The 128,853-nt window shown below is 41.4% G+C and overlaps 3 protein-coding genes, 1 long non-coding RNA gene and 1 pseudogene across 7 annotated transcripts; 2 read left to right on the top strand and 3 right to left on the bottom strand.

The window, feature by feature from the left end:
* Positions 1-29,428: 29,428 nt before the first annotated feature.
* Positions 29,429-47,180, top strand: CIDEA (cell death inducing DFFA like effector a). Its single transcript, XM_016119909.1, has 5 exons — positions 29,429-29,492; positions 36,864-37,008; positions 37,786-37,932; positions 44,220-44,401; positions 46,541-47,180. Exons 1-5 carry the CDS (start codon positions 29,455-29,457, stop codon positions 46,686-46,688), a joined length of 660 nt encoding a protein of 219 aa, XP_015975395.1. The 5' UTR covers positions 29,429-29,454; the 3' UTR covers positions 46,689-47,180.
* Positions 47,181-53,039: 5,859 nt separating this feature from the next.
* Positions 53,040-55,306, bottom strand: LOC107497697 (annotated as a pseudogene).
* A 3,168-nt stretch (positions 55,307-58,474) lies between these two features.
* LOC118610022 lies at positions 58,475-74,944 on the bottom strand. Of its 3 annotated transcripts, XR_004953664.1 has the most exons (4): positions 71,647-74,944; positions 70,470-70,541; positions 66,668-66,772; positions 58,475-61,471 (listed from the first exon to the last, which is right to left on the bottom strand). It is a non-coding gene; the product is annotated as an uncharacterized LOC118610022 (long non-coding RNA). The 3 variants fall into 3 exon arrangements; XR_004953662.1 differs by lacking the exon at positions 58,475-61,471 and having other exon boundaries at positions 65,863-66,772; XR_004953663.1 differs by lacking the exon at positions 58,475-61,471 and having other exon boundaries at positions 65,863-66,772; positions 71,651-74,944.
* Positions 74,945-75,080: 136 nt separating this feature from the next.
* TUBB6 (tubulin beta 6 class V) lies at positions 75,081-89,597 on the top strand. 2 transcript variants are annotated; one of them, XM_016119898.2, is made up of 4 exons: positions 75,081-75,233; positions 75,565-75,673; positions 77,375-77,485; positions 88,094-89,597. In XM_016119898.2, exons 1-4 carry the CDS (start codon positions 75,177-75,179, stop codon positions 89,155-89,157), a joined length of 1,341 nt encoding a protein of 446 aa, XP_015975384.1. In that variant the 5' UTR covers positions 75,081-75,176; the 3' UTR covers positions 89,158-89,597. The 2 variants fall into 2 exon arrangements, with proteins under 2 accessions (XP_015975384.1, XP_036085724.1); XM_036229831.1 differs by having other exon boundaries at positions 77,285-77,485.
* A 2,495-nt stretch (positions 89,598-92,092) lies between these two features.
* Positions 92,093-127,415, bottom strand: AFG3L2 (AFG3 like matrix AAA peptidase subunit 2). Its single transcript, XM_016119897.2, has 17 exons — positions 127,066-127,415; positions 122,532-122,631; positions 122,078-122,155; positions 119,941-120,047; positions 119,631-119,783; positions 117,470-117,544; positions 114,223-114,347; positions 112,204-112,477; positions 110,829-110,966; positions 108,158-108,311; positions 106,545-106,652; positions 106,329-106,454; positions 104,373-104,483; positions 101,455-101,570; positions 98,299-98,499; positions 96,768-96,962; positions 92,093-92,883 (listed from the first exon to the last, which is right to left on the bottom strand). Exons 1-17 carry the CDS (start codon positions 127,180-127,182, stop codon positions 92,641-92,643), a joined length of 2,421 nt encoding a protein of 806 aa, XP_015975383.2. The 5' UTR covers positions 127,183-127,415; the 3' UTR covers positions 92,093-92,640.
* Between the last annotated feature and the right edge of the window lie 1,438 nt (positions 127,416-128,853).

Raw genomic sequence — 128,853 nt, 5'->3', positions numbered from 1 at the left:
TGATGCTCCTACCACCCCTTGGAGCTTTGAGTCTTCTCTTGACCCCCAGTGGAGGCACACTGTTCCTCCAGAGTCCACACACCCATAATGTCCTCCCAACATGAGCCAAATAATGTCCCTTGTAACTTCCATTTCCACTCATTTTCGCCTGTAGGTCCAAGAATAACCAAGTGAGGCTTCTGTGTGATGGTGTTTCAACATAAATACATGTCTCATCCTTTTCCTTATTTCTGGGTCAAGGAGCCTCTGATTCTCTTCATAAGCACTTAGAGTTGATCCCTTCACCTAAATGTGTCTTCTAGACTTCAGGTTTGATTCAGTCATCACTGTATAGAGTAAAATAGCCCCTACTCTGATCGACTAATCCAAATTCCCATCTTCTTGGTCATGCACACCACCCTCTGGATATACCGTGAGGTATCAGAACCCCAATGTGCACAGCTGCTAAGACACCCTCCTGCATGCCGTCCTAGCACTGTTGGATTGTAAAAGCATATGCAGGACATTGTTTTGGCCATGCCACATTTCACCTTAACACCTTCGGCCCATAGTTGCAGCCTATCAGAATTTAGGGGATTCTGATTCTCTCTCAGTGTGGTCACAGTCTCTGGAAGCTTTTCATCTCCACATTTGCTTAGTTTACCATTAAGAACTCATTCAGATCATCAGGGGAAATGTTGACTGAGGTCAAGATAAGGATGGACCCTTTCAGCACCTCACTCAAGACCTCGTTCAGGTTCTCAGGAATCCGCTAATCACTCTGGGAATGGCCATTCAAACCAGTTTTGAGTACATTGAACTAGTAGCAGCAAGCTCATGTTTCTCTCCACTGTACAAAGGATAGCCTAAGATCTTGCCAAGCATCTTGCTGAAATCTAGGTTAATAGAGCTGTACTGTCTATATACATTAGCCACTAACACATGTGGCTATTAAAGTCAATTAAAATTAGATTAAAGCTGTTTCTCAGTCACACTTGCCACATTTCAAATACTCAGTACCCACTTGTGGTTAGTAGCCACCATCAGTGCAGATAAAGTGCAGATAGTTCCATCATTCCAGAAAGTTCTATTGGATATCATTGCATAGAATGACACTCTAATAATCTATCCTAGTCTGGATTTACATAAAGCACTCCAACCTCTGTGGAATTTACATTCTTCCTGATTTTTGGAAATAAGATCAATACATGTCAGTCTCAGTCTTCAAGGTTCCCTGTAGCAGTCTTACCTGCAGGGTGGCTCCCACCTTACCTCTGTGTAATGTGCTTGAGGTGTGTGGAGCAGGACGCTAACCCAAGGCCAGCGCAGGGCTGGAGCAAGGTAAATTACAAGCCATGTGATTGCAAAAGTAGAACCAGATTAGAATCCTAGAATCACAGAGAATTCTGTGGTAAAGGCAGCCTTAAAGGGAAAACCACAAAAAAAGGAGAGCCGGGGGTGATAGTGCCTCGGTTCTGGCGGAAGCAGGGGAAGGAGAGCAGCTGTGAGTTGATTGCTTGCATGGTAGCCTCAGATCTTTTTTAGAAGAAGTCTGGAAGGTCTGTCTGTTCTCCCAGGGGCTGCTTCTCTGTCCATGCCCCTCACCACCACCCAAAGGCCTGCCGACTGCTACGAAAGAGCTCTGGCTCTGGGGTCAGCAGACCTGATGCTCACACACGCTTCCATCTTCCTGGTTTCAGAAGCCACCCTGAAAACTGCAGGTGCTGCCGCCCTCCCACAGCTGTTGAGGGGATGCCTGAGGTGCATGCAAAGAGCCCTGCCAGTGATGCTCACTACATGCTAGCTCATCACCAGCATCCAGAACTTTCCATCTCAGAGCTTCCCTTGGATGACTTTGAGAGCCAGGATCACTTGCATGGCGGCAGCAAGTCCTGGCTCCAAGTTCAGTGCACGTTATGGAAACTTTTTTAAATGGGTGCTCAAAAACTGCTTAATGAATAGAACCAATTTGACCAGATAGAGATTAGCAAACAATTTTTTCTGAATTTTGTTTATGTGAAAATAATATGACAACATTAAAAGAATGTTTTGTTTCCCCATTAATCCCAATGGTCTATACCTGCTCCTTCCCAGTTTTATCCTGCTTATCAATCACGTGGAAAGTACATCAGCTTTGGCAGTTCTGCCTCTGAGACTTTGTTTGAATTGGGCCACATTCTGCCTAGTGAGGAGTGACTTGCCGGGGGGACCATTGGAACCAGTGGTGCCATCAATGCTTTAGACTTTTCAGGGAGCCTGAGGAGATTCTTTCAAGTACCCGCCTTATGCTAAGGGGACAGTGTCACGTGTCACTGTTCCAGGAGGCTCTTGAGTCACAGAGAAGACAATCGGTACCCTTGGGAGTCTTGGAGTTTTGTCTAAATGTGAAAACCACCTGATATTTTATTCATCCTTGAAACAAAATCGTTTATGGGTGGGTAGGTGTATATGTCTGTATCAAATGCATATGTTATATATTACAAGCCATTTTCAAATTAATTTGGGACAACTGAAATCCGTAAGCACTTCACTAAGGTTTTCTGAATGAGGTTTTAAATTTTGAATATAAGTGAAAAAAATTCCACTTGAGGGGAGTGAGCCATGTAGGTTCCTGGTGGGAGAACAAGCAAGATAGCGTTCAGGGAGGTTTCAGGGCTCAGACTGATGGAATAACTGACCAAGAGGAAAGCTTCATGTTCATATTTAAAATAGTCATGTGAGCAAATGAGACACCATAAATTTAATTCTCTAAATCATGTAGTTTTATAACTTAATTTCCTAAGTTTTCCATAGGAGATTACAATCACTTTTTTTAAATTGCTTTAGTGAGTCCCCTTCCTAAAATTTACTTTGCCCTACTGAGCTTCCTCTACCATCTTCATAATGAAGAGCTTTTCTTTTCAAGTGCTGGATGTAGTTAAGTAGACGATAACTTGAGTGTGAAATTCCAAAGATATGAGCTTTGGGGGCTGTAAAAGAATGGGGATGTTTTCCTATTGCCTTAATAAGGAACCCAGAGAAAGCCTTATACCTCAGTAGACTCTAGATATGTATGTGAGATCATTCTTTATACAAAAATGCCAGAGATAAAAATAAGTGATATTAATATGTTATGAGTCATGCTCAAAATATGGGTGTCTCACTCACTGTCCTTGCAGTGATTGTGTCCATACTCAATATATGTAAGGGCTGTGGTTAATAAAAGCAAGCAGAACACAGCTACCCTCTGGATTCTCCAAGCTTTCTGAAATACTGCTGGGCAGGAGGAACAGCCCTGGTGTTCACACTGCTAGTTTATCATCTGGGTGCAGTAAGGATGGTGCTGAAAGAAATTGTCTGGTACCTTGGCAATGCTAATCTTTAAAAAATTACCTTTAAATATCAGTGTCCTTATATGTAGCCTATATTTACATGCATACATATACGGTCTTTAGCCATTTTGTATACTGCCTTGAGGGAACGTACTTCTCATATGAAGATACCATTAAATGAAGTGTATGGGAGCCTTCTGTGAAAGCCAGGTGTATTGAAAGGAAAAAAGAAAAACTTAAAAGCAATACCAAAATATAAGAGTCATGTCATTTTGAACATAAATTCATATCTTTTAGGCATATGTTTGTAACTTTAAAAAAATTGATGTGGATTATCAGGCATAAATTTTTAATGCTTGTAGATTCAAGGGGAAATGTACAGAAGTGTGGGTAGCACACAGGACAAGGATCAGAATTCTGGTTCTCTGTTCAAGTTCTGACTCTACTAATTTGCCATATGACCTTGGGCAAATCATTTAGGGAAATAGAGCTCTGCGGGGGGTCTTTCCAGGTTCTAGTCCTCAGCCTGTGGACCTAGCAAGTACCATGCCTCACCAAAGTTCCTGGCAGGAAGAGAGAGGAGGTGTAGGTTTACCAGCTGTAATAGTAAAAAAATTTGTGAGTTTTTTTGTTTTGTTTTGTTTTCCCAACTTTTCTTATTTTTTAATTAAATTTATTGAGGTAACATTGGTTAATAAAATTATATAGGTTTCAAGTATGCAATTCAGTAATACATCATATGTATATTGTACTGTGTGTTCACCACCCAAAGTTAAATTTCCTTCTATTAATCTTATATGTGACCCCCCCAATACATTTTGTTTTTTATCGGCTCGGGGTGTTTTGCGTACTTCACTCTAGAGTGAGCTCTGTGTCTTATCACAATTTATAACAGTTTTGTCTTTGAAGAAATAGGGTTTGCCTAGTGTATGACCGACAACCTGGAGAAACCGTTCCAGTACCCTGTCCTCATGGGCCAAATACCCTGGTCTTTCCACGCTTCTGACTAGTTCCAAAAGCAAGTTACAGCCGTCTTTGAGGAGACAAGTTTTCTTTCGTCTCTGGAAATAATAGCTTGATTTGTCATTTTGTTGCTTTGTCTACATTAATTTTATATAATGGACTTTTTCATAAATGGTATGAATTTTTTTAATGAGAGTTTAAAAATGTATGCTCAAAATTCACCAAATTGCTAACTATTCTCTTAGGCTTAGAGTCGTAAGTTTTTATTTTCTCAGAATATACTCAAACAGCTCTTCTGAGTATATGTGCAATTGCACAAGAAATTCCTTACATTCTTAGACATGCATTTTGAGGTATAATGCTCATTAATCACGTAATGTCTTTTAGTTCTTAAATGTTTTCTGGAGATTTTCTTCAAAGAAATAACACCCCACAGGAAAAAACCCTTCAGTGGGCCCTGCGGGCAGCAGAGGCCTGGGAGTACCCAGATGAAATAAATGCTGCGGTGTCAAGCATGTTTGACCCTCCACATGTTTCTCGATTTCACTCGGTTGCTGATAGTGTGAAGCTGACTTTGGTAAGCTTTTGGCCTGAGCGTTACCACTGCCCCTTCAGGAGAAGCAGAGAACCTCTGAAGCACAGGGGTGTGTCTGAGCCCCTCAGGTTGGAGGATAGTCCAGAGCAGAGGGCACAGCCTGCTGCGCAACCTGGGGGCCCAGGTGCCCGGCCTGAGACGAGCCTCCCAGGGACCAAATGGGCTGCTCACCTTTGTGACCTTCAAAGTCAGCAAACTGCTTGCCATATCATTTTGACTCCCTTGCAAAATAATGCTCACCTACTTTTTGTTGCTTACATTCACTCGAAATTCCTCTTGAAGACTTCCAAATACTTTGTTTTGGCTCTATTTTTCCCCCTTTATTTCAACAGCTTTATTCAAAGCATCTTCTGGACCACAGTTGACAAATGTATCTGCTCCCTTGTAATCCAACCTCAAATAAAAGGTAAAACACTTGGCCCAGTACATCACTAAATGTCACTATCCAAACAGACCAAAAGTCAGGAAATAAGGAGTCTGGTCCCAAGCCATATGACCTTGAGGAAGTCACTTCATGCCTGTCAGTCTCTGAAAGTTGTTATCATGGAACCTGTTCAACCCCTTCCCTGTCCAACCCCTTCCAGGACCATTGCGAGGGTGTACAAGATAATATGCAAAGTGTCAAGAGCTCTGAAATGTTGGGTCATTTTTTCCCCTACAATTAGTTATTCAAGAGTGAAAAGATCATGGTATCTTTTATAGTCAAATGGGATGGTTCTGCTACTAGAGATAACTGGAAATATTTGGTCAGATTGTACCACAGCTTAGACAAGCTTTGACTGATTAATTAAACCATTTTCAATCAGTTCTATAATTATTCTGCACCCAAAACTTTAGGCAATCCTAAAAAATACCTCCCATAGCTTTCCTTAATAGTAACCACATCCAAGTCTGCAACATACTAAATCATCATGCTCTTTTCCATGGAGGTTTAAATAGAACATATTTTTATAAGTGTAAGCAAAGAACTAAATCACAGCTTGAATGATTTCCAGAAACACTAAGCCCTTTAAAACCAATGTTTTGGGTTCTCAGTAGGTGTGGCAAGTGCAGGGGCTGTGCACATGGATGCCACTTACCAGCTGGGTGGGCCTGAACCCGCAGAACCTCTCCAGGCCTCTGAAAAGCCAGTTAGACTGCACTGCTCCCAGGGTCAGGCAGAGTGAATGAAACAGGGTGCACACATGTGTGCATCAAACAAGTGTGCCGGAAGAGCAGACTGCAGGCACCAGAACAGAGGGCTCAAGGGCAAGGTCATCTTATCTGCCTGCTTCCGACCTCTTTCTCCGCCCCTGGCCCCGGGCTGCGTTAGGCTTCCTTCCTACTGGTGGAGACCTCAGGGTGATGTCCAGCTCAATCACCTCACAAAGGTCCCTATAAAGGACACAAGACAAAAATGTAGGTATGTACAGCGTCAGCTGACTGTCTGGACCAGATTTCCCCAAACACTGGTGAGCCACATGGCTTTCTGGTGCTATCCTGGATCTTCCCTGTCGGGTGCCACTCGGTCACCACATACATCAGTGGCAGCCCCATGATTGATCCAAAACAAACAGCGAAAGAGGGATAAGTGACAGAAAACGAAAGATGAGGACCTGGTGTACAAAAGAGGGATTATTACAAGAGATCCAAAATGGCAGTTCCAAAAGCAAGTGGGCAGGTTCTAGGCATCTACGGGGGCCATGGAAGCAGGTGAGGGGCAGGACCGCCACCACTAAATGGCTAGAGAAGCCAAAAGAATCTAAACTTGCAGTTCAGAAGAATCAGAAAGGTAAAGGAGGAAGAACAATTGTGGGCAGCGGGTGGGACCTGATTTTGACCTCGGGGAATGGGGAGATTTTTAGGTGCAACTCAGAATACACAAATTCATGTGCAAGAAGCGACATGGCTCTCTGGAGCGTGGCATTCTAATTGGGCTCTTGGAGGGCAGAAGTTTCTCTTTGTGACTTCATATATCCTATCTCAACATGCACAGCCATAGTCGTAAAGCCCCTGCCCTACAAGGCCACATCATCCCTTCCGTTGCCTGGCACAAGGGAGGTCAGCTAGAGAGGGATGGAGCAGGGGCTGGCATGGGATGCCAGGAGTGCCTAGGACCATGAGGCCAGGCCTCCTGAAGGAAGTGATGACAAATCTGTTTGGGAGGGTCGGAGAGGACTGAGCACAGGGATGATGGGGAGAAAACACTTGGAGTGCTACATGGCTGAGAGGGGCATGATGTTGCTCAGGGGAAGAGTGGGAAGGTAATGAAAACACCTGGAGAGCATGTTCGTCACAAGTGTGTGTTAGCACACTACTGGAGAGCTGGTTGTAACGATGCTTAAGCGTGGGTGGGGGATCTGTTAGGTGCAGTGTGATTCCACAAAGCCATTTTATGGTTCATAAATCATGCAGTAGAATGACATGACACATTTATGCATAAAGTAATTGGGGGCTTTAACAATGTCACCTGGAGGCTAATTGAACTGAACAATGGAATTTTGGAGGGTAGAGGCTTAGGAATCACCTGGTCAACCTTCTACATTCTCCAGGTCCCACCAGTCACTAACTTTATGGTAGGCTGAAGGTGTGCCTAGCATGTTCAACACTAGGAGAGCAATGGTATTTGTCACTTAATTCCCCCATCAACCTTGGGGAAGGAGGAGGACATGCAAGATCGCGAATTGCTCCGGTCAATAGTGTACAATCTTATATCCCCTCCATGGATCCAGAAGGCCAGCAGATTAGGAACATGGCCTGACTCAGCAAAAGGCACATCCTCCATCCCCTCCACTCAGCAAAGGCACATCCTCGCTTCTCACCCCCATGCCAGCCAAGCGCTTTACACATTCGGCACCTGGACCGGAGTCATGAAAAAACATCTCAAGAAGTATCAAGGCAACAAAAAGTCCTTTAGTCCTTGTTTTGGATTTCAGACTCCAACTGTGCTGACCGGAAGTGTGCTTGGGTCCTGACATCTTTAGTTTCCTATTTCTCAGCTGAAACCTCACGGGGTGGCCCCAGAACCTCTTCCCTGGACAGTGAGCGGATCCCCATCCTTCCCACGCTACAGGACCCACTTGGCACAGAAGACCAAGTCTGTGACCATCTTGGTTTGGAGAAGAATGAGTCTCACCAAGATATTAATGACATAAAGTCATATAAAGCAGGTAAGCTGTTTCTTTTTCAGTTTTCAACAACAAAAATTAAGTTAAAGCCCTTAACACATGTTGCTATGAAGATATGTCCCTGTAGAGTCAGGTCCCTGTAGAGTCATGTCCCTGTCAAGTTGGCTTTTAGGCCTCTTGGCAGGGCTTTTAATTTTTTCCCTGTAGCATTCCATCTTGTCCATGTGACCTTTAGAGCTTTTGGGATTCTGATTCTGTCTTTTATTAAATCATGCCCACACTAAGGCACCCATGTGAGAGAGGCAAGTGAGTTTCTCCATGTCCCTCATATCACGTTGTCCCTCCCCACCCCCACCCCACCAAAAAAACCATCCTACCTCAGGTCCAGCCTGCCCTTACTCTCCAGAGCAAGACGGTCCATTTTGCTGCTAGAGAAAAGGACTTTTGGATGGGACTCCACGAGGTTAGCCCCATGATGCTTGGAAGAATGTTGCATGCAGCCTCCAATGCAAGGGGCATCTCCACTTTATGGTCACACTGCAATCCTTGGCCCACCAAACCTTTTGCACAGCCGACTACACCTGTTCCCCGGGAGCACGACGGCCTGGCTGCCCACCTGTCCTGCAGGGGCATGAGTCCTGGCCGATGGTAGCTGTGCCTTCATCTTCATGGAGCCCTAGGCTGTGAGGATCCAGGCAGGCTCAGCCTCCTGTACCGAGGCACCGAACAGTGACCTCTGCGGAGATAACGTTCTGGACCAAATTCCCCCGAGAGGAGCTTAGCTTCTGGGGAAAACTGGCTCAGCCCCTGTGGGTGATTCTCTAACCCCCTAGGCCCGGGTCTAGCGCGCCTGGCAGTCCAGTGCTGTGCAAAGGTGCTTCTTTCTCAAGAGACCCCAGCCTGCCCCCTGCTGTCCGCGTTGGCGAACTGCGCGGCTCCAGAGGCCACCAGGACTCTCAGATGTTGGCGCCTTGCAAAACCCATCTAGGTTCAGAGTTTATCCGGATAAATCCTATGTAACATGAGATTGTCCCTGAAGGGCAAGGAGAAGTTAGCTGCGGTGCTCTTTTGTATCCATGATTGTGTGGACACAGGATTTAGGAATCATGATGGAGTAAAGGCTGTTATTCCAATAATGTATAGTATCTGCATATAACCGAAAATGTCACCATAGCCCATGGCCAAAGTAAAGATAATGATGTAAAATTTAAGTTCAATAAGAAAAAAAATGTAATTGAAATAGCGCATCCAGAGTTTAATCAAGTTTTTGACTAAAGGTTGTTTTTGTTGTTGTTGTTGTTGTTTTTATGACTAAAATAATGACTTAGAAAAAGCTATTTGATGATTATTAGTTAAATTCAAGATGTAATTGGAGTTAGTGTGCTGGGCGCACTAGACCGGGACCTAAATATACAATTTTGTGATGGCAAAGAGTGTTGACAAATATTTCAAGGACAGGGACCATGACTTTTATTTTTCTGACATCTTCCCAGAAAACTAGCAAAAATCTTAATTCAATTCAATTCAACATGCTAATAACCATTTATTTAATATATCCCAAGAACATCACTTACTAGCTGTATGAGACTTTGGGTAGGATTCTTATACTCTCTGTGTCTCAGTTTCATCATCTGTAGAGACTAATGGTACCTACTTATAGAGTAAAGATATAAATGCAAAGCTCTTAGCTTTATTCTTGGATATGCTGGATGTATTAAATGATTATATGTTTGTTATTATTTTCATATTTACTAGAGTTAGGTTCTGAGCTCAGTGCTGGAGTTACTCAAGAAGCTTACAATTTAAAGCAAAAGGAGAAAAGCATGTACACAAACAGATATCTAAGGTTATAAATGATCAATGCCACAAAAAAAAAAATCGCAAAGAGCTGAGGTGGGCGGGACAATGGAGAGGAGAAATGTATTGTATGGGAGTGGGAGAAGATTTTGTGGAAGAGGTTACATTGCACTATATCTTGAAGGATGAGTTAGAATTTAGATAGAGGAAGATAAGCAGAATCACATAAAAGTGACAGAGTCATCATGAAAGTATGTAGTAAATTCAGCATCAGACAGCCAGTATGACTGGAGGGTGGAGATAGAGTTGGAGGCAGCAGAAAATGGAGGCTCAAGAAGTTATCAGAATCAGTAGCTAGCATTTGGTGAAACCTTGCCCAATGCCAGGCACAGCAGCCTGGGAAAAGATCGTGAGGCTTTATGAGTCATGTGTGGTTTTTCTTACAGACAGTGAGACACCATCAATGATATCTAAGCAGGTTCCTATTTACAGAAGGATGGCACACACAGCAGGCTCTTGGTAAATGCTTGTTGAAATAAAATGAATTGGATGGTGTTAAAAGGAGTGTATCAGGAGGCAAGTCCCAGACAGCTATAAAAAGATATAAAATAGACATCCTCATAATGGCATAGTGTAAATGTAGTTGATATCTAGAAAGAATGAGTAGGCACAGCGTTCAATACACATGGCTGGTTTTAGAATCAATGAAAACTATGAGGACAAGCAGAAAAGCAGTTTCTCTCTGCGAAGGACCCTGCTCCACAAAGCTTGAACATAACAGGTCTAGGTCATCTCGGTGGAGGCTCTTATACCTGAGGCAGTGGGGAAGAGGAAAGCAACCCCTGGGCTAAGACAGAAAGGGGTCATCCTGGGCTAGAGGGATGTGCATTTCCCATTCCTGCCTAAAGAAATGAGGCAAATCACATATTTCCAGTGGAAGCCAAATTCCTAGCCTCCCAGCCTAACTCTTTGTAAATGCACCTGGAGTCATGTTTTGTACCCTCCCATGGACTTGTATTGTTCAGGAACACACCAAGTGGTACCTGCATTGGGCATGTAAGCAGGCTATGCAAATATGACAGGCTCAGGAAAGGCCCAGGTGATTGGACTGCAATCCACCACGATTTCATCTTCTCCAGATCTTTATGGAATGGACAAGCTTGCAAAGCAACAGATGTGTGTATAAACCTCAGTGCTTCTCCAGTGGTGTCACTAATTCACCTGTTGACAGCTGTGGCTGGAAAATCTTTATGCAAAACATAGAATGTGAGAAGATGGACCAGTGAGGGGAAGAGTAAGGACAGCAGGGCAGAGAGCAAAAGGCCAGTTATCCAGGCATTTCATCTCAGCTGGACACCCTCTCTAGGTCTGTCAGTGCCCAGAGGAGTGTTCTATTTACTGTCACCTGTTAGCTGGTGATAGATACTCACCTCCTCCCTTCTTGCAGACCTAATAGGCATGGCGGGGAATGTGAGGAGCCAAGTGGGACCAGGAGTCAACGTGTTATGTAAGAAAATTAGAGCCACTACTTCTGATGTTCCAGAGGAACACTTGTCCCTGGGAGCATACAAAAAATGACCTTTGCTATCATTTGCCTTGGAAAACACTCCAACTCTCTTTCTACATTGCCTCCAGGGACACATTTCAGCCTTTGAGAAAAACATGAGCTTTTGCTCACGCAGGGTCACTGTCATTATCCAAATCTTGGCATGGGTGTCATACTGTGTTATTCCACTGGCCTCTGACAAACTTCTGGTCATCAGCAAGATCAATGCAAAAAAGGAAGGAAAAGGTGACAATAAAACAGTATGTATTACCCTGGTTGTATATTTTTTAAAAACATGATGCCATATTTGTACACCCATATTCATAGTAGCATTATTCACAATAATCAAGCAACCCAAGTGTCTACTGATGGATGAATGGATAAACCAAACATGATATATCCATGCAATGGAATATTACTCAATCCTGAAAAGGAAGACAACTCTACAATGTGCTACAATATGGATGAACTTTGGGGACATTATGCTAAGTGAAATAAGCCACTCACAAAAAAAAACACACAAATACTTTATGCTTCCATTTACACGGGGTGCCTAGAGTAGTCAAATTCACAGAGAAAGAAAATAGAATGGTGGCTGCCAGTGGCTAGAGCAAAGGGAAATAAGAGATAATTGTTTAAAGGGTATGGAGATTCAGCTTTGCAAGATGAAAAGGTTCCGGAGGTCTGTTGCACAATAGTGTGAATATATTTCAACTACTGAACTATACATTTAAAATTGTTAAGATGGTAAATTTTATGTTTCTTTACCAACAATTAAAAATATTTTATAATATTTTATTTCTAAAAATATTATGCCTATTGGTCTTATTGTTCTCTTTATGTAACATTATTGACTTATTTTATATTTTTACATTTTTTATACTGAGGTATAGTTTACCGAAAATAAATTATTTTTATGTGTTCAGTCTGACGAATTTTGACTAACTCAAACAAGATATAAATATTTCTATCATCCCAGAGAGTTCCCTTGCACTCCCTTCCTGTCAGTGATCCCCTCCGGGAAATCACTTTCTGACATCTATCACTATATATTTTTTCACTGAGGTAAAATACAGTTTGTAGGATATCGTTTGTGAGCTTTGACAAATGCCTGCACCACTTAGCCAAAACCCTAATCAAGATCTAGATCTTCTCCATAACTCTAGGAAATGCCCTATATCTCTTTCTAGTCTGTGACCTCTCCACCCAAGGCAGCCACTCTTCTCATTTCTGTCCCTACAGATCATTTCATCTCTTCTCGAACTTCACCCTACAATATGTGCTCTTTTATGTCTTTCTCTTTTCACTCAGCAGAATGTTTTTAAGATTCATTAATGTTGCTGTGTAGATTGATACTTTATTTCCTTTTTATTAAAGAGTAGTATTCTATTATATAATTGTACCAATATTTTGTTTATCCATTCTGTTCATGGAAATTAGAGCTTTTTCCAGTTTGGGGCTATTATAAATTAGGATGCTATGAACATTTTTAGATTTTTGTAGATAAATATATCATTCCTCTTGAGTAAAGTACCTAGGAGTGGTGGAATCTGGCTAATAGCATAAATGCCAAAGAGAATTCCAAAGTGATACCATTTTACACTCCTACCAGTCTTTTTTTTAATTGAAGTATGATTTATATATGGTAAAGTTGACCCTTTTTAATGTACATATTTGCAAATTTTGACAAACACATACAGTTATGTAACTACCACCACAATCAAGAATTCAACAAGCCCATCACTCCCCAAATTCCCTTGTGTTTACTTTGTAATCACCCTCCCCACCAATCCCAGCCCAGCCCCTTTTCCAAAGATCCATTCCTATTTAATTTTTTTTCTTTGCCTTTTCCAAAATGTCATATAGATGGAATTATAATTTATAGTCTTTTGAATCTGGCTTCTTTTGCTTAGCATAATGCATTTGGAGTTTATTACATTTGGCATGTATCAGTAGTTTGTGCCTTTTTATTGTTGATTAATAGTAACCCATTGTATGGATGTACCAGGTTGTTTATCCACTCCCAGTGGAGGAACGTTTGGCTTGTTTCCAGGTTAGGGTCTTTATAAACACCCACATACAGGTTTCTGTGTGAACATAAGTTTCTGTTTCACTTGAGTAAACACCTAGAAGTGGGGTTTGCTGAGTTGTATGACTGAATGCTTACCTTTATAAGAAACTGCTAAACTGTTGTCCAATTTACATTCCCACCAGCAATGCATGAATTTCGGTTGTTCTGTATCCTTGTCAGCACTTGGTATTGTCACATTTTTCTTTTAATTTTATACATCCTAAAAGGTGGTATATCATTATAGTTTTAATATGTATTTCTCTAATAACTATTGATGTTATTCATATTTTTCTCTCTTTATTTGTCTTTAATTTTGTTCATCGCAGGTCCGTAGTTTTTGAGTGTTTTTTTTTTACCATCTTTTAATGGGTTTATTTCACATGAATTTTATATATATATATATATATATATATATATATATATATATATACTATTAACATTTTGATGTATTTATATCTGTCTTATATTTAAAGTTTTACAAACTATTTTCCCCAGATTCATTGAAATATAATAGACAATTAGTTGCTTGTTTTTGTACATTGTACAAGTCAATAGTTTTTTTATTTAGTTGACATACAATAATATATTAGTTTCAGTTGTAGAGCACAGCGATTAGAGATCTCTATAACTCACAAAATGATGATCCCACTAAATCTAGTACCCCTCTTCCCCCCCTTACACATTTACTACATTAACTATTTTTCTTATGCTATGCTTTACATCTCCATTTCTAATTTTGTAACTATTTGTACTTCTTATTTCATTTGTCCTTTTCCATCCCTCCAACCCCTCCCTAGGTGTAGTGCGTCTAGATCTCAGGCGATTTTCCCTTGCTGTTTGCTCCTTGTTTGTGTCACAACTTTGAATTGGTTGCCAGAGGGCTGAACAGAGCCTTTACTATCTACACCATTTCCCCCTGAAGTGTTAGGTCTTATTATACCATTGATAAATAAATAGAGTCCCAGAAAGGGGCTCACTCAACTACTATTGACCTCATTCATAACCAGAGCTTCTTCCGCAGAATTGTCAATAAGGCAAAAAATTTCAGTTTGCTCCACTGTTTTCCATAGCCACAGTTCCCAGCAATTTCCATATTGCTTTCCAGCAAAGCTTGCTGTTAAAAAAAAAATTCATATATTTATTCACACTAAGGTATAAATGATTGCTTTCCCACTTGGCAAATATTTATTGAGCATCACGCTAGTTATTCCCCACTCCAAGGCGCAATCCATTCTCCGCCTACCCCGTGGGATCACACTAGAGGCACGTTACCCTTTGGCTTCATTAAACAGAGGCACTGGTAGACTTTATTATTATTATTATTATTAAAAAAACAATTGTATTGCAGAATAACATTTATATGGTACAGTGCATAGCTATTTAGTGTACAACTCATAGAATATTTTGTGTTTACAAGCAAATCAGATAAAAATAAAGTATACATACAACACCTCAGTAGGCTGCCTTTGCCCCTTCGAGGCAGTATCCTCCACTCTCCACCAGTGATAACATTATTTTTTCTACATAGATTATTTTTGCACGCTCTTGAACTTCGGATAAATTGAACCGTACAGGATATTCTCTTTTATGCCTGGCTTCATTTGCTCGGCATTGTGTCTGTGAAATTCATCCGCATCATTGCATAAATGAGTAGTTTTACTGTTGATGGATATTTGGCTATTAAGAAAAAGACAAGACTGCTAGGAGCAGTGTCTTATATATGTTTCGATGCACGATTGCACGGCTTTCTCTTGATTAAAACCCAGGCATAGACTAATTTGTTCATGGAGTGGGTATAGGTTTAGCTTTGTACATATTATTGGCAGGAAATTGGATATGGAAGAGCAGCAGGCAGTAGAATTGGGGCGTTTTCCACTCAGCCTGCCTTTCCTTGGTTCTGGCTCCAGCTCCAGTTACAACATTCCCAACCTCCGGACTCTTCAAACACAGCGTGGTAATAGCCTCCTCTCTCCCTCATGCTTTCGGGGCTGCATCATCCTTGTGAGCCCATTCACTCTGCTCACCATTGTCAATAGGCCCTTCTTTAAATTCTCTCCAGTTAAATCCTTTCAGTTCCACTGCACACCACTTGATTTTCTCACACCTGCTATGTTTCAGGTTCTATTATTGGAACTGGCCTTGAAAGATGAGTGAGAGGCCCTCCCTTCCCTTAGGGAGCTCATCCTGAGGGAGCGTAGATATCCACAAGCAATCCGAGTGCTGGGTGCTGTGTGAGAAAGGAGGAAAGCTCCCACTTTTCCCCTCTGGGAGAGCGGAGAAGATTTCAGATAAGAGCTGAGTCTTGGCAGTATAGGAAGTTTTCTTTCAGAAAAAAGTGAAGAGCCATCTGGGAAGCATAAAGCACAGATAGAGACATGGGGGCATGAGGTGCATGAAACACTCAACAGAAAATGAGGCCACTGAGTTGGATGGAGGTTGAAGCAGTCAGAGAGACAGAAGGACATGTGGGGAAGGGACACATTTGAATAGAGGGAAACGGTAAATATTAAGAATACGATTCTGATGGAGACACTTCATTTCTCAGGAGCAGGGGTGGTAGGTGTGATTTAGGGCTTATATACGAGGTCTGACTTGGTCATCTGCATTCCCACCAGTGCAGGTTTGGTTTCCAGTGCCTTTGCAATGAAGTCACACACACATAGAACTATGCCTTGGTCATGACCTGGGTAACAAAATTTGAGGTGAATTTTATAAAATTGAGGAGCATTACTTGCTGTCCTTTTTTATGAGTTAACTAATGAGATTGGGGATTACGATCAGGAAAGAGGAATTGGGGGAGTCAGGAGGGGCAGGGCCATGGGTGGGAGCATTACCCAAGTCATATTTTACAGTCCCCGGGCCTGATGAGCTCCTATCGTTTGTAAGGGATAATTAGAAAGTCAGTGCACAGTCTTTTGTTAGTACTCCAGCAATCTCAAATCCATTCATGGAATAACCAGGATGTGGGGAGAGTCTAGGGCACATGTGGTGTGTGTGGCAGAGCTGGACTTGACCCAGCCCTGCCACTTGCTGGGGGTGAGACCCTGGATACGTCACCCAGTCTGCCTGAGGTGTAGCTGTGATATGCTCAGAACAGGATGGGTGACAGTAATACGCTCAGAACAGCTTAGTGACAATTCACTTCTCAGTGTTAACTGATTGAAAGGCAGGGCCATGGGTTTGAAAGTGTGAGCAAGGCTGAGAGAGGCCAGGGTGGGTAGGAAATTTGTGCAAGGAGTCCTCAGTCTAGACAACCATTTCTCCAAGTAGATTAAAAGTGAAAGTGCCTTTAATTCTGCAATGGATGTTAAGATTTTCACAATTTCTTGTATAGTCTGCATTAAAGATTCAACGTTGAGCTCTTACGTACCTATGTTAGTCAATGAGGCTCTCAAAGCAGTGGTTCTTAAACTTTTGTGGTTCAAGTTCCCCTAAATATCTCATGAAAGCTATAACCTTTTCTTCAGAAAGGCTCATACAATCGCCTCATTTTGAGGGGTCAGTGTGCTGCAGGCTGGAAGGCTGCTCAGCCCTCGGTGAGCAGGCTGTGCTCGATTGTGAGCAACCTGAGGTCACTGGCCCTCAGGTCCTGCCCAGCTCTCATTTTGGTGGTTGTTACTGGGCGTAGATGTTCCTTTTCCTTCCAAATGTAGGAACAAAGGTGATATTCTTTTCTGCTGACTTCAATTTGATTTTTTTTTTTTTCAAAGAAAGTGCCCAAAGGAGCCCTGTGTTTTGGAGCTAATTCCAGGGTCCTTGATCTTACCCAACTGGGGAGAAGGGCAAAGCAGAACTGTTTTATGCAACCAGTTGTGCCAACATCAACAACAACATGACTATAGAAACCAGCACCAGACTCTCCCTATAGAGTGTGCCAATCTTTTAAAAAGGTTTCAATGAAATTTTAACTTTATAGGTAATACACGAATACTTTGTCATTATGAGACATTTTTACTAAAACATTATGGTATAAGGCAAAATCTTCTCAGACCACTATTACCAATTCTGACTCCTTTCCCACCAGTTTCTCGGCTCTATGTGAATACCTACATGCCTTTTTCTATGTGATTACATACGCACATAATATAAATATTACTTTGGGCGATTTGTTTACATAAACGACATCATATTACATGGCATGGTCCAAAACTTGTTTTTTCAGTCAATAATATATAGCTCTTCCTGCCTTAGTCCATATCAGTCTACCTCGAACTTTTTAACTGTTACATAATATTTCACAGCATGTGTACAACATATGATATTTAGCTTTCTCCTCTTGTTGAATATTGAGCTCTTTCCAACTGTTCATGAATAAAGAATGCTGTATTAAGCACTCTCATAAATGAATCCTATGTGCATGTGTGTTCCTCTTGGGTATAAACTATAATACCAAGAAGTAAACTTGTTGGCTCTTAGGGTATGCACATTTAACATTTTTAATAGATACCACTTTGATTCTTACTCCTAACATGTATACAGGTTTGTTAGTACCTACCCAGGCCCTTTCCCTGTACTGCACTGATCATGAAGCTGGCTGATCTCTCTGGAATGTCCTTCTTCCTTTCTTCTTTTAAATTGTCGCCATCACAATAATAATTTAATAGCTGTTATTTATGCTTTCTTTTCAAACTTATTTAACACTTACTTTTTTCAAAGAACAGAAAAATAGTTTTCAAAAATAGAAAAACAAGTGTCTTATGAGAAAATGTCCACTCTCACTAATGTTCTAGAGGACTAGAAATCAAAGCAATACCTGGATGCCACCTTTTGCCTGGCCTTTTGTAAAGATTTATTTTTTTAAACTGTCAACACTGGTGAGGGCACAATGAAATAGGAATTTATACTATTATTGCTGGTGGGAGCATAAATGTTCCACTTCTTTGGAAGGTAATTCAGGAATGTGTATCATGCACGTGAAAACTGGTCATTATTCCCTTTAATCTGTTAACTCTACTTCAGAGAAGCTATTCTGCAAAATACTAATATTATTTTTGTGTGTTTCATCTTCTCAATCTATAAACTCCATGTTTCTTATACAGAACTGGTGCATCAGAAGGATTCAGTCCAGGCTACAGAATCACATGGCTCTGAATGTCCACTTGTTGCCCTCAACCACCCCTGTTCTTCCCCTCCGGTGGGACTGAGCCTTAGTCCCCTGGCCTGGCCTTGCCCTCGACTGCCTCCAGCCTGGGCCTCATGCCTCTGTTCTACTCTGTAAGAATGTCCATCCTGTAAGCCTATCGGGTTGTGGTGGTCTTGATTGGAAGTCTGCCCTTGCCTCGTCCTTGGTTTATGTCCTAAGGGGTGGACGGAGCGCAGTCACCTCAGGACCAGGGTAGGAGGCAGCACACCTCTCACCTTCTGCATGTCCAAGCTCCCTCTGGCACTTGCGGTGTCCCCTGCCAGGAGAAATGCATCCTTGCTCTGAGGGCTCAAGGCCCTAGAACATTTATGAAATGTGTAATGTTCTTAGGACAGATTCTTCTTTAATAAGTGGGACAGGCCAAACTCTGCTGCACAGAAGACTGAACAAAAAGAACTTGTGTGAAAGGGGCAAAGTTTTGATGTTTCAGGAGGATTTCTAGTAGAGCAATAATAGAACATGTGTTTCAAGCTCTCTTACTTTATGAATTAGTAAGCACATTCGTTAAATAATGTGTTTGGATTCAGTGGCCAAGTTTCAGAGAGAAGGTAGCTTTCATAAAAAAAGACATTGTGTGAATACACCCTGAATCTCTACTACTTCATTATTTTATAACCCCCAGGTTGACCTAGAGACAGGCAGCTCCTACCTTTCCACTTGATAATTAAAGCCAATTTGTAATGGTGGAATACCAAGGATCTTGTGAATAGATAATAATTGCTTCAGGGAGAGGAAAACTCAGGAACCCACTAATAAAAGTTATCTACAGATGTTATTCACTATTGACAAGTATGCATTTTTTTTTCTTTTTAAGATGTGTATACTAATTATTATTGCCTTCCCAAGCCCCTCCACTTTTCCCCTATTAAATTTACAATTTCTGACATTCATTTGATATATGGATCTAATAAGTTGGTCAATAAATATTGCCAAAAAGAAAACAGATAAAAGCTTCTCACTCTCCTTCTGTACAAACTTAAAACTCAGTCATACATTTCTCTTTACCTACATAAGTGGGAAGGAGAGAATTCAATAGAGCGTGTAAAAAAATTCTTAGGTGCTGTGCCTAATGTGTTAGGTGAATCCCTTAAAATGAGCAAAAAGATGTTCAAATGATTAGTAAGCACAAATTATGCTCAACATAATTAGGTATTAGGGAACTGCAAGGCAAACCAACGTGAAGTACCCCTCACACCAATTCGTATGGCTATAATATGAAAAACAAAAACAAAAAACAATGGAAAATAATAAGTGTTGATGAGAATGTGAAGAAATTGAGACCCTCATACATTGCTGGTGGTAATGTAAAATGGTGTAGTTGCTATGGAAAACAGTTTGGTAGTTCCTCAAAAAGCTAACCATAAAGTTACCACATCCCCAGCAATTCCATTCCTGGTATATACTAAAAAAAATTGAAAACATATGTTTATACATAAATCAGTACATGAATATTCATTGCAGCTTTATTCATTACAGCAAAAAGTGGAACTAACTCAGATATTCATCAACTGAGGAATGGATAGACTTCTGTGGATATATCTATAAGATGGAATATTATTTAGTCATAAAAAGAAATGAAGTGCTGATATATATTGCAAGGTACATCAACTTTGAACACATTATGCTAAATGAAAGGAGCCAGATATGTTCAGAATAGGTAAATCCACAGAGACAGAAAATAGACTAGTGAGAGGAGGGGAGTTATGGAGTGACTGCTAATGTTTATGGAGTTTCTTTGTGGGATGATGAAAATGTTCTAGATTAGGTAATGGTAATGGTTGCACAACTTGTGAATGAATATACTAAAAACTACTGAACTATAAAATTTTAAATTGTGACTTTTGTGGTATGTGAATTACATTTCAATTAAAAATAAAAGAAACATACAGCTAACATACTTATAAGAAAAGATCAAATGCTCCCCCCACCGCCAAGACTGAGAACAAGGCAAGGATGCTCACTCTCACCATTTGTATTCTACATCGTACTGGAGTTTCTAGCCATGGCAATAAGCAAGAAAAAAAAATAAGAGGCACACAGATCAGAAGGGAAGAACTAAAATGTTCTCTATTTGCAACAACATGAAAACTCAAAGGAACTACAAAAAGAACAAATAACTAAGCAGTGAATTCAACAAAGTCACAAAATATAAGGTCAACATACAGATATCAATGCTATTTCTATATAATAGCAATGAAAAATTAGAAAATAAAAATTTTAAAAAGCATCATTCACAATAGCACTAAGATATATAAAATACTGTCAAGAAAGTGAAAGGCAATTCACAGATTGGGAGAAATATCTGAAAATCATATATCTGATAAGGGATGACTATTCAGAATATGTAAGACTTCCTATAACTCAAGAACAACAACAACAGCAACAAGAACAACAACAACAAAATAACCTAATTCAAAATGAGCAAAAAACTTGAGAATATTTTTCCAAAGAAAATATACAAATAAGCACATGAACATGTGCTCAGGATCATTAATCATTAGAGAAATGCAAATCAAAACCATAAGGAGATACCACTTGATACCCATTGGGATGGAAATTTTCAAAAATAAAATAAAATAAATGTTGGTGAGCATATGGAGAAATTGGAACACTTGTACATTGTTGCTGGGAAAGTAAAATAGTACAGTCACTGTGGAAGACAATTTTGTACTTCTTCAAAGTTAAAACAGAATCACTATATGGTACAGCAACTTCACTTCTGGGTATATACCCAAAATAACTGAAAGCAGGTTTTGGAATAGATTATATGCCCATATTCATAGTATCATTATTCTCAATAGCCAAAAGGTAGAAACAACCTAATGTCCATCAAAAGATAAATGGATAAACAAAACATGACATATACACACAAGGGAATCCAGCCTTTAAAGGAAAGCAGGTTCTGCAATATACTACAACATGGGTGAACCTTGAAGACGTTATGCTATGTGAGAGGAACCTGTCACAACAAAGCAAGTATTGTATGATTCCACTTATATGAAAAACCTAGAGTAGTCAAATTCATAGAGACAGATAGTAGAATAGAGGTGACCAGGGACAGGAAAGGGGAGTATTAGGGAATTGTTGTGAATGGGTATAGAGTTTCTGTTTGGGATCATGAAAATATTCCGGAAATGGATAGTGGTGATGATTGCAAACATCATGAATGTAATTAATGCCACTGAACTGTACATTTAAAAATGGCTAAATGGTAAAATCTTACATATGTATATTTTACTACAATGAAAAATAGAAAACAACAACAAAAAACACTTGGGTAGAAATTTAACAAAATATTTACAAGATCTGTATTCTGAAAACCAAGAAACACTGATTAGAGAAATCAAGGAAGATATAAATAAATAGAGACAGACACCTACCTTGTTCGTGGATTCAATATAGTTCAATATTGTTAAAGTAGCCAAACTCATCTATAGATTCAATATAATCCCAATTGAAATCATAGCAGGAATTTTTTTCTTCATAAATTAACAAGATGATTATAAACTTTATATGGAAAGTAAAAGGACCCAAAAGAATTTTGAAAAGAAGAACAAAGTTGAAAGACTTATTCTACCTGAATTCAAGATTTGCTGTAAAAATACAGTAGTCAAGGTAGTGTGGTATTGATGAAAGGGTGGACACATAGATCAGAATGGAACAGAATAGAAAAGTCAAAAATAGATCCAAAATTATATGGTCCATTGATTTTCACCAAAGTGTAAAAATATGTCAACAAAAAAAGGATGGTCTTTCAACAAATGGTGCTGGAATATTGAATATCCACCTGAAAGGTGAACTGTGATTCCTACTCTTACCATATACAAAATTTAGTTATAAGGAGTCATAGATTTAAATGTACGGGCTAGAACTGTGAAATTTCTAGAAGACAAAATAGAAGAAAAATATTTTGACCTTGAGTTAGGCAGAGAATTCTTAGCTACAACACCAAAGTTATGATTCATAAAAAAATTTGATAAATTCAACTTCATCAAAATTAAAAACATTTGCTCTTCAAAGAATATTGTTAGGAGAATGAAAGACAACCTATAGATGTGGAGAAAATATTTGCAAATCACATATCTGATCGAGGGCTTGTATCCAGAATAAATGAAGAACTCTCAAACTCAATAATGAGAAAACAATACAACGTAAAGTGGGCAAAAGACTTGAACACGTACTTCACAAATAACATAATTTGTGGAGAGACAGGAACAAATGGCATAGATGACAGAGGTTTGGTTCATCTCTCTTGCAAACAAATCAAAGTTGTGAAAAACACAGACCCAACAGTAAGAAAGTTGCCTGGGATTTAGACAAACAGAAGCACTACAACTAGAGAAAGAAATAAGAAATCATCCTGCAATGGTAGAAGGTAGGGGGGGTGAGGACGCGGGACTGCCTGGTCTGAGACCTGAGAGGTTGAGCGGGACAGAGGCTGCAGCAGTGGCAGCAGCAGACGCCTCGTAAAGGGGCCGTGTCCAGAAGTGGACTTTCCCAGTGACGAACCTGCTCACTCTGAGCACCAGCACCGGGTGGGCTGCTCGGGGGCCACCAGGGACTTACAGAGGGACACTGAGTTGTCCAAGTGAGGGCCAGAGGCAAGGCGCTCTCCCAGGCAGAAGTGCGGGAGGCATCCATTGCTCCTCTGTGGAGCCCCCACCCCTCCCAGGGTGCAGATGCAGTGCCACCATAGCTGACACGTCATCAAACTGGATGACAGACGTCGCTCCGCCCAGACGATTCCCGGAAACACCGCCTCCTCCAGCTCAGGGCCCCATCCAGCCACATCCAGGTGTGTCCTCCAGGAGTTCTTTGTTACACGCTGAGCAGAGCCAAGACTCAAACTGTTGGCAGCTGACCTCGTTTCTGGCATGGCTTCTTGAAGCAACTATAAGCACAGCATCTGTGGATTGCTGGCGGAATTGTAACTGGTGGTACCGGAGGGAAACAAGCTAGGGCTAAACTTGGCCTGCAGCTGAACCCCTCTCGCTAGACACCTACTTCACAAAGCCATGCTAATAAGAACAGGAGACTTAGGAGCTTTGCTTAGTATGTAGAAACAGACACAGAAAGGCAGCTGAAAGGGAAGACAAAGAGGCAGAAACCATGTGAGAGACCAGAACAAGGGTCCAGAAATAATGGAGTCGAGCAATCTAACAAATGCAGAATTCAAAACACTGGGTATAAAGATGTGCAATGAACTTAGGGCAAGTGTAGATGAATTCAGTGAGAATGTTAACAAAGACATAAGAAACATAAAAATGGAAATGGAAATTATAAAAGGGAACCAATCAGAAATGAAGAACACATTACCTGAGACAAAGAGTGTATTAGAGGGAATCAACAGAGTGGATAAAGAAGAGGATCAAATGACCTACATAGAGGATGGGAAAGCCAAGGACACTCAATCAGAATGGCAAGAAAAAAGAAGCCGAGAGTATAATAATAATTTAAGGAGCTTATGCGACACTATTAAAGGCAAAAACATCTGTGGCATAGGGGTACTGGGTGGGGGAACAAAAATCAAGATGTTGAAGAGCTATTTGAAGAAATAATGATGGAAAACTTCCCTCACCTGGTGAAGGAAATAGACATACAACCCAAAGAAGCTCAGAGAGTCCCCAAAACCAGGAACCCAAAGAGGCCCATACCTAGACACATCACAATGAAAATGTCAAAAGTTAAAGACAAAGAGAGAGCCTTCAAAGCAGCAAGAGAAAAGCAGCTAGTTACCTACAAGGGAGCACCCATAAGACTGGCAGCTGATTTCTCAAAAGGAGCTTTGCAGGACAGAAGAGCTTGGCACAAAATATTCAACGTGATGAAGATGCAGGATCCACAACCAAGAATACTTCATCCAGCAAAGCTATCATTTAGAGTCGAAGGACACATAAAGAGCTTCCCAGGCAAAAATAAGCGAAAGGAATCCATCAACTCCAAGCCAGTATTACAGAAAATGTTGAAGGGACTTCTTTAAGAAGAAAAACCATGTATCAAAAACAGGAATAAAGAATGGTAATAACTACATTCCTATCAACAAGTACCTCAAATGGAAAAGAATTAAACGCTCCAACCAAAAGATAGGGTTAAGAAAACAAGACCCCTACATATGCTGCCTACAAGAGACTCACTTCAGGTTAAAAGACACGCACAGACTAAAAGGAAGGGAATGGAGAAAGGTATTGTCTTGCTAGACTTAGAGAGTATTGCCCTGAATGAAATGGGACGATAAAGACAAATATCGCATGATTTTACGTACATGTGAAGTCTAAAGAACAAATAAACGACAACAAAAGCAGTAATAAATTCATAGATACAGAGAATATTTTGAGGACTACTAGATGGGAGGGGAGAATGTCAAAAAAGACAAAGGGATTAAGACGTACAAGTGGATAGTTGCAGAATAGACATGGAGATGTAGAGTTTGGCATGGGGAAGATGGTTAATAACATTGTAATAAATATGTAAGTGGGGGAAAAGGGGTACTAGATTTAGTGGAGTGATCGCTTTGTGAGTTATGTGGATCTCTGATCACTATGCTGTACAACTGAAACTGGTATATTATTGTATGCCAACTATAATTGAAAAACTCATTGAAATGTACAATGTAAATACCAGCAACTGATTGTCTATTATGTTTCAATGAAGTTGGCCTGGGGAAGGGGATGGGGAGATGTAATACTTGCTAGTGCTTGACAGCTAACAATGTAATTCAAAATCATTGTCTTATTGCAACCCATTGAAAGTTAGTAAGGAACACTGATCATCAGGGATTATTAGAAATAAAGCAACTGAAGCTCACACACACAAAAAACAAAATTAAAAGAAAATTTGCACAGTCACAGAATCTGAAAGTAGCAAGGCCAGGGTTTGAACTCAGTATTCACTGTTTTATCCACTTTGTTCATAAAATATAGATATCACATTACGTGGGTGCCGAAGTTTCTTTGACCTTAGGCATCTATGTTCTCTGTAACCAGCCTCTCCATATGAAAAGCTGTTCCCGTATCAGGTACTCTGTCCTGGCTAGGAACTGAAGTCTAGCTGTCCATCACCTGCATCATTGTGGTCTTCACTCTGGGATGGGCCCTGGGGCAGGTCAGCCCTCCGTTCACAGGATTTGATTCTCCCCACACCCTGAGACAAAGAGCCCTGTGTCTTTACAGATGAAAATCTGAGGCTTGGGTGAGGTCACTCCCTGGAATGAGGTAAAACCAGTCTAGGAACCCAGGTCTCTGTGCTCCAGAGTATGCACTCTGTCAATCACCTGTCAAGACTCAGAGGATTCAGGGGAAGCCCTGCCTTGGAGAGGGAGATGAGCCAACTGCAGCATCAACCCCATAGACAGCTGCAGGGAGCTGGGAAGGTAAGCATGCTGGAAGTCCTCCCTGAGGCATGATGTCAGGAGGACATGCACACATACTCTGTAGGGACTGTGTCAACAATCAGTGACTGAATTAAACACTAAGTGCTAGATTTGGTTGTAGTTGCTGAATAAAGATGGACTAAATGGTTTTGAATGAGAAAGGAGTTTGCTTATATGTGTGAGAGCCGGAAGATGGAAATGTGCTGGAAAGCCTTCCTCCCAGCACAGCTGGGCATGTGCTGCCTCTTAACCCATTTTCTTCTTGGCCTTCTGGAGCAGCCAAGTTTTACAGCCAAGCTGTTTGAAGCACAACATGCCCTGCCCTCTTCCCTCTCCTCAGACACCCTCCTGGGGTGAGCCACCCACTTGTAAGACACAGATCCCACTTAGGAGCAGGCAGGTAGCTGACTAGCACTGACTTCCAACTACGGCCTCTCCCCAGATGCCGGTCGGCACACCTCTGTCCAGTGTGAGCCACAGGCCCATGGGTTTCCACATAATCTCAACCTCAAATACAACTTGCTTCCCCTCCTGTAGTTCTCATCTCAGTTAAGGGCATGCCACCTCTTCAGTTACCCAAACTAAAAATATCAGAGTCATCTTCAGCTACTCCCCTGCTTGTTTTTCACCACGTCCTATGAAATCTTCCTTAGCTTCTCCCTCCCCTCTACGCCCATTGTCAGAGCCCAGGTCTGACCCTGGACTCATTTATTTGGATTACCGACAGGCTCACCTGGCCCAGTCTGGCCTCCATGCCATCCCCAGAATGTTTGTGATCTGTCGGAACAGGTCACCCTGACACCCTGGTTGGTTCCCCTACTGAGAACAATGCCCACTGTGCGTTCAGAGATCTGCAGATTCACTCTGACATGGCTGCCCAACTAGTTCCTATCATTCTCCTCTAGAACCACCACCCCCTCCACACACACACCACATTGCCAGACAAACCATTACTGTCCCTCTGTGCCTTTGGTCTTCCTAAAAGCAAGACTGAATAGTCACAACCACCCCCACGCACCACTCACCTCACTCATCCTTGTGCCTTCCTGGATACTCTTTGGGAAGAATTCATTACTTTGTTCCCTTTGCAATTTTCATCATATATTACTGCTAGCATAGCACCTCAATCATTTAGTCAGTCCTTAACAAGCCTATACTAAATGCCTTCTAATGCAGACACCCCTCTAGGCTCTAGGAATAAGTAAATAAATAGCACCCATTGCCATGATTGGTTATTGGCATGAGAGAATCACTTGCGATCTTGACTTTCACTGCTACAGAACAGATCCAACACCCTGTATTTGGGACATGCGTACAGTGCCTTATGCATAAGGTGTCAGTAAATCAGAATGGTCAGGGAGCTTGACTACAGAGTGAATATTCGGTGCTATTAGATAATTTTGATTTTGTTAGGAGTGAGAAGGACACTACAGTATATATGAGAATGTTCTCGTTTCTCCAGAGATGCAAGCTGAAGGATTTATGTGAAGGGATTCAAATAAAAATATATATAAATAACAAGGAAATATGTAAAAATGTTAACAGTGGTCGAATTCAGGCACTGGGGTGCTCACGTTAAGTCTTTATATTTGAAATTTTCACAATAAAAAGTTTTTTAAAAGGTGAGTTAGTTTCAATTGATGGGACCTATTTTCTCATCTGTCAAATTGGGGGTGCATCTTAGTCTTATCCAGCTGCTCTAACAGGGTGCTACAGACTGAGTGGCTTATGAAACAACAGAAATTTATTGCTCACAGTTTTGGAGGCTGAGAGTCCAAGCTCAGGGTGCCAGCATGGTCACGTTCTGGTGAGGGCGCTCTTCCTGGTTCATAGCTGGCTGTCTTCTCACTGTCTCCTCACATGGCAGTATCTGTCTGGAGCCTCTTTTATAAGGTGCTACTCCCATGCCTGTGGGCTCCGTGCTCACAACTTAAGCACCTCCAAAAGGCCGCACCTTCTAATACTATTAAATTGAGCATTAAGATTTCAATATACGAATTGGTGGGGGCAAAGGAACCCACATTCGGGCCACACGTTGTCAGTGGAGGGGCAGAAAATTATTTCTGAAGGCTCTGTCCAGCCCAAGGGGCTCTCTCAGGAAATACCCACTCTGTGAGCTCTGGAGCGGGTAGTTCCTAGCAGGCCCCATGGGGTTCAGGAATCTCGAAGAAAATTGCTTTTTGCCTCAATGTTCCTGCAAGTCAACATTGTTGGCACCAGCGGCCCTGAAAGGGAAGAAGTGTATGTGTTTGTTTCTGTGAATTCAACTGAGAAGGAGGGCAGGCAGAAGGGAGGCATGATTTAAGTGATCCAGTCAATGTGCTGACATCAAGTTGAATCAGAAGAAGCAAGCTTCGGGTCAAGCTACAGCTCTTTGAAACATGGCTCACAACAGGGCAGTTAGCAGTCACTAAAAATTTGTAAAACCAATCACCTGATATGTGCAGGAGAGTATGCACTAGAAAATCTGTATCCCAGAGAGTTTACACCATTTAAAAGGCTGGAACTGAGACTGTTCCAATCCTTAACTTGCTCAAGAGACTTCTGCTTCAGTTTTGTAATTAAGAGCTCTATTGAATCCCCTAACAAGAGTTACCTCACTCCTTCAGAGGTCTAAAACACACTGAACTGTCTGCAACCATGCCACCTTCCACACCCCCAATCTCGTCTGATCTCGGAAGCTAAGCAGAGTTGGGCCTGGTCAATACATGGATGTGAGACCACCTAGGAACACTAGGTGCTGTAGGCGATTAAATAAATAAATAAAACATGCTGAACTGCATCTTCCTTTATGGTCATCTGAGCAAGCGTGATGTGGATAGAATCCCCCTCAGCCATGACTCGGTTCTCTCTTTTCTTCCTTGCTCTGAGAAAGTCCCTTACCTGTAGCTAAAAGATTGTCAATGAAGTCCAGATGGTTCCTTTACCCGACCATTCTGAACGCCTTTCTTACTGCCCCCAAACGCCCACGGTACAGCCGAGAAGCAGCTTAATGGTAAGGCCAAGGTGCCTCTGAGAACTTGAAGGGCTGCGCGCCCAAGTGTCTGCAGCAATGTCTTCACCTCTGTAAGAAACCAGCTGGTTAGCAGAACTCGGAAAGGGGCGTCAGGGGCTGCAGCCTCAGCACCGACTGGGAGTAGTTTGGGGGTCACTGATGCACACATCCTGAGCCTCAATCTCCCCACCTGTGGCCAGAGTTTAAAATTATGCAAACGCCTTTCCACAGCCAAGGCCATATTGTCAGGGTTACCGTTGTCACCAATTGCCCCAACATCCAGAAAATGCAAGGCAAACATGCTGACATGCGAGCATCAAGTGACCCACAGAGCATCTGGAGTTCCAGGGTCCTGGATACTGTCTGTTTTCTGCAGCTCCCCTCGAGGGGGCCCGAATGGGCGCTCTCTCAGAACCCTAAGCCGCGACCTTCGGCAGAGACGAGCCCATGGCCAAGGTCCTTGCCCTGAGCCATCAGGCCGCAGCTGGCCAGCTGGCCGCGGCGGGGCGGGGCGGGCGGAGGCGCTTTAAGAGGCCGCCCGCACGGGTACAGTCCGCGCTTACAAGGTGACCTGAGTCATGGAGACTGCCCGGGACTACGCGGGAGCCCTCATCAGGCGAGTGCGCGCTTGCCAGGCTCACCACTACGCCTGTGCCCCTGAGCGATCAGCCCACCCCGCGCCCCAGAGCGCCCCCCTCCGCCTGCGCCCCGCACTCCCGTGAGCCCCACATCCCTTTCCCCCCTGAGCCCAGTCTCCGCGTGCGCCCCGCATCCCCGAGCTCCCCGAGGCCGGGGTCCTGGCGCACTCACCCACGCACCGGGCGCCCACGCCGCGGGCCAGCACTGAGAGCAGAGCCCCAACAGCCGCACGTCTTCTCCCGCGCCTCCGGCTAGCCGCAGGTGCCGAGGGTGGCGCGCCCGCGGTGCCCGGGCGTCCGCGTGACAGATGTGGCAGTGGTGCGGGAGGAGCAGCAACTCTTGCCTTAGCGGCAGCCGCGAGTGCACAAAAAAATGCCATCTCGGGAACTCAGGGCATCGTGCGCAGGCAGGGCTTCGCGGAGTCGTGCGGATCGCGACGGGAGCTGGGGCGCAGGGAGGGGCGCTGGCGGGGACTCTGGCGGCTCCGGGAGGCTTAGCACACCCCTTATGGGAAACTCGGGCTCTGGCCTCCGGGCTCCAAGTGGAGGATAGGCTGATCCGGAGGGTGCCTCGGGCACTAAAAACGCCCTGACCTCTACTCGCTGAGCCCACTCGGGTTTGTAAGGGAGTGTTTGGGGGACGCCTTCCTCATCTTCGCCGCACCCGAAGGCGATGACTCTGCCCACGGAAAAACCAGGGACTCGCGGACTCTGCAGCCTCTTTGCCCCGCTCCTCCTGATACGATATGAGGTCAAAGGCTTGGCAACATTCCTTTCCCCTTCCTGGGTTCATTTCACATCCTGATTTACCAACCAATCCTTGTTGGTAAGAGCCTAAAGATCCTGCATGACAGAAACTGTATAGATTTAAGGGAGGGATCGTGTTTCTTTGAAGATCTTCGAAATACTTCAAAGAGGATGGAGAAGCCCTTGAGTACTTTAAAATGCAGGTGACAATCCCGTTTGGATGGCGGGGTGGAGGGACAGGGTGGGTGAAAAGGAGAGAATCCTTTATGAAACTAGTGTGACCTATATAGGCTTCTGGACTTGGATTCTTAAAAGAGACTATGTGTAATACCCGAGGCTAAAAAAATAGCTACCCAAATGTAAAGATGATCAATCTGGACAGCACTGGTTTTCTCGTTTCAAAACAAAGACATAAGCTAAGTCAAGCAGTGGAACCCCAGGGAGAAAAACAGACTTGATTCATGCATCTTCCTAACATGGTTTATGCATAAAGGTAAAGCCCTTGATTTCTTTCCTGCTTTTCATCTTCTTCCAGCGCCACCCACTCCACACTCTCACTCCCATGGGTAACTGAACAGTTTGGAGTGCATCCTCCAGACTTTCCTCCCATGGCTGTACAAATCCATTCTCCAAGTTCCCCTGAACACTAAGGTGTTGGTAGGCTGATGGGTAGAGGGCACCTACTCCTCTGGTTTTGCCTGGAGCAGGAGAAGGCAATACCTGCAGAATAAAGGCTGACCCTACCCTTACACCTGACCCCTACAACACTGTCCCAAAATTTAAAGGTTTCCACAGGGTCAAGCGTGTGGTAGAAGCAACTCCCTGATGAAATTAATGTTGGCAAATTGAAACAAAAGGAAACATAACTCCTGAAATACTTTTCTTTTGAGCTTGGCAAGCTCTAGGTGTGAGTAACTATTTGTTGGGACGCACTGTTATTGTAGTTCTTTGAAAATTTTGCCTGCTTCCAAACTGAGCTGCTATAGCTGCTATAATTCTTTGGAATCTACCTGTTTCCAAACTAAACTGGAAGAAAACAATCTGTAATGTTTGTTGAAAGGAACACACTTTTCTTCCCTGCCCTTCTTTAAAACCATGTTTAGAGTGAAGATCTGTGTGAGCCGCAGGCAAGGTGCATTTGTTAATTATGGTCTTGGGGAATTCTCTCTCCTCTTAGTGCCCCTTAATTTAAACTGGCTGGTAGAGCTTGTCCTAATTCTGTCTTTTATTTGTAAATAACTGCATTTTGCCAAGAAAGTAACTTAATCAGTGTGCATATCATTTTTTAACAATCAGCTATGTGTAAGCAATTATCAAATTTTAAACAGTTGCTAGTTTTTTAATCATCTGTAATCACTAGAGGCCTTAGTCAAAACGAAAGCAGCCTGAGGTCTCTTAGCACACTCTGGACTTCAAGGATGTCCACCATTGTGTGTGTTGTCCCAAACAAAGTCTGCTCTGTCTTTGTGTCCCCTCAGTGATAACATTCATTCCAACCCTGAAGTTGTTATAAAGTTGATGTATTATATTTTGTGCAAAATAGCCATTTTTGTAGCTATTTACATCTTTCCTTTTCTTGAACAAGGAACTCTAGGTTTTGTCTAGCTGCCATTTCAGTACAAGCAACGAACTGAGTTTTCTACAACTATATCCCTGAGGCTCATGGAGACCTAGCCAGGGCTGACAAATACTTCCCAAGCCATCTTATTTCTCTGCATTCCTGTATTTGCCATCATCACTTCCCTTCCTAACATTCTCGTTGTTACTCTTAGGTTTGGCTATAGTTAGTTGACTTATATCCTACCTCTGTCTATGCTTAATTACTTCATATGGGTTCCTCCCTTTCCATCTAGTGATGAAATGTGGGGTTCCCTCAGATATTGTTTCACTCAGAATAGTTTCTGAGTAGTATCTTATCCAGCTGTATAGAGCCACTTCATCACTGCTGACACCAAAATGTTTCTCTCTGGCTCAGAGAGACCTTCCTTGTTCCTGGGCCTGCCTTTTCCTCCAGCACTTTCAGAATAAACATCAGTCCATAGGGTGCCTTATAAAGATATTTTCTTATGTCCTGTGGGGGTTAGCTTTGTTTTATTGGAGTCAAGTTTACGTCTGTCAGTCTGTGTTTGTTGTTTTATTTCACACACTTTTATAAGTTGAGGACTCCTCAGTTCCCTCAGGGAAAAATACAAAGACTCTCTATTTCCCTCCCTTCTGGGAAATATGCCACTTCACAGTTTTCAACTCTATGAAGTCTGATTTCTCTTATTGTCTTGATTTCCCCGAAATAACCTATTTCCTAGAACAGCTGTTTCCTTGTTTTCTTCCTTTTAGTGAGCTATTTCCCCCTCCTGCTTCACATGATCTTCTGCACTTTCCCAGGAGTTCTGGGTGACTGATGAGTGGTATATCTAAAAGCAGAATTCTAAAGCTTCTCAGCACTCCCATTTCAACATCGATACATTAAGAAACTGGGGCAGATAGGGAGAGATAACAACACATTTTAGGCATTGTGCTAATAGCCAGTGACATAAATTATTATATTAAGAATACCAAAAGTGAGTTGGATTAATATGTTGCTTTGTTTATGTAGCTAGCTATTTAACCCTGTGTTCATTAAGCTGAGCATATTCAGTATTTATACAGTATTTGTTAGATAGGTTTAGTGCACGTAAACTTTCATTTAACCCTTTTTTATGTTGTATATAGATAGTTCTGATTTTATATAATTTGACACATGAATTACTCATCCTGTTTCTTGGGAAAAAATGGCAACATTAAATTTTCATGTCTTCAAAGATTTTTTTTAATGTATGCTCCATAAGACTTTTCTCTAACAATCAGTTCTTGGTTAAGAAACATAAAAGGGAAGAAAAAGAATAAACTCAGTGTCCTTTTTAATCAAGGATGACTGTCTTGAGGGCAGTGTGAAGAGGGAGGGCCAAAAATAACTGCGAGTACTTATTTGTCAGAGGTTAAAATACAATAAGAACTTTATATAATTGGCTATGCTAGGTCACTGGAGCATTGGTGCTTCCTAAGGTGTGAGCATTTGCAGCCAGTGAAGGGATACGGGACTACAGCTAACTAGGTCAAAGCTGTTCGTGCCCACGAGGTATACCATTGACCGCCAGGGCCTGGACCTAAGATTCTAAGACATGAACTTTGTTCTCCCATTTCTCTGATTTTGTCCTAGTCTATCTTTCACTCAGTAACTAGCTCATGTGCCAACAGGGACCTAGGTGCTGTGGGGAAGTAATGTACAGACAAACTCTGGCCTCAGTAGACATAGATTCTGGAAGGTCTCGTGGGCAATGGCAATGTCTTCCTGCTCTAGGGGTGAGGCTCTCGCTGGTGAAGGTCCAGGGTCCCCTCTACTATAGGAGGTTTCGTACCTAGTAGGGAAGACACTGTGGTGCAAAAGCAGGAGCTGGATTCAAACCCCTGTGCTAACACTTGCTAACTCTGACCTTATTAGTTTCTTAATGCCCTGACTCTCAGTTTTCCTTATCTGTAATACTTGTCTTGTAGAGTTATTAGGCAATGCGCTAATGTATACAGTGTCTAAAACAGAGTGGAACTCATATCTATCTCCTCCTCTTAGGAGCTTCACCAGTGAGTTTAAGTTTCAGATGCTATGACGAGGTTGAGAACAAAGCCAGGTTCTAAATGTAAAGCATAATATGGGTAATCCTCGCTGCCCTGTCTACCAAGTCAGGAGGGATGAGACTGTGAGAAAATTCTCTGTAGTAACAGCTCAGCAGAATGTGGGCACCTTGTTCATTGTGTTGTGTAACCGAGGAATTTAGTGTAACTGCTTGAAACCAGGGCCAAAGTTTAGAGGCCGATGCCAGTCCCACTGCTGCGTCAGTTCAGGCTCTGATTTACTCCGTGGGTCTCTTGTCATTCTGATGGGGAGCCCGCGTAAGAGACCACTGACTGGGCACAATCCCTTTGCAGTTGCCTCCCTGGAAACAAAGTGCGCAGTGACTGTGGCGGCATAAAGGGAAAGGCACTGGGGGTATGAGCAGAGAACACTGCTATCCCATCAGCCGTCAGCCGTAAAGCAGATCCTCCTCAAGGTGCTCCCAAAGCTGTTTGCTGCTTGAGGTCTGAGGTCCAGAAAGATGATGTCCTACCTCTTTTCCATATTAACTAAGTCCCATTGAGAAACCACTCTGACCCTCAGTTTTCTCATCTGAGAAATGAGTAATACTTTCCTTCTAACGTTATGATAATTAGTTGACATATGTAAAGAACTAATACATTGCTGACCATAGCAAGTGCTCAGATGTGAGCACTTCTGAGGCACCAATGTGATGCTGGCTGAATATATTTCAAGCTAGACTCTTGCTCATGCCATAAGGATGAAGCATAGGCACTCACTACTATGGGGAACCTCCTGAAACTGCTGGTAGCATGAGCTTAACCTATGTCTGAGAGCTGGTTCATTAGGATACTATCAGTTGTTCATGTAGCAAATTACTTGATAAGTCATTGAATTTTCACTTGTGTCCATTTATAGAGCTTCAAGTTAAACAACATACTATATAAAAGTTCCATGCCTAGCACTAAAGTGGCATTATGGGAGATAAACAAAGAAGACTTTGTCCATAAGGAAATTCTAATGGGAAATAGTTGGGAAATAAAACATAGATAAATAAATGACGGTATGTGTGTGTGTGAAAATAAAGTGCTAAATCCTGGGTAATAGGCATTTGAAAACAGCATGGATGTTCTCTAGAATTTTAGCCTTCATTGGGTTAATCTTGACAAACTGTTGTAAGTGTCAGAAAGCAGTGATAGACTCACTTGGGATCTTCTAAAAGGTTGTCCTTTGGGTCATTCTCTGGAATCTCATTGTACAAGTATTTGTCTAAATTGTCAACAGCTATTTGAGCACCTGAAATGGGTGGGTGTGGAAATAGTACAGCACCAGGTGCTAGTCCCTCTGGGGTTACGGGGATTAAATGAGGTCATGTGTCACTTACCCTAGCACCCAGCCTGAAGCAAGATCTACCTGAAACATTGCTAATTTCAGTTTATATTCTCTTGAATTATTTATCTATGGATATATTCCTAAATATAAAATAGTCCACAGTCCTGGGTGAAAGCTCTTTACACGTTGCTAACCTGGTCCCCCTAAAGAACCACCTTCTAGTGCCGCCAGCAAGGCCTGTTTCCCTTTGGAGAGTCATGTTTAGAGAATTTCTTGCATGTTGGTTTAAAACAGGGGTCCCCAACTCCCGGGCCATGGACCAGTACTGGTCCATGGCCTGTTAGGAGCTGGGCCACCCAGCAGGAGGTGAGCAGCCTTCAAGCAAGTGAAGCTTCATCTGTATTTGCAGCTACTCTCTAGCGCTAGCATCACCACCTCAGGCTTCATCTCAGATCATCAGGCATTAGATTCTCATAGGAGCCCTGGTCCCTGGTGCCCAAAATCCTGGGGATCGCTGGAATAGTAAGCAGTGGTATGTCAAAGGTGGTTTCTCATTTCTTTAATTGCTATCGAAATCTTCTTATGTTCACCAATATGCAAACTTTTCTCATTCTTTAGTTAGTAACTAGTAGTGCGTGGCCATCTAGATTACCTTTAAGAGGCAAAGAAAGGATGCTTGGAACTGAATGCCAGCTCTGGCGCCTGCCAGCTGTGGGCAGCTAGCTCACTGGCCTGGTTTCCTCATCTGCAAATTGAGAAAACTAGGAATGTTACAGTTTTCTGAAGATTAAGTGAATTATTATTTATAAAGCAAAATATGTATTTGTTTAATAACTTATAAAGTAGTAAGCATCTTAACAGCTATTTCTCATTTATCCATTTTATTACTTTTTTATAGTTACTAGGTAACTAGAATTTAATAACCAAAGGTTGGGGAGTTTTTTCCTCAGAAAATTATGTCTTCGTTTGGTTTTGCTAGTGTTCCTTTCTTTCTCTGTGTTCTTTTTTATAAAGAAACTTCAAACTAATTGTTTGATAAATGTGGAAATTACTTCGAAGAGTCATATGACATATGGCCCAAAGTTCTTTTTCTTCTTGTTATTCCAGTTATTCTGGTGTTCTATTGTTTCTCATGTATCTTAAGTTAATGTTTTCAAATTGGTTTATTGCTGTAGTGATCAATGTCTGGCTTTGCAATTTCTGGCTTAGTCTTATTGTACAAATATGGAACTAGCTTTGCTTAGCTACTCCATGGTCTCTAGAAACTATTTTCTTAGATTTTTCAGCTCTAAAACCCATGTTTGCAGAACATAATTTTTATTTCTTTTTTGAGTTTGATGCCTTTATCATTCCTTCTCAACTAGTTACTTCAAAGGCTTTGAATGTTCAGGTAAAGTAGCTATCATGATGGTTGTGTTTTTAATTTTATGTATTGTTTGTTCCTGGGATATTGGGAGATAGAGATAGATAGGTGATAGATAGATAGATAGATAGATAGATAGATAATAGATAATTTTTAATAATTCCCCAACCATTGAATTTCTTTCTTTTAGATACAAATATTGAAATCATTTTTATTTCTGTGTATTTCAAACCTCTTCTTAAAGACTCTTTGTAAAAAGTAATGTCAAATATATTTTTTACTTTTCTCCTCCATTTCTAGGCCCCTGACATTTATGGGATCACAGACGAAAAGAGTTCTGCTTACTCCCCTCATGCATCCGGCTCGCCCTTTCCGAGTCTCCAACCACAACAGAAGCAGCCGGAGGGGGGTGATGGCAAGCAATCTGAAGGAGCTCCTCAGCAAGGTACCATGGGCTGCAGAGCTTCTCACCAGTCCTCAGAAGACACAGGGTCTTCGGTACTAAGCCAGTGTAGAGACAGAAATGTCCATGTCTTGGCCTTGGAAAGTCTGAGAGGGCCATTTCTAAGTGGTTAAAGGACAATGAAAGAATAAAAGGAAACAATATTGCATTTCTGTACCATAAACAATTTAGGTATAGAGACCAAAACCTTAAAAACAGTAGTCAGTTAATAATGTAGCTTTGTTTCTTTGATAAGAGAGAATATAGAGAAGCAGCAGACTTTGGAAATCTGTTCTTTGTTATAAAGGCCAGGGAAGAATATTCCTTAATCTAAAAGTGTCCTAGATGACCAAATAAGGAAGAATCTCATGGAGACATAACCTAGACACAGACATCCACAGAAACGAGATATGAGTGTTTAATACAAAGGCTCTGAAACAAAAGAAACAATATGCCACGTGAGACTCAGGCTTCTTAAATATCATATTGTAGGATTTTAATTTTTATTGGTTGAAATAAGTAGGTAATTTTAGAAACTGTAAATATTATTAAATGTAATCTCATGTCATTGAAATTTCTGAAGAAGATAAGTCCCTTAAAAACCTTAACTTCTCTTTTTCCAAGCCAAGATCGAATCATACCAATTAAGGTATATCCTGACCATTAAAATTTTATCAAAATCAGCCAACTCTTCTGAAACTATAATATAATCAATGGCTGTGAGCAGTCAAAATGGAATCTCCTGTTTCATTCCACGTCTCTAATGTGTTGACAACCTAGACCCTGGACGCCCTGCTTATCACCAGTGGGCTGGTCACTTTGGTGTTGGAGGAAGATGGCACCGTGGTAGACACAGAAGAGTTCTTTCAGACCTTAGGAGACAACACACATTTCATGATCTTGGAAAAAGGGCAGAAGTGGACACCGGTAAGCAAACAGCTACTGAGTAGACTTTTCACCTGCAAAAGTGAATTTCCTACTTTGGTGCCGACTTGCTCACTTTCTAAATATATCCTTTATATTTGCCTAAGAACTGGATCTACCACCTTCAAAGGGATTCTTATAAGTATTTTAGAAATGTAGCATCTTTGTGAACTTGGGCTGTATGGTTTAGAGCAAAGAATTTTGAGGGACGAACTTTGACCAGTGAGTAGCTATAGATCTTGTTAAAGCCTATAGATATGACCTGTTGACCATTCACTGACTCTGTCCTTAGGAGGCTGACAAGCTAACATAGCCAAGGAAATTAAGTAGGGGGGGGGGTGTGCATGAATACAGTGAGTTAGAAAAGTAAAGAAATAGAATAAAGGCTTCTACTTCTGTGGAAACTATACATTATATATCTCGGAAAACCCTCGCACTAAAAATGTAAAGCAAAATATTAAAAAACATATTTTTATATGCCTAAGAAAGGGAAATCCTCAGAAGCCAAAGATTTTATAGGAGCCGGAATCCAGAGAGGAAAGTAAACACTGAAGCTGATGTCTCACCTGTGAGCCTCTCACCTGCGGGCATCCACTGACCTCAATGACTAAGGGCTTCAGTTTTTTTTTTTTTTAGATATGGTTTTACTCACTTTATTTTAAATTTATTTATTTTAATTAGTTTCAAGTATACAGTACATTGGTTAGATGTCTATATAGTTCATAAAACATTTTCCCCAATTGCTCTCTCCCTCCTCTGATCCTCCATCAAGCCAACATATTAATGCTAACTGCATTCCCTGTGCCGTGCTCCCCATCCCCATGACCGTCCTTTTTATTCTTTAGATTCCACATATAAGTGAAATCATATAATGTTTATCTTTCTCTGTCTGATTTAAATACCTTCTAGGTCCACAAAGCAATATCTTTTTCCATCTCCTTCCTTTTCATATGTAGGCGTTTTGTTTTCTTATCCTCTCAGCCACTCTGTCTTTTGGTTGGAGCACTTAATTCTTTTCCATTTAAGGTACTTATTGATAGGAATGTAGTTGTTACCATTCTTTATTCCTGTTTTTGATATATGTTTTTTCTTCTTAAGGAAGTTAAGGGCTTCAGTTTTGATGGATGCTGGGAGGACAGGAGACAAAGTCTTAGGCTAAAAGAAAGTGGGGTCAGGGTAGAGATGCCCACATAAAGCAAAGAATCTTAGCAAGTTCTCTTCTGAGAATCCGTGAGACAGCTGCTCTCATGAGGTTTTAGGGACTGTTGATTCCAAAATCACCCAAGCTGAGAGTTTAGTTTACAGAGACCCAGGGAGGGAACTTCAGTGGAAGGAGGTTACTCATTTTTATTCAAATGATCTCTCCTTCTAGTCCCATTGATCCAGGGTTGATGTGCCTCCAAATAACTAGTAGGAGCAAATAGGCTCAAAATGAATTTAACCCAGGCCTCAGAGCATTTTTATTCCTAAAGTTCCAACAAATATGAGTTCACAATAAAACATAAAACATACGGACTTGGGTACTGTATGTGAGAGTAAGCAGAATTAACAAAGCCAGGCCTGTAAAGAACTCAGATTTGAATCATCAGTGTAAAATAAGTATATTTAAAATGTTCAAAGAAATATAAAAAGCAGTTTAAAGTAAGAAGAAACAAGAGAAAATGTAAAAAAAGAGAGAGACTTGGAAGGATTGAATAGAATTTCTGGAAATGAAAAATTAGCGATTAAAATAAATGAAGACTTGGACAGGACTAAAGCTAATGAAAGACCTAGGAGATAAGTCTAAGGAAGATACCTGCAATGTAACACAAAAAGAGAGAGGTGGAAAACAGGAAGGAAGTTGGAGACATGACTGAGGAGATCTAATGCATTAATTTTTTAAAACAAGATACAATACACTAACCACTTTTTTAAATGATAAATTCAACTCCATTAAGAATTTTGTTCATCAAAAGATACTATAAAAGAAGTAAAACAAAAGTCACAGTGGGCAGAAGGTGTTTTCAACATAACCTGACAAAGGATTAGTATTCTGCAAATTTAAGGAAATCACACAAATCAATAATAGCAATAACAGATAAACCAATATTAAAATGAACAAAAAATAGACAGGCATTTGTAGAATGAATAATAAATCATAGGAAAATGCTCAACCTCATTGGTGACTAGGAAAACAAGTTAAGATCACAATAAGACACCCTTTTACACCATCATTGTTAGGTTTTCAAATTTTTTCCATATTTAAGATATGGAGCGATGAACTTTCTTATGCTCCCACTATTAACTGTGTAAAACAACTTGTCTTTATCCCATAGAGTTGAACTGAACAAGTCCATTTCTAGATATATATCCAGCATATGATACCCAGCCACATGCTTCTATGTAAATATGCATAAATAAACACACTGTTGTATATACATTGAATAGAATATACAACATTCGATGTTTATAAACTGCTGTGAAAATACGTAAAGTACAGCTACAGACATCTGATCAACTATGTTAAGTGAAAACATGGCAGAATAATACATTAAACGAGTGGTCCTCAAACTTTTTGATCTTCCTTTATACTTTTCAAAATTAATAAAGACCCAAATAGCTTACGTTTATGTGAATTATATCAATAGAATCTATTGATATTCATCAATCAGAGGTTCTCAACTGGGAGTGATTTCGACCATCAGGGAACATTTGGCATTGTCCAAAGACCTTTTTTGGTTGTGACAGCTGGGGCAGGGATACACTACTGGCATCTAGCAGGTGGAGACCAGAGATACTACTAAATATTCTACAATGCACAGGATAGCCCCTATGATGAAGAATTATCTGGCCCCAAATGTCAGAGTGCCAAGGATGAGAAAGTATAAGCCATAGGTATATATATTTCACATAATCAAAGTTAAAATTGATAAATTTAAAAAATGTATTATTTCATTAAAAATAATAACCCAATACAAATGAACAGAAATAATGTATTTTTATTAAAAATAATTATTTTTTAAAACAAAAATATTTAATGAGGCATAACATTGTTTTACATTTTTGCAAATCTCTATAATGCCTCATCTAATAGAAGACAGCTAAATTCTCCTATCTGCTTCTGTATTCAATCTGTTGTAATATATTGTTTTGATGGAAGTATGTGAAGAAAATATGATCTCACATATATATGTAGTTGGAAAAGGAAAGATTATTTTAATGGTCTTTTCAGATCATTGAGGATATTCTCCTCTGATACTACACCGAAAGTCAACAAATGCTGGTTGTATAAAGGCTGGTGCAGTGTGGAACCTGAAGGCACACCTGTGGGGCTTGCCTCCTCTGTGATGGTGGAATTCATAGGTCAGTCTAGCACTTTAATGGATCTTTTTGGCAGGGATGACTTTGTAACATCGTGCATTGATCCTTTAGAAAATATTGGTTCACTGAGTTATGCAGGTTTTCCAAATGTACTACTTGTGAGAGAATGAGAACAAAAAGGCAAATTGCATAATAGTGTTTCTTATAAAAATAGTTTTGATCTCTCAATCCCCAGAAAGAGTCTCAGGATCCCCCCAGGGGCTTCTAAACCACACTTTGAGAATCTCAGCATTTAACCATTTATAGATAATTCAAAAATATATAAAATTAGCTACATAATATTTAAGATACACATGGATAAATATAAAAAAGTAAGAGAATGATGCACAACTTAGATGGTTTCCTCTTTGGAGGTAGAGGAACATAATTTGGAGAGGCACAGAAGGGTGATAATGTTTTGTCTTATACGGAGTGGGTATATCGATCATCTTATTATTCCTTATTTTTACATATATGTACACTTCTATACATGTCAAATACTTAATAACAGAATTTTCTAACTAAAAGAAAAACTATAAATCAGTATAAAAAGCATAAATTAAATATACATATTTATGTATGTATGTGTACGTACATATATATGCACACATACGTATATCTTTAAAGCAAGTGATTATGCTACTAGATTGGAAGATCATGGGGTCAGTTAGATAAATCTTTTAAAAGACAATCTTAGACTGTACTGCTTCTTGTTTGAGGGCAGAATAATGGCCCCCAAATATGTCCTTGTCCTAATCCTGGAAGCTGTGAGTGTTACTTTACATGACAAAAAGGATTTGGCAGATGTGATTAAGTTAAAGCTCTTGAGATGGGGAGATGATCCTGGATTACCCACTGAGCCAGGTAAACACAGAGTCTTTTTAAGGGGGATGAAGAAAGGCCAGAGTAAGGGCCAGAAGCAGAAAAAGAGAAGGAATGATGTGAGGAAGGGCCACAAGCCAAGGCATGCAAGCAACTCTGGAAGCCAGAAAAGGAAAGGAAACCAATTCCCCCTGAAGCCTCCATAAGGAACCAGCCTTGCCGTCTCACTTTGGACTCCCAACCTTCAGACCTATGAGAGAATAGATTGGTGTTGTTTTAAGCTATTAAATTTGTGATAATTTGTTATAGCAGCCACAGGAAACTGATTCAGACAGGAAGGTATGCTGTTTGTTTGTTTGTTTGTTTGTCTGTTTTTGTATATGAGACATTCAGTTACTAAGGGTAGTTGGTTAATATGTGACATGTATAAGCCCCCAGAATGGGTGGATGCTGGGATACCCAGCTAAAGTATAGGGTAGTGATGGGGTGCAATGGATACAAATAAGTCTGTGATGTGACGGTTCAAGGAGGAGCCTAAGGCCATTTCAGTCTAGTAGCCACCTGAGCTACATGTGATTTGGGATTGGAGTCTTCTCTCGTCCTCCGCTTTTCAACTATCTTCCTTTGGATAGGAAATAGGCACCTCACAGCTGATTATAGGTCCTACCCAACTTGGAGGTGTTTTTACCAGTGAAGCCAATTATATTTGACTTGAGAATGTTTTGCCAAGAAATAGCCACCAGAGGTCTCCCTTCTTCAGTCTAAATGCCTTAGAGCCTGTGAGGAAGTAGCTCTTAAAGCACTTTCTGGAAGAGTGCTCAGAGACGGTCATTTCCTTCTTCCTTAGTCAGCGGATTATAGAACTCCATACACCCAGTGTTAGATCATCAACGGATTAACTTTGTAAGCGCATGTTAATTTTGATTTAAAACCAAGACTCAAGGAAGACATTTCGAGAAAGTAAGATAAATTTTTCATAAAGCAGAGGAACATGGGGCAATAAAAAAGGGTTGTAGCAGGATTATATGTGAAAACCCCTTTTGATTCTGTAATTTTGATTTTTAAAAACAATGTTTCCTAGATGATGGAGAGTTTGTGCCCTCTAAAGTAAAGAGGCCAAGAACCTCTTGTGTATTAAACAACGGGCAATGACCAGAATCTCTCTTGGCTCTATGTTTCATGTGAGAGGAAAGAAGAGTGGCTCTAGGGTTTGGTTACATTTAGGAGAATTTACGTTTTAACTTCAAATATCATTGTCATTATGAATTTAACGTTCATAAACTCAACTACTCCCAACCCCAGATGTTCCTGAGAGTGAGTAACCCTATTGATTTATGTAAATTTGAATCCTGAATGTCACAAGGTCCCTTCTCGGAGCAAACCCATAGGAGGATTAGCCCCCCCCCGCCTGGGATTTGTGCCCTGAGACAGCTTTCATCTTGTTCCTTCCACGATTTTGGTGGGGGAGATTATATTGCAGTGCTGTTTATAAACTGCGGGACTTATAAAGATCTTTGACTTTCTCCTCCCAACCTAAAGGGTCTGTGATGTTTCAGGTACACTGAGAGTAGATAGTGTAATCGAACAGCTTTGGTGTCTCCAAGAAGTCCACTCTCATTCAGGGTAGTTACTAGAAAATAGGGCAAGCCCTGAGAAAGTTCTCATTTTGCCCCTTACTGTAGCCTTGTGATTCTGAAACTTTCTGCCCAGAAGTCTCTTATAAAATGGAAATAATGCTGCCTGCTTCTCTTTAAGTAGACCGTGTCATAGTCATGAGACTGCCCACGTCAATGAAGTAACCAAGGTGGCCCTCAGTGACCAGTGTGTCTCCAAATACCATGTGGCAACCATTCATTGATCCCTGGGTATTGAAACCTAGGCCTCAAAGCTGAATCGCGGTCAGGGGAGTCACTAAACTCAAGGAAGATGAAGGAAGGATACTTTCTTATGGGTTTGGACATGGTAGCACAGTATAAGAATATTGTTCTGCTAAAAACATTAATAATTAGCAGCTTAGTCACTAACAGGTTTTAAACCGACAGTCAAAACTAGCATAAAACCAGGATTATAGGATTCGTATGTCATAGGTGGGCCGCTTCTTAAGTCTCCTCCTCCTGTCACTCTTCTAGGGTAGTAACTACAGCCCCGCTCACCAGCAGCCAAAGAAATCAGGAATAGCAAGAATCACCTTCGACTTGTATAAGCTGAGTCCCAAGGATGTCATTGGCTGCCTCAACGTGAAAGCCACCATGTATGAGATGTACTCTGTGTCCTATGACTTCCAGTGTACTGGGCTCAAGGCCTTGCTGAGGTAACAGACTTTGGGGTCAACTTTAGGGTCTGGTAACTGCACAAAGCATGGTCCAGTGGCCCGTTCCCAGCTTGTTCCTCTGCATTCCCAGGGCCGAGCCTCGAGGAGGCTCGTGACTGATGTGACTGATAGTTGTTCACTCTAATTCACATTCTTGTACAGAAGTTTAACTCTTATGCTGGACATATTTCAGACAACAGAAAGTCTTGGGCCAAAATATACCTTTTTTTCCCTCCAAAGACCATTAAATACTTAATGGAAACAAAAATCTAATAAATGTGAAGAACCAAGTTTCTCTTAAACACTAGGGCTGTGTAATTTTAAACCTTAGTTCTAAGCAGTGACACTAAAACCAGAGCTGTGGAGATTCTGACTTGGTTTGAACAGAGTAGCCATCCAAACCTGGGTACTCTTTTGCATGTATTTCTGTATTACTGCTAAATGGAAGCTAGTGGTAAAGTGGCATGGGAACATGGCTGGGGGTGGGCTGGCTGCACAGCATTACAGGGAAGCCTATAGAAGGCAGATCCCCAATGCATACTCCAACCCTAATGAACGAATTCTGTATGTTCACCAGAAACACCCCATATGTATAACCAGGATGGACACCTTGCAACCGAGCCCTGGACTGAGAGAGATTTCTGAAGTCTCTCCCAGCCTTGCCTCTGATCGAGTGGTGTGACCTTCAATAGGTTACTTAATTTCTCTGAGGCTTGATTTCATCGTCTTTTAAAGGAGAAGTTACAAAGTCTCCAAATACATCTATATCTAGCCCTCCAGTTAATTTGCCATTGATTCTCTACAGCACTAATTTTCTGTGGAGGGATGGGTGGAAGGAGAGACTGACCGTGGCAGAAGGTCTTTGAAGCTGGTCTAAAAAGGTTGCAACTGCTGACTCCAGTGCTCTGTGCATAGCCCCTCTGGGCAGCAGCCTGCCTACTTCCTTCAGGGTACTGGCTCATGCTCTCTACTGTCCCAGGAGCCTGCTCTGATCTTCCTAGAGCACAACCCCAAGAGGGAAAAGGGGCTTTGGAAATGAGGCTTCCCTCCTCTAATGGGTCTCCAGGCCCCAACACTAGGTCAGCTTGGCTGTAGCTTCTGTGTGGCCTCCATTTCCCACCATCAGCAGCTGACTCCTAGACAACTGTCATTGTCCTAGTGTTGAAATATTGACTCTCAGGAGAGCTCCCTCTTTTTGCTGAGATGAGAGAAAATAGCTTGATTGTTTGACTTTTAAAGTGAGACAGGAGAATTCCAACAACTTAGAAAAGTACGATGAGGAAGTAAGCCTCACCTAAAATTCAGCCTTCTTGTCACTAATTCTTACCATCTGATAGATCTGATGACACCACAAATAGCCACAGAAGTCACAACTATTCCCAAACCAAAGCCATTGCCTACCAAGGGCCCTTTCTGGGATGCCAGGAGCAGAGGGCTGTCCCAACCAGTTCTGGGGCTGGGCTTCTTATGAAGTGACAACCTTTAAAACTGAAATGAAACCCTTTAGATTTGGACTCAGTAGGGAATAAGATTTTTAGTTAGAGTCACTTTCTTAGTCTGAAATAACAAAATTGCCAGACTCAGCCTTAGAATGTAGATGCCACAACAGAGTCAAGTTGGGATGTCCCAGCCCCTTAAGCTAACTGGTCATAGGATCACGATTTCAGTTTTTGTAAGACGTTTCTTCAGCCTGACTTCCCCTTTCACGCCTGATTTGACTGATTTCAGTAACAAGCCCCACACACCCAAGGCACCAGAATAAGCAAGTGGCTGAAGGATAGGACACAGTGTGTACACTCAGGAGAACAGTCTGTCAACTCGGCACTTTCTAGTTACTGAGCAACAGGCCACATTTGGAAGTGACTAGTGGAAGGGTAGTCCCGGTTAGTGGCATCAGTGTCACCTAGGGGCTCACCAGAAATACAGATCCCTGCTCTGACGCAGACCTCACCAGTCAACATCTGTATGTCAGAGAGCACAGTGGGAATCAGGGGATGTCAGCATGGCCTGCTCTGAGCACGTGTTTGGTGGTGGGGGAGAGGCGGGGGGCCGGGAGAGTTGTGAAGAATTCTCATGCCCTCTGTTTCTTACTGGCCCAGAACTGCAAGCCTGACGCGTGCCTTTGTCCCTCTGTTGCAGGAGCCTGCTACGGTTCCTGTCCCATGCTGCCCAAGTGACCGGACAGTTTCTCATCTACATAGGCAAGAACATGCTTCGAGTGCTAGGGGACACAGAAGAACAGTCTTCTCCCAGGCTACACTCCAGGCAGAAATTCAAGGTTGGATAGAGTTGCACTTTGAGAGGCTCAGTTGGCTTTGACCCATTCGTTCCCTCTCAAATGATGAAATTGGAGATGCTTATGTTCCCTTATGCACCATATACTCATGCACTTCTAGGCTGTCCGTCACTTCTGCTCAGGAGTGACACCGGGGTGAAAAGAAAGGGGCTTGATGGCACACACCACGAGGTCTGTGCAGCAGGAGGCCCTGAGGGGAGGAGACATGTAGGGGCCCCATTTGGGGAGGAAGGGACCCAAGAGCAGGAATGTCTTAGGTGGCTAAGGAGCAACATGCACATACATTAAGCCCTTTTGGCTCCTCGCCTCTTGAAATAAATCAATCACAAGAGTTACTTTTGATATGTGTAATAATTTCTGGTATCTCTTTTATCTTCCAAAAACAAACAAACAAACAAAACATTTCATAGAGAAGCAAAACTCAGCCAGAAATCTTCTGCTAACAGATATAATCACTTTTAAGTCTTTACTAGTACATGGTGCAGCAGAATTAAGGAGCTGTTAAATGTTTTTTGTGTGTTTTTTTTTTAAATGTGTGAGTCCTGAATGAGCTCCAATGGGACCCAAAAACTGATGGAAGGTCTCCAAGTAGCATTTTCAACCTTTTTCTTAAAAACAAAACAAAACAAAACAAAACAAAAAAACAACAACAAAACAAACAAAACAAAAAAACTGCTTGAAAGCTAGACCTGATGCATTAATACTAGTGGACCATGTCTTCACTTCCTAATTGTTGCCTGTGTTCTCACTCGAGACCCTTGGTTGCAAGTGACAGAACTCTGACCCAGGCTGCCATAAGCTAAGATGCAGCCAAGGACAGCAGTAGTGGCTCTAACTGAAGGCACGGCAGACACAGGCACTCAAAGAAAGTGTCCAGGAATCTATCTTTCCAACTCCTGGTCCTGTTTTTCTCTGAGTTGGCATCATCTTCAGGCAGGCCCTCCTTACATGGAAGCAAGAATGTCAACCCCACAGGCCAAAGTCCTGGGCTCCCTCCCAGCAGAACACCCTGAAACAGGCCCCTCACATAGTCACCAAAACTGGTGTGCCATTCAGGGCCACATGACAGGGAAGGCTAGCCCCAACCATGCGGGTTGGGTGGGGAGACATGGCTCCCCAAGGAAATGGGAGTGCTGTTATTAGAATAAGGGTAACAGGTGCTAGGAGACAAATTTATTCAGATTTGTGGGTTTCATATGAAGAAATTTTGTTGCATGTAGCTTCCTCCTTTCCTGGCTGATAGCTCAGCCACAATGAAAAGATGCCACAGGCTGTCTTGGAACCCCAGCAGCAAGGGTCTCCTGCACCCTCACCATTCCGGTGATCATGCCCATTGTCAGACCTTCCCTGGGGAGCCTAGATGTCCTTCCCTTCAGAAACACAGTCCAGAGTCTCCCTCTGAAGTCACTGTGACCAGCATCCGTTCCTGTTCTGGGTCTGAGCTACCTACTTGGAGAAGGGGCCAGGCACTGGCAACCTGCAGGCAGGAGAGGCAACAGTAAAGGAACCTCTGCAACATTGCCAAAATTCAGCCTCTTCTGCTAACATAGTGAAAAAAATGTGTTGTAGCGGAAAATGCATCGTTTTTGCTCTCCTCCGATAATGATATGCCGCTGTTGGTAGAGGGAGTTTCACAGACTGCTCAGATGCACTCCCTGTGCTGTGTGTACGAGAGCCTCCTTTGTAAATTGTTTGCTATATAAGGCGCTCCACCAAGAGCCCTTCCCATCACTGGCAGCTGATGCAGTTCATGCTAAGGGACATTGCCCCAGAAGCTGCTTGCGTCTCAGGCGGGAACTCAGGGGCACCTTCCGAGGAGCGCTCTTTTGCCTCTCCCTGACTGTGGGCTTGCGTCACTTCCCAAGGATTCAGCAGTCTTGGAGAGTCACTGCCTGGCTTCCAAAAAAGGAATTTTCACTGAAGTGCCTGATGCCATTGACTCAGCGTGGCTCTCAGGCTCTCACTCCTGGGTCCTTTTCCTCACGCAATCCAGAGGGCGCCCGTGCCTGGTTCAAGGGGGGATTAAGCAAAAGGAGAACATGGAAGTGCCATCTCATCGTGGAAAGGGGCTTAATTCAAAAGAACTATTTAGAATCTGAGTGTTTCTGAACTAGCTGAGACCTTTCCCCAATCCTGTGACTTATTGGGACAGCCCAGGAGGAAGAGGCCTCTCCAGAACCCTCTGGAAGGTGTATGGGGCTCTGGGTGCGAATGCACAAGGCCAGTGGAGTGGGGGCTGTGAAGCCTGAGTCTGTTGACATGAAAGGCTTTGGAGACCCCTTTGTGAGACTGTTGATGGGAGAAACCAGCAGAATTTAAACTTGCTCTGTTTATAGGAAACATCTCAACAGGTGCTACTCCCTCTCTGATCCAGATTAGGTAATGTGCATTCCAAAGGTGACACTTTCTTGTTCTAATCTTAGTCTTCCTTCAACCTACATTTAGCCCACTCGCTTGGAGAAAGGCGTGGTCCAGCTGTTGGTCCGGCTGCTGGCAGAGGCTACAGGGCTGCCTTAAACTGCAGCGCTGCATGCTGCAGGGCAGACAACAGCAAGCAAGGACTGCAAGAAGGTGCTCCAGGGCTTTGGGCGTCACCAGTACTTAAGTCATTCATTGAGTCTGCTCCCGTGTCATGTGTCCCTTTCAAGGGCTCAGGATCTTTCTGTGTGCCTTTGATGGGGCCAAGTTCCACAGCTCCAATTCATTTACTTCTAGAATCATAACTCAGAAAAACAGGAAATTGCTCCTATGAGCTCAGCACTCATGACCCTCTCTTGTGAGTGTGCATCTTGATGTTTATCAGTGTGCCCCCCTTTCTGAGCACCACATACACTGCTAGCTCCACACCCCACGATTCAAGGTGTACTTTCTGCTGTGAGCAGGGGACAGAGTACAGGCCTGGCATGAACTGAGGGTGTTAGAATGAAATATTATAAAGCCATTACCTCATGGCCAAAGACAGATCGATTAAAATCATCCTGCTGTGAACAGACTTCCCTGCCGCAATCCAGAGGGCGCCCGTGTCTGGTTCAAAGGGGGATAAAATTAGCATTGAAACAAGGCGGTTCAGGAATTCCATTCCCAGACAGGTTTTCTTGGCACAGGTTTAAAAAATGTAAACAGAGCTCCTTTTGTCAGCCTTGTACTTTTCAGTTCACCACAATTCTATTCTTCTTCTGCTCAGCACTGGAGAAGGCGTCTGTTACCTGGCTTGCCCCTGGGCCCCAAGTCAGAAACACTGCTGTAAGCTCTGTCAGATGAGGATCCTAAAACTGGGATCCATTTCCTCACGGGAAAGTTCTCTTTCTCCTCATGTGGCACAGCATCTATATGCTTTTCTTCCTACACAGAGATGTAAGGCAGACATGTACACCCTTCTGAGCTACCCCTCTCATAGGGAGAGCTATGGCCTGGCGCTGCCTGTGCCTGGTCCACCTAGGGACATGGTGTTGCTTTTCTTCAGTGCCGGAGACCTGCGGGAATGTGGCATTTCTCCAGGAAGCTGGGTCCAGCTTGCTCACAGCCCAGGGTCGAACCACAGATGACGCTCTGCCTCCAAACCTGAGGGGTGCTATTCCCGCTCAGGGGGGTCTCCTATCTCCTGCTCCCATTCCTCCGTGATAAATAAATCACATGTAAAGAAAACTTTGGGCACCCCTCTCTGTCACCTTTTTCTTTAAAGACTCCTATTCCTTGTTACAATTATCTCAGTTTCTATAAAGGAGTTGCAACCATCTCACACTAACAATTACAAACACCTGGCTCATTTAGGGGGCTTGCTCTTTGTCACACCCTGAGAAAAGCACAGCCCCCAGAAGACTCCTTTGCTAAAGCCTCAGAGAGGGGCCAAGCTCAAAACATGCTGCACAGAGCTTCTAGCTGCCTAACTGCCCCAAACTCTTAGAGCAGGTTTACGTTGCAGTCCACAAACTCAAGTGGACTTGAGTTCCATCTTTGTGTGTGGCTGTGTATATGAGTGTGTGGTAAAATATACACAACATTTAAAGAAATGTGGCTTTTTAAATCTGATTCTCAGTACACTACTTTTTATTCCAAGCCTCCATTCCACTGTGTGGTCTACCCCACCTCGTGGCATTCTGTGGACTAACATGCCAGGGCATTGGGGGACGTACCCTGACCATCAGGGATCGTGTCCCGCCCAAGCCCTCTCCCAAGATGCCCACCTTTGGAAGTCAATCTGTGAAGGTCATACTGAATCTTCACTGCCCCTCCTTCCTGCATGGAGTCTTCACGCCACCACTGCTCAGAACCGGGTCCTCCCTGGCCTGCTGATAGCTTCCATATGACTATTTTTAAAACTTATATAATAAATATAAACAAAACTGAAAAAACACAATCCAAATTAACAATATTAATTTAATGGTGTAGTTAAATAACTTGTCTCTTGAAGTGAGACTATGACCTACTATATGAGAGCTCAATTCTACCACTTTGATTTTTCAGGCTACTACAAAACTTTTTATCATACAGCCACCTACACTTGACATTATCCCATCATCTGCCAGCACCTAGCATCTTCACATAAAAAGTACTCAACAAATGCTTTTTGATCAATGAAATAAATAAATGAAGAAAGGAAGTCCACCTCTGCTCTTTTCTTAGTAGCATTAAGTACAAAAATACATAGGACTGAAATACACACACACACACACACACACGACATGTAATCATCTAAATTAAAATACAACATAAAAGTTCTCAGAGCAAGAATTAGATGTCCACTGAGAGACGCTTGGCTTTTGAGGAAATGGCAGTGTGAGGCCCTATATCAAAACACTCTCATCCTCTCCTCCACCCGGCGGCCAACCTCCAGATCTGTCCTAGGCAGAGCATGGCCTCCCAGTGCAGCATTTTGAAATCTATTTAACAAAATAAAATATCTGCTCACTCTAGATCAGATCTCAGGTTCGTTGTAAGGGAGAAACTTCACAAAGAATATGAGCACAGTTAAAAAAAATGTTTTTACATACACAGATAACTTAGTAAAAACAATGGTGAAAAAAATCAAAACAGGAAACATGATTGAAATAATCTCAAAAAAGAGCAAGAACAAATCTTAATCATCATGTAAGAAAACGACCACCAAACTATAAAAGGAAAGGAAATCTCTTTTGTAGAAGAATATATTGTATAGTTCCACCTGTTGATGATTTCAGTTAAAAAGAAAGTCTATTCTAAACACATGAGCAGTCTCACTCTTACCAATACATGTATTTCAATCAATGGTAGAAGGGGGATTCAGACTACTCATTACACTGACGTAAAGTGATAGCAAATTTTTGCATAGCAGTTTTGCTCACTGGCACTGACAGTGGTAGAAGGAGGAAGTAGATTTCTGAATTCAATTGTTAGCAGAAGAATCTGTCCACTGCTAAAAACTTGGACAAAAACAGGTCTCAGGCTTAGCTATTCCCAAGTAACACGAGCATTAACCAAACACTACTAACTTGTAGGAGGCTGTGGAAAAAAACATGTGAAAATATTTTATGTTGAATAGGCTTTGTGTTATTTTCTACTAAAGATATTTGGTGGGCATGTTCTAAATTATTTAGGGCTTCAGTACAGATCAAAACTAGCATCTGCAATATGAAGCTAACATTATAGTGTCAATATGTACTGAGATCCTCTTGCCAATGTTTGGTTGTGAACATTTGGAAGAAGTCAGTCAGAAAATAACTGTATGCATATCCAGATATCTATAAACTGAAAAGTATACACAGTGTGGGCACAATAAATGCTTAATGTCTGGCTGACTGACCAATTATACATACCATTTAAGAAAGTATATACACACACATATTTCTCTAATAATGTCCTACCAATACCTATATGCTGCCTGTCATAGTTAAGGCTGTATTACCAAACTAGCATATGTAAAATATCTATGCAGTTAAAATTAAGTTTTCCATAAAAAGCTCTGGCTTCTTATATAAGAGAATGAATTTTGGGTTTTTTTTTTTTTTGAGATTTAGTTTAATATATATATATAAATTTTAATGTTAATAGGATAATACTTGTCACTTAGAATTTTTAGACAATACAGAAATTTATAAAAAAGTTAAAGTTTTAGACCACTTCACATAGTTGGAGGAAAAAAACAAAGCGATTAAACTGGATTATGACTGAATACATTTATGATCAAAATTAACACACACACACATCAAAACATTTCACAGCAGGACCTGCAAAAAAAGTTTTGCTCTCTTTTGAACTATGCAAAAGAATGAATTAATCTTACTTTCATGAGAATTTCAGAAAACGAAAATAATTTAATCATGAAATATCAGTTTGATGAACATATTCCATTATCAGTATCTACTAGTAAGTGAATTATACAACTCTTGAGCATACAAATAATCTCTGATTTTATACCAACTACATTTCAGAATTCTGAAAACTGTAAGGCATTCAGTGTATATAATGTGGTAGAAAATCACATTAAGTGTTTATTTTGTTCTGTTCAGTCCTTTTCTCACTAAGCATGTGAACACCATCATATCCATTTTTTATTTCACTTTTACAAGTTCATCAGGTAAGGCCCATATTCAGGCACCAATCTTTTGAGCAACTGAAATGGCAATATTTATCATTGTTCAGCTTATTATCTTCATCAGAAAAATCTTCTCTCTTGATCATTTCTTGATGAACTTCATTTGGTGGAATGGCACCTATTAAATAAATCTAGGGCAGGTAAAATAGTGCTAATAGATTTGTCCATGAAGCTGGAAATAGAAGTATTTTTGTGTGCACTTTTAAAAGTCTGATTGACTCATTTAATAATAACTTTATCATTTACTTTTTCACTTTCTTCAAGATCTGATAACACATTCAATGTGTACCTTCTCATCACCTGCCATACAAATGCCAGAGTAAGTGTTGAATTCTCTTCATTTAGGTCCTGTCCAGCAATGCCAACCAAGGAGAATTTGGCCTTATTCTTCTCAAGTTCCCCTGCATAGTTACAGTTCTCGATCTTCTTCATGTTCCCTCCAAGCGCAAAGGAGGTTTGACAACATGGCTTCAGTTGTCTGGCATGCAGATCATTTCATAGAGCTGAAAGATCACTAAGCCATCTGCAAGATTACTGTACAAATAATTAATGTATGGATTGACCTCCCCCCCACACACTAAAATTCATCCAGTTCTCTCTTTCTTGCTCTCTCCTTCCAATAAATTTATATTAATATCATTATTATCAGGCTTGTGTAGGCATGGGTGTGTATTAAGCAGATTGCCTGAAACCTCACATGCAGGAGTAACAAACTGTCTGCAGCCCAGTGTATCTGCTTCTTGAAGCAAGAATCTAGCACACTTCAGGTCATTTACCTCATTAAATCCTGAAAGGTCAATGGCAATGGCAGGTTCATCATCCCAGTCACCTTTAGGTGCAATCTGATTAAGCAAATTAAAATATGCTCTTGAATACTTAATGTCTTAGCTGAAGTTGTTGATGGTGTGCCATCCTACATTGGTCAAATGGTAGTTCACCCATCACAGCAGTAATTCCTCTGGAGAAAGCTTCGTCAGCTCTTCTAGTTCCTCAGATTCATTTAGCATGCAATCAGAGCTTCATTCCAGGGAATGTCAATATTAGCAGACAGACCAACTTTGATGATCTGCCAGAGAAGTCCCAAGACCAAGTAACGTTTTCCTTCTTTGAGATCCTGTGCTCCAGTGTTGACCACTGTACAACCATGGCAGAATTCAAGACTGTTTAAATTTTTAGAGATAGCAGAGGGGTGAGCTTTTTCTTATTAATGGCTCTTTCATCAATTGTATCTGGTTTAGATAAGTTGATCATTTTGCAAAGAAGAATGCCATCAGCAAGTGAATTGAAAAGACTGCCATCACTGGTATTCATGCCTATAAGATGCTTATAGTCAGGGTCATTCTTCAGGGTTTATCCAGTTAACAAAAGCTACTTTTTCTTCACCTGAATAAGAATGCCGTGTGCTCTCACTAGGAATAGATGAAGTTCCTCCAATAACAGTAATCCCTTTCCTCTTGTTGATTAGTTTTTGGAATGTTTTGCTGATGTCTTTGTTTTTAGCTCTTACATTAGTGACACAAACTCTTCAAAACTGATTTTGTCATCTTTGTTTCTGTCAGCAACTGCTAGAATTTTCTCCATGATCTCACACACTTTGTAGCCAGGCGGAGGAAGCCTTGCTTCTTAAAACAGGTCCTGAAGTTCATAGCCACTGACATACCCAATGTTGTCAATATCTATTTTTATTAAATTATTCTTGTATTTCCTCAAGCTCCTCCTGAAAAATGATAGTGGTACTATTTTTCATCTTTGGACAGAAAAAACTCCCTTTGGGTCTTTATATTTTTTATCTTAGGAATTCTGGCGGCACAGAAAGCAAACCTACCTTGGGAATCTGTGGTCTTTCTGGGTTTGGGTAGAAGCACCGACCATCTTAGGGCTTACTTAGGCTGTATGTACTGGAAATGGGGCTGCAGGAGGAGGACACCTCCGCAAAGCCCCTGCCTTGGGTCTGTCCTGCCCGAGAGCGCAGGTCTTCTCTATGAGTACATTTTTTAAAGTTTTAAGATCTATTCAATTACAAATGGCTCAGATTTGTAAATTCCCCTTCTTGGCCAACGGATCCCCTACCTATAGAGGTAGTAATATTTAAAAAGAAAGAAAGAGGAGGAGAAAAAAATGGCGTAGATGACAGGGGCTCTGTTCATCCCTCTGGCAACCAAATCAAAGTTGTGATGGAAACAAGGAGCAGAAGCAAGGAAAAATCGCCTGGGATCTAGATGAACACACCATTCTACCAGGGAGAAATCCAAGATCACCCTGCAATAGCAGAAGGTAGAACAGGGTGAGGATGCAGGACTGCCGGGTTCCAAGGAACTGAGTGACATGGAGGCTGCGGCAGCGGCAGACGCCTCTTAAAGGGGCCACGTCTACAAGTGGATTTTCGCGGTGACGGACCTGCTCACTCTGAGCACTAGTGCTGATTCGGCTGCGCGCAGGGGGCACCAGGGACTTACAGGGAGACACTGTTGGAGTGAGGGCCGAGGAGAGACTCGCTCTGTACAGAAGTGCCAGTGGTATCCATTGTTCCCTGTTGAGCCTACCCTCTCCCAGTGCACAGACACAGCGCCACCACAGTGTGATGTCATCAAACTGGATAACAGGTTGCTCTGCCCAGAGGATTCCCTGAAACCTCACCTTCCCCAACCCGGGCCCCACCCAAGCCATATTTAGGTGTATCCAGTCAGATGTGCCTTGCTGAGCAGAGTCTAGACTCATATTGGAGGCAGCTGGCCGTGGTTTCTGGTGTGGCCTTTTGAGGCAACTATAAGCACAGCATCTGTGGATTGCTTGCTGAATCTTGACAGGTGGCCCAAGAGGGGCACAGGCCAGGGCTAAATTTCACCTGCAGATGAACCCTTCTCAGGACTGTGCCACTGGACACTTACTTCACAAATCTATGCTAATAAGACCGAAAGACTTAGGAGCTTTGCTTAGTACATAGAAACAGACTCGGAAAGGCAGCCAAAATAGGAAGACAAAGAAGCAGAAACCATATGAGAAAACAGAACAGAGATCTAGATATAATGGAGTCAAGTAATCTAACAGATGCAGAGTTCAAAACACTGGTTATAAAGATGTTCAATGAACTTTTGGGAAATGTAGAGCACACCAACAAAGAGATAAAAATGGAGATGGAGATTATAAGAGGGAACCAGTCTGAAATGGAGAACACATGATCTGAGATGAGAAGTATATTACATGAAATAAACAAAGGAATAAACAAAGTGAATAAAGAGGATCACATGCCCTATCTAGAGGACAGGAAAGCCAATCAGGACATTCAATCAGAATGGCAAGAAAAAAGAGGCCAATACTATAAAGATGATTTAAGGAGGATATGGGACACTATTAAGGCTCCAAAAATTTGTCTGATCGGCATAACTGAAGAAAATCAAGATGCTGAACAGCTGTTTGAAGAAATAATGATGGAAAACTTCCCTAACCTAGTGAAGGAAATAGACATACAACCCCAAGAAGCTCAGAAGATTCCAAAATTCAGGGATCCAAAGAGGCCCACAATAAGACACATCATAATTAAAATGCAAAAGGTTAAATACAAATAAAAAAAATTTTAAAGCAGCAAGAGAAAAACAAATAATTACATATAAGGGAATACTGGTATGACTCGCAGCTAATTTCTCAAGAGAGACTATTGTAGTATAGAAGGGCTTGGCAAAAAGATATTTGAAAGAATGAAGACCGAGGATCTACAACCAAGAATAATTTATCCACCAAAGCTATTATTTAGAGTTGAAGGGCAGATAAAGAGCTTCCAAGACAAAAATAACTAAAAGAATTTATCACCACCAAGCCAGAATTATAGGAAATGTTGAAGGGACTTCTTTAAGAAGAAAAAACATGTATCAAAATCAACAAAGAAGACTGGCATATTATTGGTACTGACATAAATTTTGATTGACAATAACAAAAACATACATTTCATCAGCAATACAATCATATCAAGGTTAGAGCTCATAATTAAAAGACATAAAACGTATAAATGTATAATAAAGGGAAAAACTTATACCACGAGTCATTTATAATAAAAAAACTTTCACAAAATTAATCAAAATAAGTTCATAAGGCAAATGAAAACCATTTAGAAGACATGAAAGTTCTTAAGATTATCTATTATGTAGTTAAAATAAAAAAGACTCCCTATCTTTTAGATCTACAAACTGAAATATTTATACACAAAATAAATGATATCTGGGATATGCTTCAAGATACTTTGAAGTGGGGTGGAAAGTACGTGAGAATATTCATGATTATACAAGATTACTCATGAACTAATCATTGTTAAAAGCTGGGCAATGGGCACATGGGGGTTCCTTATGCCATTTTCTCTACTTTTAACATGTTTAATGTTTCTCATAATAAAAAGTGTTTTAAAGTCAAGCATATTCAGACAGAAGGTATTCAATAGAACTTCAAGAAAATATTCATATGGAACATGATATACCAATGAAATGCTTTCTTGATTTGGTTTTCATGAATTGGAGATACAACTCATGATTAATGGTTTGGTTCTGCTTCGTTTAAGTATTTCTTTTACAATGAGAAAACAACTTTTTGGAAAACTTAAAAATCAAGACAGTAAAAGCTGAATTAGTGTCAAGAAAGCTTCAACTGTTTCACATAAAATTTCACGTCAAAGTGTTCATCTTTTACTTAAAATGCAAGATTTGTGTTCTTGGTTGAATATAGTTTTACAGGTTTCCTCCTTTCACTAAACTGGAAAAACATTTGACATATAGCAGCTTTATTTATGGTGCTCAAGAAAAATGGCTTGAAGAAGAAATATTTATTTGAAAATCCCATTGGATTTTGTATAGAAGGGCTAGTATAATGTTTAGAATAGTCAGCCAGAGTTTTGGAAAATTTCTAGATGTCTAAGTAACTGGAGCCCAGTCATGGCAGGCTTGGTGTATTTGCAGATAAAACCTGAGCTGAGCCTTCAGTGTGCATGCCTGGCCTGGCCTTGGGCACTCTCTTGATTGTCATGACAAGAACATGTCCAAGTAACCGCTGACTTTTCAGCAGGCCTCCGAGGTGAGACATGTGGAATAGGTCTGAACCTGCCATGCAGCCTGGAGTCACACCCAGATGGCATGCAGCCCCAAGCAGAGTCACCAGCCAGGCGGCAGCCAGAGGAACAGGAGAAAAATAGCTGTCTTTTAGACTGCTGCGTTTTGGGGTGGGTGGTTGTGCAGGATCATTCAGCAATAGCAAATGTAGCCCTCAGATGCCAGAGTCCAGAGCTTGTCTTTGTTGTCTTGGTTATAAGTTTCTGTGTCATGTGTTGCTTCTCTCTGCAAAACATCCCTTCCCGTTCTTTTGGTGAAACAAACACCCTTCTTCGAAGGACAGCTGGGTACCCAACTCTACAATATTGGGTAGAGCTACCAAATGTAAAACTGCCCATGTGACCCAGGCTGGTCCAAGCAGCATCCATGGCTCCTGCCACATAAAAATCCCAAGAGACAAACACAGAGATCAAACCAAGTAGAAACAGGAGAAAGAGGTAAGGTCCAGCTGGGTCAGGGCCCTTTCGGCTCCAGCGACTGCCCTGTGACTGCAGCCTTTCTTTCATTCTCGAAGTCGCCCGTTTCAGGGAGGATTCACATAAGGAAGAACAATCATTCTACACAGTTCAAGCATAAAAGTGTTTCTCCCAGGGAATGAGGTGTTCATGGTCATGAGAAAGGTTGCCATTGGGTCTGAGGGGGGCTACTGCGGCAGCGCCTCCAGCACTGTGAGGTCCCGCTGGGCGGCAGGAAGAGTGAGAGGGAGAGTCCGGCTTCCTAACCAGGCCCAAGAGCATCTAACCAGTCGGCCACCACTTGCATCCAGAACCCTTGCCCACGGGTTCAGTTTTCCAACCTCTCCATCTAGAGGGAGGACGGTTTTAGGGGCCAGCAAGAGTTTCTAATTCCCGTTGGTTCAGGCATGTTCCAAATAACTCCTTTAAATTTTTGAATATTTTTATCATCACAAGATACTTCTATGATTTGAAGATAGTTGTATTTGGTTTTCAGAACAATACAGTTAAGGTGAACACTATCATGATTACTCTACACAAGAGGAAGCCTAGAATCTAGAATTTAAGTCCTTTTCTCAAAGTCCCACCAGTGCCAGCCCAGGGTTCTGGCCTCCTTGAACCTACCTCTTCTCAGGTTCTAAGAGCTGGCAGATCCCAACAGAGAGACTGGAAGGGAGCTGTGCATGCGGCAGACAGCCATCAATGCTTGGGAAGTAAATGCCCTTGACTAAGGAAAAAGAAAGGTGTGACAGAAATTCAATAAACTACCTTCAAAATATCTGACCCACTTATATTCTCATTTCTTCCTGAGAAGGACAAATAAAACATGCACTATAACTCTTACACAAACACACCCTTCTTTTTTTTTTTTTTTTAAAAAGAACTTTTATTAGGAAATAGGTATATTGTTAATATTTGTTTAAGAAAATGCATCTACATGATGGATCCATGGGTTTATTATCCTTGTCTCTAATTTGTTCGAGTTTAAAATTTTCTATCATGAAAAGGGATTTCCACTGACTGATTCTTTTCAATGCTTCCTCCCTCCCAGGATGCTGTGAATGAAGAAAGCCTGTCCTCTAACCACAAATCTGGTGACGGCCCTGGCCCAGACCTGGCTGCTCAACTGCTCCACGCTGAGCTTGCAGTCAAGGCGGCAGCAGGAGCGCTCTGGGTCTGACTAATACAAGCTGAAGCCCTAGGCCTTCCTTTGGGTGTGTTTTCTTTGCCGACCATTTGCTATGCCCTCTCCTCTGAGGGATTGAGGTTAGCAGCTACCCAGTGAGTCTGACTGGCATGCTATGCTCCCTGCCTGAGCCTGCCATCCAGACTCTGGCTATGGCAGAGTGGAGCTGGCCTCAGCTCATTCTAGAAATAGAAAAGGAATCAAGGGTGCACACAAGTTGTGATATGTAAAAGGCTTTTTTTCTCCTTGGTCTCCTCCTGCCACATTTCCAGCGTCCCTACAACAGTCAGGGGCAGGGCTAGGCGTCCTCAGCTGTCTGGGCGTCACCCACCTGCCGTAGCATTCCTCAGGCCTATTGCTGCATGCCAAGCCTGGTTTGGAGGGCAGATGGCCACATAAAAATAGTCAAGGAGCCCTCGAAGTACCACTTCTCCAGCTGTTCTGTTGAGCAGAAGCCAGAATAGAGGGTGAAGCCTAGGGCTTCGGCTTATAATCATAAGACCCGGAGTGTCTCTGCTTCCACCTTGACTGAAAGCTCAGTTTGGAGCAGTCAAACAGCTGGGCACTGGTATGGCTTCTGTCAGGGACTTGAAGCAGAGGCCAGTTGCTCAGTGTGTCGCCATGGTGGTGAGTGCAGGTTTTTGTCCAGCGAGGATGCATAGGAAGGGCAGGGGCTAGAGAGAAAATCTCACCTGATAAGGAAAGCCTGCACCTTCCCTAGATCTCCCTGGAATGAGCAGGGGACAAAATGGTTCTTCTTGTTTCAACAGTTTTCAATCAATTCTATTGAAGCTAAAAAGTTCTGTTGTACTGCACCAGTATAAATACAGCTGGAGGGCTTCGGGGCCTTGTTTCTTATTTAGGCAATGGCAAGTTACTAATCAGCAGGCACAGAGTTTCAACTGAGTAAGCTGAGTAAATCCTAGAGATCTGCTACACAACATTGTACCCATAGTACAATAATGTAGTGTGTGCTTTGTTAAGAGGGTAGATCTCATGTTAAGTGTTCTTACTGCCACCCAACAAAATTAGTACAAAGAAGAAGGAGCTAGAGCCTGAATGTGTCACCAGGACGAGTTACTTGGCCTCTCTCAGACTTGGTTTCCTCATCTGTGAAAGTGTGAATAATACCTGCTTTGGAAAGATCATTAAATCTGGGAGAAAGCAACGGCTCCCTCCCCAGAGCAGTGTGGACACAGCATCAGATTGCTTTATTCTCCCTGATTAAACGAGTGAGCCCTGTAGCATATATTTGGGAGCTAGTCACAAATGTGCTTGGATGGAAAGGGTGAAAGGATTGGGGGATGAGCTGTTAGGGTGGGTGGGGAGAGATGTTCTTCTCTGAATCAGTTGAGCCAGCTGTGAACTGAGGGTGTGGCTGCCACAGAATTCCTGAGAACAGCTGAGACAGCTGGGAGGGACTGGGCTCTCAGCTCGAATTGAGTTCAGCTCTCCAAATAGCTTTAGTTTTACTGTAGAGAAAAAATAATAAGGGCTTCTCATTACTTTGGTTTGGCAGTTTGCAATTTGCAGGCATCTTTACCTACATTATCTCAGTTGCTTTCCCAGCACTCCTGTTAGGCAGAGAGAGGGCCCGCTGACCCCAGAGCCTGAGATAAGGGAAACTGTAGGCTGGTCAAAGGGAAGACAGGGCTGGACCCACTACCTGGCCTGCCCTGCATGCCCTACTGCCCCCACAATGGAACATTCAGGGCCAAGACTACCGCTAGATACAAAACTAGTTTCTAACTAGACCAGTGGGGAATGACTAGGAAAGGAATTAAGGCAAATAATTGGTTGATCATCAATTGTAAACCATTCTGACTATTTAAAAATGCCATCTGATGGGAAGAAGTTTGGGGGGCTGAGTGAAAAAGGTGAAGGGATTAAGAAGTACAAATTGGCAGTTACAAAATAGTCATGGGGATGTAAAGTAAAGCATAAAGGGAATATAGTCAATAATATTGTAATAATTATGTATATTGTCAGGTGTGTACTAGACTTATTGGGGGGATCACTTCATGAATTGTATAAATATCCAAATACTATGCTGTACACCTAAAACTAATATAATGTGGAATGTCGACTGTAATTTTTTTTAAAAAATTACAACAACAACAACAACAACAACAACAACAAAAACCCTGCCATCTGAATTTATACCTAACTCTGTGGAAATCTCTCATTTAGGGAGGCGTTATGGAAATTTTTCTTCATTTCCCATCATAACATTCTAGATCTTGTTTTCAGAAAAGAAAGTCCCCCTGCACTGCAAATTTTCTGTCATTCTATTTTCTTCATTCACAATCATTTACTAAGTGCCTTGCATAGTAAATAATGTGCTGAGTATCATGGACAACATACAGGTAATCTAGTCTCTAACCTTAGGAATTTATAATCTAATCCAGGAGGTAGACTCCTAAATGTGGCACACCTGAACGATCTGCTCATGGTAGATGCTTAGTGAGTGCATGATAATGTGGTTGGTGCAGACATCCAGAGGCAGATAATAAGTTCAATTTTGACACACCTGCATGGCGATGTTATGTCCAACTGGAGTCTGGGACCACAAAATTTCGCTATCACACACACACATAAACAACCACATTTCAAATCACTTAGAACAGTTTCTATTTTGCTTAATGTAATCCTAATTTTTTACAACCCATGGCCTCAAGAAAGCAAAGTTGTCTTCTACAACTCTGGGACTCAGAGGTGCATTTATGTGGTACACACACTGAGCCAAATGCGTTGAGTGTGCTCTGTGCCAGACACAAAAAGAAAAGGCTTTACAGACCCAACACACAATCTGCCCCACAACCCTGCAAAGCTGGCATCCTATCTCCCATTTCCCCATGTGGCAGAGAGGAAATTAAACCTACTTGTCTGACCTCAGAGCTCCATGGGGCACTAGTCCAGCTACATCTATTAGCAGGAAAGTTATGTGCTCTATCATCCTAAGGAAAGAACACTGCAGAAATCACATAGAAAGGGACAGATAACACTTTGCAAATGAAACTGTCAGGGATTGTCCCCTGTAAGAAAGGGGCAGGTAGAGTGGCCCCGGGGCCATAGTGCAGTATCAGTGAGTTCCCGTGGCACTGGAGCAATGCCATGGGCAGACCCCTGGCAGAGCTGATGGGAGCGTCCCTCCCTTCCCCAGTGACATGCCTGGTCCCCCCAGGAGCTACCTCCACTTCTATAAGCCCTTCTCCTCTAATTAAAGCAGGATCCTGTACCTTTATCCACACAAACCAGAATTCAGTTCCTTGCCAGGTGTGCCTATAAAGCCTTTCCTCTCTGAGAGAGGGATAAGGCTTTTTGTCTCCCTCTCAAAGAATTCCAGGCATTCCGAGATGAGGGAAGGATGTTTGAGGAGGGCATGTGAAGACTGCCTTCCTCATTAGGTGATTCTCATCCTCCAGCTGTGCTGAGCTCTCTCTTGCAATGATACTCTGTCCCCTTTCTAGAAAGAGGACTGACAGTATATATCAAAATGCTTTTAAGCATACCATTTGGCCCAGTAATTCCACTTCTAGGAATCAATCTTCAATTCTAAATTCAAATAATATTTTATGCACAAAGATGCGTCGATTAGTCATAGGATGTATTAAAAAATTATTGATAATAGTGGAAAATAGGAAACAACCCAAATGACCAAATATAAGGGGATAATTAGAATACACAAGAAAATGGTGGGCAGCCGTTAAAAATGTTTTGTATGAAGCACCATACTAACACAAAGAAGTTACCTTTACAAAGTTCATTGTTTTTAAAGCATACACGCAACATGAACCTAATTAAGTTTAAAAACACTCCTCTAGAATAGAAAACTGGCAGGAAATGTGTTAATTAATTGGTTAATTCATGGTGTTTGGGGATTGGATTTTGACTTTTGTTACTTTTCAGTCTTTTCCAACTTTTGTGAAGCTTGTCTATTATTCCCCCATCCCTCTCTAATAATTGTGGTTCAAAGTACATAACAAAAAGTACCATCTTAACCATTTTTAGGTGTACAATTCAGTAATATTCAATATATTCACACTGTTGTGCAGATCTTCAGAACTCCTTATCTTGCAAAACTCATCTATTATTTTTTAATGGAAAAATAACATAATGACTATTTTTTTAAAATATAAACTGCTCAAGCCTAGTGCTGAAAGTTGCCCTGCCTCAGCTGGTTTTAAAAATCTGAAGGTGAAGGCTCCTCTCCTTACTTCCCCTCCCCCCACCTAAGTCTCTGGCAGGGACTTTCCTAGAGCCCATTCTCACTGGGTGGCTCCCTCCTCTGGGCCTTTGCTCTGTCCCCATCCCCATCCCCACCCCTGCACATCTCTCCACTCCTCCTGGCCATCATCGCTGCCTCGGCCCCCCAGATGGGGGAAGGTAGAGGTGGAAGTTTCCATGAGCAGGGCCAGAAGGCTTCTGAGGAAGCTGTGGACCTTTGAGCTGGAGGGTCCTCACATCCAGTCTACTCACCCCCCTTGTCTTGGAGAGGACAAAACTGAGACTCAGAGGTCACATAGCTTGTTAGGGGTTCATTGAGGACTAGACCCCAGGGTTCTGTCACCTCATTCAGAGCCCATTTTTGCCTCTTTGCTATACAACATGGTAACAATCCTGTTATGATCAGATAGGTATCAGATCATATTTGTTATGAATTTGATTTACGACACTCAGTTCTATGCGTGTGGCAAGGAGATAATTCCGAGGTGCCCAAAAGTAAACTACAGCAGGCCAGAAGGCAGAATGAAGAGACAAAAGGGTTAAACAGTTCACAACTAAAGTGCCAAACCAACAAAAGACTGCTCATCCTCATTAGTTAACGATGTAATTATTAAATTAACTTCTAGGTGGCTGTTCCTGAGGTTACCTAAAAAGAGGGAATGCAAGGTGCAGTTGAACCCCAGGAGCCTCCGCTTCTTGTTCACATGTGAGCCGCACAGACTCTGCTGGCCTGTTACAGAAGGAGCCCTGCTTCGTCTTCTCTCACCCCCTTTGTCTGTAGCTCACAAAAACCCTTTCAGAATGCCTCACATCTTCTCCCCCTACTTGACGTATAAAAATGCTCATAAAACTCAGGGAAGACAGACACGTCTTTTCTGCCTAGCCAGGCTGCTGGTGGTTTAGACTCCATGCCCTGTGACCCGTCTTCTTTTCTGCTAGCAATGGCCTAATGAACTCTTGTTTCTTTAAAAAAAAAAAAAAAAAAAAAAGACTTAAAATTTTAAGTTAAAATTTTTGTTTAATACATGAATATTTATTCTTCTTAGTGTATTTCATGGATATATGCTCACTACTTTCTTAGGAATAGAGAAAATGGAATGACAGGCTGCATTTTTAGATCACCTGGTTTCTGTTTGATATAAGTTAGGACGGGTGTTGATTATCACAGGACATGAGAGCTGCTAGGTAATTTAAAGATCAGCTGGTCTTACTCACTGACTAATGAGGAAGCTGACTTTATCTAAACCTAGAATTTCCAGGATGCAGGGTTAAGAGTCACAGTTAACTTTCCGATTCATTTCCTGTGTGGAGCAAAACAAGTTGTAGGCGGTCACGCTCTGCCTGGGCCTTCCTCTGGCACTCCCGGGATTTAGCAAATCCATAAAAACAAAAACATTTTCTAATCGAACACCTCAAACTGTCAGGACTCTTATCTAGGAAAGGCACATAAAACAGGATCTTTATTTTTATTTCCAGCCCTACGCAAAAGCAGCGGGAGGGGGAGCAGGGGTAGGTGTGCCCGCCACCTGACCATCATCACCACTGTCCAAACAGGGAAACTCAGACAGTCGGGTGGGGCTGCGGGGAGAGCTGAACCCTGTCTCAGTCCGGCTACCTGTCTGCTTTGTCTCCCGAGCCAGCGTGGTGCCTGGCACACCACAGATGTTCAATGAACGTTGGTGGGGTTGAATCAGATGCATAGGCTGTGCCCCCAAGTGCCCAGCAAACATGATGGGGATACCTCAGAGCTCAAGAGTGCATAGGGATTCACATCCTCCTCCCTCTTCACCCTTGACTCATAACAGAGCCAAGAGAGTGTGCCCTGTCTTCAGAGACCTCCAGCCTTTGGAAGCCCTTCCCGTAAGTCCTCCTCCTCCCTTGGAGCTGAGGCAGGATAGACCGCCCAGGGACACCCCCTTCCCATCCAGGATACGGCTCCAGAAATTTTTTCTTTCTGCAGGTCTTCCCGTTTTAGCCCTGGCAAGGGGGTATAAACCAAAACTGGTCTTTTCCAGACTAGACGCCATCTTTGGCTAATTATAATACCATTATAATTTTATCTACATTACAAATACTGCTGCTCCCGTCAGGGACCTGATGCCATGACAGTTCCAGAAGCAACATATAAGGAAGAAAGAATGGGAAACTGAACGAGGCTATGTCAGCGCCAGGCTTCCCGGCCCTGCCTCCAAGAAAAGAAGTTTATAAACCAGACAGCCTTACGAGGTTTGCTCGCCCTTTATTTAACCTCGCGCTTTCCTCCTGGCTGTTTGTCTCGCCCTCGAACTCTTTCCCATGACTAAGACCAGAACTCTGAGCCCGCTGGCGACAGAGCCACCGTCGTCCTCGCCGCAGGGCACCCTGCACTCCTCTGTCTCTTCTCTGCTGTCCGTGGTGAAGGGAGAAAGCCCATCACCACGCTCTCAGCAGCAGCTGTTTACCTGCAGAACCTGGAGGCTGCTGCCAGTCCGTGTCCTCCACTCACTGGGCTAAATCGTTCACAGTCCATGTCCACCACCATCATCTGATGTCAGAAGTTTTCAAACCTATAGGAAAGTTGAAAGAATAATACAAAAATAAAACGAACAACTATACCCTTCATCTAGATTTACCTATTGTTGACGTTTTGTCACATTTGCTATCTCTCTTTGTATACACGCACGTATCCTTTTTAATGAAGCATTTGAAAAGAAGCTGCACGCATTGCAACACTTCAGCATGTGTCTCCTATATGACCACAATATCATTATCACACTTTAAAAAATAACATCAATTAGGTATCATTTAATGTCCCTGATTGTTCTCAAAATGCAGGTCAGAGGGTTTTTCAAATTGGGGTCTAGCCAGGGTTTGTTCATACTTGCACTGGGTGTTACATCTTTCTCATGGTTCTTTTCACCTCTCATGTTTTTTAAAAAATCCCAAACAATCTTAATGGGTTTATTCTGAACTCTCTGCAAGTTTTCCAGATCTTCTGTAATTAGATTTACACAGAAATACCAAAATAAGTGGTAGCAGAGGAGCATGCAGAAATGGCCCTGCCTGTACCTCCCATGGCCTGGCCTCCGCCTCCCAATCTGATCAGTTATCTGGGGAGAGGAGCCCTCTGATGCTGTCCCTGCCACTCCCATAGCAGGCTGCTCCTTCTGGGTCATCTTGCCCATTTGAGAAAGAGAGGCTATGCGTCTTAAAGTAAAACCAGAAGTGACTCCTACACTTTTTTAAAAATGGAAATATGGAAAACCTCATGATCTGTGGGCCTGCAGGAGCATCTTCCAGGACACCCCATGAGGCAGAGGGAACTTCTTGCCAGTCAGGTGCTTCTTGTCCCCAAGAGAGCATGTCAAGGGCAGGCAGAGAGGGTGGATTTCTGGGGATCTGCAAAGCAGGGAAGTGCGGTGGGAGCCCCCAGCCTGAAGACACTCTCTTTTCCTTTCCCTCAAAACCCAAAACGATAGGTTTTACGGTATGTAAATGATGCTTGAATAAAGCTGTTAGAAATTTCAGAGGTTGCTTAAAGAATCGGATAGACTCAAAGAGAAAATATCAGAGAATGTACAAGGTGCGCAGTTAGGGTAAGAGTATTTTGAAAAGATTCTATTCCAGTTTTGAGTGTGTGTACATGCACTGAATCACGAATATATTTGTTACAGTGAGTCAAGTCAAAAAATATTTGAAAGCTACCAAATTAGGCTAATTTTCTTGGAAGAGCACTGTCTTTTGCTATCATTCTTTTTCCCCTTTCCCAAACCTTCCATGTCTCCCCATGCTCTCCACCTTCCCGAGTCTTCCAGCCCTAGTCCCATTGAGTTAAAGAAATTTTCTTTTTATTCATTCTTAATACAAGCTGTGTCACCTGGCAGAATATCTGATCAGAAAGAAGGTTCCCTTCTCCATCCATTCTCCTAGACCATAGAAATCTGTCTCTGACAACAGAGGCCAGGACAACACGGTACTAGGGCAGGAAGGTAGTTCAGGACCAGGCAGCTTATGGGGAGCTACCAATAGCACCCCTTTGCCCACTGGTCCTGCCCAGACGCTCGACACAACCATGCCTGGTAGAATGGCTATGCACTGGAATGTGGTGTCTTTAGACAGAAAAGGCAACTGCTGAATGGGAGTGTCTGAATTATAATCTTTTAATTCTATTTTAAAACATACTTCTGTAGTTTGTGCCTTCTCATATAATCATCATGACAGTACTCAAAGTAATTACCATACCCTCCTTGCCTAAGAATTCTCCTGCAGTGGGTCAAGCCCCCATCATACTGCCTCCTGCAATAATGTCCTAACCTCCCCCATAGCTCTCTCTCCCCCATACTGCTTCCACAGTACTCTTTCTAAAATTTGTTTCATGTTTTTCCCAGTTTTTCTCTTGGCTGAAATTCCCCATCTGTTCATGTATGTTGTCCATCTTTTTCATTAGATCTTTAACATATCAATCACAGTTATTTTAAAGCCTGTATCTAATAGTTCCAATATCTAGGCCATGACTGGGTCTGGTTCTGCCAATTGCTTTATCTCTTAATAATGAGTTGGGCTTTTTCCCTTGACATTTTTGTATAATTTTTGTAGAGAAGAACAGTAGGGATTGAGGTAAATAATATTTGTGCCTGGAATAGGCATGCCTCTTCTCTTGTTAGGACATTAGTACAGAGTTTGTTAATCTAGTCAGTGGTAAACTAGGTTTGGGTTTTATTGTTGCTATAGTTACCCTCATGGCACCACAGCTTCAAATCTCTCCAGAAGGATTTTTAAAGGGGCTTTGTTGAGATATAATTCACCTAACATACAATGTACCCATTTAGAGTGTTCAATTCAAAGGTTATTCATATATGTATAGAGCTGAGCATCCATCCCCCCAATCCATTTTAGAATATTTTCATTACTCTAAAAGGGAACCCCTTAGCCTTCACCTCTCACTCCTCATCCTCCCCATATTCAACAACCACTAATCTACTTTCTGTCCTGTCTGGACATTTCACATAAATGAAATCATACACTACATGGTCTTTGTGTCTGGCTTCCTTCACTGAGCACACTGTTTGCAGAGTTCACGCACACCACAGCATGTATCATACCTCATTCTTTTTTATTGCAGAATACTATTCCATTGTGTGAATATATGCCAGAGGGTTTTTCTCAATGCTCCTGCTCCTTCCTCAGCTTTCACGCCCCTGCATGGCTGTGCCACGGGCAGGGTCTCTCTCTAAGCTTTTGCTTGCCATTTCGTGTTAGCCTTCTGATAGGGCTGGGGGACACATCCCATTCCCCCATCTAGTGCCATTCTTGGTTAGCCCCATGAAACTGGGCATCCAGGATGATAGATGGTGATTTCACAGAGTCCAGCCCCTCACTCCTAAGACAGTCAAACTCTTTCTGGGCTTGTGGGGGGTCCTGCTCCTCCCCCATGGCCTAAGACTTTTGCTTCAAGCAAGAAAGATCTGGGGAGGCAGGTGGCACCTGATGGAGACCCTGGAAAAGAGCTGCAGGTCTTGTGTCTGGGATTTCCAGCTACTCTAGACTCTCACACTTGCCCACAGAAGTTGTTAACAGAACTTGCTAGCATTTTAGCTACTTGATTCTTACCACTTTTCTGGAGCTACTCTCCCCACATACTTAGTCAAAAGTGGAAAAGCTCAGTACCTCCTTTCCCTAGGAAGGTTCTGCACTCTTTGGAACTCAGTTAGGAACTTCATGCCCACCAAGTCCTGTGCCTGATGCCGGCACCCTATCTTGGACACTTTTGGACACTTATTCCGGCAGACTCTGGCTCAGCCCTAAAGAGGCAAGGGCAATATGGGATATACAATAGACACTTAATAAATGTGTGCTTCATAAAAGAGGATAAATAAACCCATGGTTCTTAAATAAAGAAGCACATCAAAACTCCCTGGGAGCTTCCTCAGAGGGCACATATCTGAACCCTCTCCCCACCCTCTTCCCCCTCCCCCACAGAATCAGAAGCTTGGAGTCCAGGGTGGAAAAGATTGGGAGGCCCTAGCTCCCAGGGTTGCACAGAGAGCCAGGCAAAAATAAGAGGGTCAGGTCGAGGCTGGGGCCAGCTCTCCAGTTCTGTTATGTCCCAGCAGAGAATTTGGAGAATCACACCAGAAAATTCTAAATTCCGACCTGGCCTTCCAGAGTGTCATAAAGGTACATACATGCCAAAGTGATGAACTGGAGCACATAGCAGATATTACGCGATAACTTTTAAATAAAGTCGCAAACTTATACACTTACCCTGGGCCCTGCAGATGTTAGGTAGAACTCTGGAAAGTCTCCTTTCATCCTCTTGATCACTGTGCAGCCACCCTGGCGTAGAGATAGAAAGTTCACAGCATGGTTACAGTGTGAGCTGTCTTGTCTAATTTGCATAACGACCCTAGACATTATGTGTTTTCTGATCTCAGTGTTACAGATAAGAGGTGAGCCCATCCTAAAGCAAGTGAGGGACAGAAGCAGGCTGGTTTTCCCGAGCTCCTCCCAGTGTGCTGGGCCACTGCGACACCACAGACACTAGGGAGAAAGTGTTCCCCTCACGTTCACTTGGTTCAGGAGCATGGTGCCTTGGCTGGTCAACATTTTTTAAAATACTATATATGAAATAAAATTTTTCAAAAGAATGAGAACTCAAGAAAACATACTGACCTAGACTGCACTAAACACAGGCCAGTATTTAAGAGGTCTGCAGTCTACCTTTGTAACTGATGCAGCCACTTATAACAGGACCCCTCTGGGGGAGCAGCCAGGGCATATAAAGAGTTGAAGTTACATTTAGGGAGCACAGACATTGGGCCTGGGTGTCTGCTTGCCAGATTAGTAGGACCTTAGCTCCCCTTTGCAGAACTTCCAGAGAAAAAGCTTGACAATCTTTTGTTGAAGGTGCCAGATAGCAGAGGAACTTAACCCAAGAGTTAACTTGGAGCCATGGCTAGTGATGACTGCTCCTTGCCTGGTAGTGGCTGTGTGGCCAGAGCCTGCTTACCCCAGGCAAGTTTATCACAGCCCTTGGAGTTCAGGCAGCAATACCCAGAGAAAGGAATAGCCACCAATCCTCTCACAGTGTCTCCAGGTCTCCCTGTCCCGTCCCAGCACCTGCCACCTCCCCACACCCCCCTTACAGCTGACAGGTAGAATGGCCACTCCCTTCCAAAGTCTCCATTCTCTATCCGCGAAGAATCAGATCACATGAAAGTACAATGAAATGGTCCAATGTCATTACATTTGTCAAAAATTAGGGATTTAGTTGAAAATGAGACCATGAGTGGCCATCGCCAGCCCAGTTCCAGAGCCTGACCTGGCTCCTCAGGGTCTCTCCTCAGGGGCTTCACAGCACTTGGAGAAGAGAGTATGGGACCCTGACTTCTGTCATGGTAATAGAGAAAGAGGCAAAGAGAAATGAGCACTAGGTTCCCACCTACTTCGTTCTGCTTTTTGACACCAGTATCCACACCTGGACAGTGACCCCAAAGTCCTCACTCCGGATGGAGTGGGTGACTGTGAAGGAAACAGAAGAAGATATTCTGAGAAGTAAAATGTGATCAAAGGCACGGGAGAAGATGAGGGGCTGAAGGAGATGGAAAGCAAGCAGACAGGAGGGCTTAGAGAGAGAACTCCAAGGCCACGGACTTGGAGTTCAATTACTGCCCTTAGACCCAGACGCAGAGCTGTTGGGATGTGCCGTCTCAGGGCCCACACCACTGCTTCAGCATCTGGGACCTCAGGATTCCCTGCCCAAAGTCCCCAAACCTGACTCCAGGACCCTTCCTCCCACAGCTGACTATGACACCGATGTGCACCAAAGGGTGGCCAGGGATAGCTGTGTGTATGTGGGGAGGATGAGTTTGGGCTGAGCGCGGGGATGTTCATATGTGTGCATAGGGAACCATTCCCAGTGTGGGATGGAGTTGGAGGGGAGATAAAGGGAGGAGAGCTGAAAGCTGGGTCTAAGGCTGGAAGTCAGCCTTCCCCCATGGCTAAGCCTGACGCAAATCCCCAGGGAGTCTGAGAATGCTATTCAGAGCCTGGGTTCCCAGACTGGAAGGTCTGTCTTTAAGGTAAGAAGGACAGAATGCTTTCTGTGATTCTTGTAAGCTTGATTTCTAGCTTATCTCTGGAAATCTGTGTACTCTTGCACTGGCCACATCAATATTAGGCACAGGCCTCAGACTGGTGACAGGAACCTTTCACAAGGTGAAGGGGCCCACTCTGATCCTCTGTTTTCTCATCTGTAGTAATACTTACCTTGGAGGGTTGCTGTGATGATGCTATACGTTTTGTACATAAGCACCCAGGAATGAGCCTCAGTCATCTCAGTTACCTCCCTGTCACAGCATGGATGGTAGGCTTGGGCGCCAGTCAACAGGGAGTGTCTACCAGAATCTCCAAGAAATCAACTTTCCTCATCGAATCCAGGTTACAGTAGTATTTCTGAGGCCACATGGACACCTATTTTCTGGCACGTGGAATAACTTAGACTCAAATTTCCACTTAAAGGACTAGCATTGAAAAGGTGGCTATTTCAACAAACCACAAAGCTACTACTTCGTGGCTTGATTCTACAGGGACTGAGTGACCAGCCGAGGGGAGGCTCTTCCAGGAACCACAGGCCCTCTACTTGCCAGACTCCCTGCACCAGTGGATGGGTGAAGGGAGCATGTATTTGAAGGTAATAATTATATTGTGCAATGGCAACAGTCTAAATAACGATGCTGAGTACTCAGAGGAGGGTGACTGGGTCATCTCAGGCTCACAGTCTGACGGGGTAGCAAGTGCGAGGCTATGGCCTCACCTGCTTCCCTGGGAGTGTTCTGTATATAAAGAGAAATGTAGGGACCTACAGTGAAGCAGAGAAACATCATGGCAGGGGGAGTGGAAGGAGAACAGTGGCAGAGATCCAAAGGTTAAAGAATTATTCCTAAAATTGGAAACATTTGAAAAACTCCAAAAGAAAAAAGTTTTTAAAGTTCTCTGCCTCTTTCCAACCACATGCACACTTGTTGGGATTTCCCCAAAGTTTTCATGTATCTAAAAAGAAACTGCTGGTGTAAATGATAGAACACTCGACCTGGGAGGCGGGTGCAGTCTAAGGTTTCCAGAGTCTCCTCACTCGAAGTGTTCACATGGGGAAACTCATGCAAAAGCCTTTCGTGGGTGCATATTCAGACTGAAAGTGCCACAGAATCAGGTCCTTTAGGATAATCCTTTCATTTTACAGATGAGTAAACTTAAGCCCACAGAATTTAAGTGACTTAACACAGAGTTAATCAGAAACAGATTGGAACTGAAGTTCGAGTCATCCTGACTCATCATCCAGTGGTCATTTCTTTCTGCAACACAAGATCTCCCAGAAGATGGATTACTGGTTCCTAAGGACCCCATTCCTGCCTAGAAGTAACCTTGATTTACACCTGGCAAACATTAAGTATTTGCCACAAAAGTACCCAAGTGATGCTTGCCAGCTGGAGTTGCCTATAGGAGTTCTAGGTGTCAGAGGGGTGGAGGACGCCTGTGGGAGGGCTGGCAGCTGCAGGGCTCAGGTGTGCAGGTGTGAAAGAACCTAGAGGACCCTGGGAGCAAGGGTCAACAAGTTGATTTTGTTTACCTGCTGGAGGGCCTGAGGAGAGAAGGTAGGTACCCAGGAAGACCTGGCCAGCAAACATTGGGAACTGGGAGGGCTGGAGTTCGAAGGGAGGTCAGGGCTATATCATTTTATAAAAGAAATATGGAGCCAAAATTTTGCTTTGTTTTGCAAGTCCCCAGAGAGAGCTTAGTTCACCCTGCAGGGAACCCCCAAGTCTTTCAGTGGCCCCCCTAAGGAGAAACAAGCCAAGCTCTGTAGGATTAAGCTATCCTTCTAGTGTCCTCGGCATTGCACTCATCCAAACAACACCTACACCTCCTTGCAAACAGCAACATAGGGTCCCCAGCACCCACGAGCAGCGGAAGGGGATGACAAGCATAGAGTCCAGACCTCTGCGTCCTCCCGGGCCAAAGCGCTTTTCATCCCTGCCTCTGTAGACAACGCTGCAGGGGGCAGCCACGTATTCACTTCAACTAAACCTTTACAAATAATTTGGAGTCGTCAGAATGGAACGTTACCTGTATTTACAGACGGAGAGGAAGGAGGGCAAGGACATAACGCGTACCCGCGGTGAAGTCTGGGGCGCGCGCGGGTCAGAGTCACTATGAAAAATTCCACTTTCGTGTTCCAAAGCCCTTCTATCCTTTGGGTTTGCACTCGCAGCGCGGGCGGGGACCATGCGCACCCTCCAAGGCCCGCGCGATCCCGGAACCCACCCAGGGCGGCTCCCGGTGGCACCCAGTCTGCCCACGTCAGCTCAGCGGGAACTCTCAACAGTACAGCGCCTCAACTCTCGAGCCCGAGGGGTCTTCAGCCCCCTCCGGGGCGGGTCAGCCGCTAAGTCAGCAAAATGGGGTGGTGGAGGGGCCGGATCCAGTTTGTCCTTTCCGTCTGCCTCCCCAGTTTTAAAGCCCCCATCGTCTTACCCCATCTACACCCGAGAACCCACACCGGTGGGCGCTCGTGGGGTCGGCTCATTTCCCTGCCTGACTCCCCTGGCAAGAGGTCCCTCAGCTGTCCCCTGTCTGTTCTCCTTTCTGGGATCGTGCAGGATTAGGGAAGGTGCCCGGGGGACGGCGAGCCTGGAGGGCGCTGACGCCAGGGCAGGGAGGCCTGCCGGGGGGCAACGCGAGCGGAGGCCGGCGGCGGGAAGAGGGCGGCGGCGCGGCGCGGGGCAGGGCGGAGCGGGCGCGGCGGCGGAGGGCGAGGCCCGCCGCTATTGGTGCGGAGGGCGCGGGGCGGGGGGCGGTGCGGCCGGGGGGCGGGGGCGGGCGCAGGGCCGAGCCCCGGAGCGCGCCGCGGGCCCGCAGTCGGGCTGGCGCGGTCGGACAGTGCGTGCCTGGGACGCAGAGCCGGCGCCGGCCATGAGGGAGATCGTGCACATCCAGGCGGGCCAGTGCGGCAACCAGATAGGCACCAAGGTGCGTCGGGCGCGGCGCGGGCGGGCAGCTTGCGGGCTGGAGCGTCCGCCCGCCCGGGTGCGCCGCGGCTCTGCCCTGCGGTCCTGGGGCGCGCTGGAGGGGCGGCGCTGCCGAGCAGGGCGCAGGACAGCCGGCCGCCCCTGCCGCTCGCTCCCGTCCCCGCCCCGGCCAGAGCGGCCGCCGCAGGCTCGGGCGCGCCTGGAATTCGCCCGCGGCGGCCGCGAGCCCCGGCCCGCCCGGACTGGCCGGGGGCGAGGCGCGGGGGCAGGGGGGAGGGCGCCCTGGGCTCCGGTTTCTGACCTTGTGTCTCCCCGCCTCGCCCTACACCAAGTTTTGGGAAGTGATCAGCGACGAGCATGGTATCGACCCGGCCGGAGGTTACGTGGGCGATTCGGCGCTGCAGCTGGAGAGAATCAACGTCTACTACAATGAGTCATCCTGTGAGTAGCGCGGCGCGGTCGGGTCCCCGCCTGGACCACGACCCTTCCCCGCTGGACCCCGCCCTTCTTCGCTGGACCCTGGCATCGTCGCCCCGATCCCCACCCCCCCCCCGCCCCGCCGGACCCTCGGCCGTTCTCCTGGACCCCCGCCCTTCGCTGCGGGACACCGGCGTTCACGGGTCTTCACCGGGACCGGCGTTGGTGCTCGGGGTGTGCCTTCACGCGAGGGTAGTTTGCTGTAGGAAAAGTTCACCCGGGATATAACAGGATGCTCGGCTCCACCCTCACTCCCGTTGGGGCAGGAAATGCGCGGTCAGTTTATTTCAAATAGCCCAACTGCGCGCGTCTGAGCTTTTGAACCAGACCACCCCGTTAGTGTTGTGAAATCAACTTAGTGGGTGATACCCGACTTTATTTTTTTACTTTTTCCAGTTTAAGATGTATTTCTCAATGGAACTTCTTGGCTAAAAATTTGAAAAGCACTCCCTTAAACGAATTTTTGGGCCTTTGCTGACCTCCCCAAATACTTTACACTCCCTGGAAGCTGAAACTAGACAATTGTGGATAATTGTCTTGTGGGTGTTAGTAAAAATCTAGGCTGTCGTTTATCCAAGTTTGAGAATAATATCACCTCTTTCCTGGATTTCAACATATAATATTGTGGCTACATGTGTGTATTATCTCTGTAACAATTTTGATTATAAAAGTGATACATGCCCTTCAAGTCAACAACAAAAAAATAATCCATTAAAAGAATGCCCAGAAAATGATAGATGCTTCCCTTCTACACAGGATATATATAATATATATTCCCAGAGATAATCACTTTCAGTTTTTTGGATTCACATACTTCTTGTCCACAAAAAAGCTAAGAAGAGCAGGATACATAAATCACTGGAATTTACTCATTAAGCAGCTATGACAAAAGGTCTGGAACATCAGGGCAAGAAGCTGAAATTTCTAGATAGCACTAAGGAAAATTCCAGTATACATTGCACTTCCTGTTAACCCTTAGGTCCAGCTTAGTAAAATCCTTTTTTCATTCTGGGTGTGTGCGTAGCAGGACAAGAGTTTATAGAACAGTTCCTGTGTGCAGTCATATTAGCCCTGTCCTCACTGGGAATAGTCTCTTGCTCAGTTGGCACAGAAGAATGCATACAAATGAACATGCTGCACAGTGGCACCTATTCATAAGTGAGAGTGTCTCCCAGGAAACAGCCCACAGAATGGTACCTAAAATGAGGTACTCAGGGTATAGCTTGGGTCCATACATGCGTGTGCATGAAGGAGGTGCAGAAAGCAGAGAGAATGCCATGGCAGGATGGCAGTTGGCCACAACAGATAGTGGTTTATTCCCATTGAGCAGAAAAAGTAAAACTACCCAACAGGAAAGAGGTGTCAGGGTAAACTGGAAAATATAGGAGGCAGGAAGTCAGAAGACCTGACTTCTCACCCTGCTTATTCCTGGAACTTCTCTGCGCATTCATGCCCGGGCTGGTTTCCTCATCTGAACAATTCAAGGGTAGGATTATGTTCTCCCAGTGCTAAGATTCTGTGATTCCAAGAAAGCCAGGCACTCTCTCTGAAGAAACCCTGCTTCATATATTCCAGGCAGCCGTGCTGGTGGGACTTGCTGTAGGGAAGTCCATTGCTCTAGAAATCAGAAAGTGACCCTTGTGGGTGGACTTCATTCTCTTCCAGCTCAGAAATATGTGCCCAGAGCAGCCCTGGTGGATTTGGAGCCAGGCACCATGGACAGTGTGCGGTCTGGGCCTTTTGGGCAACTTTTCCGGCCTGACAACTTCATCTTCGGTAGGTTCCATCCCTCCTGCTTTTTTTCTTTCTTTAAACATAGAATTAATTTATGTGCAAGATTAAATACATCACACAGTGTAGAAAAGCTTAGGATGAAAATCAGGTTCTAGCTTCATCACAGGCATCTCTTTAAAGTTTTGACTTTTTCTTTAGGTAAGTAACTTTTGTATCTTCCAATGAAATGCTTATACTGATAGTTATTTTTATATAAGAAAATTTTAGACTTTAAATTATTATAATAATTGTTTTTGGTTCCTATATTACTCATCTTTTACTTCAATGTGTTTCTACCTATATTTCTGTCCCATTATCTTTAGACAGTTACTCTGCTTTCTTTTTAAAGACTGGTCCATATGAGTTTTGTTTTATCAGAATTGGGCAAATCATCCCTTCCCTTCTTCTACCTAAAAAATGATAATAGCACCTGTCCATCAGCAAACTCCTAAAAAATAATTATATAAAATTAAATGAAGTGGCACCGTTAGTGTTATCAGCCTCCATCACCATGTAGTCATAGTTTTTAGAGTCAACGTTACTTCAAAGTATACAAGAAGGTACAGAATCTTGGAGGTTTCATTGATATATAAATTGATGAACTTGTAGCAGAATCAGGCAGTGACTTGTTAGGTGACTCAGCAAGAGGAACCATTCTCAAAGAGTTCATGAGTCCTCTTGGTGTCAGCTGCTTCCCCATCACCATGACAACTTACAAACCAATGGAACAGGTAAAGCTTCTGATAATTTGTTCAAGGGTTTTTTTCACCTTTGATAGTTCAAATAGACTAGGACTACACTTTCAAGTACCCCTTTTCTTACATCAGAAAACCTAGATTACCAATATTTTTATAGTAAACAAATGGAGACATTTATATTCTTTACCTTTTGCTGAAATGGAGACTGTAACTGGCCCCAAGTAAAGATGAATCTAGACTCTGCTGCCCAATGTGGTAGCCACTAGCAACATGTGGCTATTTAAATTTAAGTTAATTAAAGTTAAAATTAATTCCTTTCCTTAGTCGTACTAGGTATATTTCAAGTGCTCCATAGTTATGTGTGGCTAGTGCCCACCATATTGGACAGTGTAAATATGGAACAGTTCCGTTACTAAGGCCGTGCTCAGGGCCTTAATACAGATATTCTACCAAATTAGAGGAATGGAGAGAGAAAATGAAAAGCCACTATGCAAACACATAGCCAGCCATTCATAGACATTTCTATCTTAAAGTGGGTGGCAGATTTGAAAGTTTTCCATCAGACAATTGTATTTTAATGTTAGTCATCACATACTCATTTACATTATTTTTCAAAAATTACCATTAAGAAATGTGCCTAGAGGGAAAAAATATTGCTTATCAACAGAAATACCCCAATCAATTGACAAACACAATTTTAATACCTTTAAAAGGCAAAGTGTCTGACAAAGAAGTAAGATAATCTTAAGGCTTAAAGGCACTGTGACATAGAAATTGAATATATCAAAAATCTACATTCCAACCTCTTCTTCAAAAGACACCATGTTCCAAAGGCTCTGGCCAGTGCGCAAAGGCCAGAGAAAGAAAAGAGCTACAAATCATTTAAGGGAAAAGACAGAGTTGTTATTATAAATGGAATGAGTCTCTTGGATTTTCCAAACGGGCTATCAGTGGAATAATGACTAGCACTTATGACCTCAGTAAGGCAGCCAGACACAAGAAAAAACACTTATACAGACATTATTGCAATAGGGTGACCAACTGTCCTGATTTGCCTGGGACTGGAGGGGTTTCCCAGAACCCTGGTACAGTCCCAGGCAAACTGGTGCAAATCGATCACCTGAATGGTAATAATTATAAAATATAATAGGAAAATATTCACAATAGCAATATCCAGGGACAAAATTTATTAGTAATTGGGAATCAGGGAGAGTCAGTTAAAGGGAAATGATATTTTTCTCCTATCAGATTGGCCAGTAGTTAAGAACTGCCAATAGCTAGTGTTGGTGAAGGCATTTGGAGGAATAACAGTTTTTAAACATTCAGAGGACAACTTAACAGATTCAGCAAATCAAGAATTTTGATCCAACAGTTTCAGTTCAAGTTATTTGCCCTGCAGAGATGCTTGCACGTGCCACATGGACATTGCACATCAGTCTTTCAAAGAGCTGAACCCCATTTGCATGCTTTCCCGTGGTATCTGGGAACTCTACAGCCTCTTTGCCCATTCAGTGCCCTCCCTGCATTCTGTGACAAGGACTTGGCTGGGATAACATTAATATTTTGTATGCTGAGGAGAGAAAAAGGATGACTCTCCCTACTTTCTTTTTATAGATCAGCACTCTTTCACTTTCTCTTACTAAGCGGGTTTGGGCTGCTGGCAGCTGTAGACATTCTGGACCACCTTGCTGGGTTACTGAATTAGTGAAGCCAAGAAGAGAGATCACTGAACTGGGAGAAGGGAAACTTGGTTAATTGAGCTCTGCCACCATTGGTAGCGTCATCAGTTCCTTTCCCAGGGCTGCTTCAGCTTTGCAGACTGGAGCGAAGGGCCTACCTCCATAAAAACACACCTTCATATAGAATTGTGCTCGAAATTTCCTCCTCTGAAGGTTCAATGGATTTTTGGTAAGAATCAGAGAGGTTATTTAAGGTTTCTTGAATCTGAATTACAGTTGACTAAATCCAGTTGGTCTCAGTAAACTTTACCAAACAAAATGAATATAGTTCATCATTAAGAAAAGTACACTTTTTTTTTTGCTAGGCAGTACATGTGTGTATATGGTACACAGTTCAAAAATACTGCAGGTTATTCAGTGGGAAGTTAGTCTCTCCCTTCTCTGTCCACCTGCTTCCCTTCCCAGGAGACCAAGTCCTGTTGCTGACCTGTGTCCTTCCTGAGCCACATTAGAAGTGAATATCTGAGTTTGTATATAAAAATATCTTAAAGCTTTATGTAAAATACATTATCTTTTCTGCTTCTAAAGATATGAAACAACATATATTAAAGACAACGATGAAACTTGGCAGTTTAAAACATAGTCAGCCGTGAGAGTTAATTCCGTTGTGGCTGATAATTAACTTAAACTCTGGGTTTCTGGCAACTAAATTCAAAAAAGGAAGCACAGTAAGGGACATGGTTGTTGTCATCATGTCGTAAAGGGATATACCCAGTCTTAAAAAGGGAAATACCCCTGCATTCTTTAAATTATTTGTATTTATTTATTTTTACTTTGTTTTTTACAGCAAAAACTTATATAGTCACATTATTAAAAACTAAAAACTTGAATGAATTATTCCGTATGCTCAACCTAGAATAATCATTGTTGGCAATGAGGTGTATTTTCACCTTTTGTTTTTCTTTGCTGATTTTCATTAGTTGTTACTTTGTATCTTATTTCTCACTGAATATTATATTCTAAGTTATGATTCGTGTTAATATGTTGTTTCTAAAATCTATAATAATTTTTAATAGCTACATAATGTATAATTATTTACCAACAATGGCCAACAGCCAGGGAATTGTTCCTTACCAATATTTGCCCTTATAAAGAACATAGTAATATAGAGTATAGATGTTCACATCTTGATTTACATAAATTTGTGTTTCTGTCTCTAATCACAGAATAGATTCTCAGAAGTAAAATTAGTAAGTCAAAGAGCATGAACATATTTAACCCCTTATTGGTTTGCTGTAATCTTCCTAGTCAGATATTGCCAGTGGCAGTGTCTGAGAGCAGTTTTTGCTTTGCTTTTGCCTGAAATGAAAGTTTTAAAGATATGTATGAACCAAATACTTATTCTAGAGGGACTCTTAGCAACATAATTGACAATACTCTAACACGGCTTGAGGAAATGTAAAAACAATTCTGAATCTTGCTGTTCTATATATATATTACTAGTATAAAAAAAGAAACTTACATGCACATATAAACAGGACTCACACATAAAGAAACCTAAAGACAATATTTAATGAAATTCAGTGAACCCTGTTCTCTCAGAGAAGGTTGGTCAGCTGAACACCCGCCTCTGCACACACAAACCCCTTACTGCTTTTTGAGAGAAAATAAAAAATCTAATTCTACATCGTTTAAATTTAAGATGTTCAAACTCATATTAATTAGGCTTTGTGTAACATTGGTATATTTTATTTCTTAAAATGGGTGGCAAGTAAGCAGATATTCATTACATTATTTTTCATATCCTTTTACATGTGTTAATCTGTCATAAGAAATATCGTCATGATGAAGTTGTGGCGCCTGTTTGTGCACTTTCTGGAGATGTTCTCTAGTAGGACACCAGAGGCCACAGGCCTCCTCTGCCTTGCTTTCTCTTTCCCAGCTGGGATGTCTGCTCAGGAATCAGGCTTCACCCTTGGCCATCACTCCTGCATAACCAGGCCTTGTTGAGGTTCTAAAGAGAGTCAGATCCATGAACTGATTTTTACTTAATTGAATCATCACAGGCTATTGAAGTCATGGTAAGCCAGCTTCTCAGAGCAGCAGCTCTAGCAGTCGTGGATGTTTTCTGTGGTTTAATAAATTTGAAATGAATATTGGGAGTGTAAGAAAAGTCTGGTGTTGTTTCTCTAGGTGTCAATAAGTGGGATCCAAAAGCTTAAGAGCAAATTAAGATGGACTTATAGTAACCATTTAATTATCTAATTTACTGTCGTTATAAACCTTGGAAAATGTTAGATATGATATTTGGCATTTAAATTCTCTCTAGGATTACTTCTTGCATCTTTGCTTCTTGCCAGAACATGTGTCCCTATTTTTGAATAAGAATATTTAAAATTTTTAACAGTTTGTACTGATGTGAAATAGCTTTATTTAATAGAAATTTATAAAAATTGTTACCGTTGAATTAAGAATTACTTTATTAAAATAGCATGTTTGTTACATGGAATAGAAGGGTATCAGCATGTATAAACATATCATATTTTTCGGCTAAACAGTTGTTTTTAGGTCATTCTCCAGTTAGTGAAAGAGGCAGAATTGTCTATGAATAGGAGATGGTTCATCCCCGCCCCACCCACCATGGCTTTCTAACTCATTGGTTCAGAGTTGGTAAATTATAATAAACAAATGTCAACCCATTTTTAAATATAGTTTGAAACAGTTTAAAAAAACAGACTTGAAGTCTATATATCTGCACTTGAGTTTTGAACATGGATATACTTTAAAAAAAAAAACTTCTTAACAAATTTCTGGTTGCATAATATGATAGTGAGAAAGCATCTTATAGGAGAAAATGAAACTTTCATTTAAGCCTCTTTCTGCACTTGTACCTTTTTCTTCCAGATTCAGAATTGGGAAGAGGGATCAGGGAGCAAGCACGTAACCTTAAGACAATCCACCCCCCAGTGTGAGTTAGAAGGTAAACCAGAGAGTAGACTCTGAGAAAACCCTGGGCATCTGTTGCAGCCTGACTGCTAAAGCTTAAGAGTTTGCAGCCTTGTTGTATTCTCCAGTCTGGAGCCAGTGATTAATGTGACAACATCACATTACAGAAGATGTTCAGTTCATGATCCCCAAATATTTAACTGGGAACGTCTGTTGCTATGAGACAGTAGCAAAATATTTTCAGAAGTCACCAGCTTCCTCCTTTTGTCAAGAGCAGAGAAAATTTCATGGCTAATCATGCTATAAATATTGAGGAAGCCCAGTGGATAATGTGAGCTGGTTGGAGGAGAAAGGGTCAAGTTCAGTATCTCTGTACATTTAACACTAGAGCAAGCTTGGTTTGCTGTGGCTGTATATGTGCCTAAAGCTGCCTATTTATTTTCAGTTAGTAGTTTTTACTTTTGTTAGTGAAATAATTTCTAGTCTCTTTGTGACAATTGTACTCGGTCTTTCCTACAGGTGTGATAATTTTACACTGAGCCCCAGGTATAAAGCTAACCCTGAGTATGAAGCTAACCCTGAGTTTGTTCTCACTGCCTTCGCTCTGGTCTGGCCAGGCTGCTGCCTGCAGGTTGGGTGGAGAGTGGGTGGACAGGTGTTGGTGGGGGTGTAGGAAGAACAATGCCCATTTTGGTAAGAGAAGGCGGCCAGCCAGGTTTTACTTTCTCAGCTGGGCGGTAGGGTGGGATGAGGGGAGAATCTCTGTAAGAGAAAACGCCATCACCTTCCAGACAAGGAAATGGCCGCTTGCGGAGGCCAAAGAAGCCAGTGCCCTCAGGGTCTGATGAAAGCATAGAGGGTCTGTTTGTGTAGTATATTAAATACGTCCATTATCTTTGCATCATTTACTTTGAGTCACAAGTCCTGCCATGCCACTAGCCTTAGTGCCTTTGGCTAACTGGGGCAAAGACAGCAGGACTGACGCTGAGCTCACTTGCAAGGTGGGGTTGAGACAGATGAGCGCAGGAGCCAGCCGTGGTCTGTTTCAGCCGGGCAGTCCCGCATTTCTGGAAACAGCACTATGTAATACTTAACACATTTAACGTTTTCACCACGAAGTTAAAACAGACTTTTCACGCGCTTTTTTGTTGTTGTTTTCATACAATATACAAGTATATAGTATAAATACAGAAACCTCCCATTTCTTCCACTGTTGGCCCCTGAGATTTTAGTCCCAGGGGATAACTAAGTGCCAAAGGCAGTGGAGATGTGTCCTGCCTGACCCTTTCTGTATATACGTGCACCTTGCGCGTGTGCGCGCGCGCACACACACACACACAGCTGATTTTGTTTCTGGAAAATAGGATCATGCTGCACATACCATTTACAGCTTTTTGAAAAGGTCACTAAACATCTCAGACATCTCCCATGATAGTCACAGTGCCTTTCCATTGTGTGTTTGTGTCATCATTTAATAATTCCTCACTTACTGATGACACTTCAAAATTTTCCTTAAAGGTGTGTTTTCATTTTTCTTTTGATCATCTTAAAATGCATATATGTTTATAAAGTTTTATAAGCAAATGTTGACGCCGAACTCCCTATAGTCCCATCCTTCAGAGACAATCAGTTATTAGTTCAGTGTGTATTTCTCCCATTTATTTCCAAAATGCATTTTTTTTATGTTTTAATAAAGTTTAAAACATTCATTTTGCTAGCTTGCTAGGTAAAACATTCACATGGCCAGGATTCAAAAGGAAGAAGTGTCCTGTGAAAACGCGATCTCCTTCCCTTCCAAGCTGGTGCCCACCCAGGCTCTTCCCAGAGGCAGCCACCCTCAGATTCTTGCCTGTCCTTTCAGTTATATTCTGTACACATCCCATCAGATACATACCTATGACACATGTAATGATAGTTAACTTCATGCACCATTTCGTAGTCTGAGTTTTTTTCTCCCTTAGCAATATATTTTGAAAATCTTTCCATCTGAGTCCTAGGGTTGGTGGCTGATAGTATTTCTTTGCATAGGTATCATCCTCTTTTTAAAAGATATTTATGTTGCTTCCTTTTTTCTTTACTATTACAAACTGCTCTTCAGAGAATATTTGTCATTTTGCACATATATGGGTCTATCTAGGAAAAATTATAGAAGTAGAATTGCTGAGTCCAAGGAGACTAATTTGGATAGATATTGCTAAATTGTTCTGTAGAGGGGCTTGTCCTCGTAAGATTTGTACAGTGCAGTGCATCCAGGAGCTCCAAAAGGAGCCTTTCACCAGACTGTCACCAATGGTGTTATCAGACTTCTTGATCTCTGTCAATTTCATAGAAGAGAAGTTGAATCTCTTTGTTTTAGTTTGTATTTTCCTTATGAAGAATGTCAGATATTTAAATTATTTGAATTTCCTTCCCTGTAAACTGTTTATATCCTTTGCCTATTTCCCTAAAGGCTTTTGTTTTCCTTACCAATTTGTAGGATGTTAGATATTTAAAGAGGATATCCCATTATACATGATACGAGTCAGTAATAGTCAATATATTTTAAAATTCCTGAATCATAGGATTTGAGTTTTTCTTGTTTTACGACTTCTATTAACGCTGCAGTGCGTAGCACTGATAAATGCTATGGAAGATTCAAAGAAATCTGAGATAAGGCTCATTCTCCCAGGACCCATGGGTGCCTGTCAGTGGACCTCAGCATACGGCCCCCCTCCCCCGACGCCCCAGAGTGCATGAGAGCCTTCCATCTATTTGTTTTAGCTGATGTAGCACAAGACTGGTCTCAAGAGACAGCCTTGGTGTTTTCACTGCGTCTTCCCTTAGTTTCCCCCATTGGTGCGCAGCATCATATATGGACCTGTCCACATGGAGCAGAAAAGCTGGCATCTGGGCTGTGGTTGTGAACTGTTGCCACCAGCAAGGTGTAGACAAAAATCAAGTTCATGTCGTCAGGAAGAGGGGAGAGATTTGTACAGTGCAGTGCCAGTAGTGTCCTCGCCCTGAGCAGGAGAATAGGCCATGGCAACTTGGCCTTTTCTCACTTCTGTCCGCTTGACGCAATCACGTCACCTGCCTGTTCCTGCTTTCGGCAGTGTGTCCTGGTCTCTTTCATTCAACAGAGGGAAAGTCTGATTGGGTGTTAATAGATTTCTTTTTAAATTTTTTATACATAATTCTTCCTTTCAAAACCAGAGTTTGATATACCCATTAACTAAAGAAAGAAGTACAGTGCCTTTTAATAATCTTCCCTGCTTTCTGAATAACTTAAAATTTTAGCTATATTTTATTATCAGTTACAGTAATGAGAAACAGTAGTACCTTGTTTTTAGTTTATTATTAAATAGACATGTTATCTCTGTATCATTTACTTTGATTTTACTGCTTTTCATAATTTACAGTATGCTATAGAATTTAGCTCTCAGTGGTTTTCCTAATCTTTCTCAAAATGCATATTAATGTACCCATTGGAATTGAAAAATACTGTTTTTCTGAGAGTAAGTCCAATTTGGAGGATTGGTCTGATAGTGAGGACTGTCTTTGCCAATTAAATAATATGGGCAATAGTTTTTATAATATGAATAAGCTAAATCTGCATGCTAGACATTTTGACAGAAATGTATTTAAAACAGTTCATTAAAAAATATATTGGCAAAGTTGTATGGGAATTAATATTTTCAATTTTCCCAACTCTTTCTAAGTATGTTGGATGAAAGTGCCTGAAACAGTTAGCATTTGATTAAGTCTTGATAAAACCTTTTGGTATCTTCCAGAAACAGAAGAAAAGAATTATTGATTTAAGTCAGATTGTTTCCGATTCTGCTTTCCACAAAATTAAGTTTTTGTTTGAAAGATGACTTTTTGATGCTAGATCACTATTTGATTTTTGGCATGTAATTCTGAAGAAGATCAAATAATTGAATGACATTGTTAGAATACAATTTGGTCTTATCTACATATTTATGTGAACAAGATTTCTCAGTATTTACATGTAAAAACAAAGAGGAATAAAATTGTTGCCAAACTTGGTTTCATTCCAGCAATATTTAATATTCACCTTGGGATAAATGAACTAATTGAAAAAATACAATTATAATGACATATTTTTGGCACCTTGTGATCATAGGAATTTAACAACAATCAATTTCAACTTAGAATTTATTTCTCATTTTATATAGACTATTGGATACATTCAACAAAATGACAAAACAGTTTTGTTTTTAAAAGGGAGTGTTTACAGTACTCTAGAAATTAAAGTTGTGTCATTTATGACAGTTCAGATTTATGAAGACAAATTAGATGTCAACTTTAAAATGTACGAGGGGTATATAGTTTTAAAATATTTTCAAGACTACAGAGCTGTATTTGAAAAGCACTGCATTATAGGAAATGTGCGGTGTCCAGGAAAATGAAAACTAAAATAAATCCCGCTAGTCCTTTTTATCAGTTCTTTTTAAGTGTGTCCACTGATACACTCATGCAGGGCTGTATTATTTACTCAGCTTGAGAAAGACGCATTTTCTACTGATAGATTTTAATTCTATAATTAAAAGAACTGAAAAATAGAATTTTAAATTTGTTTTCACAGCTAACCTTTCAGTCAAAATTTCTTCCATAAAGTAAGATATAAACAAGTAGATTGTGGAAAATGCACCACTGTGCAGAAAACAGGTAAACTAGAAAGTCTCTTTCTAGCCACTTGATATCCTTGCATAAAAATACAAAACTCTTTGGGATGTGTTAATCTCCTTACCACCACTGGACTGGAAGCAATTTCAGAGCAGGAATCACTTCCTGTGAGTATTCAAAGTAAATAGTTGATGCTCGGAAAATTTTGTGACAGTAACTCTGGATGATGAATGAGGGACTCCCTTCACGTGAAAAATATTACTCTTTTGAAAAGAATTACGCTACATAGTTCAAAATTTAGAAAACTTACAGGAGAGGGAAGTTACTTGTTTTTTAATGTATATGTTTGCTCCCTTTGAATTTTACCGTGTGTGAGAATTACCTATTTAAAAATAAGAATGGAATTACCTGGTCAAACATATGTCCATCCTAAAAATTGTTCGGTATTTAACTTGTCTCAAGAGATTGGACTAATTCATGTGTTCACCAGCAGTGTTGGTAGGTGCCTGTTTGTTCACCCCTTGACTTTGGCCAACACTGTGTAGTCTAACTGCTTTATAACACATCTTTTCCAGCACCGTTTAAAAAGTATTAATATTAATGAGTGGTTCCCTCCTGTCTCGCCCTATTTAAATTGCATGCTACTCTGTTCCTTATTCCAGGACAAACTGGTGCCGGCAACAACTGGGCCAAGGGGCACTACACAGAAGGGGCAGAGCTGGTGGATTCAGTGCTCGATGTGGTGAGGAAAGAGTGTGAGCACTGTGACTGCCTGCAGGGCTTCCAGCTGACCCACTCCCTCGGTGGAGGGACAGGGTCAGGCATGGGCACGCTGCTCATCAGCAAGATCCGAGAGGAGTATCCTGACAGGATCATGAACACCTTCAGCGTGATGCCCTCCCCCAAGGTCTCGGACACCGTGGTGGAGCCCTACAACGCCACCCTGTCAGTTCACCAACTGGTGGAGAACACAGATGAGACGTACTGCATCGACAATGAGGCCCTGTACGACATCTGCTTCCGCACCCTGAAGCTCACCACGCCAACCTATGGGGACCTCAACCATCTGGTGTCAGCCACCATGAGTGGGGTCACCACCTCGCTACGCTTCCCGGGCCAGCTCAATGCTGACCTCCGCAAGCTCGCTGTAAACATGGTCCCTTTCCCTCGCCTACACTTCTTCATGCCTGGCTTTGCCCCACTGACTGCCAGAGGCAGTCAGCAATACCGGGCCCTCACGGTGCCAGAACTGACTCAGCAAATGTTCGATGCTAAGAACATGATGGCAGCCTGTGATCCAAGACATGGGCGCTACCTGACAGTGGCCACCGTTTTCCGGGGCCCCATGTCCATGAAGGAGGTGGATGAGCAGATGCTGGCCATCCAGAACAAGAACAGCAGCTACTTTGTGGAGTGGATCCCCAACAATGTCAAGGTGGCCGTGTGTGACATCCCTCCTCGGGGCCTCAAGATGGCCTCCACCTTCATTGGCAACAGCACGGCCATCCAGGAGCTGTTCAAGCGCATCTCTGAGCAGTTTTCTGCCATGTTCCGCCGCAAGGCCTTCCTGCACTGGTTTACCGGAGAGGGCATGGATGAAATGGAGTTCACAGAAGCAGAGAGCAACATGAACGACCTGGTGTCGGAGTACCAGCAGTATCAGGAAGCTACGGCCAATGATGGCGAAGAAGCTTTTGAAGATGATGAAGAGGAAATCAATGAATAGAGGAGCATCCCTGTCTCAGATACAATTCAAATGTTCTTTCTTTAACCCTGATGTGTCTTAACTCTAATGGCCACCGAATGGTGTACTTGTTTAACTATACGGGCACAGGCCCCTTCCAAATGCAATAAAATTACAGTCTCGGTCATCTGGAATAAAGTACATTAAAAATAGAGAATTGGCAATCCTACCCAATCAGATGAGACTAGGAAGATTTTTTTCTGCTGGAGGACTCGGAAGAACTAATGTGCCATCAATCAAGGGCTAAATAAACCTCACCTTCTATAAAGTGTTCAGCCATGTCTGAAAATTAGCAGAGAAGTTAGAAAGTTTTCATTCTTTGTGATGAAACCTGAAGTTGAGCATTTTGCCTGATGTCATATATGCAGTATTGAACTTTGAAACAATTTAGTCACAATAAAACTTTTCCCTTGTCTCTTCCAGCCTCTGCTTATGTGATAATTTGTTACTTTGCATTGTTACAGTGGTCACTCTGGTCTCTGGTCCCTTCCTGGGTGAACTGCCCCTCCAGCTCACTAAAAGAACTAAGAGGAAAGCAGCTTTTCTTGAGTTGCAGACTTTAAGGGAGGTAGCCAGAATGCTCCTGAGTCTAAAGGTAGTGCACACATAAAGAAAAGCCATTATCCCTATTTGGATCTAGCACTTAAACTTCCCACAGAAACTCACCTGCCTACATCATGTTCTGGGCTAGTGGGTCTCAGGCTTCCCTTACAATTTGGCAGAGATTTGCCAGGGAAATCACAGAAAATGACAGACTTCCCTTCGGACTCTTGGCAAGTGAGGGGAAACTGGGCAGCATGGGCTCCGAGAGCTCCAGAGCTTATTTCCATGGGCACTCCAACCGAGTGCAGGCCAGTGGCCTGACCCAGCACGGAAACTGAAGGGCACTCAGACCCAGAGTCCAGGCTAGCGGCCTGGCCCACCACAGGGTGATGGCTTTTTTTGTGTAACAAATCACTTTACCGTTTCTGTAACTAGTCATTTTTGTAAGAGATCTTGTGAAGTCAAATTCCACAGGACCGGAGCATGCTAGTTTTATCATTGGCAGATACTGCCATTCTTCGCTGGTTATTTGTCCTTCCTGCCCCTTTGAGGTTTGTTGTGAACATGTGACTTTGCTTTAGCCAAAAGAATGCGAGTGGCATGTCACTTCCAGGTAGAAGCAAATGTTAGTGCTTTGCCCTCTGCTCTGTCTCCTGAGGACCTGGATTCCTCCTCTAACAATGACACCCAGCATTTCCATCAGTCTGGGTCCCTGAGTAACTCGAGCAGAGACCCCTGACGTTTGTTGGACAAAGAGCAAAAGAGAAACAAGCCTTTGTATCTTGGAGTCACTGAGGTCTAGGGGCACCCCGCAGTGTGACCTATTCCCATTTGGCAGAATACCAGTGCTGTGATGTGGCAGTTCACATCCAGGGGCGATGTTTATTTTGTTCTAAGCCCCAGCCTTGGGCAAAGTGAATCACTAAACATGGGAGCACAACTTGAACTGAGGTGAGATCGCCTTTTTGCAGACATCTGAACTGTTTTGTGAGGCTTCAATAAGAATCCCCATCTAACTTGGAAATATGCTAGGATGGATTGACCTTGGAAGAGATGACGACTGCCCTGAGCACCTGCTGTGGGCCACACTCTACGTAGGCCCCAACACAGGTAACACCATAGTGCTGTGGAGTGCAGGTGTGACCGTTCTTGTACAGACAAGGCCTGCTGAGGGCTGCAGGAGCTTCTCCAGGCCAAATGGGCCAGCTGTCTCTGACTGCAGTGCTTGATCATAGCTGAACTCAGAACATGGAGAAGTTATCAGCTGATCAATTCTCACACACAGCTTTGTCACTTTTATGAATCAAACAAGACTCACATTTAGCACAGCTCACTTTATTCCGGCCAGGAGGCCTTGCAGCAGAGACCTGCCAGAATAGCACATACTGGTACCTCCTTGCAGTGGGTCAAAGGGGTACAGAATATCTCATCTCCTGTTTGTGTGGAGAACAGCATGCTAATACACACCTTGATGGTCAAGTGAGTCCTACAGCCTTAAAACAATTCCTATCTCCCACAAGCATCCTCTGAGGAAAGGATGTAATCAACGTGGCTTCCGCAGGTCACTGACAGAGTACTACTGCTGTTGGTGGACAACTGCTTCTGTAGCTAGCAAGCTGGAGTTCAGCATCTCTGGCCCTCCTGGAAGAGTGGTCATGTGATGGAGAGGCCTGCCCAGGCCACCTCCCACCCCATGAGCCCAGTGCTGCTCCGGAGATGCCACACGGTTCTGTACCTTAAGTCTGAGAAGTCACTGTTCCCACAGCATACTTGACTACATCAAGAATATACAAGGCAAATTGGAATAACATTAAAGGAGGCTGCTAAAAAAATATTAATAAGTCAAAAATGTTTGGTACCTCCAAGTCCAAATAGTGGCATTTGAAGACTTGGTGCATCTTCCTCATGCCATATTTTGGTAATCATCTGACCGGGGCTTGAAATGCTGCAGCCCTCTTGCTCCTTTGGGACCACACACACCCCGCTAATAGTTATAGTAACAGCTTCCAATTCAGAAAATTGGGAAGTCATGGGAGATCCAGGGCACAGGGGCCTTCCTAGTTTTGTGTCACCTTCTCTGAAAGCCAAGTGATGGCTTGGGACAAGACCCACTATGGTTTACACACTGACTTCCAGACCTAGACAGTGTGACCAGTTAGGGGCATGACAAGTCTAGTGAGAATGTAAACTGATGTCATTATCACAGATTCTTGCACTGACAGACTTGGTGTCAACGTACTTTGTATCCACAGTTCATCATTCCAGGACACACAAATCTAGAAGTTACCCTCCTGTGGGAGCTGATGAGAACTGGAAAGACTGACATTTTGTTTTCTCAAAGAAAGTATCCCAAGCATAAACAGTGACTTTCGTGTGCTCAGAAGAAAAAACGTACAGTTTACACTTTATTTTTGATGTAAATAAGCTGTATTTACATAATACATTCATATTTTTAAATATGTTACAGTTCTGTAGAAAACCATTCCATTAAAACAGCAACATGTGGTCTGGATTCAATCTTTAAAGTATTAGTCAAATTAAAATATTCTTATCAGGACTCCAGTTTAATTTCACAGCCTCTGAAGGGAAATGGGAATGAAGAGTGGGTGATGGAAAGGGGAAAACAGACTCTCTTGCATTGGCAAGCTTTCCGATCCCTCTCCCTGACACTCAGTGCAGTTGGCTTCACTGACAGGGAGCGAGCGCCAGGCACCAATCTCCACTCTCCCAGCTCCGGCTTGAGCCCGGGGTCGGGAGAATCACCCTACCACCCCTACTGGGATCCCCGAGGCTGAGAATTAAGTATTCCTCTTTTCCACCACTTCAACTGGTCAGCAGCTGCTCAAGATCAACTTAGCAGTGTTCTCATTCTGAGAAAAAGCCAGAGTTGAACTAATGGGCAAATTGAAACCACAACACAAGCTAAAATGGCCTGGCTCCTTGGATCTGGTTGGCAACTTTCTCTTCTGGGGGCTCCTCTTTCTCCTTTTCCCGCTCTTTGTTCCAGTCCTTAAGGCCCTCTGGCAGCGAAGTGTCCTCATCCAAGCTGCCAGTGCCTTCCACGAATTCTTCATAGGTAGATTTTTCTGCAAATGGTCTGGGGCCCAAAAGTTCAACCATATCATTCTTATCTAATACTTCTTTTTCTAATAATAGAAGAGCAACCTGAAATATGAACAATTCCCATTAAAGAGTTACTCAGCAAAGTCTAGTCAAAGTTAAATGTTTTTATTTATAACCAACCCCATCCCCCAAAAAGGTTTAAGACCACTAAAAAAGATATATATATATACACACATATGTGTGTGTGTGTATATATATACACACATATATATGTATATATACATATATATACATACATATGTATATATACATATATATACATACATATGTATATATATATGTGTGTGTGTATATATATAGTGTCATGTAATTTTGTGTGTGTATATATATATAGTGTCATGTAATTTTGGAGTAACGTGCAAAATACTGGCTAAACAAATGTCCATCAGTAAGGGAGTGGCTAAATACATTTGTTACATCCACACAATGAACAATTATGTGCCTGCAATAAAGTATCTCTCTCATCTACATACATCTCGGAGGGACATGTTCAATGAGAAAAGTGAGATGAACAATGTCTATAGTATGCTATGTTCCCTTTCTAAAGGAAAGAAAAATACATTTCTTTATGTGTACATATATAAAGCAATTCTAGAAGGATACGTAAGAAAGTGGTTGGGGGATAAGTTGGAAAGGATAGAAACAGGATGGGCAGGAACATTTTCAAATTAGTAAAAAATAATCATGACAAGGGCAAATACATAAAATGAAGCCAGGAAGATTAATACAAAAATATGTATCTTAAAGGCCTATTCATTTGTATGGCAGAACCACAAACTTGACACTACACATTTTAACAGGCCACTGAAAAGGGGATACCTGGCCAAGCACGTGTACGGATGTGAGTGACACCATCAGGAATGCCAGGGAGAGTAGTTATATCAGAGCATTTGACTACTATAAAGATAATGGAGCACTCCTCTGATCTCATGAAATAGATTTAGTAGGTAACTCCCTACTTAGAAATTTAACATGTCTGTAGTTTACATTAAATACTATGTTTTTAAAAATACCACATGAAAATTTTCTGTCTATTCAATCCTTAAAAACTTTACTACAGAATATTTCAAATACATATAAAAGTAGAAAAAATGGATAACTAATCTCCATATAATCATCATCAATAATTATTAACTTAGAGCCACTTTTGTTTCATCTACTCCCTGGATTATTTTGAAGAAAATTCCAGATATATCATTTTATCCATATATTTTTGTCTGTATCACTAGGAGATAGAGACTTTAAAAACATAACCAGAATACTAAAATAATATGACTTTTTAACATATTGTCTGTATATGTAAGATTTGGAGAAATAAAAACTTTAGGATTTATTCTTAGACCACCTTTAAATCTCATTTGCTTATTTACACAATTGTGGGTAAGCACTTAAGTTACAATATATTTTAACCCAATTTATCAAAAATATTATCATTTCAACACATAATATTAAGAATTATTGATATATTTTACATTTTTTTTCCAGACTAAATCTTAAAAATCCAGTGTGCATTTTATGCTCACAGTACATCTCAATCCAGACTAGCCAAGCTGACAGCACAGGCTTGGTTAGAAGTTAACAGCAAGAATTCTGCAGACAGGATGTCTGGGTCCAAATCTTGGTCCTACCACCTACCAACTAACTGCATGATGACACCTTAAGCAAAGTTAAGCAATGGTGTTTCTTTACATATTTCCTCTGTAAAATGGGGGTAATAATGTATGACTTCATGAAGTTGCAGGGGACTTTAGAGAAGTTAACACGTCTCAGGCAGTACCTAGTACACATAAGATACTAACTGAATGCCAGCTGCCACTCTTATTCTTCTAAAGTTCAGCCCTCAGAGACCAACTTGTCCAACTCCCCATCCCATAGATGAGTAAAGTGAGGCCCAGAGTTTGGAAGGCACTAGTCTTAGCAGCAAAGTGACCTCTCCTCCTGAGGTTCCCTATCTTCTGGCTGGCTCGACATTATTCTTAACAGATTTTATTTTCTCTGATGGACCAGGCAATACTTCAGAACTCTGCAGCGTTTCAAGATCCTCCCTCTGTCAAACCAATTTTCCCTTCACAAACATTTCTTTTTTACCATTGTCAGCACACGTACTTTACATATGGAAAGGTAGATGACCGAGTGAAATTCCCTGGACCCATCTGAGCATCTGTGGCGTGCATGTTTAAGCTCTGTACTCTATCCTCCTAGAACTATTCATCTCATAGGAGCCTTTCCGCCCTGTCTTTTACAGCTCCTTTCCTTTTTAACAACTGGCTGTAGGGGGATAACCAAAATATCCTATGTCTGGCCTGGAGATCCTATGCATATTCCATTTGCAAATGCCTACTGCTTATGTCCTCTTGTCAAGACCGAAGTTCATCCCCATCCCTCTCTCCCCACCCTGCCCTGGGCTGTGTCCGCCTCTACGAGGCGTCCTGGAGTCATCCTGAGGGCTTTCCTCCCATTCATTCTCTACTTAATAAATCTTAAGTTGCATCAGTAACTCTTGGTTTTTTAGATCTGCCGCCACCAGCACCATATCTCACGAATGTTAACACATGCCTGCAACAGCCCTGAGTTTATCTCTGTCACCCAACTGGAGCTGGCACATGGCTGCTACACTTCCTTTTAAATGATGAAATTTAATCATTTCCACTCAAGATTTTTTAAGGACTCGGACTCTCTACTATAAAACAAGGGGTTGGATTAGAGCATTCTGAAAGTCACTTCTATTCCTAAAATTGTTTCTAAATTTTCTACCTAGCTTTTGACCTGAGTACTACAGCCCATTCATTATCTGCTCCAGGCAGGCTGGCTCAGTCCTGCCCTCTCCCCCACTCCCTTCTCTGCTTACCAGTTCTCCAGGCTGAGAGCACCTCCCCTCCCTTCCTTTCCCATTCACTGTAACCTGACTAGCCTTCAAGGTAAAATTTAAGCCCTATCTTCTATATGAAGCCTTCTTTGACTACTCTGATCTTTCCTTTCTCAGAGCTCCTGCTGCATGTTTTCTAGTATTTCACAGACACCACAGACATTGTATACTTTCATGAAAAGATGTCACAGATCTTTAGAATTCTATAGCACAAGGCAGGCTCACAGTTAGCTTTTCCAAAGATATGATGGTGAACAGTCTACCTTAGAATATTCCTTTATCTGCGTCAATTCTTTATAAGGCTTTTCATTTATGTTTTTCTCATTAGAGTGTAAAATGCTCAAAGAATCCATGGGTGCATGGATTCTGAATACTTAAGTTTACTGGATATAAGAAATCCACTGATTTCAGAAAGGATCTTTCCCTTTTGTAGGTGCTATCAAATGAGGCACAATATTGAAAAAACACAAGGCATGTTTATTCATGGATGCTCATAATTAAGCAAATGTAGTTTTCATGTGGTGACTTCCTGCTTACCAAGTTTGGCTAATTCTTTTATGTGCCCTTTCATCTGTCACCACCTGTTTATTCCAAAGATGAAAAACAACAGTAAATTTCTATCAGTCCACTATAGCAGGGCCTTGAATAACATAGTTTTGTTACAATGTTGATGAGAGGCCATAGGACCTTGTTTATGTCAATTAGCTTATAGTAAAATTGGTTTCATTATGTCATTCGCTTAGTTGCAGAAACTACTGACAACATCAAGTAAGGATTTACTGTACTGGTAAAATACTTGGTGGGGAAGAGTACAGATTCAATTGTTTATTTGGTGGTTATTATTAGACTTCATTAATTCCTCACTCATATCCCTAAGAGCCACAAGAGCCAGGATCATACCTGCTTTTGCTCACCACATTCCCACCACCTCACAAAGACAGACCAGACAAATATCAGAATAAAGGAAGGAACCCACGAGTTTGCCAGATATAGGGAATGCTGACATCTATAAGCCAACCAAAAGTTCATCATCGCTTTAATCTTTCTCTACAAAACCTACCTTCTCTACATCAGCTTTCTTTTCTGTGAGAAGAGCTACTGTTCTTTTATAAGCATCATTAATAAGTATTCGTACTTCATCATCTATCAATCTTGCGGTGGCTTCACTATAAGGTTTCTCTAATACCATATCACCCTGACGTGGGAGGTCGAAGGAAATTTGCCCAACTTTTTCATTCATGCCAAACTGAACAATCTGAAAAAGAATACATGATTAGTGGGAAACATCTATTTTTGCTGATAGGCTATTATATTTTTATAAAATGCCAATTAGTCTTTCTTTACAACGACATTAACTCTCCACACTTCACTACAATACTACTCTTCAACCTGGCAAAATCTACATGGCAACCTTGAGTTGGCTGACTGGATAAGGGTGTTCTGTGTAGATGGTGGCAGCAATGAATAGTGTCTGAAATTCCTCTCCTAGGAATACAAGACTAGAAGCCACAGACAACTTTTACAACAAAATCAGGTGAGAAACAAGTGGGGACAAATCTCAACAGCTATGAGACCTGCATGATATCACTCTCTGCACAAGGGGCAGTAGAAGCAATAGCATCTGAGAGCCCCAAGAAAATAAGACTCCTTAAACCCTCCAGGCTTTTCCTATAAAGAGTGCTTTGCCAATCTGAGAACAAGTGAACCTGGAAGGGGTGTCTGCACTTCCCTATTCCCGGAGTCCAGGGGGCCAGGAGACTATGCAAGGACGCTGGCTTGGTCTGGGCCATGAGCTCTCCAAACTAACCAGAATAAACCCCACAGTAAGAGGAAGCTTCTGGAAGTAAAACCCAAACTGAGTGGAAAAGAGAAGGCCCAGATAAAAGTGGGGAGCAGGAACAAAACCAGGAGAACTCAGAGTAGGAAGCAAATTTTTTAAAACTTCATGAAAACAACAGAAAAAGGAATTCAAAAGCTATAAAACCAGGAAAGCTCCTAAGAGGTCAGGAAAACAAATTTCATGTAAAAATAGGCAATAGAAAAATCTCTTATGGAGTTATGCGAAAAAAGGAGAATAATGTCTCTACAGATAAAGCCATAGAACAGATGAAAACTGTAACGTACTACTTCAAAATAGGCTAAAAGAAATCAGGAAAATCACAGAAAATACTTGAAAGAATAACAAATCAAAATCAGAAAAACTCAGATGAGGTGCTAGAATTCAGGAAACATATAAAAAAATATTTTAAAAACAAAGATTAAGCTAAAAAGAAGAGCCGACGACAACAAATAATGCCCTTAAAAATAGAAGGTAAAGAAGACAATAAAAAAATATTTTTTTAAATGAGCCATTAAAAAGGACTGAGAAAGTCACAGACCCTGAAGAGCTAACATATGAGTAACAGAAATACCCAAAGAAAGTCATTTCTTTTCATAAGTTTTGACAAGTTAAAAAAAGATTTAAGAAATAATCCTTGCCTGAAAGTCTAAACCACTCAAATCTAACAGTATTGTTTCAGTGACATTTGTGAATGATCATTTCTCATGCAAATGTGAGAAGATGAGGAAGAAGCACTCTAATTCATACTTACTTGGGCATATGCGCTCTGAGTCACTTTTCTCAAGTCATCCTGAGCGCCAGTTGTAATTCTTCCGAAGAAGATTTCTTCTGACACCCGGCCCCCCAGAGTCATGCACATCCTATCCAAAAGCTGCTCTTTGGTGTACAGGTATTGTTCTTTGGGTAAATACTGAGCGTAACCCAGTCCTTTGCCCCTTGGGATGATGGACACCTGGCAAGCAAAAAACATACAAACTGTTAGAGATTCTACCAGTGATATAGACTTGATCACTTTTTTTTTTTTTTTTTACAGCTGAACTCACTGATAAAAAATAAACACACCAGCTGAGCAATCCATCAGCCCTGGCTACCTGAGATCTAGCAGGAATGACTGTTCTGGAGGAATATTTTCTCTTAGGAGCCATAACTTTGCATTAAGAGTTCTAGAAAGTATTTCTTGTCTTTTTATAAAACTCAATTGAAACTATTCAGTCTTGACAAAAGACTGTTCGCGAGTGAGCTCGAATACAGTGCAGGCTAGATTCAAATTGACTGTCATTTACAACCACAGGCACGCCTGAAGGGGTAAGGCAGACCAAGATGTTCAGCAGCCTTCATTTTCTTTTCTAGACCTCTTTTTGCAATTGAGTAAATTCTTTTAATTCTTAAGAAAAAAAGTCCACTTTATTGTAAGATGATTTATATATAAAAAATACAGCCATTTAATGTGTACAGTTCAGCAAGTTTTGACAAACAACCTCCTTCCACAATGAAGATCCAAGATACTCTCTTCATCTCCTCAAAGTTCCCTTGTGCCTCTTTGTAGTCAACCTTGCCCCCACCCTCAGGCAACTGCAGATGTGCTGTCTCTGTGGATTAGTTACAATTTCTAGAATTGCATGTAAATGGAATCATATAGTATGTACTTTATTATGTCCAGTTTCTCTCGCTGTTTCTGAGATTTACTCCGATCATGTGTATTAAGCTCATTCACTTTTACTGCTGTGCAGCACTCCACCGTATAAACATACCACATAACCCCTTCACCCCAGAGAGACATCAGGGTTGTTTCCAGTTTGTCATTATTATTAATGAAGTAGGAAAAGTCACTGTTTCCATTTCTCTTAGGTAAATATCTAGGTGTGGGATCCTTTGGTCACATGGAAGCATTTCTCTTTATAAGAAACTGCCATACTGTTTCTCAAAATGGTTGTATCATTTCACATTTCCATCAGTGATGTGTGAGGGTTCCAGCTGCTCCACATCCATACCAACACTTAGGACTAGATTTTAAATTTTAACCATTCACTATTTTCTTATGACTTAATTTGCATTTCCCTGGTGACTAATAATATTGAAATTTTCATGTGCTTAATGTCTATTCATATATCAACTTTTATGAAATATATATTCACATTTTTTGCTCAGTTTACTGGTTATTATTGGGTTACTTGTTTTCTTATTATTGAGTTTTAAGAGTTCTTTATATGTTTTAGATATAAGTCCTTTTTCACATGTGTGTACTGCAAGTATTTTCAGAGTGTGTGGCTTGCCTTTCATCTTTGTGATATCTTTCGAAGACAAAAAGTTTTTAATTCTGATGAGATCCCATTTATCAACTGTTTTTGTGTCCTAAGAAATTTCTGGCCACCCAAAGTTACAAAGACTTTTCCTAGGCTTTCTTCTAGAAGTTTTATAGTTGTAGCTTTTATGACCTACTCCAAATTATTTTTTTGCATAGGATACGAGGGTTGGGAGCTCCAGTAGCACAATTGGTTAGTGCGCGGTACTTACATGATATGAGGGTTGATGTTTACTTTTTTTCATATAAACAATGAGTTGCTAGAACCATTTGTTGGTAAGATAATCCTCCTCACCTTGACTTACCTTGGTATCTCTGGTTGAAAATCAATTAACCAATTATATTAAGGTCTATTTCTAGACTCTATTCCATTTGACCAGATCTATGTATCAGTCCTTTCACTAATACTAGTCTTCACTACTGTAGCTGTATATGAAATCCTAAAATCAGTTAGTGTAATCTTTTTAACTTAATTGTTTTGGCTATTCTAGTTGATACTGCATTTCCATACAAATCTTAGAGCATCATGTAAATTTCTATTAAAAAAAAGTCTGCAATAATTATAATAGACTGCATTGAAACTACAGATCAATTTAGAGAGAGCTGACATCATAATATTCCATGAACAAGTGTACCTCTACTTTTATTTAGGTCTTGTTTAATTCAATGTACAGATCCTACAAATATTTTGATAAATTTATCTCTATGTATTTCATGTATTTGGATGCTGTTGTAAATGAAATTGAATTTTAAAATTTCATCTTCCAATTGTTCACTGCTAATATACAGAAATATAATTGGTCTTTGTATATTGACTCTGATTTCTGCAACCTTGCTAACTGTACTTATTAGGCCTAGTGGCTTCTTTTTAGATTATTTAGGATGTTTTATGTATACTTTAATATTATTTTCTCTATGGTCCCTTTTCTTCAGGAGATTCCCATCAATTTCCAGCTGTCTCAACATTGCAAGTTAGTTAGGCTGCTTCCTGTCATCCATGCTGTTATTTTTCAACATGCAGTTGAAAAAGCAGAAAACTTAACAATCTCACCCCTGTCTCTTTGCTCTCTGTTCGGGTTCCCTGAGGTCTCCTGGTGTAAACAATTTAGTGGTCAAAGATTTGGGCAGTTTAGTTTCTACTTAGATTTGGGTCTTGCCCCTCTGTAGCTTTTTTGCTTCCAGGATTTTCCTGTCAAATTTTCAGTATTCTTCAAATCCTAAACTTTCTTCTCTGTCTCCTCAATATGGTAAGGCCAGCATTTTTCACCACCCGCTGTGGAAAACTCTTGAGCAGTAAAGCCAGAAGCACCCAATTTTAATCCATTATACTTGCTGCTTTTCAAAAGTAAACTCTCCTCCGGCCCTGGTCTGCTTCTGAAAACGTTTCAGTCCCTTTTAATACTAGTTTTCTTTCTAAAACTTTATAATTTATCTGTGGGAATGTTTGTATAACCACTTTATCCCACTATTATTACTAGATATTTTTACTCAATTTTTTAAAATTTAAACATCTCATCTATTTATCCTTTACAGGAATGCAGTTTCCTCAAGCTATTTCTCACACAATAATTTGGCTTGCCTGCCGTTTAACATAAGCTGCTTTACCTTTAAAAGTGGGTCTGCATGTTCCAGATACCAGCCAGCAACCGCGTGACCTGCCTCATGGTATGCCACAGTTTTCTTCTCCTCCGGCTGTAAAACCTGGGTTTTTTTCTCTAAGCCTGACAAAATAAAAACAGAAAACCAAAACCATTGCTTTAGTGAAAATGACATAAAAAGATAGTAATATAATACTACACAATGCCTTATCCAAAAGGTGATTTAGAGATTAAGATGCTTCCAATGATCCAAAAATTACCAATCAAGGTAACAATAAAAGCAACAAATAAACTTCGAAATACACCCAGCTAAAGCAAAAACAGTTACTATCCCTACATCCAGGCCCATTTTTCTCCTAACTGTTTCTCACTCTTTTGAGTCACATATTGTTTGGGGGAAATAATCAGATATGCAAAGTAAAATTCAGCCCTTAGGTCAACTTAAAATATATGCAATTCATAGAAAACAAAGCAGTCTGGAAAGAATACACTGCTCAGTCTAAATATTCAGAATTATGAAGCAGTAGGAAAACAAAGATGAGACACTGCCTGCCTTCTGTTCCTGATGGAAGGTAAACGATAGAAGGACTGAGCTAAACATCTGAAAATACTGACTCAGTCAGTCAGGCCAATGCTGCAGCACCCAGCACACTCACCAAACAGCCCAAGGGGTTCCAACAGCTAGACAAAGCAACAGAAGGGTAGACCAGAGATGATTAACATGTGCTGGGCTCATGTGTCAACTACAGAGCTGAAGGACACCTAATTCAAGTGTGATTGTTCTCTGGCCTGGATCAACATGGGCACTGAACCTTATATACACCTTCTTAATGTAGAAACTAACCACACAGTTTGTACTAATACAAATTATCACACTATGACAAAAGTAGTTTTGTTGTGTTCAAGATAACTCACCTGAAAGAATTTCTCAAGTGAAAATATATAAAGGAGTCTAGAAGATTTAAAAAGAGCACTATGTTCCCAGTGATACAGTATACGACAAATGTATACTGCAGGTGGGAAGTATATCCCAGGATAGGAAATTGTAGAGTGTATATAAACAAGCCTTTGGAAAAGCTTTCTTTTCCAAAAATGAACAGTTCTTACTTACTTGAGAAAACAAAACTTTAAAAATTTTCCCCACAGTTTATCACAGGAATTTTTCACTTTCTGTATATAATTACAGAACGAGGGTTGCCCGTGGTTGAGCTGTGAACAGGTAAACACCCGCTCACCTCAGAGGAAGGCCTGGTACTCTACTTGCCACCCTGTTCTTTCATACTCTTTGTACTAAGCACTCATAGCTTCCCCCTCGACCTAAAAAGCCACAAATATGCAGTTTACACATCTCTATAGTGATTTATTTTGTTTAATTCTACCTACGACTCTACCATCTTGTGTCTCCTTTGGGTCTCTACCTCCTGGATGTCCTTTAACAAATGTCTAGAATAAGTGGTCTACTCATTCATTCAATAGTTATTTAGCACCTAACCCAGGCAGAGCACAATGCTGTTCTAGCTTTAGATCCTCACTGGAATCTCCATTAATCTGGCTTTGTACTCTCTACTCAATTGAAACTATCAAGTCAAAAGTCACCAAGAACAGTTTCACTGCCCAACCGAAAGGTTATTCTCGCCACATCACTTGATCCTGCTGACAACTCTTCCTTTATAAACACGCTCTCGCTTTTGTCTCCCTTCTCCTGAAACCTCCTGGGTCTCCTTTAATGGCAAGTCTTCCCGGTCTTAAATGCTGATGTACCCTCTGGGCCTGCAGCACATAAGCAGCTTTAGTGACTTTGTTGATTTTTCTCCTCTCTGCTACCAAATATAAACATTTGGCAATGCCCACTTTGTGGGGCCCTGCTCCTCCCACTAGGCGCCTGCTCCCTGAGCCCTCTCATGCACCACAGGAATCACAGCCTGTGCTACTGCAGTGTGCCAGAGTTCCATGCAGACTCCTACAATCTCAAATTCACCTCGGAGCGCCTCATTCTTCTTGCAGCTTTTCAGGCTGTCCTTTTTTCTGCTTGCTCTGTCACGTGAATGACTACAAGGTTCCTTGCCTCCAGATGCTTCCCTCTTCTTTGGTCAGACTCATCTGCCTAAACGTTAACTTGCTGCATTACTTAGTGGCTCAGGAAAATACCCACATTAGTTCAATAGTGCACAGGATACTTAAAAACTCCTTGAGCTTAACATTCAAGGCTTTCTAAAATCTAGACTAAAATACCTTTTTCCAACTTCGCTTTATTTCCCACAGGAACTTGAGCCTGACCAGTTTACTTTCTCTTCATGAAACACAGGCTATAACACTGCTATCTGTTCATGCTACTTTCACACAGTATTCCATTTATCTATTAATCCAGTTAAAATCCTCTTCTGTGTAGCCTTTCTAAAAGTAGTCTTTTCCCTCTTTTGAATGCCCAACTTCTTGAATTGCTAGTTTCCTTTTTATGAGTATCAAGCTGAAAACTCTCTAGAAAACAAGGAAAACACTGCCGGTGTAGGGAGCACTTCATGGTTAAACAGTCATTGCAATTGTTTATCTATCACCTATATCTAGAGCAGAGCACATTTAACTTATGCGATAACCTTCTTGGAAACAGGAAGGTTGTGAATATTCACAACAGAACTGGATTGGTGTAATTCAAGAGAAGACACCTCGCTGCTTGCTACCTGTGTGAGACAGGCAGTGCACGGGCTGCTATCTCAGACTCACCCAGCACCTATGCCATCATTGCCACGCAGGCCGCACAGGAGGACAGGAAGCTCACAGCACCAAAGGAAGATAGCAGGTACATGGTGAGCCCCAAGGCTGGGAAAATATATACTTTTGCTTCTAGATCTTGCCAAAATAGAGAAACCCTTGACCTCAAATTCATTTCATCAGCTTTCTGACTTAAGTTACATCCAGTTGCCTTACCACCAATCACTCGTTCGATTGCTTGTTCAAAGTGTTTCTGGTTTATGGAATCTGAAAGGTGTCTCGCAGCAATCAAAGCAGCTTCATTACAGACATTAGCCACATCGGCTCCTACAAAATAAACATACAGAACAGTAAGTATACCCACCAAATATGTATACTCAAACTAATTAGTCACATGTTATGGACAACCAAATGCATAGTCAATTTCTCAACCAGCAGAAGTGGATAAGAGTTTTGTGTAAATATAATTTAGTGTGATTCATGATAACCCTGAGGTATTCCAGCATTCGATAACAGCCTGGTACATACAATCCTGGTCCTTAAACTGAGATGCAATTATTAGCAGTAAATAGATAATTACAGAAAAATATTTATCTTTATAGATAATATGGTTCATATAACAGCAAATTAAGATTGTATTTAAAAATTCCCATTAACTTAGTTCCACCTCTGCTTGGAATGTGATTTATGTAGATATTATACAATATGCTAAAATATAATGAAAAACATAAACATTAAAATAACCCAGTATGTTCAGTTAAGCAATACAAGTAAAACATGAAACATGCCAAATGCTTTCTAGATCTATAAGGCTCTGAATTCACTTTTCAGACAGAGTATATGGTAATGCAATAGATGTGCTCAATAAATAAATATTAAAATGTTATAAAGTTCAAAGACAAAAACAAGTAAAAAGCAAAAGTAAAAACAACCCCTGAGATGTTTAAGATGCTAACCTTCCTCTGACCATACTGTATATAATGTCGTATTTTTCAAATGTTCCTTTTATTTCATTTTAAGTTTAGAAGAGGGAGACAGGGAACACAAAGAAAGGATCACATTTTACATTTAAAAACTCTTGGAATAAGCGCCTTAAAGGATGCTCAACATCACTGGTCATTAGAGAGGTGCAAATGAAAACCCTGAGACACCAGTTCACACACACTAGTAGGGCTATAGTCAAAAAGAAGGACAATAACAAGCATTGGCAAGGATGTGAAGAAACTGGAACCCTCATACACTGCTCATGGGAATGTAAAATGGTGCAGCCACTGCGGAAAACAATTTGGTAGTTTCTCAAAAAAGTGATCCAGCAATTCCACTGCTAAGTATATAACCCAGAGAAATGAAAACATATGACCACACAAAAATCCGTACAAGAATGTTAACAGCAGTATTTCGCAATAACCAAATAACAGAAACAACACAAATGTTCATTAACTGAAGAATGGATAATAAAATGTGGCATATCTATACAATGCATTATAATACAGCCATAAAAAAAATGAAGTTCTGACACATGCTATGACATGGAAGAACTCTGAAAAAAATCAGACTATATGAAAACAGCCAGGCAGAAAACACCACTTGTTATATAACTTCATCTATATGGAAATCCAGAATAGGAAAATCTAGAGACAGAAAGTAGATTAGGGATTGCCTAGAACTAGGAGTAAAGGGAGTGACTGCTAATGGGTTCTTTTGAGGTGATGAAAATGTTTTTAAATTATAGTGATTGGTTATATAACTCTATGCTTAGTAAATACACTACGATCTATTGTATACTTCACACACAGGTAAATTTTATGTCATGTTATCTTAATAGAGTTGTTTTTTAAAAACCCAGATAATTTCTGTAACATTTATGCATAAAATGATCTGCTGTTAAGGAATTTGTCACAAATTATTCAGAGACAGAAGGAAGAGGGCAAGGGTATAGGTAGGGTTGGACATGAGGTACGAGCTGTCCCTAAAGCTAGGTGATATGTGCAAAGGGTTCTTTACACTATCTTCTCAATTTCTGTTTTACATTTGAAATTTCCCATAATAAAAAGTAATATATATACTTAGGAAGCCCCAAGGTGAGAGGTAACAACAAAGTGAACTGATATCTACTAATTGTCATTGATTAAAAGGACTTATAAACAGAACGGCAGGTTACATTGCACTCACCCGAAAACCCCGGAGTTAAGGATGCAAGTTTTCTTGCCAGTTTCTCCTTTTCCAAGGCACTGTCCAGTTTCAGGGGTCTGAGGTGAACTTTGAAAATAGAAGCTCTTCCTTTTATGTCCGGTGGTCCTTGAGAAATTATTTTTAAGGTTAAAAAAACATAGTGAAACAGTGATATCCTCATGAAAACTGGACTGAACTCTGTGAAAATCATCTTACCAATAAAGATTTGCCTATCAAAGCGGCCTGGCCTCATCAGTGCAGGGTCTAGGATATCTGGTCGATTGGTGCCTGCCAAGATGACTACATTTGTTGTTGTGTTAAAACCTAAAAAATAATAACAAAGACTCAACCATTATTAACATGGGGCAGAAAATAAGTGTGCCTATTAAGAACATATGAATACTACAGATATACTGCTACTTAAAATTTTTTTTGCTTTCCATGCCGATAGGGCTGTCGCAAACATGGTGACCATTCCTAAAACCGGCTGGGCTTTCTGTAAGAAGTGTGGCAAGGATGCTCTGTATGTGCAGGGAAAGTGGTGTTATAACAGGAAGCTGAGTAGTTATGGTGGGCAGACTAAGCCCCCAAAAAGTTAAAATTACAAAGAAAATTGTCCTGAGGCTTGAATGTGCTGAGCCCAAATGCATATCTAAGGGAACACCAACTATTAAGAGACAAGCATTTTTAACTGAGAAAAGTAAGAAAAGAAAGGGCCAAGTAATCTAGTTCTAAGCTTCATATTTTGTTTTATTATGAAGATAATAAAATCTTGAGGATATGTTCACTTCAAAAGTTTTTTCAATTAGCTAATGCTTTTTAAGTCACAAACATAAATGATTTTTCATATTATTCATCTTAATGTTAATATTAGTCATATACGACTTAAAATTTTAAGAACCAATTTTCTAAAAATGAATTACCAAAAGATTTTAATTTTTAATTAGAAATTTAGATTATGTTGTCAATTTTAAAAATGTTTTTAAAATCAGTAAGATTAAATTTGCAATTTGCAAATGATATATATAAACTCCCTGGGCCATGTACAACCATTTGCATGTTTAAAGACAGGTATCAACCTCCACCTCCAGCCTCTTCTCCAGGCTCAACTTCTTTGGTTTTATTGGCCATTCTCAAATGTCAAGGCCATGGCCACTGAGCCTTCACCCTCAGGATCCTGGCACTAAAAGAGCTCAAGTACTGATTTCCCCCAAATCTGGTTCTCAGATTTAAACATGTGGCACGACACCTGGACTGATGACTGCACAGTGGAGGAGGAGTTATAATTTCTGATTCTGGATACTATATCCACTCAGTAATGTAAACCACTCAATACTTGGCACGTGCCTCCCCTTTCTGAGCATCAAATAGCATCCACATATCTTACAGCAGGAAGGACCTGACATATCCTAACAACTGGCTTTCCAAAACATAAAAAAAAAATGCTAACGAATGTGGAAAGACTGATATTCTTTTAGTAAGAGTATTCAAAATCTGCCAAATTCACACTTGGTTACACATGGGTTTTCATGATGATTCAGAATCATAAATAGTTTTGAGAATGAGACTGTAATTCTTTCATGAATCATTTCACCAATTTTTCTCTTATTCAACAGCAGGTACAGATACCATCTTAACATCAATACTAAGTTACAGCAGGCAAGAATATTTTGCTATTACATGTACTGGTATAAAGAGCCTTTAAAAGGGCTGTTGGTTTTAGAGAATGCCTTTTTTTTTTTTTGATATTTAATATCGATATAAGGATTCTTTTAGATATAATATGTAAAATAATTAGTGTTTAAAACACAAAAGACTTAAAAATTCACCATCCATTTCCACAAGCAACTGATTGAGTGTATTCTCCTGCTCACTCTGCCCCCCAAAGTTGCCTCTTCCTCTCTTCCTTCCCACGGCATCTATTTCATCGATGAAGAGAATGCAAGGGGCATTCTTCCGAGCAAGGGCAAATAAGTCTCGGACCTAAATAAAAATATAAACACTAGAGTCACTTAACAAGTGAATATTATTTATCCTCCTAATAAAAAATAAAGATCAAGTCTCCTGTCCCACAGGAAGACAATCGTTTTGTGTTATACACTGTATGATATGTATATTAAAAGTTACAAGTAGCAAAGCAGTGGCAAGTGATGAGTAACTTGGCAGGTAACTGATTTAAAGTGAACAAATAAAATCTATAATCTCACAAATTATTGTATATGTAATAAATACTAACAATACCTTCAATTTTTATAACATCGACAAATTAATATTACAAAAAGATAACATAGTTGTGCTGTAAACTTTATATTTCGTTTAAAAATTCAAACTACTCCAGTTCACATTTTGTGCCTGAGGCAGTTATTAACAAGCAGAGACTTACTAAAAGATCTAGGCAATACACCGAAAGACCTACACAAGTCCACCCAGCAATCACTCCAGCGTGATCAATGGTGCCCTTAGCCCTGATGCAACAGGAAGCAGCTGTGAGGTCCCTGAACCCATATTCTGTCCCACTCAGCATGTCCCTCCGTGTTTAAGCCACTAATTAAGGTGAGTGGAAGAAAGAATACCTACCTCTCTGCTTCACCATCAGCTGACAGAGTCCAGGGTCTCATTCTATCACCTACCCCTACTGAGATTTAGAGACAAACTCCCCAAGCCTCATAACCTTTTTACTTCACTCGCCAGAAGTCCAAGTCTCCCGTCATCCTCCCCTGCCTTGACTTCTGGAGTTTTTACATCTATACTGCACTGAGCATATCCCCTGACATAACTCATGTCTCCCTACAACCTCCCCTCTGAACTCCAGATCTGTGATCAACAGACTCCTACCCCCTCAAGCTCCTCCCTGAATACTTCCTTCACCTCCTTGCCTGAACTGAAATTTGGCTGTCCCTGAAAACTCTCAATTTGAAGGCTTTTTACCTTTCCAGCTGGAGTTGAGGTCCACCTCATACCCCCTTACTACTGCCCAAACAATTCTGCTTGAAAAACTCTTGCTCATTGAGGTTCCTGCCATGAGGCAGGCATTCTAGTCCTCCACTCCCCCACAGGCACTATTCGCTTAGTGACTTCCACATCTGTATAGATCTTGGTATCTCAGCTGCCTGACCCACCTCTTCAATCACCTTTCGCTACACTCTGACATGACCACCACTGCCAAGGTCCCTCGAAATCAACTAGCCTCGAGCAGCCTACTCTCTGACTGCCCACCCTCTAGCCAGTCTAGCCTGCCCACGTACTCAAGCACCTCCTGCAACCAATTCTTCACCTACTTCTGAGCTCTCCAGCCCATTAGGCCCACTGCTTTCTCACAATCCATAGCTTCTCTCGGGTCTCCAATTCCATCCTTTATTAGAGTCCATCATTATAAACACTCAACTCCTCCATGATCACGTATTTTTCTAAAACTTATCTACCTTACAAAACCGATATGAATCGACCAACTCTACCTAACATAGTTCATCTAATCTAAAATGCCAATAACAAATGGTAAGACCGACCCATTACTATACCTGCCACTGAGAAAGAAAAAAATGCTGCCAACTGTTAACACTGTTACTAATTGTAGTTGTATTGTTTAAAAGTTACAACAGCACTTTGCATTTTACAGTGCTTAATAAAAAGTCAGTATTTTGACATTAGTAAAATACACAAGAGTAAAAATTTAAGTGTTTCTTTAAAAATTAATCCACATTCACACTTCCTGATTTCGAAACTTATTGCAAAGCAACAGTAATCAAGACACTGGGGTACTGGTATAAAGACAGACAGATAGGTCAATAAAGTAGAATTAAGAGTCCAGAAATTTATCTATCTATGCTCAAGGGTGCCAAGACCAAAGAGGATAGTACAGTGTTCTCAACAAATGCTGCTGGGGAAACTGGATACAGACATGTAAAAGAGTAAAGTTTGACCCCTCTCTCACACCAGATTAACTCAAAATGGATCATATATTAACTTGAAATGGATCACAGATCTAAATAAAAAAAGCTAAAACTATAAAACTCTTAGAAGAAAACATAGGAGTAAATATTTATAGCTTTGGACTTGGCAACAGATTCTTAGTTATGACATTAAAAGTATAAGCAATAAAAGAAAAAAAAAGATAGATTGGACTTCATCGAAATTTAAAACTTTTGTGCTTCAGTTATCAAGAAAGTGAAAAGATAATCCATGCAATGGAAGAAAAGATTTTAAGTCATATATCTGATTAGAAGTTAGCATCTAGAATATATAAAGAAGTTTTACAACTCAACAACAAAAAGATAACTCAATTAACAGACTGCAATTGCAATCCTGGTCAGGGTGGGGGAAAGTGGGCTAGAAGTTACAGGCCTTGCTGAGGTTTTGCCTTAGAAGAGTGTTCAAGGTAGTGTATGGTGAGAAGTCACTCTATGGGACTCTAGAATAATGGCCATATTTACCTAATCCCCATTTGGAGGAAACAAGGTAGAAGGAGAAAGCTGTATCATCAGAATAAAACGAAAGACTTACTCTAGCTGGACCCACACCAACAAACATCTCCAAGAACTCAGATCCACTAACGGTGATGAAAGGGACATTGGCTTCTCCAGCTGTGGCCTTAGCTAGCAGTGTTTTCCCAGTACCTGGAGGACCAGTAAGAATGGCACCCTTCAGATATAAAGAGAAAGAACATTTAACTATAATTTCAGAAACGTAAATTGCATATCCATAAGTAATTCCTAGGTATAGATCTGTCTATAAATTTTAGTGATACACTCTAAATATTCCTTAAACATTTGAACTATGGTAGAACACTTTTATATTAGTAAGAAGAATAAGAAAAGGATTATTAGAGCCTATTGTTTTTAAAAATTTGGTAACAATGTGAAATCTTAAATATTTCTCTGATTTTATAAGATTTTTAGTGTTACTTTTTAACCTGACAGTATATAAAGGGTGACTTAAGCTAAGAAACTATTAATAAACCAGCTGAGGTTTACTTAAGTAATTCAAAGAGACACAAATATCACACTCACAATTTCTATTTTGCTTATTTTTTCCCTTTAAATTTTCACAAATGAAGTAAAAACCTAATGACCAATGGCAAATTTAAAAAGAAAAAAAATGTGTTTGCTTTACAATATAATTAAGTTGTTGAGATGCCTAAGTATGGTGTGAACAGGTACCTAACAGCAAATTATAAAATTATATGACTTTTTATCCATATAGGTAGCACATGAAATTAAGGAAATGATGATTCTCTTTACAAAGGATTTCTTTAAAATAAACTTTATTAATAGATTTTTTAATTATTTAAAATTTTGACTCATTTACTTTATGACTGAAGCCGGCCCCGGGAATACAAAAATCAGTAAGGCCAGCCCATCACCAGCAGTGAGCATAGGGACATCTGCTGGATGGAGGGAAAGTGGGAATTAGTGCTGGCTGTCTCTTCACTGAGTTCTGCGCCATGACTCTCAAGTGCCAGGTCCAGACAGATGGTCCATTCGTACCCGCTGAGGGAGGGACAACTTGGTGACTGCAAGAAGAGATACACTCAAGGCACTACAGCTGCTGAGAGATGGGGTGTCTAAATCAGACTGGAGGTAGAAGGAAGGCTAATTAAGGAAGGCTTCCAAGAGAGGAGAACACAAATCTTTTTGGAAATTATAAACACTACATGCAAGAAGACATGTTCATAAAGAACAAATGACTCAAAAAAGGCTCTTGAGTTAGGCAGACACCAATAAGCAGAGACTAGTAAGTTAAGATAGAGGAAGGAGAACAACAGCTACTTTATAACAAGTAATCAAACTTCATAAAATTATAACTTCAGAGATCAAAAGAAAATTCAAAAGATTTTTGATTAATAAATTGAAAATAATCTTATGAAAGTTCATTTTACCTTTGGGATTTTTGCTCCTAGGTCTTGATACTGCTTTGGGTTTTTTAAGAAGTTTACAAATTCCATTATCTCTAGCTTGGCCTCCTCGCAGCCAGCCACATCTTTGAACTTCACATCTATCTCATCCTTTAAGACCTTAGCAGTAGTTTCTCCAACACTGAAGAGTCCACCCATCCCCCGGCCTGTTCGACCAATACCAGCAGGCCCTCTTCGTATGGTGTACAGTAAGAAAGCAATGATGAGCACCGTGGGCAACATGCTCAGCAGGAAAGAACTAAAAAGAGAACCACACACGATAGTGACATATTTTTAAGGCTGTTAATCTTTGGCCTTTATAATGTTTTGCAAAATACACTTTTTGATAATTGGCTGCAATATAATTGCATATTTTCTTTTTTTGTAAAACCTGAAGATTCTAATATTTTATCTGAGGCACAAGGAGAATCTCAGTGTGTCAATATCACTCAGGAACAAGCACATAATACCAAAGAAAAAACTATTCTTAACACGTATTGATATTTTATTCCTATCCCAATAAACACCATTTATGCACAGTACAGACCTGTGATTTACTATCATTATATCTGAGTTTCAAAGAAATTTCTTTAGAATTACTTAAAAATTATACCATGATCCCGGTATTAGCCTGGGCAGAAAATCCAGTTCTCTTATCGAAATGCCTCAATTTACTCTGAAGAGATATCTTCCAAATACCACATCCTTGTAAGTGAATACATATCACTTCAGAAGTCCTGTGTACAATGGCAACGAGTGCTGCACAGGCCACTCCGTGCAGCTCGTGCAGCTTGAGAGAGACTTGCAGGGGAACTGGTTTGCCCTCCAACCTCCTGTCTGCTCTAGAGGGACCTGCTGGGGAATGACTTAAAGCTTGGAAATGCTTTTTGCCTTGTTTAATAAAGTCAATTTCAACCCAACCATGGGTATAGATATGTACTTACATTGGTTAATATAATGCAATTTAGTTTAACTTGCCCTAAGAAATTTAGACCAAACCCTGTACATAGTTTAGGTCAAAAACAAAAACTAGGATTTACCAATTTTTCATCTTTTATAATATTTTAAATTGTGCTACAGTAGGCAGCAAGAACCAAGAAAAATTTACCTTTGGTTTATTTTCTGGAAGAAAAAAAAAACATACTGACAATAAAAATTTAAAGAATGGTAATGTTTCAGCATCAGACTATAAAGTTAAATAATTATATGACAGCCTCAGGAGCCGAGGGATATAACATATGTGAAACAATTTTAATAGCTAATTGGATCTAAATACCTCAGGTAGATTGCAGGTTTACACAAACTAAGACTCAAGTAAGTCCCTAAAACTGAGCAACACTATCAGCTCAATTAACACATTAGTTCTCCATTCTGTTCTTTTACAAAAAAATTAAGATTTCTAATTTTACTCTTGAACTAGTAACTCTATAGAAAAGCAGACCTTCCGTATTTAATCCAAATGGAATAACTCTGGGAGAGCTACCTGGATGTACCAAATAAGCACTCAAAGGCAATATAATTCTCAAGGAGCTCAAAGACAAATGCCTTGAAATCAATGGGCCCTTCTTAAAAGACTCAGACTTCAGACTTGTAAGTAGCCTGACTGAAGACAACCCCTAAGAGAAGCAGGAGTTCTGACAATAGAGGAAGAATTACTTAATTATCTTGGAAAACTCTGAAATATAAATGTAAGTGATAGTTAAAAGCTGGAATGCCTCTCTTTGACATAAAAGGCTCTTTATGCTAAAATCCTACTAGAAGACAGTCATTGGATATTAATGCCCCAAACTACTGCTTAATCAAGATAAACATAAATGTGGAGAATATCAATTAGTTACTAGCAAAAACTAGTAAATCGCCAAAGGTTTAAAAAAATCCGGCCACATCAAGAAAGACTTGTTTGAGAATGCAATGTGTAACCTGCCACCTGGTGACAGAACGGTGAACCACACAGACCACGGTGAACAGTCTTCAACATGTTTATATATCTGCACTGCTTCTTACCCATCACTTTCAGCAATGTAGACAACAGGTACCCGATTCTCCCCTTCTATACCCAATTCTTGCTGTAAAGTTTCCAGATTCCGCTCAAAGGTGTCCACACTGCCAATATTAAACCAGACATATTGCTAGAAAAACAGAAAAACAAAATACCCTAAGAATGAAGGGGAGACAAAGAGTTTAATTCATTAAAGGATTCAACTTCTAAAGAATTTTTCAGAAATACTGAAAATTTACAAATTAAAAATCCAACAATAATAAAAGACTGGTTTTAATTATATGATGATTAAGTTTCACTCAGTGGTTCTAAAGTTAAAACTCATAATAATAAAAAATATATTTGAAAATAAAACCCTTTTCATAAATAAATATGCGTCTTTTACCTCTCCTCCATTTCCCAGCTACTTCTTTACAAACTAAAAGCTAATGTGATACAGTTATAACAGCCAAAGTTTATTGAGCACTTACTGTTAGTAGTGTTCTATTCTAAGCCCTTTATATACACTAATTAACTCAATCTTCAGAGACACCATAAGGTGTAAGTACCATCGCCAGGGGTGATAATCAATCTAAACATTAGGAAAGCACTGTTACCCTGTTATCCTTCTATTCACTTGCTCTGGTGAGTTACTGAGGCCCTAGGGAGGGACACCTGAAGGGCCTGAGGCAATGACTATTTTACTCCCAGCACATAAGTATTCATATTGTGTCAGTGCTTATCAGCTGAGTTTCAGCCCTATTACTGTCCCCATTTCACAGATGAAAAAACCATAGGGGTGACTTCACTTATCCATAATTATACATCTAGTAAGAGTCTGGACCTAAAACCAAACAGTCTGGCTCTATATCCAGAGATCATACTACCTCTCTTATGTAATCAAAAAACACTAATCATAACAACTCACATTTATGGAATTTTACTATATACTAGACCCTGTTCCAGCACGCTGCATTAGCCACATTCTACAGCACAAAAAGACTTTGTTCCTTCTTTAACATGCAATCACTTTAAAAAATATTTTATTAAACAAGACAGTAAGTCTATGATATAAAACTCAAATGACTGGGAAGTATACACAAAAGAGAGTAACATGTCATCCCATATTCCTCCCACCAACCAGTGTTACTGAGTGGGGAATATCAATCTGGTCTCTCTCTCCATGTATCTAAAAACAAAAGATGACGAGTAAGTTTTATAACATAATAATAATTATTGGTAAGTTGTTCACTGACAAAGCTACAAAATTCCCGTGGTTACAGCCTCAAAACACGTCAACAACAGATTAACCACATGTGACTGGAAATTCCTAACTTAGCACCTACTATCAACTTGGCAATATGCTAAATGCATGACTCACATCATAGAATCATGGTGGACCAAGGACCAGCAGCATGCAGATTCTGGGAACAAAGTCTGGAGAAGACCCTCTAGGGATGGGTCCCAGCGCTCCAGGTGATTCTTACGCACCCTGAAGTTTGAAAACCACCACTGACTTTCAGGATTCTCATTTAAGCACTAAGCCCTAAAACAGTATTACTGTTGTTCCCATTTTAGAAATAAAAAAACCAAAACTTAGAGGAGTTAGGCAGTGCAGCTAGTGAAGAGTAGAGGTGATGTGAAGCTGTCTGTCAGATTCCAAAGCCTGTGCTTATAAAGCATGGCACACTAATTAATATTGCTATTTCATAAGCAGTAAGACACTAATGTAAAGTCTCAATATAAAGTCTATCGAGCACGCAATACATGCCCTCTGTTGAAAACTAAGGCTATGCAAATATAAAGAAAACAAACGCATCTATAATGTCAGCAACCAGAGATAAACACTATTAGCAATCTTGATGTCATTCTTTCAAGATTTATATAATACTCACTTTACAATCTTGAAGCACATGCACAATTTTGAAAAGAAATCAATATAAAACCTTAACTGTAATATAAAGGAGAAATAAAAAGAAAGTAATTTATAATAAAGTAGTATGAATTTCAATGTGCAAATGCTTGTGCCTGCCAATATTAAATGTAAAAATTGCCCTCTGGGAAGAGTACTGCCCAGCGAGAGCCACTACTCCAGCAGGGAGGTTAAAGTTCAAGGGAAATAAGAAGCCCTAACATTAACCAGGGGTCTAATGTAGACATTTATCTATTTCTAATTTTTTGCTCCATAATCAGTGTTTTGGAGGACATCCTTGTATAGCCATCTTTACATGCATCCTCAAGTATTTCTCTAGGATTATTACTGAAGCAAAATTACTTGTGCATGCATACTTTCAAAACTGGTATATACACTGTCAAACTGTCCCCTTGAAAGGAGTGGCAATTTAATTCCCAGCAATAAAAGTCTGAGGGATAGTTCTAAGGGGAAAAAAGTAGTATGGCTATTAATTAATATTTCATCATAAGGTGAAGAGAATGGGGGGGGTAAATAATTAAAATAACTTTCCTAAAAATGACTAAAATAGCCAAGACATATAACTTCATGAATATTCTTATATTTACTGACGTTTATCACATAGACAGAGGGTCACCATCAGCTCTAGCTTTCCTTAAAATATTGCCCCAACTAATCACGATGACTAAGAATGGTTAAACAAAACCAACCTAGGGGAAGAGAAGCAGCCTGGTAGAGATATCTGGCCCTGTGGGAGGGTGGTAAGACTGCAGAACACCAAGGGACTAGAGATGGGCCCAGGGGTCAGGCCCAGGGGAGGGCTGGGACTCACCTGAAAACATCGCCTGCCCCTCCCCTTCCCTCAACCCAGTCTGGAGTCTCTGAAATACAGAGTTCAAATGGCTGGACAGAAACACAAATTATTTTAAAAATAGGAGAAGAGATGGAAATTAAAATAATATAAGATCACAAAACAGTTGGGAGAGATATGAGGATAATTCTTAAACTGATTTGGAAAAAACTGTCTCAAAACAATTCAGATCTTACTATATTTTTCCTGACCAAAAAATTATTTTGTCTTGAAAAATCACAGACAATACTGAAATACTGAAAATTGGGATTTCACTCACTTTCCCAAATGTACAGCCCAAATGATTACCCAAACAAAACCACTGACCTAATCCTCATATCACAATTATGCACATTCTCACCTATGTTGGTGAAGATTACAAATGCTGCACTGCCCAATTCTGGGATGACTGGAGTGCATACCCACTGCAATGTGAGGGGATGTTTGCTTTCCAGCTTTAAACCTCAAGTTAGTTTATAGCTAATTCACATCAATTAACAAAATCATTTACCCCATCAACAGGAGTTTTTCCTGGTGTAAAAGTCACTCGAACAAAACGCTTATTGACGACTTCCAGTCTATCTACCTGTAAAAAGTCAAATATTCAACATAAATTTACAGAAAAAAACTTGAGATAATCTTTCAAGCTCATTTAAAATGTATACGATTATTTCGGACATACAAAAGATAACATATAATGATGACCCATGTTCCCCCATCTGGCTTGAGAAATAAAACATCACCAACACTGTTGAAGCTACCAGTCTCACCCTTTCTCCAGAGGTGGGCCACTCTCTGTATTAGGTGCACACCGTCCCAAGCACGTCCTGGCACTTGTGCCACGCACCCAAGCAACCCTAAACACACAATCAGTTTTGCCGGGTTTTGAACTTTAAGAATGATCTCATTTGGTATGTATTCTTCTACAACGTTCTTTTTCTTCCTATCATTATATTTATGAGGTTTATCAACATAACATGTCAGAGCTGACATGTCAGTTCTGTGGGGTATTCCATTCTATGAGCACATCCCATTCTGTTAAAAGACAGACATTTAGGCTGTTTCAAAAGGTTCACCATCACAAACAATGCTGTTACGAACATTCCTGTAAACCTGCTTAGGCACATCTTCAAAACTTTATCTGGGATGTGCCTGTAGATGGAGACAGTGAGGCTGGGCTGCAGGGTATACATATCTTCAATTTTACTGCATAGTGCCAAATTGCTCTCCAATTCATACTCCCCAGCAAAATATTCTAGTGCTCTACATCCTCACTTGCTATTAGAGAACTTGTTAATTTTTGCCACTCTACGGGTATAAAATGGTTTTTTCTGTAACCTCCTAACTACATCAGATGCTTAAGAACACTCTTAACCTTGTCCCAGGGCTTTTGGCTGATTCGGAGGATGAGCCGTTTGGGAGATGCTTAGATGCTTACTTCCTGCTGTCATGAAGTCTGCCTTAGCAGAAAGTCTGGAAAGTACAAGTCAAACTGGAAAGTGAGGGAGCCCCAGATAATTCCAGGAGGAGCTGCAATAGGGAACTAACTGTTCCTAATCATAGTCTGTCTGGAAATAAGCAACTGAAGTGCTCCTGCTGGGGCAATGGCAGACTTGTGTCACAAAATCAGCAGGTCAAAAGGAGATGCAGCTATGGAGAACCCTCCCCAAGGGCCTGTCACCACCCTCAAAAAGATAGCTGCAGTCTCCACACTTGGATGGGAGCTACTTCTTAGAAAGCAGAGTCACAACAACATCTGGGAATTATGTAATATCGTCACTTGCATGAGAGAAACACTGCAAAATCTGAGTAGATAATTATTTCCATTTTTTCCACCCTCACCTTACTGTACAACCTTTTAGTTTCTTTATACTATCTCAGCATTAATATTTTATCTATATTTTATACATTTCATTGATAAAAATTCCAGTATGGAGAGGTTAAATAATTTCCCCAAGTTTACACAGCAGATCTAATCCTGGTCCTCTTTCTTATATTTCATCAACTCTAACACGGACATTTTTCATATTTTAACATCTCAGAAACTGTGATACATTTGACAAATGATGGTATTTCACAGTTTTACTGAAAGCTTACTATATTGTTCTCAGTAATACACAAGATAATGTTATGTCTTACAATCAACATTATCGTAAATATGCTGAAATATGGTCTTACTGGGTAAAGACCTGCCGGCAGCGACAAAACCTCTTGAGCAACCCTGTGCGGGCCCTCACTTAAAGCCCATCTGGTCTCACTTTAAACATTCTGAGTGACTTACTCATCCAATTCCAAACCCAAAGGAGATGAAAGCAGTAGAGATGTAAAGGCGCTGGGAGAGGCTGGCACACTACAGTGGGGAGAAGAGGCCAGCAAGGGCACATGAGAAAACGATGCAAGCAGACAGGTCTGCTAGAACAAGAGTCAGGTCATTCCAAAACTAGTTTCTCGTAGAAAGTGAAACAAAAAGCATTGTGTGGCAAATCTGGGGACTGCTGCGTCAAAACAAACAGGTTTTTTGGTTGCAGTACTTTTTACCGTTAAAAAAATCCAATAGTAACTTTAAGACAGATCAGCTTGGCTAACTTGTTGACTGTCATTTTATTGGTCTAATCTACTGAATTTCACCTTTTAAACCACCTTTTAAGCCACCAATCCCATAAAATACTTACTACTCCTTTGGAAAGATAGTTATTGACAAAGTCCTTCCATGTAATTTCTCTTCCAGAGCTCTTGAACAAGAAGTAAAACATGACTCCACCCCAAAACAGAGCAGTCCAGAGAAAGTACATCCTGAATTCTTTGTCATCCCATGGAAAGTCACCCTGGGCAAAGAAAAAGACAACTTCTATGAAGAATGAAATGTTACAACATGATCTATGTTATGTTGAACATGAATTCCTTCCAATGCCATTAATGTCTCTCATCCTTTCCTGGGGCCACCCCAGAGCCTCCAAATTAACATACAGTTTAGAATCAAACCTTCTGGAATCTGGACCACCAGTGAGAATCATCTTTCTTGCCACCTCGTTTTCCACCGCCACCAACTCCTCCTCCAGAAGGACGTGGCGTAGCAGCTGACTTTGATTCTGTTCATAAACAAAAAGCGTATACAACAGCATAGCAGATTTTTACATCTCTCAACAATTTTTTCACGAACAGTTAATAAAAGATGCATTGCAAAACACATTACGGCGAAAATCCATTACTAAATAAAGTACTATGAGGAAGGATGAGACTAATACAAAGAGTTAACATTCAAGGAGGCTCGCCAGTGCTTTACAAATATTATCTCATGAAATCTACACAAAAATCCAATAACCCAATAAGTATACTACTATTCCCATTTTACAGATGAAAAAATTATAGCCGAAGTAACTTGCTGAATAATCTGTTACAGTGTTAAGTAACAGAGTTGGGGTGTGATGCAGGTAAGTGAATTCCTGAGTTCCCAAATTGAAGTCAAAAAGTTAAGTGCTTCCCTTTCCCACTCCCATAATTTCTTCTGTAGGAAAAACATGGTTTTGATAGCTGGCTAAAAATAAACAAACAAAAAAAAACCTTACCTACATAAAATTATTTTGCAAGAATCTGAAATGAGTCACTGTTACAGGTTGAACTGTGCCCCTACAGATTCATATGTTAAAGTCGTAACCCCCAGTGATCTTATTTGGAGATAGGGTCTATATAGAAATTAAAATGAGGTCATGTCAGTGGGTCCTAATCCAATAATGATAGGTATTTTATAAAAAGGGGAAATCTGGACACAGACATGCATGGAAAAAAGGCATTGTGCAGAGACATGGGGAGGTCAGCCATCTACAAGCCAAGGAGAAAGGCCTGAAACAGATCCTTCCCTCGCGACCCTCAGAAGGAACCATTCCTGCCAATGACACACTGATCTTGGACTTGCAGCCTCCAGGACTGTGAGACACATTTTTGTTGCTTACAACACCTACCTGTGGTACTTTGTTATGACAGCCCTAGGAACTAATACAGTCACTACCATCTTCCTTTTCTTCCCACTTTTCTATCCTCTCGAAGACCCACGAATGCCATTCTAACATCTTCAACCCCTGTGAAACCACCCCCTATATTGAGCAAGACGGGAGGCTGCAGTACCCAGTCACCCCTAGTGGCCACATGGCACTGTGGCTTCCTGACACGCTCACCCTACCATGAGGCATATAAGGAGCTTGTGCACCGGTCTTAAGAGAGGCAAGGTCTGACAGAGATACAACCTACCTGGAATGAGGTACAGGGCTGAGAAACACAGAGTAAGCACATTTCTAAAGCTGTATGAAAATAGTCCACCGTACTCTGGGACAAAGTAACATATACACAAAAAGTACCCAACAGGTTATGTTTAAAAGTTCAACCTAATATCATTAATCTGCCCCCAAATCAAGATTAAAAGACTACCTACTATGCCCTGGGCAACACAGGTATACCACCAATACTCACTCAGTCAGCCCAACAAGCGCTTCTCCCTTCCCTTATCCCCTGGCCCTGTTCTTGTTCCTTGAATTCTCTGAGCACATATTTGTCTTTCCAACTAGATCCAAGTTCCTTTAAAAACAAGGGATTTATTATATTTTTCCTTACATTTCCCTAAAAAGAAAGGATGGCAATTGAATGCCAACATGTGCCAGGCACTGTGCTAAATGCTATTACACATGTGAAATGGGAGACAGGAGTCTTGGAGCCTACATGGTGCCCCAGCCAGCCCTAAGAAACTTGCTCTAAAGTAAGGTAAGGCTCCGTGGAACAATTTGAAAAACAACTTGAAAGACTGCATTGTACCACCACATGTGTCAAATAAATTGTATTAATTAGGTTTCTAAGATTTTTCTCAGTGGTTTAAATTATGTGTCAAATGTATTCACTAAATATGCAGTTATTGATTAGTCAATATCTCTACCTTAAATTAATTTGAAAAATGACAAGAAAATATAAATTAAAGATGAAATGAGACATAGGGTCTATAGAATTTTATATGTACCTATAAACTACAAGTTTCAGAACTGCCTTAAGATAACACTTTCTTTGTTCAGTGAAAACTATCACCAACATCTATTAGAGAAAAAAAGGAAGTTCGAACAATCTTTTTAAAAGGTACCTTTTTTTCCTCCCATAACGTCTTTAGGTTCACTAGCTTTTTTTCCATTTTTTCCATTAGGAAAGTATTTTTCAAATCCTGTTAGAAAACAAAAAAAATAACACATATCCTTAAACCAAAAGTCATAAGATTTTGTGTATGTCTGTTCATTTTTAGAACAGCTGATAAGTCATTAAAAAGCGTAAGCTGTAAGTATAACGTTTCTCATACAGGGGTAAATCAGTCTAAATAATTCAGTTCACAGCTCGGGAGTATAAAAGGAAGAAGTCTCATTTGCATGCCTATTTTATTACCTATACAAGTGACACATGTGAAGGTAACACATTTTCTTCACTGCGATCAGACTGAAGGAGACAACCTGAAAGACTATCTATGTGCCTGCTCAGTATACATCTGCTGTGGCATGGCTCTTTAACAAGAAAACAGAAAATTATGATCACATCTAAGTGTTTACCTTTTGGAGGTCGAGAACAGAATCTTTGATAAGCAGCAATTACATCTGTCAAAAGAGAATTTCTGCTGGTCCTTTCTGGAGTTGTAACATACCGATAAAGCTGCAACATGACATAGAATAAAAGCATGAATTATATCAAAATAAAGAATTTTTAAAAAGTAGATGAACTGTTTCTCTAATCCACAGGTGGTTACAGACTAGCACAGAAATACCCTTTCTAAGGAGAACTAGGGTTGTCTGGCACAGTGCCACTCTATCCGGCAATAGAACCATGAGAGAGTAATTCTGGTATGGGAGACAACAGTACTTCGAAATCACACATAAGTTAAAATTGTAGCCCAACTACAAGTCTCTGCCAACACATTCACTTTGGTATTGTTTACTTAATTTGTATCATTCAAAAGACAAACTCTGTCACAGAAAATCTGCTGCTTCATGCTGACTCATTTGCAGGGTCTATAATACTGCAAGATTATTTACCTGAAATTACAGGACAATCCTGCTTGTAAACATACTAAATTTACATTACTGATAATCCTTATACTAGTAACATTTGCTAATGATATCTGATATATTGTCATACCACTGAGAACCTTGGGAGGTTAGGCTTTCAAATACAGATGAGAATGTTTAAAGTGAAGTTCATTTGCAATAGCATCCATCATTATTTTCCTACTTCATAGTCTGAGAAAAATAAATCACAAAACCATATAAACCACTTAACATCCACTAGCATGGCTATAATCAAAAAGACAAATAAAAACAAGTTATTGGTGAGGATGTGGAAAAAGTGGAGTCCTCACACACTGCTCGCAGGAATGGGAAATGCTGCAGCCACTTTGGAAAAGTTTGGAATTCTCAAAATATTAATGTAGAATTACTATATGATCCAGCAATTCCACTCCTACTCAAGAAAACTGAAAACATATATCCAACAAAACCTTGTACATGAATGTTCACAGCAGCATTATTCATAATAACCCAAAAGTGGAAATATAAATCCTGCCACATAAACTTTGAAAACTTAATGCTGTTTTTAAAAAACCAGACACAAAAGGTCACATATTATATGATTCTAATTATATGAAATGTTTGAAACAGGTAAATCCATAAAGACTGTAGATTAGTGACTGCCTTGGGCTGGAGGAATGATTGAGGAGGAAGAGGGAGTGACTGCAAATAATTACAGGACTTCTTTTTGGGGTGATGAAAATGTTCTGGAATTAGCAATAGTGATGGTTGCATAACCTTGTGAATATACCTAAAACCACTGAATTCTACGCTTTAAAATGATGAATTTTATGGTATGTGAATGTCAATTAAAAAACAAAAAAAGAATGAGCTGATTTAACTTCAAATTAATAAACTATTCTACACAACAAAATAGGACAAAAACACACTGTTCTTGATTGACAGCAATATTGGTCTGAGAGAATTTGGAGCTTCTGTTGTATTAGGCCCTCCCCGACCCTGGGAACACTTGGTATAACAAATAATCACTGATGATGGATAAAAATGTATCATAAGTGAATAGTTTTTCCAATGCTATATCTACTAAGGGTATAAATTAAAATGACCTGTTATTCAAGTTGCACAAGGCCACAAGTCACACTGCTTTGTTGAGCATCGACTCCGAGCAGGTGCTGCCAAGCACTGGGGAGTCCAGAGGGGGATCAGAACAAGTCTCCTACCCATAAGAAACTCAGAAATGTAAGGAAGAAAGTCCTGTGGGTGGATAAAACAATTACAGGGTGGCGTAATACACACAATACAAAACCTCTAAGTGTAAGGAACACAGACAGCACAGAGCACGAAGTGATTATATGTTTAAGGGATCTAAGGATGTGACAAGAAAAGTGACATCTAGCCTGGTATTTGAAGGACCTATAGTTCGCCAGGAAGAGTTAGAACTTTTAATTTTGTTAAAACTGGAAATCTGACTTTTTTGCATGATGATTTTCAACAAGTCTTATGATAATAGGAGCCTCAGTTATGCACTAGTAATGGGAGAAAACAACTCTGCCTGTCCAGGTCCCAGGGATACTATTGTGAAGATCAACTGTAATGACACATGTAAAAGCACTCTTAAAATTGTATGGCAACATCTAGATTTAAAGGATCATTTCCAATTATCCTGAAAGCTATTTGAGAGGAAAGTTTCTTTTATGCCTAAATAAAGCAAGTCTTCATGTCACCATAAAGCTTGGGATAGAACTGGACACATGGTAGGTACTCTATAAATGTTTGTTGACTAATAAGCCCCCTTTAGACTCAATTTTCAAATTCTGCTGACTTGGAATATCTCTAGCAATAATCCCTGAGACTGCATTTTATACTAAGGTTGTTTTCTATAAAGGAACCATAAATGAAACCTTTATTTATCTAATCCAGCCCATTCAAAAAATAAAGAGATATCAATTCACAAAACTTAAGTTTGGAGCGCCTCATATAAGATTAGCTTTTATCTTTGACAATCTGAGAACTTTTTAGTTGCTTTATCATCAGTCTTATTACTCTAAGCATAATACCTGAGTACCAACATCTCACATCTCAAAATCTTTTCCCTAGGAATCTCACTGTGAGAGTAGTTGTCTCGCCTTTAATAGCAGCACAAACTTAAAGAAAAATCTGTTTTATCATACTCCCCTGCAAGAGGCACAGTAATGTCCCGGTGTCCTTATTAGATCTTCAGAACAGCACCAACAAATATATGTCCTGGACCACCCCACCCCTCTTAATCAGCTATCACTGTCAGCTAAGGGGACTTCCTTATACCGCACCATTGATGATTCATAGGGACAACAGCACCACTCCAAAGAAAGGCCTTTTAGGTAAGATTCCTGATATAAAAGCTACAAAATCATAAGGCAGATCCTACCTGCTGATTATGACTGAGTCCAATAATCACTAGGTGTAAAAGGAGAGGAATCAGACCAGGTAAGATGGGGAAATGAATGCAATGCATGGAACTGAAAAAGGGCTAGTGCTGGGGCAGTATGGAAAGAGATGAAGATAATACAAGACTGACAAGGGAGCTTCAAAAAGTAAAAATCATGAATGCAGGTATGGATGAAAAAGAGGTGCTGTAATAACATCACAGGGTGGTCCGATCATAAATTCCTAACTGGGCAGGTGAGTAGCCACACCCTAGGCATATTAACTTCCTTAGTAAAAGATTTATCTTTGCCTTAAGCAAGCCCTTTCCATTGCTTCTGTGCATCTAGGTTAACATACCTCTGAAATGTCCCCTTTTCAGATTCCTTGGAAGCATAACCATCTTCAAGAGACCATGTAATCTTAACTATCCTGTAATCTAATCCTTGCCTTGCTTTCTCTCACCTTCATTTATCTACCTTATGTTTCCTCTTTAATTCTAAATGTATAAAAGAAACTGCAAAACTCACCCTTCTGAGCTTTTGAGATCCTGCTTCCTGGCATTGTCATCAGTTTAGCTCAAATAAACCTATAAAAACTCTCTATAGGTTTGGACATTTCCTACCCTGAATGAGGTACTATCAACACCCCCTTTTAAGTGGAGAGGCTGAGATAATTTGCTCAAGGGCATTTGGCTAGTTAGTGGCAGATTCCTGTGACTGAGTCCAGGGCCTTTAACCACCATGCTGTTTTGACTCTACATGAGTACGTACTTCTAGGTAAACCAGTGCAAGACTGGACTCCAAAGAAATGATAGCAAGAAACTGTGTCACTGAAATAACTGATATCCACTATTCATTACGAACCTTTACTTGAGACATATGTCAAAACACACTATCATCACTTCAGAAAAATATATTACCATTGCCCACCCAAGTGGAGTTCGGTATCTGCTGGTTATCAACAGAGAAATAGCCTCCTACTAAGGACAGGTCTTCTTATACAACAAAAAACATAATCTCTTCTCTGAAGAGGTGGCATTATTAATAATCATAGTTAATATTTACTGGCATGTGCTATGTGCTAGACCTAGAAGACCAGCAATAGCCCATTCAACGATGGGAAAATGGAGGCTCAGAGAAGAAGCTTAACTCCAAAACCTGGCTTTAACTACATCGTGCTAATGCTGTGGATTCTTAAAGCACATACACAACACATGCATTCTATTTTCCAATGCCATGAAAACAGGTAAACGAAGGCAACCAATGCCGAAGATACGGGTTAAGTTTCTTAACATTTTTAGGTCTCAGTTACACATCTGTAAAACAGGTTCAACCTGAATGAAGTCAGAGGACCCTCCCAGATGATCTTTTTAAATTCTCTGACGCATAAAGATCTGATTCTATTGGAGATGCATGTTTTCAAAAACCCAACTCGATACCCTGGGTTTGACACCCACTAGGGAGTTATGGGAACCACGGATACACGATCAGAAACGCAGGGCGTCCTGGTATTGAAAGGCAGCGCACGCGGCCTCATTCACCAGGGGACCTCGCCCCGGACGCACCGCGGTCCGCGACAGCGCTCAGGGGCCGGTGACCTTGACGCCCTGCTCGAGGGCCGGGCTGGAGGCAGAGGGCACTGGGCACCAGGGACTCACCGTCTGGAAGCAGGACCGCTTGCTGGGCCCCACGCCGCCGCCGGGCACGAGCAGCGGGGGCAGGCCGCGGGGCCAGCAGGCGCCCCGGCCCCACAGCAGCAGGCAGCGGTGTGCCATGGCCGCCCGCGCGCCCCGCTAGGGCCCGAGGTGCTGCGCAGGCGCGGCCCTTCGGCCGGCGGGCGGACAGCGACCGGAGGATTCAGCCAGCCGAGACGCCTGGGAGTAGGACAGCTATCCCCGCGCGCCGCGCACCGGCGAGCCCACGGTTTCGACGCGCGCTTTCCCGACCCCGGCGTGCTGACGTCAGCCGCACGGCGAGCCCTGGAGCCCAAGGCGGCCGCTTCGCTGCGCAGCGTCCTCTCTCAGTCCGGACTGGAGGCGGGACCTGAGTCAAGCAGCGTGGAAGGCGAGCGGAGGGCGGTGCGCGGAGCGGAAGGGAGGAGGAAGGAAGACCAGTGGGGGCGTGGTTGAAGGCGGTGACTAAGGGGAGGGGCGTGAAGGGGTGTAGGGCGGGGCTAGGGCGGGACCTAAGGGAGGACTATAGAGGACTAGAGGAGGGCGGGGGCAGGAGCAGCCGCGACCTGCCGAGTGGGAGCAGCAAAGGTCCTGTTGAAGCCATCTTCAACATTTTTGGCATTGACTCTCTCAGTGAATCACTCGTCAAATATTTGGAGCGCCTACTCAGTGGCGGACATCATTTTAGGCTCTAGAGGTGCCAAAACACAGATCCCTAACCGCTACGAGAGCAATACAAAGAATCACAAACCAGTGACTTAACTGCAATAATAAAAGTGTTGGGACCCTGATATCTAGCTTTGGGCCCATTAGAAACTGTTTCGAAGAGAAACAGGGTGAGTTCTCCAGGCAGTGGAGACCTGTCAGTCTTGTACCGGGATGGCTGCTTTGTATATATTTCCTGCTGTGTATGGGATTTGGTGGGAGCGCAAGCGAGAACATATCAAATGCTTACTGCCGCGTCTGTATAGTACAACCGGGGGGCAATCCGGCCCCCTTCGTTCTTTTGCCATTCCACCTGGGCACTATGAAGCCCGCTATGTTTGTGCACCCAATCTGCTAGTTCAGATGTTTGTAAGGGCGTCAGTGTCCTGATCTTTGCCTTCATCATCCTCCATATTTCCAGGAGGCGAGTCAGACAGTTGAGCAGAAACATGATAGACTGTCAGGCGAGAGGCTGGCTCCTGTAACCTTTTTCATGGTGCTCCCTCCCCCCGCCGCCCCCCATAATGGCTTTTTCAGTACTTGCCAGCCCTCTCATGTCCGTTGTGCCAGCTAGGTCGTGAGACCCTTCAATATATCTCACCTGTCTATACAGGTGACTATGTAGGCCATGGCTTGTATGTTCATACCAGTCATACAGCTTTTATTCTGTCCACAGGGAACTCTGTTGTACTCCCGTTTCAAACCATACAGTGTTGTATGGGGTTAAATGATCACCTCAGTCTATACACAAGGATTACCTCCCCTAGAGCTGTCCCCTGTACCACGGTCCCTGTACCATGTATTTTTAGGGATGGGAATCATGCCTTCTCTTACTGATGAGGACATTTTTATTTGGGAAGGGGCTATACAATAGGGACTAAAGTAGTCTCATAATACATTGGCTCCCAAATGGCATGTAACTCATTGCCCAAAGGACTTGTGAAAAGGGTACTGTGCTGTTGTAAACATTCATGCCATTTTTGTAGAGTGGAGGCTTAGATAACAGCTGAAGTGGGCCTTGAAAATAGCCCTTCTTTCTAACCCTTTATTGGGACCCTCATCTGCACT

This window comes from Rousettus aegyptiacus, unplaced genomic scaffold, assembly GCF_014176215.1.
Source record: "Rousettus aegyptiacus isolate mRouAeg1 unplaced genomic scaffold, mRouAeg1.p scaffold_m13_p_12, whole genome shotgun sequence".
NCBI classification, from domain to species: Eukaryota; Metazoa; Chordata; class Mammalia; order Chiroptera; family Pteropodidae; genus Rousettus; species Rousettus aegyptiacus.
Note: the sequence above shows the minus strand (reverse complement) of the source record. Positions and strands in the feature narration are given on the sequence as shown.

Excerpts from the sequence above, each read along its gene's own strand:
- TUBB6 (XM_036229831.1), top strand. The coding sequence starts at position 75,177 with ATGAGGGAGATCGTGCACATCCAGGCGGGCCAGTGCGGCAACCAGATA. Across the intron at positions 75,674-77,284 it reads CTACTACAATGAGTCATCCT|GCAGCCGTGCTGGTGGGACT; the intron begins GTGAGTAGCGCG and ends CATATATTCCAG. Across the intron at positions 77,486-88,093 it reads GCCTGACAACTTCATCTTCG|GACAAACTGGTGCCGGCAAC; the intron begins GTAGGTTCCATC and ends TCCTTATTCCAG.
- AFG3L2 (XM_016119897.2), bottom strand. The coding sequence starts at position 127,182 with ATGGCACACCGCTGCCTGCTGCTGTGGGGCCGGGGCGCCTGCTGGCCC. Across the intron at positions 108,312-110,828 it reads TTGGTGTGGGTCCAGCTAGA|GTCCGAGACTTATTTGCCCT; the intron begins GTAAGTCTTTCG and ends ATTTTTATTTAG. Across the intron at positions 98,500-101,454 it reads ATGCAGACCCACTTTTAAAG|GTGTCCATCATCCCAAGGGG; the intron begins GTAAAGCAGCTT and ends TTTGCTTGCCAG.
- CIDEA (XM_016119909.1), top strand. The coding sequence starts at position 29,455 with ATGGAGACTGCCCGGGACTACGCGGGAGCCCTCATCAG. Across the intron at positions 37,009-37,785 it reads TGAAGGAGCTCCTCAGCAAG|ACCCTGGACGCCCTGCTTAT; the intron begins GTACCATGGGCT and ends TTGACAACCTAG. Across the intron at positions 44,402-46,540 it reads GGGCTCAAGGCCTTGCTGAG|GAGCCTGCTACGGTTCCTGT; the intron begins GTAACAGACTTT and ends CCTCTGTTGCAG.